The 144,179-nt window shown below is 42.3% G+C and overlaps 6 protein-coding genes, 1 long non-coding RNA gene and 1 pseudogene across 40 annotated transcripts in view; 2 read left to right on the plus strand and 6 right to left on the minus strand.

The window, feature by feature from the left end:
• Positions 1-576: 576 nt before the first annotated feature.
• tesmin (testis expressed metallothionein like protein) lies at positions 577-13,911 on the minus strand. 3 transcript variants are annotated; one of them, XM_021568081.3, is made up of 12 exons: positions 13,776-13,911; positions 12,871-13,315; positions 12,443-12,571; positions 11,818-11,880; positions 10,620-10,788; positions 10,207-10,349; positions 9,915-9,991; positions 7,657-7,728; positions 7,335-7,437; positions 2,048-2,185; positions 1,568-1,701; positions 581-1,205 (listed from the first exon to the last, which is right to left on the minus strand). In XM_021568081.3, exons 1-12 carry the CDS (start codon positions 13,847-13,849, stop codon positions 1,022-1,024), a joined length of 1,731 nt encoding a protein of 576 aa, XP_021423756.2. In that variant the 5' UTR covers positions 13,850-13,911; the 3' UTR covers positions 581-1,021. The 3 variants fall into 3 exon arrangements, with proteins under 3 accessions (XP_090073242.1, XP_090073239.1, XP_021423756.2); XM_090217116.1 differs by lacking the exon at positions 10,620-10,788 and having other exon boundaries at positions 577-1,205; positions 13,776-13,796; XM_090217113.1 differs by lacking the exons at positions 10,620-10,788; positions 13,776-13,911 and having other exon boundaries at positions 577-1,205; positions 12,871-13,330.
• Positions 13,912-14,591: 680 nt separating this feature from the next.
• Positions 14,592-16,366, plus strand: LOC110493690 (uncharacterized; annotated as a pseudogene). The gene is made up of 5 exons (XR_016490495.1): positions 14,592-14,667; positions 15,215-15,376; positions 15,568-15,723; positions 15,908-16,018; positions 16,147-16,366. The product of XR_016490495.1 is annotated as an uncharacterized LOC110493690 (transcript).
• Positions 16,367-16,549: 183 nt separating this feature from the next.
• LOC110493697 (galanin peptides) lies at positions 16,550-44,734 on the minus strand. Of its 4 annotated transcripts, none has more exons than XM_090204561.1 (7): positions 44,501-44,636; positions 20,477-20,557; positions 20,076-20,130; positions 18,269-18,340; positions 17,290-17,376; positions 17,063-17,134; positions 16,550-16,793 (listed from the first exon to the last, which is right to left on the minus strand). In XM_090204561.1, the coding sequence occupies exons 2-7, from the start codon at positions 20,555-20,557 to the stop codon at positions 16,732-16,734; spliced, it is 429 nt and encodes a 142-aa protein (XP_090060687.1). In that variant the 5' UTR covers positions 44,501-44,636; the 3' UTR covers positions 16,550-16,731. The 4 variants fall into 4 exon arrangements, with proteins under 4 accessions (XP_090060687.1, XP_021423788.2, XP_021423797.1 ...); XM_021568113.3 differs by lacking the exon at positions 44,501-44,636 and adding an exon at positions 20,663-20,787; XM_021568122.3 differs by lacking the exons at positions 18,269-18,340; positions 44,501-44,636 and adding an exon at positions 20,663-20,785.
• On the minus strand, positions 21,399-22,794 carry LOC149985185 (uncharacterized). Its single transcript, XR_016487699.1, has 2 exons — positions 22,087-22,794; positions 21,399-21,946 (listed from the first exon to the last, which is right to left on the minus strand). It is a non-coding gene; the product is annotated as an uncharacterized LOC149985185 (long non-coding RNA).
• LOC110501781 (sperm-specific sodium:proton exchanger) lies at positions 39,537-56,231 on the plus strand. The gene is made up of 18 exons (XM_090204594.1): positions 39,537-39,914; positions 40,814-40,995; positions 41,187-41,327; positions 41,783-41,880; positions 48,171-48,290; positions 48,415-48,610; positions 48,735-48,929; positions 49,597-49,746; positions 49,967-50,018; positions 51,756-51,904; positions 52,054-52,179; positions 52,296-52,394; positions 54,045-54,197; positions 54,636-54,773; positions 55,052-55,240; positions 55,479-55,608; positions 55,853-55,893; positions 56,172-56,231. Exons 1-18 carry the CDS (start codon positions 39,854-39,856, stop codon positions 56,229-56,231), a joined length of 2,280 nt encoding a protein of 759 aa, XP_090060720.1. The 5' UTR covers positions 39,537-39,853.
• A 5,653-nt stretch (positions 56,232-61,884) lies between these two features.
• On the minus strand, positions 61,885-80,467 carry ppp6r3 (protein phosphatase 6, regulatory subunit 3). Of its 24 annotated transcripts, none has more exons than XM_090204688.1 (26): positions 79,848-80,459; positions 75,903-76,052; positions 75,537-75,770; positions 75,086-75,272; positions 74,816-74,953; positions 74,658-74,723; positions 74,465-74,577; positions 72,752-72,865; positions 72,544-72,673; positions 70,922-71,074; positions 70,524-70,676; positions 70,372-70,436; positions 70,091-70,206; positions 69,886-69,971; positions 69,625-69,711; positions 69,251-69,297; positions 67,399-67,453; positions 66,566-66,696; positions 66,310-66,425; positions 65,979-66,171; positions 65,674-65,771; positions 65,408-65,582; positions 65,070-65,087; positions 62,973-63,095; positions 62,759-62,842; positions 61,885-62,641 (listed from the first exon to the last, which is right to left on the minus strand). In XM_090204688.1, the coding sequence occupies exons 3-26, from the start codon at positions 75,761-75,763 to the stop codon at positions 62,590-62,592; spliced, it is 2,727 nt and encodes a 908-aa protein (XP_090060814.1). In that variant the 5' UTR covers positions 75,764-75,770; positions 75,903-76,052; positions 79,848-80,459; the 3' UTR covers positions 61,885-62,589. The 24 variants fall into 24 exon arrangements, with proteins under 24 accessions (XP_090060814.1, XP_021423833.2, XP_021423824.2 ...); XM_021568158.3 differs by having other exon boundaries at positions 65,979-66,186; XM_021568149.3 differs by having other exon boundaries at positions 69,251-69,330.
• Positions 80,468-85,740: 5,273 nt separating this feature from the next.
• On the minus strand, positions 85,741-136,983 carry lrp5 (low density lipoprotein receptor-related protein 5). The gene is made up of 24 exons (XM_036952966.2): positions 136,457-136,983; positions 131,630-131,824; positions 131,165-131,381; positions 126,354-126,551; positions 122,309-122,505; positions 121,290-121,421; positions 118,454-118,850; positions 118,006-118,177; positions 97,838-98,054; positions 97,342-97,631; positions 96,915-97,141; positions 96,131-96,315; positions 94,024-94,347; positions 93,089-93,285; positions 92,582-92,796; positions 90,742-90,932; positions 89,708-89,917; positions 89,426-89,551; positions 89,064-89,300; positions 88,787-88,897; positions 88,388-88,636; positions 88,110-88,252; positions 87,807-87,904; positions 85,741-87,691 (listed from the first exon to the last, which is right to left on the minus strand). Exons 1-24 carry the CDS (start codon positions 136,539-136,541, stop codon positions 87,430-87,432), a joined length of 4,875 nt encoding a protein of 1,624 aa, XP_036808861.1. The 5' UTR covers positions 136,542-136,983; the 3' UTR covers positions 85,741-87,429.
• Positions 136,984-139,450: 2,467 nt separating this feature from the next.
• The window catches only part of c2h11orf24 (chromosome 2 C11orf24 homolog), an 11,457-nt gene continuing 6,728 nt past the window's right edge, over positions 139,451-144,179 (minus strand). For 4 of the 5 annotated variants that reach the window (XM_021568209.3, XM_021568227.3, XM_021568218.3 and 1 more), the window contains 2 exons: positions 141,376-141,501; positions 139,451-141,174 (listed from right to left, as the gene is read on the minus strand). In XM_021568209.3, coding sequence (XP_021423884.2) covers positions 140,234-141,174; positions 141,376-141,501 — 1,067 coding nt within the window. In that variant the 3' untranslated portion in view covers positions 139,451-140,233. Of the gene's footprint in view, positions 141,175-141,375; positions 141,502-141,776; positions 141,980-144,179 lie in introns of all 5 variants that reach the window. The other variant, XM_090204727.1, reaches the window with a different exon arrangement.

Here is a 144,179-nt window from a genome sequence, read left to right on the forward strand (position 1 = left end):
GTAGTTGCTGCATTCATTAGCAGTACAAGTATACTAATACATGTTCTTTAAAAACAGTTCAGAAAATAACAAGATTAATAAAATGATTTACCTTTTGAGCATGTGATTCCACAATCAACCAAATCACAATGATTGTGCAAGTCCATTGAATCGTTGTTCTTGACCTCTACAAATAAATAAACATCCCATTACTTCTCCTTATAGCCTGTTTTTTTGTTGTTGAAAATACTCAAAATTGTAATATCTAATACTTACCATGTCTACAAAAGAGCTGCCTGTCTACAGCCAAGCCAAACCATCTGTGATTGGGCCAATGTTCTTGTCCCCTTTTATTTTTAGGGATAGCAACAGGGTCTCAGGTTCAATAGTACCCCCGTGTGAGACAACTGTTGCAGGTACTCTGAGCTCTCCTAGGAAGGCTGTTGCTGTTAGCTCAAAAACAAAAAGCTTACGTCAAGACCTCAATTGACATAATGAAAGTCAATACAATTAGAGTATCCTGGATCTTTAGATCTTTTTTTAAAGATTCTGCATATTGTTTATTTGCAGACATTTAGAAACATTAAAACTAATCACATTGTCGGAATTTAATATTTTATTTTCACAGAATGCTCATCAGTACATTTGGATGTTGTATTTTAACAGAGACTCAACAGGGACATTTGCATAAAATTAAACGTTCTTTCTGCAGCTTAAAAAGAAAGGATGAAAGAAATGGAAAGAATTGTTCACAATAACTATTTTTTTTTAAATTCATATTTCAAACCAATGACATATGACCCAAAGCTGATGGAACTGTCCTCCATTCTGAGACTTAAACTAAAGTGAGTGAATAAGTTAAATAAATTAACTCATAAATACATGCATAAATCAATTATGTAAGAAATAAATACATACGCATACACAATTCACAACATCTTGTTAATAAACATGTTGCTAAAAAATGGCAGTTTAAATGTCATCATGTCTAGAACAGACCATATCCAAAATGTTAATCAACTTGTCCTACATGAGATTCTATCTACGAGCTAGTAGATTTAAATATTGACCGAACAATCTGCGTCAAACACTGGCCGAACTCCTCCAAAATCATTTTCTCAGCTTGACACAGCGTGTAGCCTTCCTTCTCAGCCTCCTCTGCTTGCGCCAGAAGACAGCCGCATGTGGCTTCCACGACGTCGAGCGTGATGCACGACAGAGGACACCTATCAGCCAAAAGACCAACAGTGAACAAAAGAAGGAAGGAGGAGACCATTCTCCTCTCCTTACAACAACAACATAATGCAATTAGCCAAGTCCTGAAGAGACTAAATGATTTGTTTGTCAAGTGAAATGAAAATCATCTTACACTACATATGCATAGATATTCATTCATGGCCTACTTCCTAGTCAATTACTTATTAAGCCATCATGTTTAGGATTAATTTATTATGATTTTTAAACGATTCATTATTTAATTGACTAAACCTGGGGGGGGGGGGTAAGGGAGTTGAACAGAAAGCAGGGAATGATTGCTTTCAAAAATGTTTTTAAATCTATGACATTGAATTAATTTAGATGTCCTCACTTGTCCTTGTCACATTTGGCCTTCTTGTAGAAGGTGGTGTCAGGGCTGTCCCACACCATGGTCTTCCTCTCTGGACTGTCCTCATAGTTTCTGCAGCCCACACACTTACAGGTGGATGAGCACATTATCTTGGCCTGTATGGGACAATAGAAACACTACTGTTACAGACTAGTATTCTACACTGGCTATACCAAACATTAGGAACACCTTCCTGATATTGAGTTGCAGTGCCCTTTACCCTCAGAACAGCCTAAAGGACTCTAACAAGGTGTTGAAAGCGTTCCACAGGGATGCTGGCCCATGTTGACTCCAATGCTTCAAACAGTTGTGTCAAGTTGGCTGGATGTCCTTTGGGTGGTGGACCCTTCTTGATACACACAAGAAACTGTAGCGCATGAAAAACCCAGCAGCGTTGCAGTTCTTGACACTACAGGTTCCTCTTAAGTCAAACAGAGTAATTAATGTTTTATCCATATATACCTCATAGCACTCGCAGTAGTTCTTCAGACAGCCTGAGCGTTTGCAGTTGCAGCCCTTGTTGTGGCGTCCTTTGATCTCTCCCAGTTTCCCGTTTCCAATCTTTGGTCTGAACGCCTCGGGATTTCTGTCCAGACAAATCTTCAGGAAAATTATATGTTTATCAATCTTAAAATAACATAGAAAGCAGTCTACCAATAATAATTAAACATTATTTATCACCAACTCCCTACACGTCTAGCTCAGTTGACTTTGACAATATTTTTCACTTACAAGATTAAAGATACCGACTAACACTAAAGCATACACACAAAAAAAGATTCTACCTAAAAGGCTTCTTCGACTGTCCCCATTGGAGAACCCTTTGAAGAACCCTTTTGGTTCCAGGTAGAACCCCTTTGGGTTCCATAAAGAACCCTTTCCACAGAGGGTTCTATCTGGAATCCAAAAGTGCTATTCTATGGCAGGGGTGTCAAACTCATTCCACATAGGGTCGAATGTCTACAGGTTTTTCAATTAAGATCTAGTCAACCAGGTGAGGGGAGTTTCTTACTAATTAGTGACCTTAATTCATCAATCAAGTTCAAGGGTGGAGCGAAAACCCGCAAACACTTAGCCCTCCGTGGAATGAGTTTAACACGTGTTCTATGGGGACAGCCAAAGGTTCCTTTTGGAACCCTTTTTTCTACGTGTGTAGGGGAACCCTGGTCCACTGAAGCTGTTGTCTTTCTGTCTGCTGGCAACTCCAGTGGCTCACTGAGCCATCAAACTCCCCTAATAGTCTGACCCTCTAACCTTGGGCGAATCCATAAATGGTTCAATACAAACCCTGATGAGTTCATTCAAGCAGTGTAGTGCCTGTCAGCAATGACAGCAGGCAGATACAATGGGTGTCCTCTCAACAACTTCACCAGTTGTTTCAAGACATGACTAGCACTGTTGTGGTGACCATATCATTGGCACACCGGCAAACAAAATTCCATGTGACTAATCAACTAATCTCCTTTCATGCACTCTGGACATGCGTTGGTTGTACCCAACTCACTAACAACCATCAGGTCCTTATGGCCTGGTACTCAGGGCTCTATTGTCCCTCCATCAGGTCCTAATGGCCTGTTACTCAGGGCTCTATTGTCCCTCCATCAGGTCCTAATGGCCTGGAACTCAGGGCTCTATTGTCCCTCTAACCACTCTGACATCTATGCAAATGCAATCGAAAATCACATCAAACACTCATCAAAACAGTATCGTGCTTTTAAAACTCACCTCACTGTGCTACACCGGCTCCGACGCTCATGGGATGTGGCAGGGCTGGCAAACAGTTACAGACTAAAAAGTAGGTGCCCAGTGACATGAAACAGGTCAACATTCACAAGGCAGCAGGGCCCGACGGATTACCAGTATGTGTACTCCGAGCATGTGCTGACCAACTGTCTTCACTGACATTTTCAACCTGTCCCTGACTGAGTCTGTAATATCAACATATTTCATGCAGACCACCATAGTCCCTGTGCCCAAGAACACTAAGGTAACCTGCCTAAATGGCTACCGAACGTAGCACTCATGTCTGTAGCCATGAAGTGCTTTGAAAGGCTGGTCATGGCTCACATCAACACCATTATCCCAGAAACCCTAGACCCACTCCAATTTGCATATCTCTATTGCACTCAACACTGCCCTTTCCCACCTAGACAAAAGGAACACCTATGTGAGAATGCTATTCATCAACTACAGCTCAGCGTTCAACACCATAGGGCCCTCAAAGCTCATCACTAAGCCAAGGACCCTGGGACTAAACATCTCCCTCTGCAACTGTATCCTGGACTTCCTGACGGGCCGTCCCTAGGTGGTAAGGGTAGGTAACAACACATCCGCCACACTGATCCTCAACACGTAGGCCCCTCAGGGGTACGTGCTCAGTCCCCTCCAGTACTCCCTGATCACTCATGACTGCAAAGCCAGGCACAACTCCAACAACATCATTAAGTTTGCTGATGACACAACAGTGGTTGGCCTAATCACCGACAACAATGAGACAGCCTACAGGGAGGAGGTCAGAGACCTGACCGTGTGGTGCAAGGACAACAACCTATCCCTCAACGTGATCAAGACAAAGGAGATGATTGTGGACTACAGGAAAAGGAGGACCGAGCACACCCCCATTCTCATCGACGGGGCTGTAGTGGAGCAGGTTGAGAGCTTCAAGTTCCTTGGCGTCCACATCAACAACAAACTAACATGGTCCAAGCACACCAAGACAGTCGTGAAGAGGGCATGACAAAACCTATTCCCCCTCAGGAGACTGAAAAGATTTGGCATGGGTCCATAGATCCTCAAAAGGTTCTACAGCTGCACCATTGAGAGCATCCTGACGGGTTGCATCACTGCTTGGCACCACAGAGGGTAGTGCATACGGCTCAGTACATCACCAGGGCCAAGCTTCCTGCCATCCAGGACCTCTATACCAGGCGGTGTCAGAGGAATGCCCTAATAATTGTCAAAGACTCCAGCCAACCTAGTCATGGATTGTTCTCTTTGCTAACGCACGGCAAGCGGTACCAGAGCGCCAAGTCTAGGTCCAAAAGGCTTCTTAACAGCTTCTTCCCCCAAGCCATAAGACTCCTGAAAAGCTAATCAAAGGGCTAGATGCCTACTGGAGAAATTATTTGTATTGCTTTTAATCTTTTTAAATGAATATCTTATTAACACTTTGTTCTAGCTAGCTATTTGTGTAGGTAGCTATCAAGTAAACCCAATGATACACTGCTGCTACTTTCTGTTTATTATCTACACATAGTCACTTTAACTCCACCTACATGTACATATTACCTAAATTACCTTGACTAACCGGTGCCCCCCCGCACATTGACTCTGTACCGGTACCCCCTGTATAAAGCCTCGCTTTTGTTATCTTTCTGCTGCTGTTTAATTATTTGTTACTTTTATTTTCTACTTAATACTTTTTTTCTTAAAATTCTTAAAAGCATTGTTGGTTAAGAGCTTGTAAGTAAGCATTTCACTGTAAGGTCTGCGCATGTGACAAATAAAATGTTATTAGATTTTTTAAACATTTATTCTATTTAACTAGGCAAGTCAGTTAATAACAAATTATTTTTTGATTTGATCAACATGAAGAAAGAAGTTCAACAATAAGTTGAAACTGAGTGTAAAACATGGTAGTTGTGGATGTTGTTTTAAAGCCTATCACAACGAAATGGACTGTGCTTTCTAAGGTGATGATTACTTCAAAACATCCCTTCGCATATTAGAGCTTATGTATACGCATAGGCCTATGAGCCCAATCCCGAAAATCCTGATTTAAAATAATGATTGTGCTGTTATTCAATACATACATGACAGAAAAACATACAAAAACCAAAAAAAGATTTAAAGATTTATTTTGTACATAATTGGTCCAGCCTATACTCCAAAAATGTAAAGATTATAGTAATCACCTTTGTGTGGACTGTATTATTATGCATACTGGATGGACTGGTTCTCTTATGCTACACTCCAACATTACTATCCATGAGTCTGGGAGAGAACCTACAGGCCTAGGTGATGCTGTTGGTTTATTGATTGTGCAGGGCGGCTACAGAGTAGGCTGGTTAGCCTACAATTACAGTGAATTAGTATTTGATTTTGAATAGGGCATTTTCACCACTATGCGTTTCCATCTCCTCTCTCTCCTCAATTCCTCTCTCCAGCGAGCAGAGAGGGGCTGTCAAAAGTTTAATGAAATACGTTTAGTTGTGAAAACATCGATGTTCCCGAACAGATTTCACTTGGTTTCCCAAATTAAGCACTGGGTAGCTGCAGGAACATAATTGGAGAGCCCATGGCATACAGAGTTTAGACGGAATATCACCTGTCGCACAGTGAGAGTGTGCATGCTCCTCAAACAGCGGTGGAGTGAAATAACTGGAGAAGCCTACCAGCGTGATTGAAAAAGAAACCAACGGGGGGCTCCACTCGCTATTTGAGTGCATATGGCTGACGTCTTTTCCCCCTGCCTATCTGATAATGGGCCATTCTAAATTCAAAAGGCACTCGCACATTTAAGATATCTTTGTTGCAGGTGTATGGTAACAATTGAATAACATGACAGAAGAAAGCTGCACGCCTCTCTTGCTAGTGTCACTGTCCTCTTGAGGCCGATGTGTAGAGCTTAAAAAAATAACAGTGATGCAAGAGCAGCACGCTGGTTGTTTCTTTTTTCTAAATCGAAATAAAGACAAGATAAAATTGAGAATAGTGAAAATAATATGAACACTTGATGAGAGAACAGCGTGTGCAGCCTGAGGCAACGAACAGAGCGCAAGCTTCTCACATCATCAATAGCCTATAGTTACATCATAAAACCCATATATGTTCTGATTTCTAAGACATTCTACGGTTTGTATCATTCACGTCTAAAGTTGACAAATAAGTCTAAACCTAGCGTATAGCACCTGTTTCAAATTATCACTTTTACGCTCAACATAGCCACTTCATATGCATTCCGGAATGGGAAAAATATCCTTTCTATTTTATTCAGCTATTTTCAATTATGTTCTTCTTACTATAAAATCATATCATATTAAAGAATGGCAGACTTATAAGCATATCTTGTCTGCTAAATGAACAAGCCCACAGCCTATGGCATGGCGCATAGCCAGATAACAACATACAGAAGGTCAACTCATATTCTGTTCTTTTGAAATACATTTTCTTCATATCGTGTTTCTTTAGACCTGCCTAAAATATAGAATGGATGTGTTGTGATGGTGTATATTAAATTGATTTATTATACTTTTTTTTAAACGTAAATGTTCCAAAGGGACGCTTCAGCGGCTTGTATGTGTGGAGGCCTGGAGATACTAAACATGTTTATGTTAATTAACGGACATTTACAATGGGACCAGCAGTCTTTCAGCGGCTTGTATGTGTGGAGGCCTGGAGATACTAAACATGTTTATGTTAATTAACGGACATTTACAATGGGACCAGCAGTCTTTCAGCGGCTTGTATGTGTGGAGGCCTGGAGATACTAAACATGTTTATGTTAATTAACGGACATTTACGATGGGACCAGCAGTCTTTCAGCGGCTTGTATGTGTGGAGGCCTGGAGATACTAAACATGTTTATGTTAATTAACGGACATTTACGATGGGACCAGCAGTCTTCTGCATGATAATTATCAGCTGATAAAATGTCATGACTGCCACAGAATGGACAACTTGTAATCAGTAGGGACAGGAGTTGTTCCTAACCAGGAAAAACTCTAATGAGACAAGTGTTTCACTGTACCTTGATGGCCTTGTATCGCTCTGACTCGTGCTCATTGTTGTTGCAGCAGTTGATGCAGTTGCAGTTGCTGCAGACGTCGCCGTTAGCGAAGCAGTCACAGTAACTACAAAGACGGCATACACAGTGATTAGACCAGTACAATAATGTACAATGGCAAATAACATGAGGAGTGAAGGTCTTAGGACACACCCAATACTTGCTGAGTCATTGCTTGGTCATTCTACAAACATTCACACATGAGATCACACTTGTCAGTCTACATAACAGATAACAGAGTAGGAAAGAAACTACTGTATATCTCACTGGTTGTGATACAACTCACAGTTTGAGACACTGAGATTTAGTGCAGTTGCAGGGCTTCTTGGATTTGGAGTCCCATAGAGATCCACTGAGACTTGATCAAGGTGAAAGAGAAGATGCAGAGTTACTACCATGACCTGCTGACCATATGATCTATGACAATATCTGCAGTGTCATAGTCAGCTAGCTAGCACACGGTTATAGATCTACACTGCTCAAAAAAATAAAGGGAACACTAAAATAACACATCCTAGATCTGAATGAATGAAATATTCTTATTAAATACTTTTTTCTTTACATAGTTGAATGTGCTGACAGCAAAATCACACAAAAAGTATCAATGGAAATCAAATATCAACCCATGGAGGTCTGGATTTGGAGTGACACTCAAAATTAAAGTGTAAAAACACACTACAGGCTGATCCAACTTTGATGTAATGTCCTTAAAACAAGTCAAAATTAGGCTCAGTAGAGTGTGTGGCCTCCACGTGCCTGTATGACCTCCCTACAACGCCTGGGCATGCTCCTGGACAGTCTGCGGTGCAACGTGGCGTTGGTGGATGGAGCGAGACATGATGTCCCAGATGTGCTCAAATGGATTCAGGTCTGGGGAACGGGCGGGCCAGTCCATAGCATCAATGCCTTCCTCTTGCAGGAACTACTGACACACTCCAGCCACATGAGGTCTAGCATAGTCTTGCATTAGGAGGAAACCAGGGCCAACCGCACCAGCATATGGTCTCACAAGGGGTCTGAGGATCTCATCTCGGTACCTAATGGCAGTCAGGCTACCTCTGGCGAGCACATGGAGGGCTGTGCGGCCCCCCAAAGAAATGCCACCCCACACCATGACTGACCCACGCCAAACCGGTCATGCTGGAGGATGTTGCAGGCAGCAGAACGTTCTCCACGGCGTCTCCAGACTCTGTCACGTGCTCAGTGTGAACCGGCTTTCATCTGTGAAGAGCACAGGGCGCCAGTGGCGAATTTGCCAATCTTGGTGTTCTCTGGCAAATGCCAAACGTCCTGCACGGTGTTGGGCTGTAAGCACAATCCCCACCTGTGGACGTCGGGCCCTTATACCACCCTCATGGAGTCCATTTCTGACCGTTTGAGCAGACACATGCACATTTGTGGCCTGCTGGATGTCATTTTGCAGGGCTCTGGCAGTGCTCCTCCTGCTCCTCCTTGCACAAAGGCGGAGGTAGCAGTCCTGCTGCTGGGTTGTTGCCCTCCTACGGCCTCCTCCACATCTCCTGATGTACTGGCCTGTCTCCTGGTAGCGCCTCCATGCTCTGGACACTACGCTGACAGACACAGCAAACCTTCTTGCCACAGCTCGCATTGATGTTCCATCCTGGATGAGCTGCACTACCTGAGCCACTTGTGTGGGTTGTAGACTCCGTCTCATGCTACCACTAGAGTGAAAGCACTGCCAGCATTCAAAAGTGACCAAAACATCAGCCAGGAAGCATAGGAACTGAGAAGTGGTCTGTGGTCACCACCTGCAGAACCACTCCTTTATTGGGGATGTCTTGCTAATTGCCTATAATTTCAACCTGTTGTCTATTCCATTTGCACAACAGCATGTGAAATTTATGGTCAATCAGTGTTGCTTCCTAAGTGGACAGTTTGATTTCACAGAAGTGTGATTGACTTGGAGTTACATTGTGTTGTTTAAATGTTCCCTTTATTTTTTTGAGCAGTGTATAACCAGCATTTCTATGTGAATTTGGTCGGATCGCCCAAAAAGTTACATATTGAAACTTCACAACTTTTACTCCACTAGATTCCTAAAGAAAATATGTACTTTTTACTCCCATACATTTTCCATGACACCGTAAATTACTTACATTTTGAAAGCTCAGGCAGGCCAAAATTCTGGTCCAATTCACACACATATCAATATAACAGGTTGCCCTCCCTACTGCTTCTGATCTGGCAAACTCACTATACACAAATACTGTGTTTGTAAATTATGTCTGAGTGTTGAAGTGTATCCTTCTATTTGTAAATATAAAAAATTGAAAATCGAGCTGTCTGGTTTGCTTAATATAGGGAATTTGATGTACAGCATACTTTTAAAAAAAACTTTTACTCAATTATGACATTGGAGTACTTTTTCCACCACTGTACTTCAGTACATCTAAAACTAGATACTTTTAGACTTTTAGTAAAGTAGTATTTAAGTGGATTCATGTGGAATCCTTTGCATTTTTCTTATCGTTTTAATGGAAAACCGGGACAAATTCCATTTGTCACATCCCCTAGTGTTCCTACCGTAAGACACTGCTTGCCGTGGACTGACCATCAGGGACCATGCATAGGGAGTCAGGATACTCAGGATACTGGTGGTACTGGCAGGACAACCATATACATGTCACTTTTCAACTTCATGGTCAACTGTTATGAAGTTCATTTTTCTTTTTAGCTTTTCAAGTTTGATGGTTGATTTAGTGTTATTTATCAGTAGTAAAAGCAAACATTCTGGCCTACATTTTTTGATTGTTAAAGCCACAGTTGATCTTATGCAGGTCATGAGACTTGAGGATGAGACAGACATGCTACTGACCTGTGAGAAGTAGGGTGCAGGTATGTGGTTGTAGCTGTATCCAGAGCTAGGAGGACCAGAGAAAACCAGATGGTTGGGGGAAAGGAGGCCGTGGTTGGGCCCAATGGGAGGCAGGCTAATAGAGGGCAGGTAGGACTGAGAAGCTGTAGTACATGAAGAATGAGATTGGTGTCGATACTGCACAACACATCATACATACCCTGCTATGAATATTTATTTATCTAAAAATACATAATAAACATTCTGGGATTAAATAGTTTATACATCAATATTGGCTTACTTATTAAGACGTATTGAAATAACCAGAACAGCTCAACAACAGTAGGCCTATGAGGTATGGGATGATCAAGATTCTTCATGGTAGCCTACACGTCAACAACACAGCACTAAGACGTGATCTGCCTGCCTCTAACCTTTTCCCATTGAGTAGCTCTGCTCTGAGTTTTCCTTAGAGGATGTGGTGTAGTAGTGGGTCTCTGGACTGGAGTCAGGGTGGCCAGGAGGCAAAGAGTGGAGCATCTGACCTGGGCTACAATGGTTCATTACCACCATCTGCCCTCGGCCACTCATGTTGCACACAACCTAGATAAAGCCCCACAGTGGACGTGTCATAATACCCATAAAACCAAGCAGTCAAATAGGGAAATGGTTCCAATCGTTTTCCCACCATTCCTTTTGCCCATAGGGGATTTTGAAACACTTAAAATAAGGGCTGTGTTTTGTGTAGGCTTACCCTGGTGTGATTTTTTGGTAACCATGTAAATCTCTCGGATAAGGTGACTTATCAATATATTCAGCTCTACTCTGAGAATAGAAAATGCTAATTAGCATCAAAGTAGACATCATGCAAGACTACAAATCCCTGCAAGCTTCTGTACGTAATTTTTAGCTGACATTTTTGCGAACAGGCATTGTGTCAATTTAAGACTTGCCAAAGACAGTTCACAGAATTGTCAATTTAAGGAAATGTTGCTTATTTATTCATTAGTAAATGTTGTTAACATTAGATAGTTAATCCAGAGATTCTTACCTTTGCCTTGATTCGGCAGTCTCATCCAGATCATGGCATTTGTAGATCTGTATGAGCTAATTCGCATTTCATTTTGAGGAGGTAAATACAGGCAAATATACTAATAAAAGTCACCTTGCCCTGAGAGAGATTTCCATCGTTATCAAAACGTCACGCCAGGGTAAGCCTACACGAAACACAGCCATTATTTAAGTGTTTCTAAAATCCCCTATGGGAAAATGGATGGTGAAAAAACTATTTGAACTATTTCCCTGTTTAATTGCTAGGTTTTATGGGTATTATGACTCATACTGTGGTACTCTTATGGAGTTACAGTTTACTTCTACACACTCACAGAACCATGTCCATCTGTAGAGTAGGCCTTCATTGTGGAATTGAATGTGTACTGTAGTGCCTAAAGGTAATACATGTTGTTGAGGATGGAAAACTGTGCCCAGTGGAAAATTCCCACTGGGCACACACTGGTGTTTCCACGTCATTTCAATGAAATTACATTTAACCAACATAGAATAGACGTTGTATTGAAGTCTGTGCCCAGTGGGTTTTATATATATCTCTAGGCTAAACAATTAGACACTCACAGTGGCGTTCTCCCCAAGCTGGTGGTCTAGGTGCTGTAGATACACAGTGAGCGGCCCATTGGCCTAGAGACCGAAAACACAGAGATTTTATAATCAGATGCCTGGCATTTCATAGCTAAAGATGCATATCACTGAGAATCCACACAGTAATGGTCTTGAGTTATGGTTGTTATGAAAGGCCCTTCACATATCCTCGTTAGAATTATTGCTTAACACAAACTAACACACCATTTGACTCTTGTAAGGTCATTGCGATCATGTTTAGAATACTTCTCTATCTTTTGACTCAGAGAGCCCTATTCAATAATTACCATTCAATCAGGTTTCCAAGGCTAGATCAAATCATATAAATTCTCTTTGCTATGCAAGACTGCATATTAAAATTGTCACGCTGACATTTAGCCCGTTTTTCACACAGTCAACCCTTTTTCATTGATCACATGAATCCAAGAATGTGTCTATTCCTGCAGTGCAAAATTCATGAAATAAATGCTTTCTGGTAAAGGTTGTCTATGGTCCTGCATTATACATTATTACCATTTATCTGTGTCATTGCAAGCATGTGCAGTATGTAGGTTACATGTACACTTGTACTCATCAGACAGTAAGTTGGAAATCCTCTTACAGACTGACTGATGTCCATTTGATTCTGAGGCATTAGCTCGGCCATAGTCTCCTGTTTGCGATAGGACTCTGGTCCGTGGTCATCCTTGCTGTCTGGGCAAATGCTCGCCACAGCATCATAAATTTCACCCTGGACAAAACAAAATAAAATGAATATGTAACATAACACAAACTTGAATTAGAGCAATATACTGTACCACCTCAATAATTGATAGTGATGTCAAAATATCCAATAAAATATCAGTGTATTGGGTAAGTACATTCTGCATCGCCGGATGCCCCGGGTTTGCACCTTTTAGACCATTCTATTGGTAATTTTTAAAATCTCCACCCACTCGGGGCGCCAGGTGTTGCAATACAAACTCACCCATAGATTGAGGATTGTAATATAATTTCTAAGGTTTGTTTTTGGTTTGAATTAGCACTTACTGACAACATATTGCTGTGGACTGGGCCCTCAGATGACCACTGGCCACCAAGTGAACTGAGATTACTGTTATTAGCTAAACTGGGGTTCATTAAATGGAACGGGCTAGACTGGGGGAGCACATAATCTCCATGAGTAGCAAATTGGTATTGAGGGAGTGAGGGCTCAGCATCATGTGGAGGTGGGTAGAATCTGTAGTTGGTACAGTGGTGGTCCATCCTGCTGGACCCAGCTTCTCTGCTGTACCCTGACCACTCTCCACCTGAACCATGGGGCATCACTCCTGGCACACTGAAGTCAGTGTGATCGCCTGAATCAATGTTGACGTCCAATGTTCTTAGGTGGCGACCATAGTTCTCAGAGGAATAGACAGCGGAGGTTTCGGATCCATTGTCCAAACTTCTTTGGTTTTGCTCTTTGAGGCAACTCATTCTGAAAACAAGGCTCCTACCTGACAGAAGCATAAATCAGTGACAGTGGTGTTAGCCTGGATGGATAGTTAGTAAAACACTGGCCCAGAGATGCATTTTAGGCTGACTTCATGGTTAGAATCAATGAGCATGGTTCTAACGATTCAATTTAGCCTTAAGATGCTTTTGGGAAATCGGCCCAGATGTCTAGTCTAGTTAAATTAGCTAGAGAATCAGTCAGTTCACCATTCAATAATACATTTGACATATAGCTTTCCTTCGTCATGATTTTAGGCGTTAGCATAGCTAGAATAGATAGTTGAGCTAATTACTGTAGCTAGCTAACTTAGTACAATACTATTCATATAAATATTTTACGTTTTTTTCTCGACCTCTCTTGTTCCAATAGCTATTAGTTGGACAGTTCACAACAAATAACAATGCTTGTGTTTCAAAGCTAATTAGTACTAGCTAGCTACCTCCACCAATAACTTTACCTGACAGTCAGCTGTGGAAGAACCTTTCCTGAGGCGAAGTGACTGGAGGGAGGGGCGGTGCGAGCCACATCCATCTTTCAAAATGGATGCGTTCGATGGCTTGGCTAGTGCCAGGGGGGATGTTTTGGATTTGCACATTGGGGCTAGTAATAATGTTATATAATTTAAATGAGTAGTGAATAGGGATTGGACTGATTTAAGAGGGAAATCATTTTTGATTGGCTTGTATTAGTTTACTAATTATTTGTGTTTTTACACATCTAAATAGAATAGATCTTTGTTATTATTGAATATTTTGTTAGTGTCCTATGGCGGGTGATCAGTGTCAGTTCGAAAATGCAATGCTTAAACGCTAAATATTAATGTGAAAATGGTAAATGCGTTTGTATTTTCAAATCAGTGTGCATGATTCATGCCACAATTAAATTGAACCTGCTCTAATCACCCTACCTGTGTATAAAATAATATGATATATTATTTCAAAGTTGCTGAAAAATAAAATAAATAAAAATAACACATTTAGAAGGCAACAGGCAGGTCAAACTGACATTTTTTTCTGTAAAAATGGCAAGAAATAAGAAAAGAGTTGACAGACACTAAATCAAGCGCACCTCCCCTCATTGGTCCAGTCGGGTTGTTTTATAACCACACCTTCAGATTGTAACGCTACTAAAGTTCTGTCTGGACAGGCCAATCATATTTCCTAATCATCAAACAAAGTAAACTGACAGACATATTCTAAATAGTATGAATCGACATTTTTGAAAATGTCATTCTGTACTAATTACTGGGGCGTGCAGAGGCCTCGGTCTACAAATGGTGAAAGACCTGGCGAGAAGCATCGAGCGACCGACCACAATAAGTTACTGCGCGCAAACCACCCGCAGCACAGGTAGGAGAACATCATGTTCAACTTGTTTTATGAATTCCATCCAATTGGAATACACGTGTGAGGATATGTCTTGACTGTAAACCTAGGGATGCATGATAAAAGTTGTTCTTCATCGGGATCTTCATAATATTGCCAAATCCTACAAAGGTGTTTATATTGTACGGCTTGGTGAGTAGCATAGCCAACATAATTACGTAAAATAGAGCGCAGAGTAATGCGGATGGATTAATTATTTTGTTGGGGATATGATCCTATGTGTATCATGTGCCATGTTTGGTATTCCAGCAGATGGCGGAAGAGGCACTGTATTGGGTTTTGGCTTGAGGTTCCTCACAGGGCTTCTCTTTAAATTAAAACATTCAAGTAACTGATTACATGCTCAATTTTATATTTCAAGTACTCAACAGAACATGAAGAGATGCCAAACTGAAATAACCATTAGCTAATTAAACCTTTTCCTCTTAAATAAAAACAAGCAACAACAAAAATGGTTTGTTTCTTGTGAAGAATGTAATTTTTTAAATGGTCGTGCTCTCTTTGTTATCAGATGTTGTCAGCCAGTCATGTATAGACTCAGCATTTCACGAGGTGTCATCCATACTGGGAGGTGATGGGCTCAACTGCCTCATAAACAACACAGCTGATCTGAAGACAGTGACACCTGACGAATTTCGAGAGTAATACTGTTTCTACTCTTTTTGCCACCAAGGTAAATGTATTTGTTTCACCTCTAGAACAGCATGAATGAGAAACCTCTTAATTTTGTTGGAGTACAGAGGATCTTCACATACCCAAGTTTTATGACCGGTTCCCTACTTCATCTAAGAAACCTACATTGTAACTGTCCAGATCACATTGTCATGTTTTTGACTGAGTTGTTTATGTTTTTGGCTCTTGTAGGCATTTCTGCCATTGCTCCAGGCAGCTGCTGCACGGACCACTGTAATGGGGATCAGTAGGGCAGCTGTGATAAACATCTCTTCCATACTGGGCTCCATTAAGGCCAATTGGGGAGCCGGAGCAGCCTTCAAAAGCTATGCTTACAGGACCTCAAAGGTGAACAGCAACAGTAATTGTCCTTTTAACAGAGCCCATATAAACATTACAGATCATCTCCGGTTGCAATATTGGCCATAGGATGTTTGGGTGTGAAGATAATTAATCTGACTGTTTGTATGTGTACACAGTCATTACATGTCCTGTCCATCTCCTGTCCATCTCATTTTGTTTACATATGTAGGCTGCCTTGAACATGGCGACAAGTTGTCTGGCCATTGACCTGGAATCTGAAGGGATTCTGTGTATAGCCCTTCACCCTGGCTGGGTGCGCACTGACGTAGGTGGCCCATATGTGAGTGTCTCATACGCTTGGTTGAGGTGTTTTATGATTGGGTCCTTAATATGAATACATTATAATATATTTCTGTGTATCTCAATAAATTGACTGTTATGCAGCATTTCCTGTCTTTTATGGAATAGGTGGATTTGAGTGCGGAGGATCATCTTTGCTGTCTCTGACAGAAAAGCATCATGGGGGATTCTTCAACAACTCTGGAAACAAGCTACCATGGTGAAGCTCAACTTTGAAACAGTAACTTGTGTAATGTGCAGTTGTACTGCCGACAATTCACTGGGACAAAACACTGAGCAGAGATCATAGAATACAACGCACAATTGCAACATTATGCTGTTAGGTTGCTCTGCAATCTCTGATTTCTTTGTATTTAGTTGGCGTGCGAGAGAAGCTGGAGACTTGACATTTTAAATTTGAGATTTAAAAAAAAATCTGAGTTGTTTTGGTTGTTGCACTTTCTAAGGTAATCTCACTGTTTGCATAGAACAACTATATACTGTATAATCAATATATAGGAACAAAAAAGTATTGCCATTCAAAAAGTTTTATTCAATACATTTCTTTCAAATTATAATAGGAACATGTTTACTCTGTATAGGAGATTGTTGTAAATCATGACACCAGTATCCAGTATAATGGGATATGCACAGACAATGTACTTTGCAGGCTTTTGAAGAGTTGAGAATAGATCAATGAATGTTGAAGTTGAACTAGGGCTGACTCATCTCTTCTGATGTGAGCAAGGAAGGCAGGGTATCCAGAGCTCCGATTTCTGCAAAGTAGATGAAAAAACATTTGAGTGAGCACAGTCAGATGGTTATATCTGATCAGGACTATGCTAGTAAGTTGTTCTGTTCCAAATATGTTTTTAACTATATACTGCCAGGAATCTGACTACAAATGTAAATATTAAATCAAAATATGATCATTTTACTCTGGAACATGTCAACATAACCGTTTATGATATGAATAAAACTCCTGATGGAGTACGCAGTCATATATTTTGCTGTAATTAAACATTCATAACAGACATCAACTCACCTTTAAGTTGCATGTATGATAAGAAGTCAATGACATTGTGTAATACATCCTCATCTGTTATTCTCAAGGAACCTGCAAAATTAGAGATCCTCATGAGGTGTAGAAGACACTGAGTAAAACAGACTTACTGTACTGCAGCACTCTGAACGTTGGATTTTCCCTCTCATAGGGTCTATAAACTGTAGGCTACAAGCCCCAGGTTTTACATGGCTGTTAGAGCCTCTCACCTGATTTGAAGTCATAGTCCCGGGGCATGTCTCTCTTACCAGCAAGGCCATGCTTGTCACTGAGCGTCCGGTGACCGTCGATGCCATCTGAACAACAAGACAAAATCATAGTTTGCACAGCTGACTTTCACCCATTCCCTAGATGAAATCCCCTTCATTGCACACCACGCACAAACACCACAGCCCTGCCTAAAGCCTCAAGGCACCCTTGTAATTTATGAGCGTGCGTTTTTCCTTTTATCTGTCATGAGTCTGAAAAGCAACCTGCAGGGCTTGAGTCTCGGAATTGCTTTACAACTTATATTCACCAATGGAATAAGTGAAGGATAGGCACATACACATTTGAGAATGGATACAGAACCTAAAAAGGAAATAAATATTAAGGAACAGTCCAACCACATGCTAAGAAAAAATAAATAAAAACCAAGAAAGCTAGGCTAAATGAACGTTTGGAGAGTAATTTCATTCACTGTGCATCTCAGAGAGCACATTGCTTATGTTTTTAATTTTAAAGCCAAAAGGGGCAAGGTGCAGACCAGAACATGGTTGCAATACCACTCCCCTTTCACAACTTTAATAGAGGTTTAAGTCAAGAGGGCTAGGAAAAATGCACTGAACAATCATGTAAGTGCACTAATTATCTGAATTGTAATCCTTGAATTTTTACCTTAACCCATAGCCTCAGTCATCACACATCAAGTATAATTAAATACTAAAATAACATTAGCATCATTGTCTTTGTTCTCACAGTGCCTTTCTGAGATTTAAGCTCCTGTATGACAATTGAATCATTCATAAACAGGTAGAAATATAAACTAACAAAGGGACCATGGCCGTGATAAAACACCTCTGCTTGGTTGTTTAATACATTATGAGACATGAAATACGCTTCATCTGGAAACAGTAAATAAGCACACAGAGCGATGCGTCACAGAGCAATTCCTCCGTTGACTCCAATGTCCTGCAGGAGCTATCTTACATTGACTTAGCAGTTCTTCTCTCCCCCTTACGCTGGGATTATCCATTATCTGTATTAGGTGATCAATACGACCTGAAACACAGGGATGATGGCATTTTACCTGAACTTACAACACTGACCTGTGTCTATAAAGTAGTGCACACTGAGTATTGAGATGTTTAAATTAACATTGTGCAGTTAACCACTTACCGTCATTGGCATTCAGCTGACAGATTGGATTAAATGTGATATTTAAATAAATCCTCAGTTAAAAGTACAAAGTTGCATATGACAGAGGTACTGCATATTGCATTTGTGTTTGAAAATTAAACTAGTTTAGGACATATTCTCATTCTTTGTTGACAAGAATCCATTAACCTTTGGAATGAATAGGTTATCCTGTTTAAAGCAGATACCTTCCAAAATATTATAATATAGTGAATATAGTCAGGGATGACAACTTAAATGTCCAATAATTACACAGAACAAGTATGTTGGAAACCATCATGCCACATCACACAGCCAGGTGAAAAAGTGTACAATGGGCAAACAAATATGAGGTTAAGACTAGGAGAAAGGAGTTGACTGTTGTGATTGAGAGGCTGTACATGTATATATTGTTAATAAGTTAGAAGCGGGGTTGGGTACTTTCTAAATGTAATCCGTTACAGTTACTAGTTACCTGTAGAAATTTGTCATCGGTAACTTAACTTTTGGATTACCCAAACTCAGTAAGTAATCTGATTACATTCAGTTACTTTTAGATTACATTCCCCTTAAACTGCATTAGAAGAAGACAAAAATGTATGTTACCAATTGAACGACATCTATTGCAGGATAAATCAATGTTAAAGTTTACATAGCTGGCCATACATGGATGTTACATTTTACTTTATGTGTTGGTTATGTATACTTCTTCTAATCCATCGCTTTCTACTGCATCTTTACATTAATGTATATCATTTATAAATCCAAAAATGGATGTAGCAACTACAAATTGCCCCTTTAAGTTTATCAAAAGTGTGTGAGTTTGAGCATGTGTCCATTAGGCCTATGGATTTATTTTTTTATCAGCATGGATTAGATTGAGCAATAAAAGCCCTACATTTATCCATAGGCTGGGATCCGCACTATGCAGCTGTTGCAAGAGCGCATTTTTCTCTGGCTGTCCACTGGTTTAAAAAACAATGATTGATAAGCAGCTTACATTTATTGAATTCAACCATTGTTGGGTTCATATATACTTTTAGATTTGTGAACAGCCATCCTCAACAACCACAATCCGTAAGGCGCAAATAGCTAAATGAGAGCAGCAGTGTGATTCACATCACTGCGCTATGTAGATATCAATAATACGTGATATCCGTATCGCCCTAGACTACACCACTGCTGTCATCCTTACCTCTAAACATTATTCAAATTGGATAATCGTTGGATGCCGACAGCAGTCGCACCATTGGAAGAAATGTGTGGACTGTAGCCTACAAAATCCTATTCCTGCTCTTTTCCCGCGATCCATCAAACACATTTAGTGTGTCATCATAGTGGCATCAGACTTGTGGTCAGACTCCCTCAGGTGGAACAAATTGAAACTTGAGCCTTTTTTCGATGCTGGTTTGAATTTCATTGAGCAATCAGAAGTGTCAAATAATTTTTTCGCAAACATCCTTTGTGAATTTAAAAGTAATCATCTAGTTTTTCAAAAGTATCTGTAATTACAATATGTTTTGCTTGTAACGGATTACAGTTACCGTTTTTTGTAATCCCTTACATGTAACGTTACATTATGTAATCTGTTACTCCCCAACCCTGGTTAGAAGTCACTTACGAGGACCCAAAAGGTAGCCAGCACTGTTCAGTGTCCATCCTCGCTTCTCTTTAGCCTGCGATCACACACACACACACACACACACACACACACACACACACGCTTAAATCAGATTCCTTATACAGACTGTATACTCATCAGTTAACTCAACAAACACACACACACCTCACACTACAGTATTTCACTTGTGAATAAAAAAAAAATGGAATGCCAATTGCTCAATTTAACTATATTGCAATAACTCGATTCTCTCAATGCCACGTTATGGTGTTAAGTCATTAAAACGTTAATATAATGTTTATGTTGTTTGCAATAGCCTAGGCCTACTTCTAGTTAAAACAACGAGAAAATCACAGCATTTTAGACAACATTTTTACAAATACAATACAACGTTGACCTACCGCAATCACTAATCCAATTGTTTCTGACAGAGCTGCGCAGAAAATGAGTGATATGCAAACTACTCCAATAGACTTCTGCATCTAAGGCAAGATATACAAAAACATTTTAGTTGTAGAAAATCTCAAAATTTTAGAAGTTGAAAGTCGCAAAACAAACATTTATAAAGAAGTCTTGAATCTGCTTACCTTTAAAGTTTTGTTCAAGGGTGGAAGAGAAAATATAATGTAAACGTCTATAAGGCTTTATTCAAAATAGGTATGCTCATAGATGAGGAGAGAACTTCAATGTCCATGTAGTGATTCTCGTTTGGGTTAGGATGATTCTGGTAGCCTTTTATAATCCCCAAGCAACTACAAAAAAGTGTAGGGGGGATAAAGCGTAGGGGGGGTCCTACCTGTTCCTCAAATTCAGACGTCACAACCACCTACCCCCTCCTGTAGGCTTAGTGGTCATGTCACGATTAAATTACAATAACATCGTCATGTACTTTTTGCAACCTGAAACATTGAGTTGGACAGTAGTTCTGAAAGTCGGATCAATTTTCTCATTAACAGAATCTCACGTGATATCATTTGTAGAAAAAACATTTATCGTGTATGTCTAAACTAAAACTGCTATAAGATCAGTGAATCTAAAATATTTATTTTAGAGCCTCTCAGTGGTTAAAATGTCAAAATACAAAACCTTTACAGACAAGGAGAAAGTTAGAATCTTTCCATGGATTTGTGGACTGATCCATTTCAATTATGAAAGCAGGAAATACTGAATCAAAGGGCGATATCTATTTTGTGACAATAGATTGGAACTTTTCTGTAGCCTTTATCCATAGATAGTTGCCATAAAATATTAGTTTGAAGGTGTTAAAATAACACTTTTCAGAAATGGTTATAGGTTACATGTATATGAGATCAATAAGAGGGATTTAAATGAAGTTCTTTATTTAATTAACAGATCAGAAATAATGAGAGCATGACTTATATGAAAATGTTATCCTATCATTGAGATTAACTAGTCATACTGGAGGATGGTATTCACAAGCTACACTAGATAACAGACTAGAAAAGCCACTCTCAGGGCACCATGACCTTCCATTCCAATGACAGTACAGGTCAGCAGCCACCAACAGAGCGCAAAATGGGACAAAAACAGGGTGTAACAAAGGCAGGAACCTTAGGGCTCTTTGTAAAATGGTTTGTCCGTTTTTAGATGTTCGGTCTGATTCTGCAACAGGCATGGGCAGTTCGGTAAGTTCTTCTCTACATTTGTCATTGGTCTGTGTGGGAAATCCTCCATTGTAACAAGCATCACACCTTGGGCAATGTTCTGATCCATTATGACATGAGGAAGGAACTCCATCCACAGAACTCAATGCTGAAGATCTATGGCTGTCTCCTTTCACATTGATGATCGGAGTATTTATCACACCACCACACAATCCATGTGTTGATGTTTTCTGCAGGGAGAGGTTGCTGAAGAGAAAATCACGTTTTTATGAGCACTGTTCTGACTCAACACCTTGTATTATACAATCTACACTCCATCCTGTACCAACCATACAGGACAGATCTATTTGGATACAACCACTTTTCCAGCTAAAGTCCAGGCCTACCTGCTTTCGATGTTCTTTCCTTGCCTTGTCTTTAATTGCAAAGTCCTATCACAGAATGGCCTTAGCTCCTGGACTCCAGGTAGGGCTCTTGCACAGGTAAGGGGGTTCTTGTCTGGAAGAAACAGTGCTATAACCCCATCCTTGGTAATTGCAACACATCCATATCTGCCGTCACTGTTTAACTGGACTACGCATGGTTGTGCTTTAGAGAAACGTGCAACTTCCGATGCAGGTAATGGTCTTTGTTTCTCCGAATCAGAGGTCTCTCGCCGTAGTTCACAATGCATTCTTTTAGCAGACAATCCATTGGGCAACATTTCAACCTCTGCAAGTTGACCATTGAAGCCTGACAGTTTTCTTCTGACTTTCTACAATATTAAATATCATAGATGAAGTTAAGGAAAGTTCCTAACTCTTTTATAAAGTAAAGTATTCCCAAAATACATGATTTGCATCAATGACGTCACGTGAGTCTGCATACATTTGCACTAACCCTTATTTTCTTTGAGACTCCATGCCCTCTGTGTCTGCAATGATCGCACATTTTTACAGTTATTTTACAAGGGCTAAATTAATTACACAAATTCTGTATTTGTGAAAGACTGCTTATTACAGATTATAGCAGTGGCTAAATGTATAGTTTCGCAATGTAAACGGACAGCGTACTAGCCTTGCTTGTCCGAGACAGCTCCTGTGTGGAGCGCACTGTCGCGTAACGCACTGGCTGTTCAACCAAAGGTAGCCGATGACGTCACGCGATCATAAAGCTCGAAACATCGTTCTAGCCTAGCAACGTTAAATTGAAACGTTTACACTGGTCTCTCGGAAATTTGGATGAACTTGGAGAAAAAAACGTTGTCTCAAATCCCAAAATAAATCCATGAGGTAAGTTTATTTGAGTAGTGTTTTTAGCTTGCTAACGTATGCTAACGTTAGCAAGCGTATTTTGCCCACAGAAGCCGTTGATCAGCGCAGTGGGAAAGGGGCTCGATCTCGTATGTTTGTGTTTTCCTAGCTACTGTAGCTAACTAGCTAACTGCTGCAGTGGTTGGCTAGTTTCTGGCTTCGTTGCCACGCAAGCTAACCAGCAGTGTCGTGTAGTAGCTAGTGATCTAAAGTTAGCTAACTAACGTTACATGTAGTTTAACTAGCTAACGTTAGCTAATATGAGTCATTTCTGTAATTAGCTAGCTAGCTAAATTTGAGTAGCTTGGCGGTAGTCAGTATTGAAGAAGCTACCCACTGGGCAGTGGGCACATCACTTCAACGTGGATAATTGGGTAATATTTGGTTGAGACATTGTAGATCAATGCGATTACAACCTATATTCACCCACTCAAAAAGCTAGTTGAATTTCCAATTCCAATGTGTTATCACTATGCTTTCAACCACCTAAGAGCACAACCAAATTCCAATGGAAAAACAATGTCTGATTTGTTGTTAGTTGTTAACATTACCCAAATGTTTATCAATGCGTGTTTTGACACAACTAAAGGATGTGCTTAATCTAGTGCTTGAATAGTACCATCTGTGCCACAGACTTGGCTTGCTTTAATTCCAGTTTGTCTACAAATGAATCAAATCAAATTGTATTTGTCATGTACATGTGCTTAGCAGATGCTATTCGGGTGTTGCGAAATGCTTGTGGTTCTAGCTCTAACAGTGCAGTAATATCTAACTGTAATATCTAACAATTTCACAACAATACACGCACATCTAAAGTAAAGGAATGAAATTAAGAATATTTCAACATTTGGGCGAGCAATGTCAGAGCGGCATAGACTAAGATACAGTAGAATTGGATAGAATACAGTATATACATATGAGATAGTAATGCAAAAATTGTAAACATTATTAAAGTGACTAGTATTCCATTATTAAAGTGGCCAGTGATTCCAAGTCTATGTATATAGGGCAGCAGCCTCTAATGTGCTAGTGATAGCTATTTAACAGTATTTAACAGTCTGGTCTTTTTGGCCTTCCTGTGACATCGGGTGCTGTAGGTGTCCTGGAGGGCAGGTAGTTTGCTCCCGGTGATGCGTTGGGCAGACTGCACCACCCTCTGGAGAGACCTGTGGTTGCGGGCGGTGCAGTTGCTGTACCAGGCAGTGATACAGCCTGACAGGATGCCCTCAATTGTGCATCTGTAAAAGTTTGTGAGGGTTTTAGGTGCCAAGACAAATTTCTTCAACGTCCTGAGGTTGAAGAGGCGCTGTTGCGCCTTCTTCACCACACTGTCTGTGTGGATGGGCCATTTCAGTTAGTCAGTGATGTGTACGCCGAGGAACTTGAAGCTTTCCACTAGAGGTCGACTGATTATGATTTTTCAACACCGATACCGATTATTGGAGGACCAAAAAAGCCGATACCGATTAATCGGCCGATTATTTTTTTAATTTTTTTAACATTTGTAATAATGACAATTACAACAATACTGAATGAACACTTATTTTAACTTAATATAATACATCAAAAAAATCAATTTAGCCTCAAGTAAATAATGAAACATGTTCAATTTGGTTTAAATAATGCAAAAACAAAGTGTTGGAGAAGAAAGTAAAAGTGCAATATGTGCTATGTAAGAAAGCTAACGTTTTAGTTCCTTGCTCAGAACTTGAGAACATATGAAAGCTGGTGGTTCCTTTTATCATGACTCTTCAATATTCCCAGGTAAGAAGTTTTAGGTTGTAGTTATTATAGGAATTATAGGACTATTTCCCTCTATACCAGGGGTGTCAAACTCAAATACCCAGTGGGCCAAAATGTAAAACCTGAACAAAGTCACGGGCCAACATTGAACAAATTAACCTTTTAATATGGACTCAAACAAGTTTTGCTTTAACATTGAATATGGAACAAGCATCGCTTATTACCATACAATATATAATTTAATAGTGGAGACATGCAAAATCGAATTTCAAATGAAAAAACACATCAATGGCATTCATTTATTAAATAAATAACGTTTAAATAAAAATTGTATGCTTCTTTTCTATTTGCAGCCTTCTGATTTAAATACCAAAATAAACTTTTTCCACTGGCTAATAATTTTACAAATAAAATGATAATAAATCAATCAACCATTCAAGCCCATGCCTTGTAGCAAGAAAAAGTGCATAAAGAAAACGTTAATTATTGCACACTGGTCTAATCTGATGTGCCCAAGCCAGATACCTGGCATCTCTTCTTGGATGCTAGTTCATCGATGTCTGGGCTCAAGCTCTGAGCTGAAGAAATCCTCAGTATCGAGCGAAGATGTTCATCAGTTAGACGTCTCCTGTGAGTTGTTTTGGTCGCATAGATAAGTGCTGCCGAACATGGAGAGCATCTGAGCAGCTTGGGTGCGGAGCTGAGGCATTGTGTCAGGGATGAACCGTGGAAACTGTGCGGCGCCCACAGCATCATACTTTGACTTCAGCGTGTCGTTGCACTGGAGTTCAATCAGCTCCATTTGGATGTTGGTTGGTGCATTTTCCACATCAACTGCGAAGGGATTACTAAGCAGTTCAAACGTGCATTTCTGGGCATCGAAGTCGGCAAATCGCCGGCTAAACTCAGCGGCGAGAACACTGAGTTTTTCAGCAAACTGTGCGCATGGGAACACGGCGGTAGAGATCTGCGCTTTTATGGATTGGCAGCAGGGAAAATGGCAAGGGTTTCCTTGCAGCATCTGATTCTCCCACAGGCACAGTTTAGTTTTGAAGGCCCTCACTGCAGCGTACATGTCTGTGATGATGCGCCCCCGCCCCTGAAGCTGCAGGTTCAGCGCATCGAGATGGCTCGAGATGTCACAGAGAAAGGCCAGCTCACACAGGAACTTTTGCTCCCGGAGCTCTGCTGTATCCTTCCATTTGGTTTCCAGGAATTGACATATTTCCTCACGCAGCTCGAAACATCTGTTCAGTACTTTTCCTCTGCTTAGCCATCTCACCTCTGTGTGATACGGCACGTCTGCGTATTCCGAACCACACTCCTCCAGAAAAGATTTAAACTGGCGGTGATTTAGACCTTTGGCTCTTATAAAGTTAACTACCTGTGTTACTGTGGTCATAACATGTTCCATCTTTAGGGCTTTGGCACACAGTGCTTCCTGATGTATGATGCAGTGGTAAACAGTTAGCTCACCTGCACAGTTCTCTTCCCGCATCTTCTCCCGAACCATGCCCACCAGTCCACTCTTTTTACCGCACATCGCTGGCGCACCATCTGTCGTTAATCCAACGAGTTTATCCCACGGCAGCTTTATTTCAGTTACACATTTGGAAACCTCCTCAAAGATTTCCTTTCCTGTGGTTGTGCCATGCATTGATTTGAATCCTAATAGCTCCTCCGTAACACACAGATTTGAGTCCACTCCACGGATGAAGACTGACAGCTGAGCAGTATCAGATGCGTCGCAGCTCTCATCCACAGCGAGGGAGAACGCAACAAAATCTTTTCCCTTTTCCATCAGCTGGTCATACAGATTGGTGGCAAGATCACATGTGCGATCAGCTACTGTGTTCCTGCTCAGGCTCACGTTTGAAAATGCTTGTTTTTTCTCTGGGCATACGAGGTCACAAACCTTCATCATGCACTTTTTCATGAACTCTCCCTCATTAAAGGGCCGGGCTGATTTTGCGATCTCTGCTGCCACTATATAACTAGCCTTTACAGCAGCCTCGCTATGTGATGTGGCTTTTTTAAACATATTCTGTTGTGAAACCAAACTTCTTTTCATCTCCTCTACTTTCTGGCTCCTTTGAGTCATGTCCAGGTCCTTGTATTTGTCATGGTGTTTCGTTTCATAGTGTCGTCTAATGTTGTACTCCTTACTTACAGCCACGTTGACTCCACAAACAAGACAAACAGGTTTGTCTTTTACATATGTAAACAGATATTCTGCCTCCCACTTGTCCAGAAAGCTCCTGTTTTCTGCCTTTCTTTTCGCCATTTTTGGGAAGGGTTAGCTCGCTGACAGTTGTAGCGTCTATGTTGCTATGACTACTGTCACAGAGGAGAGAGCGTTTCTGGGTCCTGTCCTGATTGGCGCGCGAAAACAGCAGAGCATTATGGGATTTGTAGTATTAGTGGTGAATGCGCTGTATAATACCGGCGGGCCAGCTCTAGTAGTAATTTGGTATTGTCTCGCGGGCCAAATATAATTACCCCGCGGGCCAAATTTGGCCCACGGGCCAGAGTTTGACACCCATGCTCTATACCATTTGTATTTCATTAACCTTTGACTATTGGATGTTCTTATAGGCACTTTAGTATTGCCAGTGTAACAGTATAGCTTCCGTCCCTCTCCTCGCTCCTCCCTGGGCTCGAACCAGCAACACAACGACAACAGCCATCATCGAAACAGCGTTACCCATGCAGAGCAAGGGGAACAATTAGTAGAAGGCTAAGAGCGAGTGACGTCTGAAACGCTATTAGCGAGCGTTAACTAGCTAGCCATTTCACTTCGGTTATTTCACAGCCTCATCTCGGGATTTGATAGGCTTGAAGTCATAAACAGCGCAATGCTTGACGCACAACGAAGAGCTGCTGGCAAAACGCACGAAAGTGCTGTTTGAATGAATGTTTACGCTCCTGCTTCTGCCTACCACTGCTCAGTCAGATACTTAGATACTTGTATGCTCAGTCAGATTATATGCAAAGCAGGACACACTAGATAATATCTAGTAATATCATCAACCATGTGTGGTTAACTAGTGATTATGATTGATTGTTTTTTATAAGATAAGTTTAATGCTAGCTAGCAACTTACCTTGGCTTATTGCATTCGCGTAACAGGCAGTCTCCTTGTGGAGTGCAACGAGAGAGAGGCAGGCCGTTATTGCGTTGAACTAGTTAACTGTAAGGTTGCAAGATTGGATCCCCCAAGAAGAATGTGTTCTTAATTGACTTGCCTAGTTAAATAAAGGTACAAATATTTGTAAAAATCGGCGCCGAAAAATACAGATTTCCGATTGTTATGAAAACTTGAAATCGGCCCTAATTAATAAGCTATTCCAATTAATCGGTCGAACTCTACTTTCCACCTTCTCCACTGTGGTCGCATCGATGTGAATAGGGGGGGGGCTCCCTCTGCTGTTTCCTTGACATGTTTCCTTGATATGTTGGATTCATGTCTCAATCAAAATCTAACTTAAATGATAGTACTAAATAAAATCAAACTTGAAATTAGACTTTAACTTGAATCCAAAATATAAATTATTAATATGTAGGCAAACTGGAATTAAAGTCAGACTAAGTCAGTGGCACAGATGGCACTAGAAGATACATCTCCATCAAATGTTGATATTTGGTTGCGTTAAAACCCTGGATGGGAGACCAAAAGGTAGCTGTAGATAGATACATTTTCCAGTAGGATGTTCTGCCTAGACTGTTTTATTTTCTTATAGTGTACAACATTGTAGATCTAAAATTACGTTGAAACAACGTTGAGTCTGTGTTTGTGCCCAGTGGGTACTCTGAAAATATAGCTAGCTAGCTAGTTCAAAGTAATGTTACATGCTACCAATTACTTTACACTGGAAGAAGTTAAGCTGCACCAGAGCGGAAGAGGCAAAGCGAGAGTATTTACAGTACTCTGGCCAAAATCTGTTCGCATAAGAGATGCAGACCAAGTGGGGATTAACATTTTTATTATTCTAATCTTTTTTTCTGGCTTCCAAAAACCTGGAAGCCAGCTGCACAAATGTGTCGGAGGAAACACCGTACAACTGGCGACTGTGTCAGCGTGCATGGGCCCGGCCCGCCACAGGAGTCGCTAGAGTGAGATGGGACAAGGACATCCTGGCCGGCCAAACCTTCCCCTAACCTGGACAACGCTGGGCCAATTGTGCTTCTGCTCATGGATCTCCCGGTCGCAGCCGGCTGCAACACAGCCCTGGATCAAACCCGGATCTGTAGTGACGCCTCAAGCACTGCAGTGCCTTAGACTGCTGCGCCACTCGGGAGGCCAAGTGGGGATTGTTTTGTATGGAGGTCTATGAGAGAGTTTCCAATAACATGAGGCTTATTTGATCTAATAGAGGTTTCAAAATGTTTATGCTGTTACAAATAATGTACTGCTATAAGTGGATGCATGTGGCTTTCTGGGCAACTTTGAGAAAAATGATTTAGTTGTGCCTGTTGTTCACACGCGTATCTGCCCTTTCATTGGCTAGAATGGTCCTTATCTGACTTCCATCTTTGTGACCTTATCTGCCTTCCATCTTTGTGGGCATGAATTTCCATTGTTGAATTTCTTGCCAATATAATTGATATTCCGATGGAATTGAGGAGTACACCACATCAGTCACTGGCTTCATCAATAATTGCATCGATAACGTCGTCCCCACGGTGATTGTACGTACATACCCCAACCAGAAGCCATGGATTACAGGCAACATCCGCACTGAGCTAAAGGCTAGAGCTGCTGCTCTCAATGTGCAGACTACAAAGGGAACCACAGCCGAGAGTTGCCCAGTGACACAAGCCTACCAGACGAGCTAAATAACTATTATGCTCGCTTCGAGGCAAGTAACACTGAAACATGCATGAGAGCATCAGCTGTTCCAGACGATTGTGTGATCACGCTCTTCGCAACCGATGTGAGTAAGACCTTCAAACAGGTCAACATTCAGACGGATTGCCAGGACATGTACTCCGAGCATGCGCTGACCAACTGGCAAGTTTTTTCACTGACATTTTCAACCTATCCCTGTCTGTCTGTAATACCAACATGTTTCAAGCAGACCACCATTGTCACTGTACCCAAGAACACTAAGGTAACCTGCTTAAATGACTACCAATCCGTACCACTCACGTCTGTTGCCATGAAGTGCTTTGAAAGGCTGGTCATGGCTCACATCAACAGTATTATCCCAGAAACCCTAGACCCACTCCAATTTGCATACTACCCCAACAGATCCACAGATGATGCAATCTCGATTGTACTCCACACTGCCGTTTCCCACCTGGACAAAAGGAACACCTATGTGAGAATGGTATTAAATGACTACAGCTCAGCATTCAACATCATAGTGCCCTCAAAGCTCATCAATAATCAAATCAAATCAAAGTTTATTTGGCACGTGCGCCGAACTACTTACAGGCCCTAACCAACAGTGCATTTTTAAGTAAGAAATTGCTATTAGGTGAACAATAGATAAGTAAAGTAATAAAAAACAACAGTAAAAAGACATTGAAAAATAATAGTAGCGAGGCTATATACAGGCACCGGTTAGTCGGGCTAATTGAGGTAGTATGTACATGAATGTATAGTTAAAGTGATTATGCATATATGATAAACAGAGTAGCAGCAGCATAAATTAGGGGTTTGTGGGGCGGGACAATGCAAATAGTCTGGGTAGCCATTTGATTATCTGTTCAGGAGTCTTTTGTCTTGGGGGTAAAAGCTGTTGAGAAGCATTTTGGTCCTAGACTTGGTGCTCTGGTACTGCTTGCCATGCGGTAGTAGAGAGAACAGTCTATGACTGGGGTGGCTGGGGTCTGGATGGCAGGCAGCTGCCCCAGTGATGTACTGGGTCGTACACACTACTCTCTGTAGTGCCTTGCAGTCGGAGTCCGAGCAGTTGCCATACCAGGCAGTGACCACTCGCATTAACATCTGCTAACTCTGTGTATGTGACCAATAAAATGTAATTTGATTCGATGCAACCCATCACGATTCTCTCTGTTGCAGCTGTAGAACCTTTTGAGGATCTGAGGACCCATGCCAAATCTTTTCAGTCTCCTAAGCGGGAATAGGTTTTGTCGTGCCATCTTCACGACTGTCTTAGTGGGTTTGGACCATGTTAGTTTGTTGGTGATGTGGACACCAAGGAACTTTGAAGCTCTCAACCTGCTCCACTACAGCCCCGTCAATGAGAATGGGGGCACGCTCGGTCCTCCTTTTCCTGTAGTCCACAATCATCTCCTTTGTCACTAAGCTAAGGGCCCTGGGACTAAACACCTCCCTCTGCAACTGGACTCCTGTGCTCCCTGTTCACTCATGACTGGACGGCCAGGCACTACTCCAACACCATCATTAAGTTTGCCGATGACACAATAGTGGTAGGCCTGACCACCGACAACGATAGGGAGGAGGTCAGAGACCTGACCGTGTGGTGCAAGGACAACAGCCTCTCCCTCAACGTGATCAAGACAAAGGAGATGATTGTGGACTACAGGGAAAGGAGGACCGAGCACGCTGCCACTTTAACCATACCTACGTGTACATACTACCTCAATTAGCCTGACTAACCGGAGCCTGCATTTACAGTAGCCACGCTACTGTATATAGCCTTGCTACTGTTATTGTTCACTGTCTTTTTACTGTTGTTTTTATTTCTTTACCTATCTATTGTTCACCTAATACAAATCAAATTCAAATCAAATCTAATTTATTTATATAGCCCTTCGTACATCAGCTGATATCTCAAAGTGCTGTACAGAAACCCAGCCTAAAACCCCAAACAGCAAGCAATGCAGGTGTAGAAGCACGGTGGCTAGGAAAAACTCCCTAGAAAGGCCAAAACCTAGGAAGAAACCTAGAGAGGAACCAGGCTATGTGGGGTGGCCAGTCCTCTTCTGGCTGTGCCGGGTGGAGATTATAACAGAACATGGCCAAGATGTTCAAATGTTCATAAATGACCAGCATGGTCAAATAATAATAAGGCAGAACAGTTGAAACTGGAGCAGCAGCATGGCCAGGTGGACTGGGGACAGCAAGGAGTCATCATGTCAGGTAGTCCTGAGGCATGGTCCTAGCGCTCAGGTCCTCCGAGAGAGAGAGAGAAAGAGAGAATTAGAGAGAGCACTCTTAAATTCACACAGGACACTGAATAGGACAGGAGAAGTACTCCAGATATAACAAACTGACCCTAGCCCCCTGACACAAACTACTGCAGCATAAATACTGGAGGCTGAGACAGGAGGGGTCAGGAGACACTGTGGCCCCATCCGAGGACACCCCCGGACAGGGCCAAACAGGAAGGATATAACCCCACCCACTTTCCCAAAGCACAGCCCCCACACCACTAGAGGGATATCTTCAACCACCAACTTACCATCCTGAGAGAAGGCCGAGTATAGCTCACAAAGATCTCCGCCACGGCACAACCCAAGGGGGGGGGGGCGCCAACCCAGACAGGAAGATCAAATCAGTGACTCAACCCACTCAAGTGATGCACCCCTCCCAGGGACGGTATGAAAGAGCCCCAGTAAGCCAGTGACTCAGCCCCTGTAATAGGGTTAGAGGCAGAGAATCCCAGTGGAAAGAGGGGAACCGGCCAGGCAGAGACAGCAAGGGCGGTTCGTTGCTCCAGAGCCTTTCCGTTCACCTTCCCACTCCTGGGCCAGACTACACTCAATCATATGACCCACTGAAGAGATGAGTCGTCAGTAAAGACTTAAAGGTTGAGACCGAGTTTGCGTCTCTTACATGGGTAGGCAGACCATTCCATAAAAATGGAGCTCTATAGGAGAAAGCCCTGCCTCCAGCTGTTTGCTTAGAAATTCTAGGGACAATTAGGAGGCCTGCGTCTTGTGACCGTAGCGTACGTGTAGGTATGTACGGCAGGACCAAATCAGAGAGATAGGTAGGAGCAAGCCCATGTAATGCTTTGTAGGTTAGCAGTAAAACCTTGAAGTCAGCCCTTGTCTTGACAGGAAGCCAGTGTAGGGAGGCTAGCACTGGAGTAATATGATAACATTTTTGGGTTCTAGTCAGGATCCTAGCAGCCGTATTTAGCACTAACTGAAGTTTATTTAGTGCTTTATCCGGGTAGCCGGAAAGTAGAGCATTGCAGTAGTCTAACCTAGAAGTGACAAAAGCATGGATGAATTTTTCTGCATCATTTTTGGACAGAAAGTTTCTGATTTTTGCAATGTTACGTAGATGGAAAAAAGCTGTCCTTGAAATGGTCTTGATATGTTCTTCAAAAGAGAGATCGGGGTCCAGAGTAACGCAGAGGTCCTTTACAGTTTTATTTGAGACGACTGTACAACCATTAAGATTAATTGTCAGATTCAACAGAAGATCTCTTTGTTTCTTGGGACCTAGAGCAAGCATCTCTGTTTTGTCCGAATACCCTTTTCTTACTTAAAAATTGCACTGTTGGTTAGGGCCTGTAAGTAAGCAAGGTTTACACCTGTTATATTCGGCGCACGTGACAAATAAACTTTGATTTGATTTAGTGGAGCAGGTTGAAAGCTTCAAGTTCCTTGGCATCCACATCAACAACAAACTAACATGGTCCAAGCACACCAAGACAGTCGTGAAGAGGGCACGACAAAACCTATTCCCCCTCAGGAGACTGAAAATATTTGGCATGGGTCCTCAGATCCTCAAAAGGTTCTACAGTTGCACCATCGAGAGCATCCTGATGGGTTGCATCACTGCCTGGTATGGTAACTGCTCGACCTCCGACTGCAAGGCACTACAGAGGGTAGTACGTACGGCCAGTACATCACCGGGGCCAAGCTTCCTGCCATCCAGGACCTCTATACCAGGTGGTGTCAGAGGAATGCCCTAATTGTTGTCAAAGACTCCAGCCACCCTAGTCATGGACTGTTCTCTCTGCTACCGCACGACAAGCGGTACCGGAGCGTCTAGGTTCAAGAGGCTTCTAAACAACTTTTAATCAAATCAAAATATATTTTATATTTGAGATTCTTCAAAGTAGCCACCCTTTGCCTTGATGACAACTTTGCACACTCTTGGCATTCTCTCAACCAGCTTCACCTGGAAGGCTTTTCCACATATGCTGAGCACTTGTTGGCTGCTTTTTCTTCACTCTGCGGTCCAACTCTTCACAAACCACCTCAATTGGGTTGAGGTCGGGTGATTGTGTCATCTGATGCAGCACTACATCACTCTCCTTCTTGGTCAAATTGCCCTTACACAACCTGGAGGTGTGTTGGGTCATTGTCCTGTTGAAAACAAATGATAGTCCCACTAAGCGCAAACCAGATGAGATGGCGTATTGCTGCAGAATGCTGTGGTAGCCATGCTGATTGTGTGCCTTGAATTGTAAATCAGTCACAGACAGTGTCACCAGCAAAGCACCATCACACCTCCTCCTCCATGCTTCATGGTGGACCACACATTTGGAATTAATCCGCTCACCTACTCTGCGTCTCACAAAGACACGGCGGTTGGAACCAAAAATCTCTAATTTGGACTCATCAGACCAAAGAACAGGTTTCCACTGGTCCAATGTCCATTGCTCGTGTTTCTTGGCCCAAGCAAGTCTCTTCTTCTCATTGGTGTTCTTAAGTAGTGGTTTCTTTTTAGCAATTCGACCATGAAGGCCTGATTCACACAGTCTCCTCTGAACAGTTGATATTGAGATGCGTCTGTTTCTTGAACTCTGTGAAGCATTTATTTGGGCTGCAATTTCTAAGGCTGGTAACTCTAATGAACTTATCATCTGCAGCAGAGGTATCTCAAACGCATTAAGGAGGTTAGAAATTCCACAAATTATTCTCTAACAAGGCAGACCTGTTAATTGAAATGCATTCCAGGTGACTACCTCATGAAGCTGATTGAGAGAATGCCAAGAGTGTGCAGAGCTGTCATCAAGGCAAAGGGTGGCTGTTTTGAAGAATTTCAAATATAAGATATTCTGATTTATTTAACATTTTTGTGGTTACCACATGATTCCATTTGTGTTATTCATATTTTTTTGATGTCTTCACTATTATTCTACATTGTAGATAATAGTAAAAATAAAGAAAAACCCTTGAATGAGTAGGTGTGTCCAAACATTTGACTGGTACTGTATATATTTACTTAAACCAAGCAAATATATACAACCATTAAAATATATCTGCCTGCTTCACCTATATTTTGTTTACCCACTGGTTGAATCAATGTTTTTTCCACATCATTGAAATGAAATTACATTGAACCAACGTGGAATAGACGTTGAATTGACATCTGTGCCCAGTGGTTAGCTATGTAGTTCCAATTCTAGTTAGCTTACTAACTACACCCCTACATGGCAAACAAGTAAGTTAGCTAGCTAGCTAATTGACTAGCTAGCTAACTACTGAAAACACTATCTACCAATATTTTAATTTAGCTTGTTGAACAACCACCAAGCTACTGCAAAATGTAGTTAAATTACTAGCTTGTTGAATAAGCTTCATGTAGTGCACTACTCCCCAACACTGAGTAGTTGAACTAAATTCAAATCTAGGTAATGTTTTCAGTAACCTAGTTAATACATTTTTTGCCATGTAGGGGTGTAGCTAGCTACTGTACTACATACTACTTTTTTTGTACAAAAATACATACATATCAGAGAAGTGTTTAATAGACTAAATGACAAAATGATCTGTTCTTGCATTTCAGATTTACACTGTACATGTGATACTTTTCAGGAAGTAGTTTGGATGTATTCAAAGTAACTTCAGTTAAGTAAGCTATATTTTTCTTGAGGGTAGCTTTAGTGTAGCTTAACTTCTTTCATTGTGATGTACCTGCTAGCTTGGAAAACTATAGGCCTATTTTCAGAGTAGCTTCCCCAACACTGTTAGCCAGATATCCAAAAGAAGCCTGATGTCTTTCGAACAGTTTGACCTGGCTGAGTATCTTTCACGTTAGCTAGTGTGATTTGTAACCCGTCCGAGCCCGCTGACAATGCCCACCCGTTGTCACCGATGGGTGCAATAACCTTTTTCCTGTCCCTCCCTCCCAGTCTATCTGCATGCAAAAATGGCTTTCCTACACACCGAATCTCATTCAGAAATCAGCAATATGACGTCTGATAATGACACCAGCCTCATGCCCTGGATTCTTTTAAGTGACCAGAGTCAACCAGGGATCATACTCACTGTGTTTGGAGCATGTCTCTTTGGAGGTAAAGTTAGATAACTAGCTAGACCGTATACACTAGTCACTTCTTGTGCACAACCCAAAACTAAATGCAATATGTAATTGCAAACCATGTCAGTGCCGTACAATTATACACTACCCCTACAATTACCCCTGTGTTACCCGAAATCCCTCACAAACATGACAACTTTTTTCCCCTCTGGTTTCTACAGCTGTTGTCAGAACCCTCTTGCAGACTCTGAAGCTGCCATATACTGTACTATTAGCCCTTTGTGGGATGTTACTAGGAACACTTAGTTTCCAGTATCCAGAGGTATGGACATACAGTTGAACTCGGACGTTTACATACACCTTAGCCAAATACATTTAAACTCCAAAACTCAATTCCTGACATTTAATCCTAGTAAAAATTCCCTGTCTTAGGTCAGTTAGGATCACCACTTTATTTTAAGAATGTGAAGTGTCAGAATAATAGCAGAAAGAATGATTTATTTGAGCTTTTATTTCTTTCATCACATTCCCAGTGGGTCAGAAGTTTACATACACTCAATTAGTATTTGGTAGCATTGCCTTTAAATTGTTTAACTTGGGTCAAACATTTCGGGTAGCCTTCCACAAGCTTCCCACAATAAGTTGGGTGAATTTTGGCCCATTCCTCTTGACAGAGCTGGTGTAACTGAGTCAGGTTTGTAGGCCTCCTTGCTTTCACACACTTTTTCAGTTCTGCCAACAAATGTTCTATAGGATTGAGGTCAGGGCTTTGTGATGGCCACTCCAATACCTTGACTTTGTTGTCCTTAAGCCATTTTGACACAACTTTGGAAGTATGCTTGCGGTCATTGTCCATTTGGAAGATCCATTTGCGAACAAGCTTTAACTTCCTGACTGATGTCTTGAGATGTTGCTTCAATATATCCACATAATGTTCCTTGCTAATGATGCCATCTATTTTGTGAAGTGCACCAGTCCCTCCTGCAGCAAAGCACCCCCACAACATGATGCTGCCACCCCCGTGCTTTACGGTTGGGATGGTGTTCTTCGGCTTGCAAGCATCCCCCTTTTTCCTCCAAACATAACGATGGTCTTCATGGCCAAACAGTTCTATTTTTGTTTCATCAGACCAGAGGACATTTCTCCACAAAGTCCGATCTTTGTCCCCATGTGCAGTTGCAAACTGTAGTTTGGCTTTTTTATGGTGGTTTTGGAGCAGTGGCTTCTTCCTTGCTGAGCGGCCTTTCAGGTTATGACAATATAGGACTCGTTTTAATGTGGATATAGATACTTTTGTACCTGTTTCCTCCAGCATCTTCACAAGGTCCTTTGCTGTTGTTCTGGGATTGATTTTCACTTTTCATACCAAAGTACTTTCATCTCTAGGAGACAGAACGTGTCTCCTTCCTGAGCGGTATGACGGCTGCGTGGTCCCATGGTGTTTATACTTGCGTACTATTGTTTGTACAGATGAACGTGGTACGGTACCTTCAGGCGTTTGGAAATTGCTCCCAATGATGAACCAGACTTGTGGAGGTCTACAATTTTTTTTCTCAGGTCTTGGCTGATTTCTTTAGATTTTCCCACGATGTCAAGCATAGAGGCACTGAGTTTGAAGGTAGGCCTTGAAATACATCCACAGGTACACCTCCAACTGACTCAAATGATGTCAATTAGCTTATCAGAAGCTTCTAAAGCCATGACATCATTTTCTGGAATTTTCCAAGCTGTTTAAAGGCACAGTCAACTTAGTGTATGTAAACTTCTGACCCACTGGAATTGTGATACAGTGAATTATAAGTGAAATAATCTGTCTGTAAACAATTGTTAGAAAAATTACTTGTGTCATGCACAAAGTGGATGTCCTAACCGACTTGGCAAAACTATAGTTTGTTAACAAGAAATTTGTGGAGTGGTTGAAAAACAAGTTCTAATGACTCCAACCTAAGTGTATGTAAACTTCTGACTTCAATTGTATCATATTTATCAAATTATTTAATATCTAAAAGTCTAAAATATACTGTTGAGAAAAGTTGTGTTTTATTATTTTTATGTTCTGCCTCTATAGACTGGCTACAACCCAAAATTCTGATGTTAATCATAGGCCATATGATAAGAATCAGAATTATGATACCTTTGCTGATATGGATTTGTATTGCTGTCCAGGTCAGTTATTACACAAAGGAGATTGCACACATCAGCCCCAAACTGTTGATTCACACGTTTATGCCCGTGTTGATATTCAGTAGTGCCTTCGAAATTGAATCCCACATCTTTTGGAAATCTTTAATACAGGTGAGGTCTTCCCTGCACTGTTGTTATTATAAACAGGTTGCAATACAATTCATTTTGTGAATTGCCTTATGGTGTTTAAAAGAAACATAAGTTAACAACACTAAAATACGTCACTAGAAATGACTAAAGAAATAACATAAACAGATGATTTAAACTTTGTGTTAAACAGGTACTACTGCTGGCAATACCTGGATTTTTGCTCAGTTCTTCTATGATTGCATTGCTAGTTGTGAAAGTGTATGCTTACAACTGGGACTGGTATGTTGGCATGATGTTTGGAGCCATTGTAAGCACCATTGACCCTTTCATATCAACGGCTTTGTTACGCAGTCTCGGTAAGAATACACATCTTTCTGCAGAAAAATGCAATTTAATGATATCAGCTGTACTGGTAGGATCTCACTATGTCCCTCTCTACAGGAACAGCCAAACCCCTCATACTTCTGATAGAGGGAGAGTCATTGTTCAGTGATGGCGCCTCTATCATTACATTTGAAGCATTCAAAGACCTTGCCACTGATCTTAGTCATTTTGAAGGTACAATGTACAGTATCTATGAAATTACAGTTGTATCTATTTTTGGGTTCAAAGAAGGAATATTCTGTAATCATGTGAATGTTTTCATCCCACAGCAACAACTTTCACCATCAAGCTGATATTGAAAGTCTTCGGGAGCCCTCTTTTAGGGTTCATCATGTCTAAAATCATTATGTTTTGGCTGTCGTACATCTTCAACGATGGACTGATTGAAATAACCATCAGCCTGGCAATGACGTACATCACATTTTACTTCGGTAAGGGAGTTTTTGTTACGTCCTTTTAGAAATGACGTCATTTTGTTTGTTCAATAGCAAGAAATGTATCTTAAATAAATATAATTTGTTTAATGAACATTTTCATGTCATTTAGCTGAATGGCTAGGCATGTCTGGGGTCATAGCTGTCCTCATTATGGGGCTTCTCTTGGACACTGTCAACTTCAGCCCAGAAATTGAAGTGTTTCTTTTACGGTGAGTCTAGATAATTAAATCCACTTTCTGTGGTGTTTTCTGAATTTAAAATAGTTTCTAAAGACAATATTCAAATGTTTCTATAGGTTCTGGGAGATGCTGACCTATTTGGCCAACACCTTAATTTTCTTCATTGTTGGTATTGTGGTAGCCAGAGCATTTCAACACGTGGGCGTCAACGATTTTTTCAACATTGTAGTGCTCTACTTTGCTATGTACATCATAAGGTAAAGAACATCACTGTTTTAATGAGTTTACATCAGGCATTTAACCAGTTTTTCTACCATGTGCTAATGTTATGTATCAGTTTGGTTTGGGACTCTTCTTTCTCTATTACAGACTTGTGACTGTTATTGCACTGTCACCCTTCCTGGTACGCACTGGCTATGGCTTCAGCTGGCGGTGGGCAGCAGTCTGTGTCTGGGGCGGGACCAAGGGGGCCTTTTGTCTAAGTCTTACACTCATGGCTTTTCAGTCAGACGATTTAGATGAAGAGCAAGTGAGAGAAAAGGTAGGGATTTTTTTGTATTTGCTACTTTCTACCCCTTTAGCAGGCTACCATGATGATAGCAGTGTCTTATGGTCCCGGTTAATGTAATTGCAATATTGACAGTTGAAAATCATCTCTGTTACAGATTTTGGTCCTGTCTTCTGGAATGGTGGTCCTAACACTTCTTATCAATGCATCATCGATGACTTGGTTCCTTAGACTATTAGGTGAGGTATACTGTGTCAAGTAGTTTCTCTTCCTTGTCAGCTTGTAGTCCTCTCAAATCTGGTTCGGCCAAAAAAAACATCCAAAAACACCATTCATTTTCCTCGTAGGCTTTGTCCAACGAACCATGTTTGCGAGGCCAACTAAACTGCACTTAGGAGCACCTAGGCAGCAAGAGGTTGTCTCTCTCTGACAATGCATCTTGTGTTCCCAGGCCTGTATGATGTGTCTGTGCCCAGGCCTATATAATGTCTCTTGTGTTCCCAGGCCTGTATTATGTGTCTGTGCCCAGGCCTATAAAATGTATCTTGTGTTCCCAGGCCTGTATGATGTGTCTGTGCCCAGGCCTATATAATGTATCTTGTGTTCCCAGGCCTGTATTATGTGTCTGTGCCCAGGCCTATATAATGTCTCTTGTTCCCAGGCCTGTATTATGTGTCTGTGCCCAGGCCTATATAATGTCTCTTGTGTTCCCAGGCCTGTATTATGTGTCTGTGCCCAGGCCTATAAAATGTATCTTGTGTTCCCAGGCCTGTATGATGTGTCTGTGCCCAGGCCTATATAATGTATCTTGTGTTCCCAGGCCTGTATTATGTGTCTGTGCCCAGGCCTATATAATGTATCTTGTGTTCCCAGGCCTGTATGATGTGTCTGTGCCCAGGCCTATATAATGTATCTTGTGTTCCCAGGCCTGTATGATGTGTCTGTGCCCAGGCCTATATAATGTATCTTGTGTTCCCAGGCCTGTATTATGTGTCTGTGCCCAGGCCTATATAATGTATATTGTGTTCCTAGGCCTGTATGATGTGTCTGTGCCCAGGCCTATAAAATGTATCTTGTGTTCCCAGGCCTGTATGACGTGTCTGTGCCCAGGCCTATATAATGTATCTTGTGTTCCCAGGCCTGTATGATGTGTCTGTGCCCAGGCGCATGGCCATGTATAGTGCGGTGCAGCGGGTGCGGGAGAGCTCGCAGAACACTTTCAGTTTGTTGAAGATTGACAGGTTTTTAGCAGATGCTAACTGGGAAATGGCAGAGCAGAGAGTCCTCATAGAGGACCCCTATAAAACACCCAATGAAAAGGTATTGTGTGTCTCTTTTTGTTTTCTTTGACACGAAGAAGTAACCGATTCGAAACAAGACGACATGCATATCATCTGTAGTCATTTGGCACTGTGTTACAGTGAAAACACCCAAATCAGTATATCTATATTTTACTCCTACTTTGACATATGAGTGAAAATATATGTATTTGCCTGTGCCCTTTCTTCCAGGTTAGCATTGAAGAGTTCTCTCCCACAGCCAGGATGACTAAGTGCCCAGACTGTGACAGGGACATTCCCTATGCACCATCACCACAGGAGCTGGAGGACATGATGGAGGAGGCTCGCATGCGCATCCTGAAGGCTCAGAAGGTATGGTTCACCCCACTGGATCCTACTGACCACAATGTTCATCATAGTCACCCTGACCTTGCGTACAGAGATGGGGCCTAATCGCTCGTTCAGCCTGTTCAATGTACAACACATGGAAGCAATGCTCACCTAAAAAGAGGATGCGGTCGAATGTTCTGTTCTTTTCAAATATGTAAAATCAATGTGTTCGATAGGATATTACGTTAGAAATTGTTTTTGTTTCTTTAATCACAGCCTGTACCCCTGCTTTTCCTCACTTAGTTGTAGCCTTGTTGATACACTTATACAATTTGGTTAGGATGATCCATAAGAATATAATTAACTTTTTAGCCCACAGGGAAGGAACTATTGACTTTGGTGAATGTAATGTGTTTAGCATGAAGTTGACCGATGAATCATTAAGAGTCCAGAATGAATGGTGCCTAAACTGGAAACTGATGTTGGTTTCCTACCAGACAAGCTACTGGAAGCAGTACAGCGCTGGAATGCTGAACCGAGAGGCAGCCAGGACCCTGATCAATACAGCTGAGAACATGACAGACCACAAGGGAAAGTAAGTGCTGCTCTCGTTGACCTCACTCAAAAAGATATAGGACCACTTGGTTCAGTCCGGGTCTATGTGTTTATGATGAGCATCTTCCATTGTTTTTATAGTCATTGTGTAAGTGTGTGGCACCCTTTGGAAAAGGGGGCACCACTTGGAAGACTCTAACCTCAGTAATTGCACCTTATTATGTACTTAGATTAAGCACCCCTTAAATATTTGACATCTCTCTGGGTTATGATTCTATTATTGTCCTAGAGGTTTATTGGCCTATGGCAATGTTATTACGTTACAGCCTTATTCTAAAGTGGATTAAATCCTTTTTCACACATCAATCTACACACAATACCCCATAATGACAAAGCCAAAACAGGTTTTTAGAATTAAAACATAAATAAATAAAAACGGCCACAATCTGTTCACATGAGATAAGCAGACCAAGTGGGATTTTTTTTTGTATGGAGGTCTATGAGAGAGTGTCAAATAACATGAGGCTTATTTGATCTAATTGAAGTTTCGTAATGTTTATGCTGTTACAAATAACGTACTGCTATAAGTGGATGCACGTGGTATTCACGCAACTTTGAGAAAAATGACTTAGTTGTTGTGCCTGTTGTTCACACGCGTATCTGCCTTTTAATTGGCTAGAATGGTCCCACCTGATCTCGCCTGCCTTCCATTTTTGAGGACATGAATTTGCATTGTTAGAGCTGGCTACTTTTCAAAGAAACTATTTTGTCAATATAATAGATCATCTTTGACTGCGATAAAGTTACCATTAAGATACATATTGGTAACATTAGTTTACTTAGCTAGCTAACTAAAGTTTCTTTGAAAAGTAGCCAGCTAGTTCACTAACTTAGTAATGTTAGTTACTTCCAAACTACTTTTTGATAAATTATCATATCTAAATGTGAATTGTTAGCTAACTAGACTAACGTTAGAAATTGCAAGTACAGATCACTATGGAGTCAGATGTTACGAGAATGTGTAATTTAGTTTATTAAACACCAAACTGTTTCGAGTGAGAATTAGGCAGGTCTGATGCTGAAAAACATAAATAATTTATTTCATTTGTAAAGCGATTTTCATTGTACAAGATTCTCAAAGTGCAGAAAATAAAAGTATTGACACTACCGGTCAAAACACCTACTCATTCAAGGGTTTTTTGTTATTTTTAGTATTTTCTACATTGTAGAATAATATTGAAGACATCAGAACTATGAAATAACACATATGGAATCATGTAGTAACCAAAAAATAGTTTTAAAAAAATACAAATAGATTTATATTAGAGATTCTTCAAATAGCCACCCTTTGTCTTGATGACAGCTTTGCACACTCTTGGCATTCTCTCAACCAGCTTCATCTGGAATGCTTTTCCAAATGTCTTGAAGGAGTTCCCACATATGCTGAGCACTTGTTGGCTGCTTTTCCTTCACTCTGCGGTCCGACCCATCCCAAACCATCTCAATTTGGTTGAGGTCGAGTATTTGATATTTGTGGAGGCCAGGTCTTCTGATGCAGCACTCCATCATTCTCCTTCTTGGTAAAATAGCCCTTACACAGCCTGGAGGTGTGTTGGGTCATTGTCCTGTTGAAAAACAAGTGATGCTCCCACTTAGCCCAAACCAGATGGGATGGCGTATCGCTGCAGAATGCTGTGGTAACCATGCTGGTTAAGTGTGCCTTGAATTCTAAATAAATCACAGACAGTGTCACCAGCAAAGCACCCCCACACCATAACACCTCCTCCTCCATGCTTTACGGTGGGAAAATACACATGTGGAGATCATCCATTCACCCACACAGTGTCTCACAAATTTCCAATGTCCATTGCTCGTGTTTCTTGGCCCAAGCAAGTCTCTTCTTCTTATTGGTGTCCTTTAGTAGTGGTTTCTTTGCAGAAAAAGGCCTGATTCGCGCAGTCTCCTCTGAACAGTTCATGTTGAGATGTGTCTGTTACTTGAACTCTGTGAAGCATTTATTTGGTCTACAATTTCTGAAGCTGGTAACTCTAAAGAACTTATCCTCAGCAGCAGCGGTAACTCTGGGTCATCCATTCCTGTGGCGGTCGTCATGAGAGCCAGTTTCATCATAGCGCTTGATGGTTTTTGCGACTGCACTTGACGAAACTTTAAAAGGTCTTGAAATGTTCCGCATTGACGGACCTTCATGTCTTAAAGTAATGATGGACTGTCATTTCTCTTTGCTTATTTGAGCTGTTCTTGCCATAATATGGACTTGGTCTTTTACCAAATAGGGCTATCTTCTGTATACCACCCCTACCTTGTCACAACACAACTGATTGGCTCAAACACATTAAGAGGTGATCCCTGCACAGGAACACCTCAGCGGAAATTTCAGAGCGCCACCTATAGTACTATAGTATAGTACTCGATAAATCTCAAACTTTCATTAAAACACACATGAAAGGTACTGAATTAAAGCTACACTCGTGAATCTAGCCACCAAGTCAGATTTGTAAAATGCTTTTCGGCGAAAGCATGAGAAGCTATTATCTGATAGCATGCACCCCCCCAAAATACCAGAACGTCACCTAAACAACAGATTTTGCGGTAGCCGGCGCTACACAAAACGCAGAAATAAAATATAAAACATTCATTACCTTTGACGAGCTTCTTTGTTGGCACTCCTATATGTCCCATAAACATCACAATTGGGTCTTTTTCCCGATTTAAATCCGTCATTGTATACCCAAAATGTCATTTGCTGAAGGCCAGTCATTTCCTGGAAAATGCCCCTTTACAAGACGCAACGTCACTTTTTAAAATTACAAAAGTTGCCTATAAACCTTTACAAATCACTTGAAACTACTTTTCTAAACCAACTTTAGGTATTAATAAACGTTAATAATCTATAAAATTGATCACGGGGCAATCTGTATTCGATAGCAGCAAGTCTGGAAATCAATGGCCATGTTTTCATTTTCACAACATCCTGTGGTGCGCCTCAAGTCAGGAAGGGCCTATTCGTGACGTAACCAAGGATAAATGAGGCAGAAATTGACAGCAATGGCGACATCGTGTGGAAGCTGTAGGCGTTTACAGGGGATTCGCATATATTTTGTCGCCTTAAACAATTCATTGAATGGCGGATTAATATTATTTTTGTGTTTTTGGTAAACAGTTTTACCAGGGATTTTTACTCCTAAACACGTTCTGTTATAGCCACAGACTCGATTTAACCCGTTTTAGAGACTTCAGAGTGTTTTCTATAAACACATACTTATCATATGCATATACTATATTCCTGGCATGAGTAGCAGGACTTTGAAATGTTGCGTGATTTTTAACAAAAAGCTGCGGAAAAAAAAAGAGGTTTTAAGGAAGGAAATTCCACAAATTAACTTTTAACAAGGCACACCTGTTAATTGAAATGCATTCCAGGTGACTACCTCATGAAGCTGGTTGAGAGAATGCCAAGAGTTTGCAAAGCTGTCAAGTGTGGCTACTTTGAAGAATCTCAAATATAAAATATATTTTGATTTGATTAACACTTTTTTGGTTACTACATGATTCCATATGTTATTTAAAAGGTTTGATGTCTTCACTATTATTCTACAATGTAGAAAATAGTAAAAAATAAAGAAAACCCTTGAATGAGTAAGTGTGTCAAACGTGTGTGTGTGTATATATATATATATATATATATATATATATATATATATATATATATATATTTAGTTATACAGAGCAAATATATTTAATCATTAATTTTAAGTATTCAGTGCATTCCGAAAGTATTCAGACACCTTGACTATTCACATTTTGTTACGTTACAGCCTTATTCTAAAATGTATTAAATTGTTGTTTTTTTCTCTCATCAAACTACATACAATACCCCATAATGACAAAGTAAAAACAGGTTTTTGAAATTGCTTCAAATTTATAAAAATGTAAAACCTTAAATATCACATTTCCCTAAACTTTCAGACCCTTTACTCAGTACTTTGTTGAAGCACCCTTGGCAGCGATTACAGCCTTGAGTCTTCTTGGGTATGATGCTACAAGCTTGGCACACCTGTTTTTGAGGAGTTTCTCCCATTCTTCTCTGCAGATCCTCTCAAGCTCTGTGAGGTTGGATGGGGAGCATCGCTGTACAGCTACTTTCAGGTCTCTCCAGAGATGTTCGATCGGGTTCAAGTCCGGGCTCTGGCTGGGCCACTCAAGGACATTTAGACTTGTCCCGAAGCCACTCCTGCGTTGTCTTGGCTGTGTGCTTAAGGTCGTTGTCCTGTTGGAAGATGAAGCTTCGCCCCAGTCTGAGGTCTTGTTGCGCTCTGGAGCAGGTTTTCATCAAGGATCTCTCTGTACTTTGCTCTGTTCATCAGGGATGCAAACTAGTCACCTTTCGTCGAAATTCGCTGTTTTGAATCCAAAATAGGTGACCTACGTGAATCGTGTAGATTCGATGAGAAAAGTTTGAGGGGGGGGTCACTTGGAGCACTACTGGCTGTAAACAAACGAGTGATGCGCGTTTGGAGCAATACTGGCTGTATCCAAGGCTCAGCCAATCGTTCACATAACAACAGAATGCTGCACGCGACTGAAGAGAGAAAAGACAACCAGTTTGCTAGTTACAGAATCAGCGCTCGCTCTGGAAAGACAGCAGTAGGGTGCAAAGGCAGTTTGCCAGTTACAGCAGTGCGTCCTTGAACGATAACGAAGAGGTAGGTGAGACGCCTGACCACTGAGACGGGGGTGAGAAGGTGATGAAGTGTACTTCATGAGCTGTAACCGAAAAACAACTGGCATTTGGAAAGTTTGAGGTGAAGGAGAAAGTGTGGTGGAACAAGTATTGTTAGCATTGAACTCATGTTTTCCCGCTACAGTATGTGGTTAATTTTTTAGAGTGAGAGAATTACATAAAAAAGAGGCGTTGCTTGTTGGAGGAGCCGACCCTTTCAAAAAAATGTTTAGCCTAAAATGACATACCCAAATCTAACTGCCTGTAGCTCAGGAGCTGAAGCAAGGATATGCATATTCTTGATACCATTTGAAAGGAAACACATTTTGAAGTTTGTGGAAATGTGAAATTAATGTAGGAGAATATAACACATTAGATCTGGTAAAAGATAATACAAAGAAAAAATGTGTTTTTTTTTGCCATCTTTGAAATGCAAGAGAACAGCCATAATGTCTTATTCTAGCCCAGGCACAATTTAGATTTTGGCCACTAGATGGCAGCAGTGTATGTGCAACGTTTTAGACTGATCCAATGAACCATTGCATATCTGTTCAAAATGTTGTATCAAGACTGCCCAAATGTGCCTAATTGGTTTATTAGTTGTGCACTCTCCTCAACCAATAGCATGATATTCTTTCACTGTAATAGCTACTGTAAATTGGACAGTGCAGTTAGATTAACAAGAATGTAAGCTTTCTGCCCATTTCAGATATGTCTATGTCCTGGGATTTTTTATTTTTTTTTGTTACTTACAACCTCAGGCTAATGTGATTAGCATATGCTAGCTCAACCGTCCCGCAGGGGGGGACTCCAATCCCATAGAGGTTAAACAAGTGGATTCAGGTATCAAGTGGAGCTGGGCCTGGCTTATGCTGGATGCCAATACAGGTGCCAATACAGGTGAAAGAAATGCCACACACTTTCCCTCTTTCAATACAGTGGATAAAAGGGGTATGCCGGGTGTACTCTCTGCCTGAAAGAGATCAATTATGCCAACAAAGGATATCATGCTCTGCTGGAACATTGTAGAACAGATGTCCACAGGCAGAAAGTGTACAATGTAATAATGTGCAGTGTAGCCCAAAGATATTGCTTTTATTGTGTGGAACTTGACAGTAACACTTGTGTGAGTGAGGGTGGATTATTACATTTTTTACTCAGTGAACGTTATTTTTGTAGCCTTACAAAGTGGCCACTATGATAGAGCAAAAATAGAATGCCTGTTTGTTTCATTCTATTTCTATTTTTATTTTTTTTCCCCAAGTGCAATATTTAGATGTGTGTGTGTGTGTGTGGTCACAAGCATTCTATAATAAAGGCTGTCATGGCTAACTGCAATATTAGTGTATTGTTTTTTTCTCAAGACTTGAGTGTCACTTAAGAATGAGGCTGTAACGTAACAAAATATGGAAAACTTCAAGGGGTCTGAATACTTTCCGAATGCACTGTAGCTATGATGTGTGGTTTATTTTTAGAAAGTGGAAATATTAGTTCAGGTATATGATATACATTGAGGACTGTTTAAGTATAGGAGAAGATATGTTTGCAAAAATTGGGAGAGCAATGCATACGTTTCTGTCTTTGTTTAGGTTCATGAGTGTTCAGGATGTCAAGAAATACTGGGAGCTGAAAGGGTTTTTTGTGTCTCTTCGGAGGAGTCTAGAGGACTGGCTGTACAATGTCAAGCTTGATAAACTTAAACCATCAAGGTAAGAAAGCACAGCTGAGATTTACTGTAAATTAATTTAGACCACCAGGTTACTCAGTGAAATAATGGTGTTGTATAACTGCTCTAATGACACATAATGTACGCAACGATATGTTGTATTTCAGGAATGCGATGCTCAAGCGGTGCTACCAGGTTGTCTTCAGCCTCCCCTTTGAGTATTTCATCTACGCATTGATTGTCCTCAACATCTTCCCCATCATCCTGGAGTTCATCCCAGCGATCAGTGACAAACATAACCTAGAACTCAGTATTATCAACTACATTTTCTTCAGCGGCTATCTTGTGGAGGCTATACTGAAGGTAGGACATAGGCCTAAACTAAAATACATGTCAACTAAAAATCATCTAATACACAATACCCTCACATAATGTCAAACATTTGGGTTTTAAGACCCTCTGTGACACATTTCCTCTTGTTCTACAGGCTTTGGCCATGAGGAAGGCCTATATCTTCAATCACTGGAACCAGTTTGACCTCTTCATTATCGTCTTGGCTTGTGTTGACATATTCCTGGACCATTATTTAGAAACCACAGCATATGTTGTCAATATTCACATGATAAAAATTGTGAAGGTGTCTAAAATGATCCGCCTTACCAGGGCACTTCGTTTGGTGAAGGTATGCTATGTTTTGATGGGACCATAAAATCTATGATCAGTGATATACACTGAGTGTACATTTTCTTTTTACATTAGTAACACCTTCCTAATATTAAGTTGCACCCCCATTTGCCCTAAGAACAGCCTCAATTTGTCAGGGCAAAGAATTCCACAGGGATGCTGGCCCATGTTGACTCCAATGGTTCCCACAGTTGTGTCAAGTTGGCTGGATGTCCTTTGGGTGGTGGACCATTATTGATACACACAGTAAAGTGTTGAGCGTGAAACCTAGCAGCGTTGCAGTTCTTGACACAAACCAGTGCACCTGGCACCTACTACCATACCCCGTTCAAAGGCACTTAAATATTGTCTTGACCATTCACCCTCTGAATGGCACACATACACAATCCATGCCTCAATTGTCTCAATGCTTAAAAATCCTACTTTAATCTGTCTCCTCCCCTTCATCGACACTGATTGAAGTGGACATCAATAAGGGATCATAGCTTCCACCTGGTTTCACCTGGCCAGTTTATGTCATGGAAAGAGCAGGTGTTCCTAATATTTTGTACACTCAGTGTAGATTTGACATAGCTTTACAGCACATTTTTCTAAGGTTATCTATCCAGTTACATTTAGCAAGGCTGTGAATCATAATAATCTATTGTTGAATGTATATGTTTCAGATCATCATTCCCAAGCTCATAGAAATCATAAACCGGCAGATCCATAAGCAGCTCAGCTTTGGGTATGACATCGGGAAAGGCTATGTCATCGGAGAGGAGCACATAAGCAAGATCATTGACCATATCTCTGATGACAAAAGCATATCTAAGGTGTTTTTAAATGACATTTACAATACAGTATACAGCAACAGATGTTGATCTTTTCACAACAGGATATCATTTTTAGTTCTCTCATAGTAAAGAAATCTTAGGTACTTACCTTTTTTTTTGTGCTTTTGCAACACAGAGATGTATCTAGCCAAATAATAATTACTCCATAGCCCTATAATGTGTTGGGATCATGTACATCACACCACATCTTGTGTTGCAGAAATTGAAAATAATACTGGAGAGAAACTGCCAGCAGGCTGTCAGGGAGATTGGTAAGAGAGTAGGGGAGACAGACAAGCAATGTTACTGCATGTACACTGTCTGTATCTTCAGTATATCAGTCATGCTGAATAAAGGCCATCACTTTAACCAGGGTCACTGTGAGATCACAAATATAGTATACTTAGTTGGCTTTAACTCACCTACATCTTTCACAGCAGCAATCCTTCAGTCCTATTTACATGTCAAGTATCCTACATTAAACCTCCCCTAAATTGATATAGATGAAAAAATTAACCAACGAGGGGCTGGCTAACCGTTCTATCGAAAATAATGAACAACGTGTAAAGTGTGTTCCGCTATACACTAGCAGAGTGGAACTGACGTGCATTATTATCCAGAGAACGCATAGAGCCCCCAGTTTATTATCCCTTTTATACCATGGCTAGAATTTAACACTTGTGCCGATAAAATGTGTTCAACATCCACGAGTAGCTAGCAAGTTTACTAGATACCTACAGTAGTTGCCGTGGTAACCAAACAGACCTGCTAGTTTAGCTAACCATCAGTCCTAGCTTGCCATTATTAAAATCTAATTCAACAATGCCGATAATGTTTTCAATTTGACTTTTGTTTTCAAAAGCAGCTCAAACATAGAACATGTAAGAATAAATTATAGCCATTGAATTCTACAGTACATTATAGGCAAATAATGCACGCTCTACAATGCCCATCAAGCCAATTAGGAAACAAGTATTCATCAATGCCATGCCGATTTCTTTTTCGAACTATTGCAAAGGCGAAAGTCTACAAAACTTAGTCCACTCTGTTCATAACAGATTCTAGTTTTGGGAACAGAAAACTATTGAGATCAAATGTTTCATCGATGAGAAAATGTGCAGAATGTCAGCCAAAATCCATCTCGTTCCATCTTCTCATACCCGTGGTATACGTCTGATATACTACGGCTGTCAGCCAATCAGCATTCAGATCTCGAACTACCCAGTTTAGAATGTGTGATATTCTAATTGTGTACCTTGGTTAATGGAGGAAAATGCACTGCTAGCCAATCATGCTTTAAAGACGTACAATCATTTTAACTTACGTATAGTTGAAGCTGTTCTGGTCATGCTTGTAGTGATTCTACGTACCTAAGTTCTGACCAAACTTACTTGAGAGGGAGAAAAAGGGAGCAGGCTGGGGGATCAAGTCTGTGTACTTTTAGAGCAACTATCTTTTTAGATACAACCATCAAAGGAAATGGGACACATCAGGAAATACTAATGATTGGGCCCCTGGTATCGGGAAGCTAGCAGGGCTTCGGAGAAAAGGTATGGGATGTAACTACCAGTCCATTGTACCCCATCAAAGACAGAAACAGGACATAGGTGACTCCTCAAAGTAGGGGACCTAAATGTGTTCTGGGAGAACACAAGGGCTCAGTAGGATACTGGTAATAATACCTCATGGAGCCATTTTCTCAGATTCCCAGCATGCTCTCCTGCTGGACGAGATTGATGCTTCTTTCTGAAAACTATATAACACCTTTCATTAGCATTTAGAAAGAGCAGATCTGTGGTGACCTTAGGGAGTCTTCACAGACGCAAAGCAGGATTACACACTACAAGTATATGTAAAACAGCTTGATTTTCTATTTGTGAAATATAATTATGTAGCCCTCAGTGCATCTCAGGTTCTTTTTGTTATTTGATGGCAAGCTTACGCACAGTGTGCTAAGTTCACAACTGACAGGAGTGTGACTGAGGACACCGTGTGGGATCTTTTCTCAGGCTTGCTGCAGAGAGACCATCCTGAGATTGCCATCTCGGTGAAGACCAGACAGGCCATACGAGCCGTGCTGAACAGTGAGAGAGACGCCATCCATACACTCGTGTCCGGGGGGCTCTTAGATGACATAGAAGCATCAAAGCTGGAGAAGGTGCTTTCAGTTTGTTCCTCCTGCCATTTACAATGCTTCCAATGAATTTCCTCAAATATATACATATATTGTTACCTCTGACTATACAGAGAGTTAGGTTTATTATTGACAAATTAAATGAATGAATGTTACATTTTCCCCTTTGGCAGATGATTGAAATAAAAATGAAGAAATTGATCAAATTTCCACCAACAATCCCAGCAGCAACAGCAGAGGAGCTTCTGCAGAATTTGCCTTGGCTGAACAAAGACAGCACCCAGATTCAGTTCATCAAGGTAGAGCACACATCTCCCAGACCCTTGCCTTAGAATGACAATCGGTTTTATTTTCTGTATTATACCAATGTTTCTTTCATGCCATTTTTTTCCTTCTATTTATCGTGTTATTTCAGACAGTGGCCAAGCTTCTTTTCTTTGACTTTGGAGACACCATCATACAAGAAAATGATGACCCTCAAGGAATACACTTGATTGTCTCTGGCCTGGTTAAGGTATGTACTGATACGCACAAATAGTAAAAGGGATAACATACTACTGAGCTGAAGTTGTGTTAATCAGGGGTTACTGTTCTGAAAATGCATTCTCGTTTTTGTATCGAGCGGTTTTCATTTGCAATATGATCAGACACAAAAACCACAAACTTGAAACATCACTGCTAGATGTAATAGTTGGGAATGAATGTCTTTGGCATGACACATTATTTTCAGAGCCAACAAAATAATGACTGGCTGATATTCATCTGCCTACTACTCACCAGTAGTTTCTTTCCCAGTCTTCACCACAAACGAATTACCTCACTCCGTCACATTGTAGCTCTGTAGAACCCAACATCAAGTATACAGTCAATGCTATTAATATTTGGAAATTACACTTAATCACTTGTCATTTTGGTCACCTTAAAATGGAACACAATGTAAGCTATTTCAACACATTACAGTGTGACAGTGCAATTATGGGTCATTTTGAAAGGCAGGGGATAATTGCGCTCTCTTTGTACAGGCACCTTTACTTACCTTGTGATCTTACGCCGTTGTTCAAAATCAGCTCATTTTCTATACCAATTCTTGGTTCTTTGCCTCTGAATACAAAACTGGACTTTTTTTTTTAAAAGTCATTGTCCCATTCATGTTGTTAATGCAGTATAAGTCATTGGTTTCAGGACCTGATATTAAACAATATTCAGAAACATTGATTAACACGTTTCCTACATTTTCTTTATATCGAATTTCTCATTCGGTAGATACAGTAAGCCAAAGTACCTTCAGGGACACTTTGTTTGTTGAAGCTTTATTAAGGATAGTAGAAAACAAACTAGAAAGGGAAGTCTCAAATAGAAATATTGAGTGCAACAACAATCTCTAAGTAGTAGAAGGAGGGCTGTATTGTACAGTATTTTATTCCAAATTATTTTTGTAATTAGCAAGGTCGTAAAATGTTAAAAGCACAAACATCCCTTTGTTACTTAGGGCTCTATTCAGTCTATAACACTGAAGCTCGACAGATTCCACGATAGAATTTCCGATTGAAACGACATATGCAGCGGTTACCGTGAATGCAGTCTCCACTAAGCGGGAACATTGCCTTTTACATTTCAATCACGCTGTAAAGCTGAACTTCCGCAATTACTGTATTAAGAAATTGTCTTTTGCTACATTTTTTTTGATTGTTTGATCTCCTCATCCTAGAATGGTTTGAACTTACCAACGTCACAGGTCATTTTCACATTGTCTGAAGACGGAGTGTGTAATAAGCTCTATGACTCTGTGAGTCATGGAGCAGCACGATGGGCAGAAAAGCAAATGCTTTGTTACGTATGAGGTAGACCAGCTGTCACACTTACAAACTGCAGTATCCTCTTCTCAGAGCTCCCATCCTTATTCCCCGGGTCACATTGATGACGCTGGTTGATGCATCTTCTTCAAGAGGTGTAATTTCCGGTTGTTGAAATGGAAGCTGTACCTTGAAATGATCTCTTATGTTGATGCTATTTGTATTATTTATGAGGTAATTTAAATCAAATGCTGGTCTTATAGCATAAGCTCCCCTAATCATCAAACAAGCACAAAATCACCTGATTGACGCTCTGTGGTCATAACCTTATGCTGTATGGATGTGAATCTCTGAACCGTACTGTATCGCAGATGACTGGAGGAAGCCCAAACCTTGGAGGCAAGAGGCCCAAGGAGAAGACCAGGCTGACAGACTACAGGAGCTGCGGGGCCATCATGGGAGAACTCAACTGTCTCACCCAGCAGTCTATGGAGATGACGGTCACCTGTGAGACAGCCACTCAGGTCTCTCTACAGTTCATTTACTAAACTTTGTTCGCATGAAATGGCCTACGAATGTCAGTGAAGACAAGTGTTTGAGAACCTTATTCAGTCTCAAAGGTCAGATCAGTACAAATGTAAAGGAGAATAATAGTATGGACAAAGTGGGCAATATTATCAAGGCTCTTTCCAGAATGGCCCTGTATCTGATGCAGTTTTTTTGGAGAAAGCCCAAGTAACTGAATATCTACTCCTCTGTCTGATAATAGCTATGTCAGACAAGGGTGTGATCTTTCACGACATAGATAATTGTGTGCAAAAACGTCACTGTGAGGTTGATAAACCAGCCATAAGGCAGGCCCCTTCTCCAACTGTTCCACGTAACCATGGAGACAATTGTTATCTGCCATTTTTTCCCCTGTCTATATTTTTCCTGATTGTTTGTCCATGGTTTCTCCCCAGACCTGCTTCATTGCTATTGAATCCCTGTTTGAGGCGTTTGATGTTTTCCCCGAGTTCCCGTCTCTGGAGTATATGATCTGGCGCTCCCTGGCCGTGAAAATCAGCACCAGCACCTTCATGGAGCACATTATCTATCAGGTACTACCAACTTAGCGCTCTATGGTGCAATATGTAGTAAAGATCCAAACTGCTTACGCCCAGGTTTCATTGAAATAAATGGGAGTCTCACACTCTGCAAGTTACACATCCACTGTAGCATTCCTATAAAGTTAAACAACAAAGAAAATGGCCCGTAAATCGCAGCACAGATTGAGAGCGTGAGTTGCGTTACTTAGCATTCTGTATAACCAGCGGACAACAGACAGTATTGTTAGACAGTTCCAAAATCATTTGAACAAAATCCTTTTCCCTCACAGGGCTGGAGTTACCACAGGATTTGTTCTCATCTGGCCCGGGCCTATCTGGTAGACGTGGAGGTGAACAGGAAGTTTGACGTGTACGACGGCACCATGGAGGACGTGGTGGTGATCTATGGGAGTTGTGATGACCTCGCGTCCCAGTGCTCCTACAACGCCCCAGCTCTCATCAGCAGGACTACTCACCAGGTTACTATACAACTCAGATGTCACCTTCTCATACTGTGGCTACACTAGTCAACTTGACATTCACTGACTAGGAAATAGTGCCACCTGCTGGAGACATTATCAGTGCAACAAGTGTCATGTTAAAAATGGCCGACATCCTCAGATAAGTTGCGCTATTGTATGTCTTTCTATTGTTTTTACCTCTTCATTCAGATGCAGAAAGTGTTAACTTATTTTGTTTTAACTCAACTCGGTATAGGTACTGGGCACAGCAAACACCACCAAACTGTTGATCGTGCCAAGTGAGCATTCTGAAATGAAGCAGACCGTCTCAGAGCTTCCAAGACAGGACAGTGTTCCCTGTCTGAGACATGCAGCTCATAGGAGAGGTAAATGAGGGGTCAGCCTCAGGGTGATTACGTGGGGTGTCCCTGCTCTCTTTTGAACCTAGAATGATGTACGTCTTTGTAAGATGGACAGAATGCTGAACTAACATTATGACCAAGCCCTTCAGTAGTATTATTTCAAATGGGCTTTAGATAATTGATATTTTAAGTACAATGACCAACGTCGCTGCCTTTACAAGTATTGCAAGTGAATTGACATCGGACTCTCCTCTTTCTCTCCCGGCAGCATCTAGAGATGATCGATCAGGGCTGCTGAGAACAGTAAGTGTAAGTTAATATAATGAACTGTATCTTATTTATTTATTTTACTAGGCAAGTCAGTTAAAAACAAATTCTTATTTTCAATGACGGCCTAGGAACAGTGGGTTAACTGCCTGTTCAGGGGCAGAACGACCTTGTCAGCTCAGGGATTTGAACTTGCAACCTTCCGGTTACTAGTCCAACACTCTAACCACTAGGCTACCCTGCCGCCCCCTATCATGTTTAACACATTAATGAAGTGAAATAGTGGCCCCAGAGAGGAACATCCGTCTTTCTTTGTGAAGGTGACGTCTAAGGAGGGTTCTCCAAAGAGAAGTTGTTCATCACTTGACAAGGCCACGTGATGATAGGGTATGACTGTGCAACTGCTGGCCATACAGGCCCAGACACAACCTGCCAGGCAACCTGAATCTGTAAAACTTATATAAGCAAATATTTGTTTTCAAATGTATCATACTGATTTAATATTAAACATATTTATTTCATATAGCGTTTGTGTGTTACTGTTTTAAGCTTAAACCTACTTGTCATCCAAGCTGTTCAAGGCTCAACTATTGTGCAGTGGCTATACTAACTGCCGTTTGACTAATCCAAAATCTACTCTGGGAAAATAACACTGTACTAGCAAAGCACATGAGCATTTGAACACCTAGATTAATTGAACAGAAAAGGCCCCCAGGTTTGTTTGAATTGAATCCCTAAAGACCGTTGTCAAACTCTTGAATCAATGTCATGTTAGGAGTAATTATTTTGAGATTAATACAATACGTGAAATCTAATATCTGAGAAAATAGGGTAGAATAGTGCTTATATAAACAGTTTATCCCCTTTCCATTGCTGGCACAGATACCATCTACACTACATGACCAAAAGTATGTGGACACCTACTCGTCAAACATCTCATTCCAAATTCATGGTCATTAATAGGGAGTTGGCCCCCCCTTTGCAGCTATAACAGCCACTCTTCTGGGAAGGCTTTCCACTAGATGTTGGAACATTGCTGCGGGGACTTGCCATGAGAGCATTAGTGAGGTCGTGCACTGATGTTGGGCAATTAGGCTTGGCTCGCAGTTGGCGTTCCAATTCTTCCCAAAGGTGTTCAATGGGGTTGAGGTTAGGGCTCTGTGCAGTCCAGTCAAGTTCTTCTATGACAATCTCGACAAAACATTTCTGTCTGGACCTCGCTTTGTGCACTGGGGCATTTTTTTATGCTGAAACAGGAAAGGGACTTCCCCAAGCTGTTGCCACGAAGATAGAAGCAATCGTCTAGAATGTCATCCATTGTATGCTGTAGCATTAAGATTTCCCTTCACTGGAAACTAAGGGGCCTAGCCTGAACCATGAAAAACAGCCCCAGACCATTATTCCTCCTCCACCCAACTTTACAGTCGGCAGGCACTATGCATTCGGGCAGGTAAGTGTTCTCCTGGAATCCACCAAACCCAGATTCGTCTGTCGAACTGCCAGATGGTAAAGCGTGATTCATCACTCCAAGGAATGCGTTTCCACTGCTCCAGAGTCCAATGGCGGGGAGCTTTACACCACTCCAGCCAACCCTTGGTATTTCGTATCTTAGGCTTGTGTGCAGCTGCTTGCCTGTGGAAACCCATTTAATGAAGCTCCAAACGAACAGTTATTGTGCTGATGTTGCTTCTAGAGGCAGCATGAACTCAGTAGTGAGTGTTGCAATTGAGGACAGATGATTTCTGTGCTTCAGCACTCAGCGGTCCTGTTCTATGAGCTTGTGTGGCCAACCACTTCATGAGTGAGACGTTTTCGCCCCTAGACATTTCCACTTCACATTAACAGCACTTACAGTTGACTGGGGCAGCTCTAGCAGGGTAGAAATTCGACGAACTGACTTGTTGGGAAGGTGACATCCTATGACGGTGCCACGTTGAAAGTCACTGAGCTCTTCAGTAAGGCCATTCTACTGCCAATGTTTGTGTATGGAGATTACATGGCTGTGTCCATTTTATACAACTGTCAGCCTCAGGTATGGCTGAAATAGCCAAATCCACTAATTTGAAGGGTTGTCCACGTGTGTGTGTGTGTATATATATATACATACACACAGTACCAGTCAATTTTGGACACACCTACTTATTACAGGGTTTTTCTTTAGTTTTACTATATTGTAGAATAATAGTGAAGACGATCAATATTATGAAATAACACATGGAATCATGTAGTAACTAAAATTGTTAAACAAATTAAAATAAATGTTATTTGAGATTCTTCAAAGTAGCCACCCTTTGCCTTGATGACAGCTTTGCACTCTTGGCATTCTCTAAACCAGCTTCATGAGGAAGTCACATGGAATGCATTTCAATTAACAGGTGTGCATTGTTAAAAGTTAATTTCCTTAATACATTTGAGACAATCAGTTGTGTTGTGACAAGGTAGGGGTGGTATACAGAAGATAGTCCTATTTGGTAAAATACCCATATTATGGCAAGAACAGCTCAAAAAAGCAAAGAGAAATGACAGTCAGTCCATCATTAAGGCAATAATGAACATTTCAAGAACTTTGAATGTTTCTTCAAGTGGTCGTAAAAACCATCAAACGCTATGATGAAATTGGCTCTCATGAGGACTGCCACAGGAAAGGAAGACCCAAAGTTACCTCTGCTGCAGAGGATACATTCATTAGAGTTACCAGCCTCAGAAATTGCAGCCCAAATAAATGCTTCACGGAGTTCAAGAAAGAGACGCATGTCAACATCAACTGTTCAGAGGAGACTGCGTGAATATGGCCTTCATGTTAGAATTGTTGCAAGAAACCACTATTAAAGGACACCAATACGAAGAAGAGACTTGCTTGGGCCAAGAAACACGAGCAATTGACATCAGACCGGTGGAAGTCCTTTGGTCTGATGAGTCAAAATTTGAGATTTTTGGTTACAACCGCCGTGTCTTTGTGAGACGCAGAGTAGGTGAACGGGTGATCTCTGCATGTGTGGTTCCCACCGTGAAGCATGGAGGAGGTGGTGTGATGGTGACAACGTCTGTGATTTATTTAGAATTCAAGGCACACTTAACCAGCATGGCTACTACAGCATTCTGCAGCGATACACAATCCCAGCTGGTTTGCGCTTAGTGGGACTATCATTTGATTTTCAACAGGACAATGACCCAACACACCCCCATGTTGTGAAAGGGCAATTTGACCAAGGAGCGTGATGGAGGGCTGCATCAGATGACCTGGCCTCCACAATCACCCGACCTCAACCCAATTGAGATGGTTTGGCCCACAGAGTGAAGCTAAAGTAGCCAACATGTGCTCAGCATATGTGGGAACTCCTTCAAGACTGTTGGAAAAGTATTCCAGGTGAAGTTGGTTGAGAGAATGCCAAGTGTGCAACAGGTGTCAACTTTGAAGAATTAAAAATACATTTTGATTTGTTTAACACTGACACAATACCTCATGACAAAGCGAAAACTTATTTTTCAAAATATTTGCAAATATAAAACTGAAATACCTTATTTATATATTCAGACCCTTTGCTATGAGACTCGAAATTGAGCACATATGCATCCTATTTCCATCGATGATCCTTGTGATGTTTCTACAACTTGGCAACTTCACCTGTGGTAAATTCAATTGATTGAATATGATTTGGAAAGGCACACACACTTGTATATAGAAGGTCCCATAGTTGACAGTGCATGTCAGAACAAAAGCCATGAGGTCGAAGGAATTGTCTGTAGAGCTCCGATACAAGATTGTGTCGAGGCACAGAGCAGGATAAGGGTGCCAAAAAATGTTTGCAGCATTGAAGGTCCCCAAGAACACAGTGGCCTCCATCATTCTTAAATGGAAGAAGTTTGGAACCACCAAGACTCTTCCTAGAGCTGGCCGCCCAGCCAAACTGAGTAATTGGGGGAGAAGGGCCTTGGTCAGGGAGGTGACCAAGAACCAGATGGTCACTCTGACAGAGCTCTGGAGTTCCTCTGTGGAGATGGGAGGACCTTCTAGAAGAACAACCATCTCTGCAGCACCACCAATCAGGTCCTTATGGTAGAGTAGTCAAACGGAAGCCACTCCTCAGTAAAAGGCACATGACAGCCTGCTTGGAATTTGCCAAAAGGCACCTAAAGACTCTCAGACCATGAGAAAACAAGATTATCTGGTCTGGTGAAACCAAGATTGAACAATTTGGCCTGAATGCCAAGCGTCATGTCTGAAGGAAACCTGGCACCATCCCTGCGGTGACGCATGGTGGTGGTAGCATCATGCTGTGGGGATGTTTTTCTGTTCAATTGTTGTGAAGGCTTCAGGGCGCCCAAGAAAGTACAGCAAACGCCAGGACCGTCTCCTAAATTTGATTCAGCTGCAGGATCAGGGCACCACCAGTACAGAGCTTGCTCAGGAATGGCAGCAGGCAGGTGAGTGGATCTGCATGCACAGTGAGGCCAAGACTTTTGGAGGATGTCCTGGTGTCAAGAAGGGCAGCAAAGAAGCCACTTCTCTCCAGGAGAAACATCAGGGACAGCCTGATATTCTGCAAAAGGTACAGGGATCGGACTGCCGAGGACTGGGGTAAAGTAATTTTCTCTGATGAATCCCCTTTCCGATTGTTTGGGGTATCCGGAAAAAAGCTTGTCTGGAGAAGGTGAGCTCTACCATCAGTCCTGTGTCATGCCAACAGTAAAGCATCCTGAGACCATTCATGTGTGGGGTTGCTTCTCAGCCAAGGGAGTGGGCTCACTCACAATTTTGCCTAAGAACACAGCCATGAGTAAAGAATGGTACCAACACATCTTCCAAGAGCAGCTTCTCCCAACCATCCAGGAACAGTTTGGTGACGAACAATGCCTTTTCCAGCATGATGAAGCACCTTGCCATAAGGCAAAAGTGATAACTAAGTGGCTCGGGGAACAGAACATTGATATTTTGGGTCCATGGCCAGGAAACTCCCCAGACCTTTATCCCATTGAGAACTTGTGGTCAATCCTCAAGAGGCGGTGGACAAACAAAAACACACAAACTCCAAGCATTGATAATGCAAGAATGGGCTGCCATCAGTCAGGATGTGGCCCAGAAGTTAATTGACAGCATGCCAGGGCAGATTGCAGAGGTCTTGAAAAAGAAGGGACAACACTGCAAATATTGACTCTTTGCATCAACTTCATGTACTTGTCAATAAAAGCCTTTGACACTTATGAAATGCTTGAAATTATACTTCAGTATTCCATAGTAACATCTGACAAAAAATATCTAAAGACATTGAAGCAGCAAACTTTGTGAAAATTAATATTTGTGTCATTCAAAACTTGGCCACAACTGTACAGAGAGATCCTTGATGAAAACCTGCTCCAAAGCACTCAGGAACTTAGACTGGGGCAAAGGTTCACCTTCCAACAGGACAACGACCCTAAGCACACAGCTAAGAAAACATAGGAGTGGCTTCGGAAAAAGTCGGGACTTCAAACCGATCTAACGTCTCTGGAGACCTGAAAATGTGCAGTGGCTCTCCCCATCCAACCTGACAAAGCTCGAGAGGATCTGCAGAGAAGATTGGGAGAAACTCCCCAAATACAGGTGTGCCTAGCTTGTAGTGTCATACCCATGAAGACTGAAGGCTGTAATCACTGCCAAAGGTGCTTTCAAGTACTGAGTAAAGGGTCTGAATACTTGTAAATGTAAATTTGATATTTCAGGTTTGTATTTAAGAAATGTTCTAACATTTCTAAAAACCTGGGGGGGGGGGGGGGGGGGGAATGACAATCCATTTTGACTAAGGCTGTAACTTAACAAAATGTGGAAAAAGTAAAATGGTCTGAATACTTTCCAAATGCACTGTATAAAAATAATCAATGGTTGATGCATGATTGAAGCAATACCAAGAATATTCATTACACACGCATCATTTTGCAGGTAGAATGTTTGACTTGAGTGGTACTGTAACAGTTGTAAAATGGAACCCATTTACCACAAGACTTCAGACAGTTAACACTCACTAGATACGTGCAACTGGAAACCATTTTCTACAGTTTTTCACCTTGGGTTTGTACAGTTTAATGTTGTCAAGGGGGAGAAAACATGTGTATGGCACTAACAGAACATTATCTACCTTAATAAATTAAGTTAAAAACTATACCAAAGGTTTTCAAATCTTGCTCATGTTGAAAGTATACAAGAAACATTTACAAATAATAGCTGTGGCAAAATAAACCTTTGAATATTTAAAATTATTTTGATTCCTACCAACAAGCGTACTGATAAACATACCAACATGGGTTGCCGATTAACATTGCATGGTAGCTGGAAATAAAATGTATCCGATTTTGTGCAGAAGGAAAACCCTATCAAAATCACACCAAGTTTTCCAATTGGTATATTTTAGTTATCGTCCGTTTCTGTATACATTTTCTTTTTATAAAATATTTTATTCATACAATCATTTTAACTATAGCAACATTACTATTTAACTTGGAGTGGCAAAATATCAGACGGATCACCTCATAACAATAGTATATAAACGAATGCAAAAAAATAATAACTGTATCCATTAGAGTATCTCTTCATTCAGTTCCAACTTCCTGTACAACTGTCTGTAATAGCCTAATATTAATATTGCTGGTCCTGATCTGGTGAAGTTAGTGCAGCAGCAGCTCTGACTCTGGACTTGCACTGCCCTCTACTGGTGGCCCAGGGAGAGAGCTGTGCGTGGCAGGAACAGGCTGGCAGGAACCACATCACCCTGGGCCGTTCACAGCTGCCACCGGTGAGGCCACGCTCTGCTCTGTTCTGTAGGCGGGCAGACAGAGGACACAGTGTAACATACTGGATGACACACACTTCACAAGTGATAAGACATGCCAGACTGGAACCCCACAGCACAACCTCATTCTAGCTGACACTTACTTGGCTTCGTCCATTGCTGTTCCTTCTAGGGGACCATTAACAGCGTCACTGGGGACTTTTGATTTCTCATCTGAATGTTGTGCACTGTGGAAGGGAAGAAATAAAGAAAGATAAGACATCATGAGACAGAACCGGTACAACAGCATGTCTGAAAATAGCTCACTAGTACGAGACAGTTCCAGTGAAGGTATAAGTTGACAACATGGAGCCAGACCCTGGTTTGGAACAGTTGCTGACAGGCTGGACAGATGCAGGGACCCTCTTCTCTGGTGTTCCACTCTCCCTCACCACGCACTTTGCAGATGCGTCCTCTGAGGTAGACAACTTCACATCCTCACTGCAGAGAAAAAGGGAACATTTACAGAGCTCTTGCCATTTCAAACATTCAGAATGACAATAGACAGAAACCCCCCACTGTTTATAGACAGAACGGAAAAGACTAGCGCATGCAGAATGGGAGAGACAGACAACATCAAAGCATTGGGCAAACGAATGTGTCGAAATGCATATGGCGGTTAAAAATGGATGCAAGGAACAAAATGGACAGCAAATGGACAGAAGCAGCAAGAGTCCATTTAGATTCTGACCATCCACTTACAGCAGTTTCCTCTTTTTAAGAGTGAGCTTGTTTCGAAGAGCAGAACACGAGGAGATGACAGTTTTGAAACTCACCGAAATGATTCAAAGTTTTCAGCCATCGGTCTTGATTTTTGTCATTAAAACCACCACAACTACGTCGTCATAATTACTAGGCAAAACTAACGCACTCCAGGATATTTGGGTATTTTTACAGGTCTTATTCATTTTCTGTTTGAGGCGGCGGTTATGTGCGATTTATTTAACCTTTAAGCAGGCAAGTCAATTTAGAACACATTCTTATTTAAAATGACCTGGCAAAGTGAACTACATTTACAACTACCTAGATGGCATTTTGAAAGTCTGTTGGACTTGAGATTCAAGCTTAAAAACAAAGCTCACTGCTAGTAGAGCTGAATCTTGCGCAACAGGACTACTGCTAGTAGAGCTGAATCTTGCGCAACAGGACTACTGCTAGTAGAGCTGAATCTTGCGCAACAGGACTACTGCTAGTAGAGCTGAATCTTGCGCAACAGGACTACTGCTAGTAGAGCTGAATCTTGCGCAACAGGACTACTGCTAGTAGAGCTGAATCTTGCGCAACAGGACTACTGCTAGTAGAGCTGAGTTTTGCGCGACAACAGGACTACTGCTAGTAGAGCTGAGTTTTGCGTGACAACAGGACTACTGCTAGTAGAGCTGAGTTTTGCGCGACAACAGGACTACTGCTAGTAGAGCTGAGTTTTGCACGACAACAGGACTACTGCTAGTAGAGCTGAGTTTTGCACGACAACAGGACTACTGCTAGTAGAGCTGAATCTTGCGCGACAACAGGACTACTGCTAGTAGAGCTGAGTTTTGCACGACAACAGGACTACTGCTAGTAGAGCTGAATCTTGCGCGACAACAGGACTACTGCTAGTAGAGCTGAATCTTGCGCGACAACAGGACTACTGCTAGTAGAGCTGAATCTTGCGCAACAGGACTACTGCTAGTAGAGCTGAATCTTGCGCGACAACAGGACTACTGCTAGTAGAGCTGAATCTTGCGCAACAGGACTACTGCTAGTAGAGCTGAATCTTGCGCGACAACAGGACTACTGCTAGTAGAGCTGAATCTTGCGCGACAACAGGACTACTGCTAGTAGAGCTGAATCTTGCGCGACAACAGGACTACTGGTAGTAGAGCTGAGTTTTGCACGACAACAGGACTACTGCTAGTAGAGCTGAGTTTTGCGCGACAACAGGACTACTGCTAGTAGAGCTGAGTTTTGCGCGACAACAGGACTACTGCTAGTAGAGCTGAGTTTTGCGCGACAACAGGACTACTGCTAGTAGAGCTGAGTTTTGCGCGACAACAGGACTACTGCTAGGCTAAGAGTCATCTCTCTCCAGTTTATTCCAGCCACCTCACAATGCCATGAACTACAAACCAAAGCCAATGAGACACCAGCACAAGGAGGTGGTGGATAAATTTTGAAGACTGCCTACACCAATCCACACCCCCACCTGGACATCGACAGAAAGGAGAACAAGGCCAACTCAAAGCCTGGGAGTGGCTAATCCCGAGGGCTGATGGCCAATTCACGACGTCATTGACGACGAGCGACGACCAAATCAATACATCTGAGATATACATGCAAATGGAGATGGCAAAATAATTAATAAAAAAAACTCAGTGGCTGACATGAAAACAAGACACGGCAGATGTCTGCCCCCCGACTGGCTGTACATACCGATAAGATTTCAACACTCTGAAGCCACACGCACGCCAGAGAGAAAGAGGAAGCTCATGTTGTAAGTGTTGCAGTTAAAGTGAAGGACAGTTTCTCAAACAACACAGACAGCAATGTAGGTTTGGCAGGTTTGGTGATACATAAATGGTATATAGATATTTATACAAGTCTACTGGAGTGTCCCTGCCTTGCATGGATTTAAGTCACTCAGTGCAGGAGGGGGAAAACGTGGCAAGACACAGAGGTCAATTCCACATGCTCTGAGGTGAATGGCTGTGTTGTAAAGGAAGGATTGGTGACCAGAGGAACAGGGTATGGTGAGTCATCAAAAGCCTTACCTCTTGAAAATGGCAGTTTCAGTTTTGGCATCTACAGTAAGGCTAACTGTTTCCTTCATGGATCCATTGGTGACCGTCTCAGTGGTGACGGACTCCTCTGCATCCGAGCATCCGGCTTTCCCTCCAGGGGAGCTGGCTGGCTGGGCTGCCTCATCCCCTGGCCACTGGTCAGAATCTGCGACGTCACACAGGGACAGCATCATAACAGTGACCACAGAGTTAGCCGTAACACACTTATTCCTGAAAAGCTCAGTGGCAAATCTCACCTTCATGCTGCATTGGTGCGTTGACACCCAAGGGGTCTCCTGTCTCTATACAGGTCTCCATTGCTACTGGGGAATTGCTCCTCAAAGGATCTTTGGGTCTGGAAGATAGTCAGAAAAGGTCTTGAATTTGTCCTCTTAAAATAGCCAATCTCAAATATTAGACATGGGAAGCCAGGGGAATGAACAGAACACCCGTCACCCACATCCTTATTCATACTACATGGAAGGATAACGCAATATGGAAATGTGTGGCAAGTGTCACCTAAGGCCTTGGGAATGAGGGTGGTGGGATGATGAACCCTTACCTAACTGGTGAGAAGTTGCTAGAGAAGTCTGCCCAGCCCATGGCTTTGCCAGGGGAGGCGTTGGGGGAGCTCCAGCCAGCAGACTCTGGTATAACCGCAGGGGAGGAGGGGGAGGCTGGGGCAGCGCAGGCTGGGGCAGATTCCCCCATCGCCGTAGAACTCCCGGTGTCCATGGGTATGTCGTCAAAGTTAGCTGTCCACAGAGGCCCTGAAACAACAGGGCAGCCGTCACAAAAAAGCAAGGCATCATCTCGAAAAGATCATACCAGACCGACCTACCCAACGAACCACTAACCCAACCCCAGTGCGCAAACCCGGAACAATCACTCACCAGTGTCCACCTCCATTCTGTCATCAGAGCTGGCATTGTTGGGGTCAAAAGGATCGCGTTTAACATCCTCCTCCTCAGAGTCTGTGCTCTCCTCACTATCTGTGCTGCCAGAGCTCCTAATGGGAGGCACAGAATGGACAAAAGTCAAGAAAATGTATCAAAATCACCCAAACTGGTGCCTTGAACCAAGCCTCAGAAGATATGTTAGTCATTTAAAACATGTCATTTACATATCCGCCAAGAGGCGCTGCCGTACCGAGGACGTCTCTGAGCGTCTGGTGCGAAAGTAACATCTTTCTCGTCCCAGATGTCCTCCTCATCAGAGCCTGCATCTTCAAACTGCTGGATCTTCTCCTTACAGCAGGCCTCAAACAGAGCTATATTCGCCTGGAAGACAACACCAGTACCAGGGTAAAGCACATGATACACAAAAAGATACGCTGTGATGCCTCCACTTCCTCATTACTGTAAATGGAAAAGGGAAGAAAATATGTATGTGCATAATTTTCATAGGTAACAGAACTTCAGACGTCTAGAGTGCAGCATTAGCTAATATGCACCAATCCTTTTCAGGATGGTAAAACGTTTTCAGTGTAAACTTAAAAACGACTAAAACCAGATAAAGATTGTTGAAAAGATAATGGAGCAACTTTTTTTTTTTTATTTTTTTTTTTATTATTATTATATATATATATATTTTTTTTTTAAATCGGATTATCTTTGAGAACTAACAATTACCAAAATAAAAACTAGTCTGGGAGAATCTGATGACTTATGTTCGAATCACTTAGACAGCATAAGAACAAGAAATAAGCCATAGCAAAATGTCTAGGCTTGCAGGAAATTAGCTTCAAAACAGACATTGTCTCTGAGGCTGAAAAAAAATCCCAGAGTAAAGACTAACAGCATTATAAAAATAGTAAACTTTAAAACTTTGGGAGATAATTTTCCTCAAACTGCTACTTTATTATCTTACTCATTTCCACTAGAATTGAACAGATCTCCAGTACAAATGGAAGACAACATGGCATTCATTTTAACATCCTTTCACTACCTTTGAAATGCATTAAATTATATTAAAATACTTACACTTTCATTTGTATTCAAGGAAAAATTGATGTCTGATATTCTATCAAAGGGAATACTGAAATGTTAAAGAAAAGAGTTTAGTTTAGTTATATTAATTAGACAATGACTACAAACAATGACTAAACACAATGGCTTCAGGACGCCTACCTACAGAGGCCCATTAACAGGAAGAAGAATGTTATTGACATGAAAGCAGCTTTATGCAGAAACTCCAGCCAGCCATTCCCACCTGGTCATTCTCCTCAGGGGCCCAGCCGCCAGCAGATCACCCACATAACAAGAAGAGCCAGAGGCACAGAACAGGGTTGAAGTGCGCTACTTATTCCAAACTAACTGAATTATGCAGGTTTTTTTTTTACTCTGCATAGAAAAGTCTTGGGCGGGTCGCCTAAGTGTTTTTCCTCGGGCCGCCCATGTCCAAACAGTAATTTAAAAAAAGTACATAGAAAGACGTTTCAGTGTAAACAAAATACTAAAACCAGATAAAGTATGTAGGAAAGATAACGGACCTATACATTTTTAAATAAGATCTTTGAAAACGATCAACCCCCTAAGTAAAAGCTAGATAGTCAGGGAGAATCAAAATTTCCCAAAATGATGATTGGTGATTTTAAAAACATTCTGCTGGTGTCACACAGATATGGTATTTAAAATATATATATTTTTATTTAACTAGGCAAGTAATTGTATCCTAAACAATATTCAAAACAGATTTTTAAAAGTTGATTGATTTACCAAGATGAGTCCCCACACTTGTCTCAAAGCAGAGCGATTGTGCCGTCCCAATCAAAACAGTGCTGAAATTAGAATCGAGTAGGCTTTTGCTTCAAATTTATTACAAGAATTGGATGACTTCGGGACGTTTCAGTAAGCAACAACTTGATACATGCCTTCAATTGCACATACTTTAATCCAATAGTTTCATCATTCAGTGATATTTATTCCCACAGTAATTCTTTATGTATCCATCCGGTTATGTTTAAGAAAACAGTGCGTGTGGTGGGCTATGAGAAGAGATGGGTGAAGTGACATGTCTTGCAAAATGTATAACTGACTGTCTAGCAACCATCAAGAGTTTAAGAGTGTAGTGTGTGCCAAAGCCGCCTCAGCATTACAGCTACGTTTCATAGGCAGAACTTTACTGAAATGATTAGTAGATTGTTTGGCAGAACATTTTTTGGGGGCTTTGATACCGGCAATACCTTTCAGATATAAAGAAGAGGGGGTAAAAGTTGTCAGGATAAGGTTGGCGGAAAAACATCTTGGTAGAAAAGGGATATTTGACTCAGATAGTGTAAGGGATAGCAAAATGTGTAGAATTGCAGGAAGTGAGCTTTAAAACAGCTACATTGTCAATGTGGCCAACAGGAGGGCCTCTAAAATGTTTGGTCAGAGGCCACCACGCCCATACCAACCACAAGCCCCATTTTGATCAAGAAAAAATAAACTGTTTTGCAATTACCAATTACAATCTGGACTCTGGTCCAAGCAAAGCATCAGTCTTGATTGACAGTGACACAGGCAATCTACTTTAATGGTAGAACTGTATAATATGAGCTACTTAAATGTAATAAGAATATTTGACATTCATGGGTTGCTGAATTCAGACTGGCATCCAATTAACCTACCACTTACATTTTATTTAAATTTTATTTTCATATGTAAATGTTAATTGCAAACATGTATGTAACCTAAACTTTTGTACAGAGAAAGAAACTGATTCCCAGTCCTTTGTTAAGGAAGCAAAGAATGTATTAACAGAACACCAGTCAAGTCACCCCACACCCTTATTGAAATCCCCAAACCAGTAGAATAGCAAGTTATGAAGAAAACATGCAGGGTCAGTACTCACTCCACGACATCGTCCTGATCGGCAAACTCTTCGTCATTGAAGCCAAACTGCTCAATAAAATTGGACGTCATTTGTTGCATCTGATAATCAGAAAAGGCCTGGCAAACCCAGGACCAACGATAATGATATAGTCTTGGCACTACAAAAAACTTCAAGTACTTCAATTCAAAACAATTGACTAATACTGTAGCTATAGGTTCATCGTTTAAAGATTAAGAGCACAAGCATACTTACAACTGGAAGACACATTTAATATTCACAAAATCTGTACTACTATTACTAGACAAGTATAATAATGTTAACAATAATTTTTTAAAAGTATCAATATGGAGATTTTGCAGCATTTATATAGTCTCATCCAGTTACAGACTTACTTGTTGTAAAGAGGAATCCTGGTGGAATCCGCTGTCCTTGAAGTCTACCTCGTCATCACTGGATGAGTGAATATGGTGTGTGTTCACCTAGTGCACAGTGCAACCAACCTTATTACTAAGAGGACAACCATGAGACATCCTTCAAACAGCTTCGGCATTACTGGCACTTCACCTTTCAGTACGTCAGTGTAAATACTGTGTAACAGTGTACTCTGAAAACATTTTGGCATTAAGTAACTGAGGTGTCTGTATCAGACTTACTAGGTCTACAGTGTTTCTCTTGTTTGTGTCAGCTAGCTGACCAGAAATGAAGGTCTCCCATCTCTCTCTGTCTTCTTCTGTGAGCTCTGAAATAACGCAGAGAAATAACAAGATGAGTCTATTCCACCTCATTTTAGGATATAGTAAGGATAGTTTTTTTTCGCTCCAACAACCTCATTCCTTATGGGTGTCAAAGCCCACTCACCTGAGATGAGCTGCTGTATCTGTGCACCATTGGGGCCCTTGTCGCTGTTGTGCACTATTGAGTTGGCTATTCTGGTCAAGTGGCCCATGTAGCCCTGTCTACGTCCACCCTCAGCCCTGCAACAGGAAACACTTAATGAAGCCTACCGGCACATTGTGGTGACTTTACTGTGAGCCGTCGCAAGGGGAAAAATTAAAGAGCTCCCAAGAGATTTAAAAAACCCAAATCTGCAGTGGTCTAGTAACAACGAGACACATATCATTAATAATAACAGTACTTACTGCGCTTTCTCATTGGAGCTCCATGCATCAAGAATTCTCTGTATAAACTGGCACTTCTGAAACAGCTAAAACACAGCACACAAAAATAGTTGATTGACTTGTCTGACATGAGTACCATTCTAGATGTAAAGAAAAGGGTGATGAAGTCTCACATGATTGATGAGGTGGCTTTCTCTGACAGGCTCCTGATCACTGTTGATTTTGAGGTTTTCACTTTGGGCTGGGGGCATCGCTAGGATCATTGCAGTGCATATTTCAACTTGTAAATGCAGGAAGTTATTCCATATATATTTGAAGTACATGTCCTGAGAATAAACAGATTGTTTTTTTTTAAAAGCATACATTTATTTAATAAGAAAATGTTCCAAACCAAGTTGTTGAAGTGAGCATCATCCCTGTTGACCTTAGTTATGAGAAGGGGGTAGTAAAGGAACTAGTGTCATGAAAGACAGAAATCCCTGTGCATAGCAGTCTAAATCCAGGTGCTGATTAAGACAGGAACAACTAGTACTAAAAACCATGTGTAAAATATAAAAGACAGGCAACTTACAAGTATGACACCTAGAGTGTTGAGGTTAATCAGCTCCATGTTGATGATATGAGTGTTGGTCTGCAGGAGGCTGGCCACTAGACGGACCACATTCAGCCGGGTGTTGCCCACTGGGGGGTCTAGCACTCCCCATGTGGTTTTCATGATATTCTTCTGCAAATATGGGGATGAAAAGAACAATCAGGCTCTCATTCAGTTGGTAACTAAAACACAACCGCCATTGGAGTGAACTTGTAGAGTGGACTGCACTTGTAAAGTCAATTTAGAGGAAAGACCACCCACTCTGAAGATAAATATGACTCAAAGTTAAACCAAGATTAAGACAGCAGGATCACAACAAAAGAGAAATGTAGTAATAGTTTATTTAAAATATTATGGTTGTCATATTTATTTCAAGTTAATAACAAAGAGAAAAACCTATACTTAGCTCACTGAAATGGCCTGAAATATCTGCAATGTTTAGTGTGTGTGTGTGTAAGACGATAGGTACACTACATGACCAAAAGTATGTAGACATCTGCTCAATGAACTTCTCATTCCAAAATCATGAGAAATATGGAGTTGGTCCCCCCCCCCCCTTTGCTGCTACAACATCCTCAACTCTTCTGGGAAGGCTTTCCACTAGATGTTGGAACATTGCTGCAGGGATTCCCCTCAGCCACAAGAGTACTTGTGAAGTCGGGCACTTATCTTGGGCGATTAGGCCTGGCTCGCAGTCGGCGTTCCAATTTATCCCAAAGGTGTTCGATGAGGTTGAGGTCAGGGCTCTGTCCAGACCTGTCAAGTCCTTCCACACCAATCGACAAACAATGTCTGCATTAACCTTGCTTTGTGCACTGGGGTATTGTCGTGCTGAAACAGGAAAGGGCCTTCCCCAAAAGGTTGCCACAAATTTGGAAGCACAGAATCGTCTAGAATGTCGTTGTAAACTGGAACTAAGGGGACCAGCCCGAACCATGAAAAACAGCCCCAGACCATTATTTTTCCTCCACCAAACTTGACAGTTGGCACTATGCAGTCGGGCAGGTAGCATTCTCCAGGAATCCACAAAACCCAGATTCGTCCGTCAGACTGCCAGATGGTGACCTGTGATTCGTCACTCCAGAGTCCAATGGCGGTGAGCTTCACACCACTCCAGCCGACGCTTAGCAGTGCGCATGGTGATATTAGGCTTGTGTGCGGATGCTCGGCCATGGAAACCCATTTCTTGAAGCTCCCGTCGAACAGTTATTGTGCTGACATTGACTCGGTAGTGAGTCAAACGAGGACAGACAATTTTTACACGCTACGAGCTTCGGTACTTAGCGATCCCGTCCTGTGAGCTTGTGTGACCTACCACTTCGCGGCTGAGTCGTTGTTGCTCCTAGACGTTTCCACATATAGTTGATCGGGGCAGCTATAGCAGGGCATAAAAATGACTTGTTGGAAAGGTGGCATCCTATGACAGTGCCACGTTGAAAGTCAGAACTCTTCAGTAAGGCCATTCTGCTGCCAATGTTTGTCTGGAGATTCCATGGCGGTGTGCTCGATTTTACACACCTTTTAGCAACAGCCAAATCCATTAACTCAAAGGGATGTCCGCATACTTTTGTATATATAGTATATGTAAAGTACTGTATTACCTTTGGGGGTTCCAGCAGCAGTTGATGGAAGTCTTTGAGCCTAGGTCTGACAGCCTCCAGAATGCTCTGATTGACTGAGAAGGACGGGTGGCTCATACCAGGAGGACAGATTTCCAAATGGCCTTCGAACCTGCAAACGACAGAACCGTACATCAGAAAAAGTCTCCCAAAACAAATAAAACTTTAAAATGGGATATCGTTAACTTACGCTGGTCTTCGTGTCTCAAAGAGTGTCAGGAGAATCTGAATTACACTGACTATTGCAGAGTCATTTTTCTCTTTGTCAAATATGTTGGACAGCAACTGCTCCACAGTCTCTTGTCTGAGAGAAAGGAAGGGACATGTACAGTACCAATCAGAAGTTTGGACACCTACTCATTCAAGGGTTTATCTTTATTTTGACTATTTTCTACATTGTAGAATAATAATGAAGACATCAAAACTATGAACATACATGTAGTAAGCAAAAAGTGTTAAAACCAAATATATTTTTAAAGTAGCCCCCCTTTGCTTTGACAACTTTGCACTCTTGGCATTCTCTCAACCTGCGTCACCTGGAATGCTTTTCCAACAGTCTTGAAGGAGTTCTCACATATGCTGAGCACTCGTTGGCTGCTTTTCCTTCACTCTGCGGTCCAAATCATTACAAACCATATCAATTTGGTTGAGGTCAGGTGATTGTGGAGGCCAGGTCATCTGATCCAGCACTCCACACTCCTTAGTCAAATAGCCCTTACACAGCCTGGAGGTGTGTTGGGTCATTGTCCTGTTGAAAAACAAATGATAGTCCCACTAAGCGCAACCAGATGGGATTGTGTATCGCTGCAGAATGCTGTGTTATCCATGCTGGTTAAGTGTGCCTTGAATTCTAAATTATTCAGACAGTGTCACTAGCAAAGCACCCACCTCCTCCATGCTTCATGGTGGGACCACACATGCAGAGATCATCTGTTCACCTACTCCGCGTCTCACAGACACGGTGGTTGGAACCAAAAAGCTCAAATTTGGACTCAGACCAAAGCACAGATTTACACCGGTCTAATATGTCCATTGATCGCGTTTCTTGGCCCAAGCAAGTCTCTTCTTCTTATTGGTGTCCTTTAGTAGTGGTTTCTTTACAGCAATTCGACCATGAAGACCTGATTCACTCAGTCTCCTCTGAACATTTGATGTTGAGATGTCTCTTACTTGAACACTGAAGCATTTCTTTGGGCTGCAATCTGAGGTATAGTTAACTCTAATGAACTTATCCTCTACAGCAGAGGTAACTCTGGGTCTTCCTTTCCTGTGGCGGTCTCCATGAGAGCCAGTTTCATCATAACGCTTGATGGTTTTTGCGACTGCTCTTGAAGAAAGTTTGAAAGTTTGTACATTTTCCAGATTGAGTGACCTTCATGTCTTAAATTAATGATGGACTGTCGTTTCTCTTTGCTTATTTTAGCTGTTCTTGCCATAATATGGACTTGGTCTTTTACCAAATAGGGCTATCCTTCTGTATTCCACCCCTACCATGTCACAACACAACCGATTGGCTCAAACGCATTAAGGAAAGAAATTCCACAAATTAACTTAAGGCACACCTGTTAATTGAAATACATTCCAGGTGACTACCTCGTGAAGCTGGTTGAGAGAATGCCAAGAGTGTGCAAAGTTCATCAAGGCAAAGGGTGGCTACTTTGAAGAATATCAAATATATTTTGATTTGTTTAACACTTTTTTTGGTTACTACATGATTCCATGCGTGTTATTTCATGGTTGATGGCTTCACTATTATTCTACAATGAAGAAAATAGTAAAAATAAAGGAAAACCCTTGAATGAGTAGGTGTAAGTTAGTAATGACTTTGGCACAACAATAAAATATGATGACAGTAATAATGAGTATTCCTCCTTGAAAAAACAAACAGGTTGTAGAGACTTACTTTTCTAGTGTGGCCAGTAATGGGTCAGGCTCTGAGCAGCCCTGCACTTGGAACATCTGATCTCTGCTGAGGCGGATGATTTCACACAGAGACTGGGATGCGTTGGAGTGCCTCTGGATGATGAACAGAGAGACTTTAAGACACTAAGAGAGCAACAGAACATCCAACAAACTGCTGATGAAATGTGACTTACATCCTCATCCTGAGAAGGCTGGACCATATCAACAAGCCTCTGGATCACCTTCTCCTCGTTCAGCCACTGTGGGAGGAGAAGATGGAGGTCGGTAATTGAACACACAAAAAAAAGACCAAAATGCTAAAACGCGAAGTAAACCAAATAACAACACTGACATTTAAGACATCTTGTCTGAGCTGCTGTGGTTCAACGCAGGTCAGCATTCTGAGCAGCAGGTCCATGATGGCGGATGTCCCTATGTGTTTAATCATTAAGTCCACAAAGTCTTCCCTCTTCCGCAGAAACTCCACAATCTGCAAAAGATAGTTGAAGTTTAAGGATGTGTCAAAGGACAATCTTTTCTCCCAGAGCATTCATGAAACCCTGCAGGTCATACACTTTTTAAAACCTGTGTGGTTTATACAAGCGTTTTGTATTGATCTCACCTGTTCCGGTTTCCTACCGATGAGGATGCTCAGGACCTTGCTGAAGAAACTGGCCAGTAAAGGGTTGAGTGGAGATTCATTTTGCAAGAAGCCATAAAGTTTCATTAGTAAACATTCATCTTCTCCCAGTCTGTCATTGATCTGTCCAACGTCCGAGGTAAGGAGTTCACACGATATGTTGGGGTACCTGAAAATAGCATAGAAGTCCAACATTTAATGATCAATTAATACAGTACCACTACCACACAAAAGAGCACATCAAAGGTCCTATATAATTGACTGTCTAGCAAGTCATGTTTGCCCCCTTGTGATTGTAGGGGGAATTACCTTGAATTAAACAAATGCAAGGGAAACTGAAAGAAAACATGAAATCTTTCTCAAAATTGGCATAGAAGTATAAGTATAGGTAAGGTAAGTATATCCTGGCCTAGTGTGTGTGAATCCCACTTACTTGTACTTGATCGTCTCCTCCACATCATCACTTGGCTCCTGCGTGATGTAAGTTACCAGGTCCTCCATGTACTGAGGCCGTACCAGGAAGTCCACCAGCTTGTGGTTCTGGGCCTTGCACTCCTGCAGGACATCCTCCTCGTCCATCACCTCTGTCAGAGTCACATCTTCCTTCTCCAGGAGGGTGTCGATGTGGGACGTCGTGTGTAAATCAAACTTCCAAAACATGATGCTTCTACAAGGAAGGAAAACATTCATAAGACAATGGGAAAGCACTCACAGTGACACAAAGTACACAATGTGGGTTGAGATGAGGTGGTCAAATAGAAAGCAGGTGGTGGTCAAACAGACAGCTTCACAAATGTACCTGACTGGGATAGAGTCCAGAAGTTAAAAATAAAATAATGATAGTGCTCTTTGGGAGCTCTGGCCCATTACAGGCTCCACAGGCAGCAGTGACAAGACAGGCTTTTTGACACATGCAGCAGAACGACCACCTCAACAGATCAACGCACACCTGAAACAAGCAAAGGATAAATTAGCATATTACTCATTGTAATGGAACAACATTTTCTTACTAACAGTAACATTTCTTACGTTAAGGTCACATGCTACTGAAACAAGTAGTAAACAAGTAGTAATATAAAAACATTTTTTTGTCACATTACCTTCTAAATAATAAGTGTTAACCAGGTGAAAACAAATACTTAATCTAGGTCATGAGACAAACTTTAAATCTCTGGCAAAGAGCCAGTAAACCATAGCTTTTCCATCATAGGAAAAGAGTTCACTTCCATGTTGACATGTCAGCATCCCAACAACTCTCCCCAAAATCAGTCTAAACTTCAAAGCATTAAGACAAGCACTACTGGGCTAACCGCTCCACACTCAAATACTGGCAAGATCATTGCTAGTTCAGAACACTGTGCTTAGTCAAATCACCTTGTGCCACATCTTAAGTGGCAATATAGAACACTGTGTCAACAACTCACTCACCGTAGGAACAAAGCAGTGAAACATGTTCAGTGCACACACTAGGCATATGCCTCAAAAGATAAACAGAATTTCCCACTGTGTACACCTGGCCCTCAGGTAAAAATAAAAGTCTAAGTATTTGCTAGGAATTCCCATCTTGTGGGGAAGCCTGGGAGAAATAGGGTTAAAGGTTACAGTGAAGCCATCTTGGCTTATGCTAAACCAGCACCTCAGACAACTGAATGGCTGAGAAAAGAAAGTGTATTAATAGACTGAGCATCGGGGCTGTGCTGAGGGACCACTGACATTGGTCCCTGTCCAGGCACATTCTGATGAAAGTGTGCACCTCGTTCATTGCTCTATAAAATACTATAATAAATTGAAGATGTCAAAATGAATGTCATGGAAAAACATTGAATTGTTGTCTGGCATTAAATTGTCTACCACAGGTGACCAAATAACAGGAAAAAAACTGTTTTATCACCACCCAAGAGCGCAACATTAGCCTGAACAAAGTCCTGTGTCACTAACAAAAAATAAGCACTTTCAGCTGCTGGTTTACATTGGTTATATGGTTATTTATCTGGTTATGGCCTGGTGCTGAAGTGTTTGCTCTACCAGCTACTGAGAAAGCTTTTGAACACTTAATTCCATGATTTAAGGAATAGCCCCATCTGTCTCAATTGACAAAAATATGACAAATGCTGAATAGCCAATCTCCAGTGGGTGAAGACAAAAACAATTTGTCAACTAAATCACAACCATACAACACAGTAATGTATGGTTGGTTACGCAAATATACACGTATGACTATTCCAGTGACAGTGTAAAACTGAAACCCAGGGGTTGCCCAAGGTAACATTCTGTTTCATGTAAACTAAACCAGAATGTGTCATAACTTGATGTATTTTTGTATAGGCCTACCTTCTTTTAGTACACTATTGTTTGTCAAATGTAATGCACTGCCTTGGGAGCAAAGGGTTACATTGCCGTTCAGCCCCATTTACTGTTCAGTGTTGTTCTTACTGTATTAGCTAGCTAGACTACATACTTTTGTGCGTTAGCTAGCTAACGTAAGCTAAGTAACCAACAGTCATGTCTCAGGACAGCCTGGGACTAACTAGCTAGCCAAGTTAGTTGTGGTTATAAGGGTCAGAAACCAAACTACCTAGCTAAATTCAACACTTAGCCTGACCCGGAGAATCCTGAAACTATGCCAAAACGACCAAGCTAACAGTACATAAACTCAGCAACAAAAAAAAACAGCACCTTTTTCAGGACTCGGTCTTTCAAAGATAATTTGTAAAAATCCAAATAAATCCACAGGTCTTAATTGTAAAGGGTTTAAACACTTTTTCACATGCTTATTCAATGAACCATAAAAAAAATGAATGAACAGGTACCTGTGGAACGGTCGTTAAGATACTAACAGCTTACAGACGGTAGGCAATTAAGGTCACAGTTATGAAAACTTAGGACACTAAAGAGGCCTTTCTACTGACTCTGGAAAAACATCAAAAGAACAGGGTCCCAGGGTCCCTGCTCATCTGCGTGAACGTGCCTTAGGCATGAGGACTGCAGATGTGGCCAGGGCAATAAATTGCTATGTCTGTACTGAGAAATGCCTAAGACAGAACTATACAGGGAGACAGGACGGACAGCTGATCATCCTATCATCCTCGCAGTGGCAGACCACGTGTAAACACCTGCACAGGATCGGTACATCCGAATATCACACCTGCGGGACAGGTGCAACAACTGCCGAGTTACACCAGGAACGCACAATCCCTCCATCAGTGCTCAGACTGTTCGCAATAGACTGAAAGGGGCTGGACTGAAGGCTTGTAGGCCTGTTGTAAGGCAGGTCCTCACCAGACATCACCGGCAACAACGTCACCTATGGACACAAACCCACCGTCGCTGGATCAGACAGGATTGGCAAAAAGTGTTCTTCTCTGACAAGTTGCGGTTTTGTCTTGCGTTACACTGAGGCCTGTACTCTGGAGCGGGAATGATTTGGAGGTGGAGGGCCCGTCATGGTCTGGGGCGGTGTGTCACAGCATCATCGGACTGAGCTTGTCGTCATTGCAAGCAATCTCAACGCTATGCATTACAGGGAAGACATCCTCCTCCCTCATGTGGTACCCATCCTGCAGGCTTATCCTGACATGACCCTCCAGCATGACAATGCCACCAGCCATATTGCTTGTTCTGTGCATGATTTCCTGCAAGACAGGAATGTCAGTGTTCTGTCATGGCCAACGATGAGCCCGGATCTCAATCCCATTGAGCAAGTCTGGGACCTGTTGGAACGGAGGGTGAGGGCTAGTGCCATTCCCCCCAAAATGTCTGGGAACTTGCAGGTGCGTTGGTGAAAGAGTGGGGTAACATCTCACAGCAAGAACGGGTAAATATGGTGCAGTCCATGAGGAGGAGATGCACTTCAGTACTTAATGCAGCTGACTTACTTTTGATTTTGACCCCCCCTTTGTTCAGGGACACATTATTCCATTTCTGCTCTTCACATGTCTGTGGAACTTGTTCAGTTTGTCTCAGTTGTTGAATCTTATGTTTATACAAATATCGACACGTTAAGTTTGCCGAAACTAAACGCAGTGAGAGGACGTTTATTTCTTTGCCGAGTTTAGCTAACTAGCACAATAGACAGCTGCTTGATAGCTAGTTAGGTAGGTTCGCTGCGGCCAACTATCTTAACGTTCGTTTACCAGATAGTTATCGAAGTAACGTAGTTACAGCTGACGTGGTTTTCACAAACTACTAACATTAACTAGCTACTTTGACGTTACCCAAAATGCTAACGCTTCCTAGGTGGCCAACTAACGTTAGCGAACACAAAAATATTTGACTAACGTTAGCCAGTTCCCGTCAACAACTTGACGCCTCTAGATGGCTATCTAACGTTAACTGGCAAAAAAAATACCGAAGCCAACATCTAACCGTATAACGTTAACATCAATATCCAAACGGTGGGCGCATGCTGGATAACGTCAGTTAGCATTTTCCAGTTAACCAACGCAGACAGGCCAAACCGTGTCGACAACACTGGTCTGAAATACGGCTAACTAACGTTATCTAGCAAGCAACATAGTGCATTTCAATGGACCCCAGTGCAGTGGCTTTTCACACACAATAAGACTAACGTATCGTAGCTATCTATCGAGTACAATATAACAAGACGATTCGTACTTATAAATACATCGGTGTAGCTAAGTTACCGGTAGCTAAAGAGAAATGGGTAGTTAATGTTGCTCTAGCTAGCTAGCTCAGTAGCTGTTCCTGTCTCCTGAACTGCATGCACCAGCTAGCAAGTACGTACCAACAAACAACGGTAAATGGTGAGTCCCCGGCATGTAGCTTATTGGGCCATTAGCCTAAAGTGTCAACAACAACAAAAAAAGCCACGAATCCTAAGAAGGAAAAAAAAAAAGTGTTTTCAACGGATTCTGACAGGCGAGAAAATGTAGCTAGACTGTCAGATGGCACTTTTCAAGATGGCGGCATCATCAGCTCCAACGACCCTTCCCCCACCACCATAACCAGGCAGATAAGCAGGTTACCAGGTCTTCTGGTCGTCACTAGTTACCACAGCCGCAGAGACTTCATCACGGCTAAACCACGCCTGCTTCTACAATTTGTCTTCTTAAAATCTGATTTTAAATCTAACCTTAAGCATAGCCTTAACCACACGACTGACCTTAAATTAAGACCAAAAAGCAAATGTTTGTTTTAATTGGTGTGGATGTGCTAGTGACAACAGTATTTTTGCCACAACTAAACTACCAGTCAATCAAACTGACCGATTGAGCTCTATTGGCTAATTAATCACGCCAATCAGATTTCTTGCGAGCTCAGTCTTGTGATTTGGTACGGTGCAAGTCATTAAATGGTCCGTGCTTGGGACGTCCCTATCCCATTGAACTTGAGAAGTAAAATGGTTCGGGTTTAGGGTAGGGACGTCCCATTGAATCCGGGTAGCACTGACCGTCATTAAACTGCGTCCACTCCATTGCGTAAAACGTTAAAAAAAACGTCGCGTCGAGAAACTCCCATTTTCCGCAGATAGAGCAGGGTCAGTTACCATCGGTCTACAGAGGGACTTATCTTTAAAAGGTCGAGTCCTAATAACCAAGGCTGAAGGTATCTCTAGACTAACATATGGTGCTCTATCTTTATATCTTGACCGTAAAATAAGCAAGGAGATAGACCAGATGCTTTTCAACTTTCTTTGGAGAAACCGTACCCATTACATTAGGAAAACTGTTGTAATGAACACTTATGAGAATGGTGGACTGAATTTTCTGGACTTTACTACTTTAAATAATACTTTTAAGATCAATTGGATAAAACAATTCCTAAGAAGACCCACTTCTATCTGGAATTTTATTCCTCATCATGTCTTCTCTACTTTTGGTGGCCTTAACTTCATGTTGTTTTGCAATTATAATATTGACAAAGTTCCAGTGAAACTTTCTGCTTTTCATCGGCAGGTTTTCTTGTCATGGTCCTTAATTTATAAACACAATTTTTCTCCACACAGATATTATATATGGAATAATCGGGATATATTGTATAAAAATACCTCTCTGTTTTTAGAATATTGGTTCCGAAATAATATCCTATTGGTGAGCCAACTGGTAAATGCAGAGGGTCTTTTACTCAGTTATAAATAATTCTTATCACTTTACAAGGTCCCTGTAACACCTAAAGATTTTGCAATTGTTTTAGATGCCATTCCCTCAGGTGTTGCTATGTTATTCAGGAACGTGTCAAGACCTGACCCTCAGAGCCTACCTTCTATTGACCCTGTTGACTCATCAGTAGGAAAGATTTGTTTCTCTTTTGGTCCATTCAACAACAGAGCGATACGATCCTTGTTTCAGCAGGATGTTGTATCTATACCTTATGTCATGCCTTATTGGAATGGATTTATTGATAATATCTGTTGGAAAAAAGTTTGGATGTTGCCACACACATACCTACTTGTTAACAAAATTAAGGAAGTTTCCTTTAAAATTATTCATAAATATTATCCTGCCAACCAATATATGAAGAAGTTTAAGGAAAACATCAACTCAAATTGCTCCTTTTGTAATGACCACCCAGAAACAGTTGTGCATCTTTTTTGCCATTGTATGCATGTAAGAAAACTGTGGCAAGACATCAGTAGGTTTATAATTTAACACATTTATGAAGATTTTACACTATTGTGGAGAGATGTACTGTTTGGATTCTTTACATTTTCTGCCGAAATTGTTGCCACCCCTATTACTAGCCCGTTCAACCTCTCTTTCGTGTCGTCTGAGATTCCCAAAGATTGGAAAGCAGCTGCGGTCATCCCCCTCTTCAAAGGGGGGGACACTCTTGACCCAAACTGCTACAGACCTATATCTATCCTACCATGCCTTTCTAAGGTCTTGGAAAGCCAAGTCAACAAACAGATTATCCGACCATTTCGAATCTCACCATACCTTCTCTGCTATGCAATCTGGTTTCAGAGCTGGTCATGGGTGCACCTCAGCCACGCTCAAGGTCCTAAACGATATCTTAACCGCCATCGATAAGAAACATTACTGTGCAGCCGTATTCATTGATCTGGCCAAGGCTTTCGACTCTGTCAATCACCACATCCTCATCGGCAGACTCGACAGCCTTGGTTTCTCAAATGATTGCCTCGCCTGGTTCACCAACTACTTCTCTGATAGAGTTCAGTGTGTCAAATCGGCTCTGACTTAGAATACGTGGACAACTACAAATACTTAGGTGTCTGGTTAGACTGTAAACTCTCCTTCCAGACCCATATCAAACATCTCCAATCCAAAGTTAAATCTAGAATTGGCTTCCTATTTCGCAACAAAGCATCCTTCACTCATGCTGCCAAACATACCCTTGTAAAACTGACCATCCTACCAATCCTCGACTTTGGCGATGTCATTTACAAAATAGCCTCCAATACCCTACTCAACAAATTGGATGCAGTCTATCACAGTGCAATCCGTTTTGTCACCAAAGCCCCATATACTACCCACCATTGCGACCTGTACGCTCTCGTTGGCTGGCCCTCGCTTCATACTTGTCGCCAAACCCACTGGCTCCATGTCATCTACAAGACCCTGCTAGGTAAAGTCCCCCCTTATCTCAGCTTGCTGGTCACCATAGCATCTCCCACCTGTAGCACATGCTCAAGCAGGTATATCTCTCTAGTCACCCCCAAGACCAATTCTTTCTTTGGCCGCCTCTCCTTCTAGTTCTCTGCTGCCAATGACTGGAACGAACTACAAAAATCTCTGAAACAGGAAACACTTATCTCCCTCACTAGCTTTATAAGCACCAACTGTCAGAGCAGCTCACAGATTAAATAAAGGTGAAATAAACATACAATAGAAATAAGCGGAATCATTTTTATGTAATTAATTTCATTATTCTTTTGGCCAAATTTTATATACACAAATGTAAATTTACAAACAGAAAACCACATTTTCGTACCCTACAAAAATAAATTGAACTGTATTTTAGGACGGTTAAATGCTCTACTAACAAAAAAAGCTGTTAGAATTGTAAGTATCTGCATGTCCCTTAAGGTCCTTGTGTAATTGTAATGTGATATTGTACCCCCTAGCTCGATTGTCTATTGTTTGTAATCTATGTATGCTTGTGTTCCCTCATGTGCTTTATGTATTGATTTGCTATTAATAAAAAAAAAAAATTAAAAAAATATATATAAAAAAATTAATTTAAAAAAAGTTACCATCGGTCTAAAATCCCTCCTCATGTCCATCACTGCGACAGTCAGAGGATTGGTGGCATCAAATGCGTGCCCTGAAAACATACTTTTCTGTACATTTATGAGTTTAGGCAAATATGCGTTAGGGCAGCATGTACATCCATTATTTTTCACTTTTATTTAACCAAGCAAGTCAGTTAAGAACAAATTCTTACTTTCAATGAGTGGGTTAACTGCCTTGTCCAGGGGTAGAAGGACAGATTTTTACCTTGTCAGCTCTGGGATTTGATTTTACAACCTTTCGGTTACAAGTCCAACGCTTTAACCACTAGGCTACCTGCCGCCCTGACTTTTGGAAAAATATGTTTTGTGTGAACTTAAGTATGTTCCCTCTAATTCTCCCATCTCTCTCTTTCTCCCCTCCCGGAGGACCTGAGCTCTAGGACAATGCCTCAAGACTACCTGGCCTGATGACTCCTTGCTGTCCCCATCCCCAGTCCACCTGGTCGTGCCGCTGATCCAGTTTTGCCCGTGGCTATGGTACCCTGACCTGTTCACCAGACGTGCTACCTTGTCCCGGACCTGCTGTTTTCGACCCTCTCTTTCCCTCTCCCACCCCCTTTCTCTCTCTCTCTCTCTGTCTCTCTCTGTCTTGACCTCTGAATGCTCGGCTATGAAAAGCCAACTTACATAACTTCTGAGGTGCAATGCTGTTGCACTCTCTACAACCCTGTGATTATTATTTGACCTTTCTGGTCATGAATGTTTGAACATCTTGAAGAACAATCTGGCCTTAATGGACATGTCCTCTTATAATCTCCGCTGTGCACAGCCAGAAGAGGACTGGCCACCCCTCAGAGCCTGGTTCCCCTCTAGGTTTCTTCCTAGGTTCCTGCCTTTCTAGGGAGTTTTCCTAGCCACCGTGCTTCTACATCTGCATTGCTTGTTTGGGGTTTTAGGCTGGGTTTCTGTATAAGCACTTTGTGACATCTGCTGATGTAAAAAGGGATATATAAATACATTTGATTTGATGTTGTCCCCGTGGTTAAAGTGTGTGTGTCATGAGTATTCAGTTTTTTTGTTCTCTGAAATGTTTTTCTCTTATTGTGACATACCGACCTGTAACTTTAGAGACTGAAAATGGAAATGACCTTAATCTGGTGATGTATTGCAGGCCTTCAGTATGTTATGTTACAAATGCAGAGGGAGACATGAACAGAGTGCAGACCACCTATAGGTGTGGTCATGTTTAAATCCTGCAGACACTGTGGACCTCCTTGGCCACCCGTTTGATGCTGTTACTCCCTAAAACAGTGATAGGGTTATCATTGGTAACATCAGGGATATTGTAAAGGAGAAGTATACCTTTGTCATCAATGAGCAGAGATGGAAGACATCCAAATGAGCAAAACAAACAGTTTAGACCTGTCATTACATGCTTGTACTTGAGTAACTTCACCTGGAGACTTTAGCAGTTTCCTAATGTGCCCCTACCATTCACTGTTAGTAACCTCGAATGCCAGGCACCAAATGCTAAAGTCTTACATATATGTTTCTTCTCAACCAACCTACTCAAAAGTTTCCCAGGAATCTTTCATGTATGCACAATTATTTCTGCAACGTAGAGCAAAATGAGAACGAACATAAAATATATTAAATAGCAACTTGTTTCCTCATATGAAGTTTCCTTCAGTTTTATATACCCAAGGGATGAGAGTTGAAGTTTTAAGGAGTTGTCCATATTCAAAATAACAGTCTATAATCCTTGTTAATATAGGGTCACAGAGTAGTTTACACGGGTTGTTATTGTGTTTATGAGGGTGACATACCACACTGGCTCAGCAATGGAACACAGATATTGACATACTGTATCTTATTTGAACTGCAGACTGATGTGTTATGCTGAAGAACTGTGTATGCAGCAGCAATTGCTCCAGGTGTGTTTCTAGGACAGTCAGAGTACACCTGCTGCATATTCTTCTTTCAGCCCTCACTCAAAATACTGTGCCATACCTATTCTTTAATTAGGGTAGATTGATATGATTTTTGGACATGGATGTTCACTTGTGAAAAGTGAAAATGAGACAAATTAAGCATTTATTTACATATAAAAAGGACAGTCCAACTTTTCTCCATATGGTGGCAGCATTTAGCTACAAGTCATTCAAATGTATTTTTTAAAAAGCCCTTTTTACATCATTAATTATCACAAAATAGCCATACAGCCTAAAACCCTAAAGAGCAAGCAATGCAGAAGCACAGCAGCTAGGAAAACCGCCCCAGAAACGCAGGAACCTATGAAGAAACCTAGAGGAACCAGGCTGACAGGTGGCCAGTCCTCTTCTGGCTGTGCTGAATAACCAATTCAGAAGCATCTCAACAGTAATGTGAACTCCATTTGGCTCACCAACATGGAAATTAATATCACATTTCATGTGACTATATAAAACAATGACACCACTAACTTAATAGATTAGGCACACAAGTATTCCTTAAAATATAACCTTTATTATATAAAAATGCTTTGGATACAAAAATTATCACAAGTGTAAATTACGCAAGGCATTTAAAACACAAAACAGAGTTTGTTCGGGGAGCATCTATATACTGGCACATTGAAATAGAGCTGAAGTTCTCCCTATCCAGCAACATGGCTTAAAATGGGCAGGGCAGCATGTGGTGGTCTGAGGAACCTATACAACCTCTCTGGTAGAAGCCAGAGGTGTTCAACATAAAGATGGAGGCCTGACACTATATCATAGCACTAATGTTGAACATGATTTAATTTCACTTCTTATGTCAGCGCCATTGTTAATTGCTTACACAAATATCCAAATGACAAGAGAAAAAGCTTGGAAATAAGCTTTAAGAGGTATGAATTTAATATACATTTCCCTCTGCACGTCCCACAGTCATTTTACATTCACATTTCATAACTGGTTGGATAGTTCATTTTTAAGTAAGTGCTCAATTTGGCAACTGACAGCTTGCTGAGCGTGCACATAAACCTTCAAAACAAGACAATATAATAGAGCCATGATTTTACAGGTGCATGATATTCACCACTGATGAAATTCAATCTATAGAATTAAATTGAATGAATTAAATGGTATGTGAGGATAGTAAAATTGTTTAGAGAAGAGGATGGAACAGCTTTTTTTTTAAACTAAATTGACAAAAGCTGAAATACCAACTTTATCGGCATTTTTTTAAATATATATATATATATATATATATATATATATTTTGTTAAGGAACAGTCAGTCTAATATGTCATATGTAATTAGGGCACACTGACATGGCATATCAGTTTAATGATAAAGTGAAGAGATTCACGAGAGAGTTAAAAGGTTGTGTCTAGCCTTGTCATTTCTGGGTGACAACTGCATCAATGATGAAGCCGTTCTTATGAGTTATTTCATACAGACTCCTTCAAAACAATGAACACAATTTCACAAATGCACACGTGAATACTGTTCTACATACAAAAAAGAATTGCAATGTTCCTAGACAAATAATTAAAAGTCAAATAGCTTCATGATCTATTGTCAGTCTTAATATATTGTAATTGTTTGGTTGGGCGCTTTTTTTTTAAAAGTGTTTTTATAACTCAGTATATATGTACAGTAGCAGCAAACACACTTTTGGTATATTGTAAAATAAACATATACTTGGGACAATTTCAAATCACAAATAAAATCATTAATAAGAACATATGGCTGTTATGAAAACAATTATTTACTTAATTACAAATATTTACAATATAATTATTTTTTTATTTTATTTTTATTTTGGCTGGCCACATTACCAGCTTAATATTTTTGAATGGAGTACTTCCTCAAACCAATATTGGTGTCCGCTTGTTAAAAATGTCACCGTAAATAGGTATGTTGTTTGAAGGAAGTATTTAGCTGAAAAAACAAAGGCCAATAGAATGGAGTCAAATTGAAGGTATTCTCTAAATTAGGACGACACTCCATCTGAAACGAGGGTGGGAAACATGAAAGATAAAGAAAAGTGATACATTTCACACTGTACAACAATTTCACACTTGATCTGGCCCTATTCCATCCCATCCCCACTTTAACCCATGGCAACCAGTGGAAATGAATAAAATAGAATGATCTAATTTGTTCATATTTAAAATTATTTACAGACATGGCTATTTCCCCGGGTGTCATGAAGAGTCAGTGCAGGGTGAGGGGGGCGGGGGACAGAGGTGAAAGTAACTGCGCTCTGTGGATGGAGAAGGGGGGCAGCTCTCCTCTGCTGATAGGTACTGGCTCCGGGGGGTGGGGGGAGGAGGGTAGGGGTCAGAGTCTGAGTTAAGGTCCATGTAGTACTTGTTGCTCTTCCAGCGACTTGTGGTGTAGTCGCTGTCACAGACGTCAGTGCTGCAGGGGGTGGTGGGGGGTGCCACGCCTTGCATAAGATAAGGCCTTTCAGGAGCAAGCATGAAGAGAAGAGAGAAGACAACATTGTTTTATTTTACAACAGGTGCCAATTTACAAAGTTGACTGTAGCATAATGCAAAGAGAGAAACTGATCTCTTACCTGTAAGACCTGGTGGTGGAGGGACTGTTAGAGGAGTAGAAGACATCTGCGTTATACAGGGAGCGATCCGTGGCTGGAGAGGGAGGAGGGTTGAGCATCTGCAAATACAGAGGATAAAATGCATATCTTTAGCCATTAAACATTTGTAATTTAACGTTTACTTTTCTTCAGTATGGGAATTATGTATGAGAGCCATCTCTGAGAGGACAGACGAGGTGGGTCCCCTACGTGCCGGTAAAAGAGGGTGGAGAAGGTGGGTCCCCTACGTGCCGGTAAAAGAGGGTGGAGAAGGTGGGTACATACCTGTGGATAGAAGGCTCCCTTGGCGCTGGATGAGCTGCTGGAGGAGGCCCCTGTCACATGGTTCCTGTCATAGAGCGGAGTTCCACTACTGCTGCTCCCCATCAGACTGACAGAACTCATGATAGACTTCCCACACGAGATACCTAAGAGAAACAAAACACCGTCTGTCAGAACAACTACCTGCTTCAGCACGTTAAAAACAACCCCGTCACAGTACAGGCGATCTCTAGACACTCATTCAATTGACCTGCAATTTTCAGTGTTGTGTAATAGCTGACCTTCTTTACCGGTGAAGGTTCCGTTCTGTGAGCTGCTAGGGGCGATGAAGTTGAGGGGTACGTGGGGGGTGCCACTGATGTACTCGTGGGGGAAGGCTCCGTTGGGACCTTTGTAACGGCGGCACACGACCCGCTGGCACAAAAAGTACATCCCTCCCATCACAAACACTGACAGGATGATGCCAATGACAGGGCCGATGGTGCTGGTGTGAGATGAGTGAATGTCGTTTGACGAGGGGGTGAGGAATTCTACAACAGACAGGCAAAGACATTACTATACATTTAACGGACCGCTGTCAATTCTGAGCAAAATGACACAAAATACAGGTATATGTAAATTCTGAACGGACAATTCTAAACTCCCTTGATTTTCGCGACAGTGAGTGAAGTTAAACGCACCACAGAAGAGCTCGTCAGAGTTGTCAGCACAGTCGCTGTAGGAGTCACACTGCTGTTTCTTCAGGATGCACTGGTTGTTGTTACAGCGGAACTGGTTGGGCAGGCAGATAGCTGAGGGGAGGAGAGCAGAGCAAAGTCCTCGTTTCAAGGTTTATCGTCACAATCCACACAAGGTCGCTGTTGTTCCCAGTCTAAATCCCAACCCCATTAGTCCATGTTCACTAAACTGGCCCAGTGTCAATATGTAGTACACAAAGTCTGAGTTGAGTGAGCGTACTGTCACAGTCCTGTTCATCGGAGTTGTCTGTGCAGTCTGCCTCTCCGTTACAGCGTAGCTGAGCATCCACACACTGGCCCTTGTCACACTGGAACTGGAAGGCCGAGCACACTGGGCACCTCTCCTCGTCACTGTTATCGTCACACTCGGCGAAGCCGTCACAGCGCCACGCCATGGGGATGCAGTCGATGTCGCCTGTGGCACAGGTGAACTGCTCTGTGGAACAGGTGGGCGGCTCTGAGGTGGTAGAGGAGCAGAGGACGTTTAGATTCACAGCAAAACGCCTGGTGGGGGAAATAATGCACCTGATATGGTTCACTCAAAGCCTTATTGGATTTGTTAAAGCAGCAGCTGTGCTGTACCTCCACAGACGAGCAGGTTGGGCAGCAGGACCAGGTGCATGGGACAGGAGCAGCGTGGCGTCCCGTCTCCTTTGGCAATGCAGATGTGTGAGCAGCCTCCGTTGTCACGGGAACAGGGATGAGAAGCTTTGGAGGAGAGAAAGGAGAAGACGTGGACGGTTAGCTTTGGCCACTGGAGAGTGTAAACCAAACTCTAATGTACAACATACAGCACTACATATGCAAAGGTACTGTTATAAACTGTGGCAATGGATGTGACTAAACAAAGTCCTGTTGCCTTACCAAACTCGGTAGGGTCCATGTCTTCCACAGCATGGATGCTGGTGAGGTAGGAGATGCGACCCTGGATGCGGGTCCTCTTCTCCCCCGTGAGCTTGTCCACACGCTCGATCATCTGCTGCTGTCTGTCGATCCAGTACAGGTGCTCTCCCAGCACCGTCAGACCCATGGGCTGCAGGATGTTAGAGTCCTGGAGGACGATCCGATTGGCTCCTGGGAGGAGGAAAAGAAATGACCTCATCAGAAGCAGGGTCGTATACACTATCCTAATCATCAAAGACCGTGCATTCTCTCAAACGTATTTACTTTCCAGACCCTTAGGGCTTACTCTAGAAGCTCTAACCTTCATCATACCAAATATAGGTAACTTCAGACGCCATCACTAAAACAAGTTTGTTTGAATAATATTCAATATCTCTGACCAAACATGGTCTGCCAAAGTAAAGATACACTCTTATATAACTCGACAGTCTTCGATGGTGCATAAATGGCCTGGATAAATCAGTCTGGGTGCCTGTTCCTATCCATTCCAGACTTCAGAGGCCAGGCAGAGGGAGTGAAGCTAAACATGTATGTGCACAGTCAGATAAAGGTGAGCTCATCAGCCACCAGGCAGACATCAAACCTTTCTCTCTGCACCAGGACCGGAAAGGATCACAAGGCCTTGGCTAGCAGCTGTCTGACAATGATAGAGCTTAACCAGACAACCTTGATGTGTCTGCTCGTGTGAGGGAGGGACTAGGAGGGACCAAGGATTACATTGAAAAAAGGCCCACATCCGTTCTGATTACCTACTATTTTCCTATGATCAAACTCAGCTCCCCCCTATTTGACCACAAACTGTGTTTGGACTGGAGGAACATTCCGTGTCATTTTCAGTAGTATTGCGGTGTACTTCAGTGACTATTGAGAATGAGAGCTGTAAATAAATACCATCAAAGCAGATGAAAAGGGAACAATACATTTTCAGCTGAGTGTTTAGAAGTGCTGGTGCTCTGGATCTAGAATGGTTGTTTTTCTTTAGCCCTGGGACTCACCAGTGAGGTCACTGCTCTCGATGCGTTTCAGGTCAGCGTCCACCCAGAAGAGTTTCCCCAGCTTGTTGTCCAGGGCCAGGGCTACAGGCCGGATCAGACCCGTGGTGAACAGAGACTCCCGCTCCGTCCCGTCCAGAGACGCTCCCTCGATCTTAGCAGAGCGATCCTGCATGGTGGTGAAATACATGTACCTATAGGAGAGATGAGCCAGTCCGAGGTTAGAAAACTAAAACGACCAAAACAAAAGCATACTGCCAGACATTTGATCAGTTTCTAGCCTAACCCTGAAACCCCAACTGTGTACAGTACTTTAGATGTACGTTAATATACAGTATCTATCAACGTTATCACATTGGGGCGGCAAGTAGCCTAGTTGGTAGAGCGTTGGACTAGTAACCGAAAGGTTGCAAGATTGAAGCCCCGTACTGACAAGGTAAAAAAATCAGTCATTCTGCCCCTGAACAAGGCAGTTAACCCACTGTTCCTAGGTCATCATTGGAAATTAGAATTTGTTCTTAAATGACTTGCCTAGTTAAATGTAAAATAAATTTTAAAAATCACAAAACAATTGAAATCAGCTAGAGATGATGGATAGTATAATACTATGGTATGTGTTTTGATGGGTGGGCAGGGCAGGGCTGTTCAGTTAGCCCCCCTCTCCCTCTCTCTGAAAGCCTGGCGGAGTAGAAGCTATTGTCTGTCTGTGTGGGCCTTCCCTTGTTTGTTATGTCTCACGCCAGGTTCTATCAGCTCTGATAAGAACCTCCCTAACACTTGTTGGACTGAGAAGACTTAGAGAAATAAACGCTATTGCTCAAACGCTCATCTGTTTGTAATTTGGTTCTGCTTCTTCAAGGGAAAAATGGTTAAATGGCAGTCTGTGAGCATAATCAATTGACATATTAATCTAACACCAGAATGCTTCGAGTAAATCTGGAAGATGTCACTTCAAAAGGAAAGTGGAAGAAAAATTCATCCTGACAGATTCTCAACCTGCCTGTATGTAGCCTTTACTGAGCAAAATATCTTCAATGTTTATCTACTGCTTTCCAGGCCCAGAGAGAGAGACATTTGAAAGTTGCATTTGATTCCCTAACATACAAAACTACAAGACCATGTCAAATTCTCAAAATTGTCAGCTGGTTGCCATAAGTTTTAAATTTGTTCCTTTCTGGCCATGCTCGTTGAGATAATAAACACGTCTCATGTTGATTCGTTTACTTCTTTGACTTTGGGTTACTCCTATGTCACATCCAGGCCAAGCCACAAAGAGCCCAAAATAGAAGCTAACATGGAGGGCAGCCGCATGAACAATGGGCATCACAATTACAGTGCAGCTTGCCAGGGCCTGACCATACCACTGCTCCACTAGGCTAGAGGTGAGGAGAGAAGAGCACAATATACACAACCTTCTGCTGCACACATGGCCCGACATCTCAGCCTCGTACTTACTTAGGGCTGTGGTTCCTTCCCTGCCCTATGGAAGGAAACTAAACAGAGCTCCACAGAGTGTCCAAGTCAAATTGTCAACACCACATCACTAAACACCTGATCACCCACTAATTACTCTGCTGCTTGGAGGCGTGCCACACCCTGTCCCTGATATATTTTGGAAGTCCTGCCTGGCCTCTTTTCAAAAGCTTTCGAGTGAGTTCCCCCTGTTTTCCATTCCCAAGTTCACCACTTATGGGGTAGATTTCAAATAGAAACGTTGCCATCTCTAAACGCAGTTATTGAGTCAGTCTGCCTCCATCTTCACAGTTGCCTCAACCAGTGTGACAGTATGAAGAAGCAGTATTTTGTTTTATCCAGTCTCCACCATGATACCCTCCCCGCTCACCCTTTCTCTGCATTGACAACGATGGCTCTGGGTTTGTCGTGTTCGTCCCTCAGCACCACGCCCACAGCATCTCCGTCTAGGCGCTGGAGGTTGATGGTGTTGGTGGCCTCACAAGTCCAGTAGACAGTACGGCTGTAGGGGTCCAGGCTCAGGTCGTGGGGCTGCTTGTCAGGCTGCTGCTGGTGGGTGGAAGTGGTGGACACCACCACTGATGACTGGAACAGGAGAAAGGAGAAACCGATACACATCAGAGAAAGGGGCCTACAACAGTTTCACACTGTCAAAGTTATTTCCAGTGTTCATACAAATTCTTGTGTGGCTGATGGCTGTACTGATGTCAATCAAATGAAGTCCTATAACTCAGTCATAGCCTTGATACAGTAGCCTGCTGTGTGTCAACTGGGAGGTGAAAAGCATAGTGCCTGTTGGAAATCACATGACATAGTATCTTAAAATGTGCTGTTGGTACGAGCAGGTTAACATTCTGGCCTGTTAATGCTCTCGCACCTGTGTTCCGTCGTCGCGGGCCCTCCTGATGTTCTGCCGTCCGTCCACCCAGTAGACCAGGTGGTCCAGGGGGTCATAGCTGATGGCCCGGACGGTGCGGAGGACATGGATGGGCAGGATGATGTCGGGGCTCTGCTCCCCCAGAACCATGCGGCTGATGGAGGCCTTCTGGCTGAACAGGAGGAAGCTGGAGGGGGCTAGAGAGAGAGCCGGGGGGCGGGGGGGCAGAGGTCAGCAGGCGCAATCCAAACAAATCTCTTTCTCATTCCCCCTTCTCCTACCAACCTCTCCATGACTGTAATCAGCTTACTAGAATGCAGTAATCAGTGATCCCCAGAGGCCAGGGAAGTATGCAACAGTAAGAAAGAAAAACAGACTCATGTAGAAAGACAGAGCCTTCATCCCCTGCCAAGTGCAGAGGAATGTTCGAGCTGGGATATGTGCACAGCAACCTCCTTTCTAACACTTGTGTCCACATCAGGCCTCAGTGAAAGTCTGAGGTTTGCTCATGGCATGATTCAGACAGACATGTGTTTGGGGTTTTGCATGGCCGAGGGCTGTAGACAGACGTGCGTTTGATTTAGACAATACATCCATCTACAGCGGGCGGAGGGATCGAGGGCAATATCGGGATTTTTTAAAATTCAGTGGAGGACCACACATTTTTTTGGGGGGGGGGGGGGGGGGGGGGGGACTTATTTGGTTGTCAAAAGCAATTTGAAAAGGTATAGGTCCATTCTAATTTATACATATTTCGATCTAGATTTAGACATTCAAGAGCGGCCTGGAGCTTTAACCCAAAATAAATCACTCTCCTTCCCCAAACACACAAACTATGACTGTTCAATACAACACTGAACAAAACTACATTTAGTTTATTAAACCAAAAACAACCCCCAGCCAAGAGCCCTCACGCTCCCCGTTTCTCAACTCACAGCTGCAGTTCCTGCCATTGGAATCCAGGGTGTAGTGGGATGCACAGCGGCACTGGGCGCCGGCGGGCGACGCCAGGCACAGGTGGGCACAGTTGCCGTTGTTCTGGGAGCAGTCATTGGCACCGTCCTGGCGGGAGGAGTGGAAGACCAGGATGTCCATGACGTACTCCAGGTGTCCCTGGACCATGGTGCGGTTGAGGCCGCTGCGCTTGTCGGCCCGCTCGATGCTGCGCAGTTTCCAGTCTGTCCAGTAGATATAATCCCGGTACTGGGTCAGACCAAACGGATGGAGGAGGTCATCAGCCACTATCTCCCTCTGCAGACCTGGGGGAAATATATAATTATCAATGTGGACTAATGAAAATGTATGGGTGAGGGTATGGTTTTAAACCACAGCAATATGAAAGTAATATTGTACAGTAATATGAAAATAAGTATATCAATATACACCATGTATCATTAACGAAACAGCAGAGGGGGGGGGGGGTTGAAAAAGAGATGGATTATGATGAAACTGGCTCCCATGAGGGGCGCAACAAAAAAGGAGACCCAGTTACCTCTGCTGCAGGGGATACGTTCATTAGAGTTAACTGCACCTCAGATTGTAGCCCAAATAAATGCATCACAGAGTTTAAGTAACAGAGACCTGGCCAGGTAGTGCCAGAATAACAACCTTTCCCTCTAGCATAACCAAGACTAAGGAGATGATTGTGGACTACAGGAAAAGGAGCACCGAGCACGTCCCCATTCTCATCGACGGGGCTGTAGTGGAGCATGTTGAGAGCTTCAAATTCCTTGGTGTCCACAACAACAAACTAGATTGGTCCAAACACACCAAGACAGTCGTGAAGAGGGCACGACAAAGCCCATTTCCCCCTCAGGAAACTAAAAAAAGACTTGGCATGGGTCCGGAGATCCTCAAAAGGTTCTACAGCTGCAACATCGAGAGCATCCGGACCGGTTGCATCACTGCCTGGTACGGCAATTGCTCGGCCTCCGACCGCAAGGCACTTCAGAGGGTAGTGCGTACGGCCCAGTACATCACTGGGGCAAAGCTGCCTCCCATCCAGGACCTCTACACCAGGCGGTGTCAGAGGAAGGCCCTGAAAATTGTCAAAGACACCAGCCACCCCAGTCATAGACTGTTCTCTCTACTACCGCATGGCAAGCGGTACCTGAGTGCCAAGTCTAAGAGCCAGAAGAACAACCATCTCTGCAGTACTCCACCAATAAGGTCTTTATGGTAGAGTGGCCAGACGGAAGCCACTCCTCAGTAAAACGCATGACAGCCTGCTTGGAGTTTGCCAAATGGCACCCAAATACTATTAGACCACAAGAAACAAGGTTATCTGGTCTGATGAAACCAATATTGAACTCTTTAGCCTGAATGCCGAGCGTCATGTCTGGAGGAAACCTGACAACATCCCTACGGTGAAGCATAGTGGTGGCAGCATCATGATGTGGGGATGTTTTTCAGCAGCAGGAAGTAGGAGACTAGTCTGGATCGAGGCAAAGATGAATGGAGCAAAGTACAGCGAGATCCTTGAAAACCTGCTCCAGAGCGCTCAGAACCTAAGACTGGGGAGAAGGTTCACCTTTCAACAGGACAATGGCCCTAAGCTCACAGCCAAGACAAAGCAGGAGTGGCTTTGGGACAAGTCTCAATGTCCTTGAGTGGCCCAGCCAGAGCACGATTCAACAAAGATTAGGAGGGTCTGAACACTTATGTAAATGTGACATTTCATTTAACATTTTTTTCTTCTAAAAAACAGTTTTTGCTTTGTCATGGGGGTATTGTGTATAGATTGATGGGAAAAAAACAATTTAATAAATGTTTGAATAAGTCTAACGTAACAAAAATGTGGGGGAAAAAAAGTCAAGGGGTCTGAATACTTTCCGAAGCCACTGTACAAGAGTAATTAGGGTTAAGTGCCTTGCTCAAGAGCACATCAGCGTATTTTTCTCCTAGTTGGCTCGGAGATTCAAATCAGCGCCCTTTCAGTTACTGGCCCAACGCTCTTCACCACTAGACTACCTGCTGCCATATCATGTGCTGTCGTCATTAACATTAGTGTTGGAAAAGAGATTGACGACAGTATGCGTTTACCTTGCATGTTGGTTGACTCTATCATGCAGGTGTCCAGGTCGGTCCAGTACAGTCTCTGGTCAATGTAGTCGATGGTGAGGCCATTTGCTCTGCCCACTTTGTCCACTAGGGTCACTATGTTGCTGCCGTCCATGTGGGCCCTGGCGATCCTGGGCTTGCCTCCCCACTCAGTCCAGTACATGTAACTGAGGAGAGAGAGAGACAAAGAACTGCTTTTTATATCCCCCCAAACACTTGTTGCCAGCCAAGACCATGTCTGCATTCTTAAACTAATTCAATAAGAACTTGTACATTTGTAAAAATGGCCACGGCCCCAAGTACAGGGACAATCACTGTGGAATAACTCAGTGCTGTATTTCAGAGAGGAAACAATGCCAATGGGTGAAGCTACGTGGTAAAAATGCATCAGAAACCACAGGAATTACTTCATACTGCAGAGTGACATGTAGAAGCCGTGGCAGGTTGGCACAAGAGTGTCGACAAACTCCTCACACGGAGGACTAGCCGCAGTGCTGTGCCACTGACGCAACCTCTCATTACACTCACTGCCTGAGAGGAAAAAGATCATGTGTGGGGATTCACCCAGCCAGACATCTCTATCAGTACTGGTGAAGAGACAGTCTAGCCTGGCTTCAGAGCTTTGTACGTTTTTTCTCACTCCTATGGTCACGGTCACATGTTCGAAGTTGGCAAGACCGCACAAACAGATCAGCGACCAGGCTAAGGTCAGTCAGACATGAGTTGCGTCATGCAGATGGGACGAATCTCAGTCAGTCAGTCTTACCCGTTGGCGGGGTCGAGGGCCAGGGAGCGAGGGTTGTCCAGGTCCTTACACACCAGGACCTGCCGGTACTGTCCGTCCAGCCGGGCCACCTCGATTCGGTTGGTCCCGGTGTCGGCCCAGTACACGTTCCTGCCCATCCAGTCCACTGCCATGCCCTCTGGGTAGTCCAGGCCAAACTCTATCACATGCTCCACAGAGCTGCCGTTCATGAAGGCCCTGCTGATGGTCTGGGGAGGCAGAACAGGGGAGTAGAGTCAGACACTTGAACAGTCAGGCACAGAGCTCAATAGGAATTTAAAAAAGCCTGGAGCCTAAACAAATAAACACCTGGTGGCTAATTCAACCCAAAACAAACACCCAAAATTATACATGGTAACTCAAATTAACAATGACTAGAATAGAATGACAGAAAAGCAGTCATCCTCACCTTGGTGCTAACGTCAGTCCAGTAGATCCTGTTCTCGGAGACGTCAAAGTCGAGGGCGGAGGCCTCCTTGACCCCGGTGAGAGGGATGGCCACGTCGTTAGAGTTTGTGCCGAGAGAGATGGAGCGGATGTCAGCCCGGTTGGTGAAGAGCAGGAAAGCCTCGGGCACCACGCACGTTCTCATGTCACTGAGCAGCTCCAGGCCCATGGGACAGGCACAGCGCAGGCCCTGGGGCCGGTGGAAACACAGGTGGCTGCAGCCGCCGTTGTCTTCCGCACAGCCGTTCGTGCCTTTTGGAGAGCGAGAGAGAGAGAGAGACACTGTCAGTTTCTCTGCAGTAGACAGAGTTCTGTTCTCTTCAAGTGTGGACAGTTGTGGATATCCATACATGAAAATTAGAAAACATTTACATGAGTATTCTTAATTATTGTATACTACTTCTACTAAAAAAAGCTGTGTGCATCCTCATGTCAAACATTAACATTCTGTCTCCTACCGGAGGTCTCTGTGACTCTGGTGGCCTTGAGACCCATAAGGTCAGGCAGCTGATCGATGATGATCTCTCGGATAGCGTCGGTCTTGTGGACCCTCTCGATGCTCCGTCTCTGCCAGTCCGTCCAGTAGATGTAGTCGCCCAGCAGCGTGAAGCCAAAGATGTGGGGAAGCTTGTCCTCCAGCAGGGTCGCCCTGTTGGAGCCGTCCACGTCAATCACCTGAGGGAGAGCAAGGAGGAGGGTTTAACCGTAAAAAATGGGCAACCCAAGCGGTAGCCTGTGCCATGTATGAAAATAAACAGTTTTATTTCAACACACCTGGCGCAGTAGGGTAATTTGCTCAAGGGCAAAATGGTAGGAACTGGCAACTAATAGGCATCCTCAGTGTGCCAAGTATGAGCAACAGAGTTTGATTTATCCTCAGGCTCTTGTTCTGTTAGACACAAATCCACTCACACCCCATAGATGCTGTAGGCATCAATAAGAGTTATGCAATCTAGTACTTGATAACCTGGGGTAAATAAAAAAAATAACAGGTGAGACCAGGTTTCTGACACAACTGGATACATTGCACTGACAGTGACCCTCACATAATATTTGTTGAGTTCACCAAGTGAGTACTAATTTCAAGACATTCTTGCTGCGTGTATTGAAGCCAAAATCATGGAGACATTTCAAACCAAGAGAAGTCCAAACTGCAAACAGACAAACTATTGATTTTCATAGATTACCATTAACCATGGAGCATGACTGAATATCTCCATCTAGGAAAAACGTCTGTGGGAGACAGCACAAATAAATCCTTATTTGTATCACGTTTAAAAATGAATGTGACAGTATGCGATTCCTGTCACAAGTGTTGCATTACAGAGAGGGAGGAAACAGTACACGGATATAAGGAGTGGTGCCAAAGCATGCTTCGCTCTTTTACGGTGCAGAAAGAGAGAACTGAAACCGAATGTTCCTTCCTGGGAAGTGAACTGTGCTCATTTCAGAAAAGACTGCAATTACACTCGACAAATCCTAGACTACCCGGCATTACCATTACACAAAACTGTGCCTCTGAAAATAGAGCCTTTTTTCCCCTTTTTCTTTTTTTCTCCGCAAACTGGTGTCAGCTCCAGGATATATTTCCGTCTGACCGAAAATTCTGGAGTGTGGCATCTTATGGCAGCCACTACTACGTGACTTGGTGAGCATATTCTGCTCCAGGAGAAACCAAACGCTACGCAGATCAGCTTGCATGGAGGTATCAGTGGGTTCACGTGGGTGTAATTCAGTCCATGCAACCAACCAACCCACCCTAGGTCTTCATTTTGGTGAGAGACAAACTGAAGTGGTTCAGACACGCAGTATCAAAAAATGTTTTTAAATGGCCTGCTCTGGATGAAAACAAGATGTTGTCCACAAGCACACAACCCTACAGGAATTGAGCACAAAAGGCACCAGTACACCTTTATGTCCTGTTCAAAGAAAGTATTTAACATAATGGCAACTTATACTTCTAAGATCCTGTGCTCTTCCAGATGACTTTGGATTGCTCGAGTTAAGGCAAACTTAGGCCCATTCAGCAGGCCCCTTCCTGCGTGGAGCAGAGAGCAGAGCGTGCAGACGGAGATTGGGTTAGGGCTAGGGATTGGGGCTGCTGCCCTGGAGGGGAGTCCACTTGATTCATTCCTGAAATTCAGTCCCTCGCTTCCTACAGCTGGTGGAGCGACTGACTTCCTCCCTCTCCTAATATAAAGAAAAACTGGGCGCATTGCAGGCAGCACACTGAGGGGGACTGGCAGAATTTGACACCACAGAGAAATGGTGTCGCTTTTGAGGAAGAAAAAGGTGAGATGGAAGATAATCCGGTTCACTAAACTGCTCTGACCACATAGCTGACAAACTCATGGGGTGGATTGGGTTCACTTTACACCCAGCATTCTTTATTGGACATTTGTACCGTGTGACTAGGTTGTCCCCACCACTGTTTCAGTAAAAAGCTGAGCGATAAGGCTGGAGAAATGTTAAGTCAAATTCACAGACAGAGCTAGGGATGTAAAGAATGACATCAAAATGATAGTTAATCATGTTGAGCCTATACAGTGTTTGTAAACAAACATTGGCGTAAAACAAGCTCATATTTTAAGTTCTGATGGGGTACTACAGTTAAGCTAAGATGAGGAATGTATATGTTATATTCTTTAAGAATCAATGGGTACATATCAATTTGTAAGTCCAAAAATGGATGTAGAAACTGCAGCTAGACCTTTTTTAAAGGGGCAAAGCGCAACTCAAGCCACCCAATAAGACTCAGAGTGCAAAGTCTTAAAGGGGAACTAGCAGAAAGTTATTTTTCACACCTCACGCCAACTTGTCTTTGAAGTTGAACAGTGTATTGAAGTGCAGTAACACTGTGGGGGAGAGGGTGGGTCATCTCTGGGGTGGGTCACGTGACGCTCAACAAACAGGTTTCTATAACAGCCACAGCTAGCAGAGATATAATACCTCAACTGAACTTTCCTGGAAGCTTCACACAACGTGTGTGGTATTCCAAGTTCCATGAATGTTATGATTCCCTGTTTGAGGGAGACAGATGATTTTAAATGTTTTTCATGTCTTTGGAATGTAAATATTTGTTATTCTGTAGTTAGGCCTTACTAGTGCGTTATCTTGTCCCAATTCAAATATGGATGACCAGTTTTGCTTTGGAAGCAGACTTTTGACTTTGGGTTCTAACAATCTGTACAGAACACTGGGAGTGTTGTTGAACACAGGATGGGGTTGATGTTTGTCTCATGGTTTCCTAGGAGTTTGGCATGAATTCTTTCCACTGGTGTAATTAGACATGTTATTGGATGGCATACCTTTCAGAACGTCTGTTTCCCCCCTTTTGTCTTCAGTGGACAACAGGACATTGTTCAGGCGCTCACCCGCGTATACCATCAAAATCCCAGCAATGGAGGAAACCGCCACAACTCTGGGATGATTCCTCCCCTCTACCTTTTCCCCCCGCAGTCTAATCCAGGTAGGATTACTGCTCTGGAGTCATGTTCCTCCCTATCCTGACAATTCCACATAATCCTTTGATGCGCTGCAAGGCGAGCGGTGTAAGTGCGCAGCTTATCAATTTTTGGCCCTGGATTCCAGCGGCACGGCCACACTTTCTCCAGGTTAACTCCTTCTGGGGCCGGCCTGGGAGTGGAGGAGGGGAGGGGAGGCCCTAGACAGCAGGCTCGGGTAAACGCATGGCTGCCAGTGCATACTGGAGCCTTTTGTGTTATTAAAAACGTGCCAGCTGCCTAGGTAAATTAGCCCAGAACAAACCTAAGCAGGCCTCTGAGGTCATTCAAACATATGCCACAGGGTGAAGAAAGTGTTGAAGGAATTGACCTCCCCTTTCCACCAAAAAAGGAAAAATCTTGCAAACAAACAAAAATGGACTCAACACCCAAACACACATTCTTTTGCTAAACAAAAAAATGAAGGTAAAGAGTTGGCAATACAACAAGGTTTGTTAAATAAGTTTGATCTGGATCTTATTATGCTAGATCTAGAAATGTGGATTCCACAGGATTTAGGAGCAACAGAGAAAACACATTGATGGCACTTTATGAGCAGAAATCTTTTCCAACCCTTGGAAAAATTAGAAAACTATTTTATTGAGAGGAAAACAAAATATGAAAGTCTCATCAGCAAGTCAGAGAAAATTACTTTATTTATTTAACTAGTCAAGTCATTTAAGAACAAATTCTTATTTACAATGACGGCCTACCCTGGCCAAACTAACGCTGCTGGTCCAATTGTGCGCTGCCCTATGGGACTCCCATCCACAGCCGGTTGTGATACAACCTAGGGTCTGTAGTGACGCCTCTAGCACTGAGATTGTCACTTAGACTACTGCGCCACCCGGCAGTCCCTGCTTGGCGGGCTTCAATGCCAGCCGATTTTAAATATCCTATTTGTGCCTTAGTGTCACAGATGCCATACAAATTCTGTGGGCAGGGGCAGTGTGACAACAGGCCACATGGCCTCCAAAGACCAGTCTCTACTAGTGAGCCTAAAGCTGCTCGAGTATGACCGAGGCCTGACCAACACAGAACAGGCCATTTCACTCTCACATTACACTAGATTAACAAAATCAGGAGTGACACATTTATTTCTTACCACTTAGTCTCTGAATTACAAACCATCATTCCCTACAGACCCTGGCCCTTTAAAATGTCAAGCACTAGTTTATTCTAATTTAAATAATTAGGCTATAAAGCCAGCGTTCTGCCGAAGTTAGATAGATTTGTAGTAGTGGGAGCTGGGATGCGTTTTCCTGGGTTTGTTGCTGTGTTTATACCTACCCATCATATTATTGGCTCAGCTTTGGGATCACCATCAAGATGCATTACCTTGTGGACTGCATTATATGGAGAAGTCTAGGAGAATTGCACAAATTCAAATCTCCACATGAGCGAGCCCCCCCCCCTCCCCACCTCTTACCTGCCAGATCTGACCAATTACCCCACTCCCGAATACAGCCCCCCCTCAGGCCGCTTCACACGAAACAACCTCCCTATTCACCATTGGCTTTGAAATATTATAGGGTTTCGCTTGAGGTTTGGCCAGTTCTTCTGAAGGCCCGACTCGGCAACAAATGATATTATCTTTTTATCTGCCGTTTTCTATGTAAGGCCAAGAACAGCGCTGCCTTAATTCAAACAGAATGTCCATACTGCTTTTCTTTCCCCCTCCAATTCTCAGGAAAGGAGCAGGAAAGGAGGAGAAATGCTATATTCTCAAATAACATTTGAATTGTGTCACCCAATATGCAAAGTTATGCTTCTGTTTGAAGCCTTTAACAAAATCTGGTTTAATGGACTCCTATTGGTCATATGATCAAATTCTTGTATAAGACTTCATCTGAACATTTTAATTTGCTTATACATGTTGACGTTTGGTCTGAAGACTATCTTAAAAACAAAAATGGTGGACCTGAGTTGTCATGTTTACAAAATATCTAAATAGAAAAGTTAAATATCAATTCCGCAATTCAAATGTCTAGTATCATAATTGGAACCGTCCTCTGGAACTCAACAGGAGTCTAATGTGATGCAGAACACAATTCAAATCAAATGTTATTTGTCACGACTCGTAAAGAACCGGTGTAGACCAACAGTGAAAAGCTTATTTACGGGCCCTTCCCAACAATGCAGAAAGAAAATAACGAGGAATAAATACATGACGACTAACGTGGCTAGACACACACGGGGTACCAGTATCGAGTCGATGTGCAGGGGTACAAGGTAATGGAGGTAGATATAGGTATTGGTAAAGTAACTAGGCAACAGGATAGATAATAAAACAGTAGCGTGAAGAGTCAAAACGTTGGTGCATAGAGGGTTCATGCAGATAGCACTAATAGTTAAAATAGCTGCTCGGACTGAGTGATTAACCAAAACAGTTATTTTGGTATTTAAACTAATTGATCGACTTCGGTTCAATTATTTAAATTCCATTTTCAGATTTTTTTCTCCCTGTGAGCTCAATGCGCACATTGTACTGCATTTTCTCTAGAGATAGATGCCCGAACTGTGCAATGTATTAAGGGGTTGTAGTTTCCAACAGGCCAATGTTCTACATGTTAACGTAAGAATTAAGTGATGCAGAAAACGTGATAATTAACTACAATGACCATAATCCATTTTGCAGCTACTTGGCCGGTCTTGGTTTCTTTCACGCCTCCTACTAAGAATGCGCGATCAAGGGATACAGAGAGCAGTTGCTTTGAGAGGTATTCAGCAGTCATGAAAGTACGCGTTATGTACTACTTAAACAGTTATCGTCAGACAGCAGTTCTATAGAAATTATTTAAAAATTAAGTAATCAAATAACACACAACTGAAATATTTTATTAAAGTAAGGTCATGCGAATAACTGATTAATAAGGGATCAATAGTCATGGGCAGTCACTACCATTATGCGTTCAACCCACATGATGCATGTAATGTTAAAAATAAAGACTTTTTACTAATCAAACTTAAGAGCGGGGTAACTTGGGTGGCTAGATTCTTTGACCATTTTTATGGCCTTCCTTTGACACCGCCTGGTATAGAGGTCCTGGATGACAGAGCTCGGCCCCAGTGATGTACTGGGCCGTACGCACTACCCTCTGTAGCGCGGTCGGATGCCAAGCAGTTGCCATACCACTCTAAAATTTGAGGAGCCGAGGGCCCATGCCAAATCTTTTCAGCCTACTGGGGTGGGGTGGGGGGGGTCATGTATTCTTCACTACTGTGAGGAACTTGAGGCTCACAACACGCTCCCACTACAGCCCCGTTGATGTGGATCGGGGTGCGCCCGGCACTCCGTTTCCTGTTGTCCCATGATCAGCTCACTTGTCTTGCTGACGTGGAGGTTGTTGTTCTGGCACCACACGGTCAGATCACGGACCTCCTCTCTATAGGCAGCATCGTCAGTGATCAGGCCTACCACGTGTGTCATCAGCAAACTTAAATTATGGTGCTGGAGTCATGCGAGGTCACACACTCATGGGAACAAAGACTACAGGAGGGGAGTAAGCATGCATCCCTGTGTTTAGGGTCAGCATGGCAGATGTGTCATTGACTAGGCCAGATTTTCCAAAGGGGGGGGCAAGCCTTGTTACGCATTTCTGTGTGTGGACTATTGCTGATCTACAGTTGTTGCACAGGTGACACGCTGGTGAAGACAGAGAAAAAACGTATTTCAGTTTCCCTGCATTAAAATTGCAGGCCACTACGAGCGCCACCTCTGGATGATAATTCTCTTGTTTGCTTATGGCCCTATACAGCTCGTTGAGTGTGGTCTTAGCGCTCGCGTCGGTCTGTGGTGGGAAATAGACGGCTACTAAAAATATAAACTCTTGGTAAATAGTAAAGTCAGCAGCTTATGAGGTATTCCAACTCAGGCAACCAAATACTTGAGACTTCGGTAAGATTAGTGATCGCGCGGCAGCAGCTGTTAACACACCCTCAGCACAAACAGCTTTTCCACATAGTACAGTAACCAGAGAAGTTTCAATTGTGGATTGCATTTTATAAAACGGTCATTTTCTAGCAATCATTTGGTTATAAAGGTGTACCTTCAAAAAGGTAGATGGAGTTATTTCCTAGCTGAAGGAGACTCATTAGCGCCACAGGTTCAAGTTGATGTATTGTGATGGAGTGCATTGCACAAAGTCCATATTTTCTTTATCGCAATATAAACAATTCTTGTTCCATATGGTCATACTCCAACACACACACACACCCAGACAGAGCAACAGAACCAGATAGGGTCTAGCTTTAGCTGAACTCTTGATCCATGGAACGCCATCTTCTCCTGATCCCTGCAACTCCCCAGGAAATATGGGGAGCTGGTGTCTGGAGAGGATCACGGACAATAAATCTCACCCACCAGTCTATAAACATTGAAGTATTCTCCAACCAGGCCTGCCAACAGTAGGTCCAGTTAAGCCAAAACATAATTACATTTACATGGCGGAACGGCTTTCACACGCAAAGACAATCCTGCTGATCCAGTAAAACGCACGACTTGGGTAACAAGAGCTTGGGGCTCATTTAGGCTGTTCATTCACAACTGTCTTGAAGCTAGGGGGCACTATTTTTATGTTTGGACAAATAACGTTCCCAAAGTAAAACGGCCTATTTCTCATGACCAGATGCTAGAATATGCATATAATTGACAGATTAGGATAGAAAACACTAAAGTTTCCAAAACTGTAAAAACATAGTGAGTATAACAGAAGTGATATTGCAGGCGAAAGCCTGAAGATAATCCAATCAGGAAGTGCCTCTTGTTTTGAAATCTGTGTTCCTATGCATGCCTGTCCTTCATTTAAAGGGATATCAACCAGATTAATTTTTCTGTGGCTTCCCTAAGGTGTCAGTCTTTAGACAGTTTCAGGCTTTTATTTTGAAAAATGAGCGTGAAGGATCACATTGCATAAGTGGAGAGGTGGAGCTCTGAGTGAGTTTGTGCGCAATTGAGTAAACCGGCCATTATTTCACCCGCTGTTATGGAAAAAGCTACACACTCGGTTGATATATTATTGAATATATATTTTAAAAACTACCTGAGGAATGATTATAAAAAAACATTTGACATGTTTCTGTGGACATTATGAAAACTATTTGGAATTTCCGTCTGCGTTGTCGTGACCGCTCTTTCCTGTGGATTTCTGAACATAACGTCAGCATTTTGGGTATAAAAATAATCGTTATGGAACAAAAGGAACATTTGCTGTGTAACTGGGTGTCTCATGAGTGAAAACATCCTAAGATCAAAGGTAAATGGTTAATTTGATTGCTTTTCTGATTTGTGACCAAGCTTCCTGATGCTAAATGTACATAATGCTATGCTAGGCTATCGATAAGCAATCCAAGCGTTTGTGTAAGTTCTCTGTGTAAAGCATAATTTCAAAATCTGAGACAGGGTGATTAACAAAAAGGCTAAGATGTGTTTCAAAATATTGCACTTGTGATTTCATGAATATGAATATTTTCTAGTAATATTATTTGACTGTTGTGCTATGCTATTCAGCGGTTGCAGACGGAAATTATCCCGCTACAGGGATTGGTAGCGTCAAGAAGTTAAAGCAAAGACTAGTGTAAACAGTATACAAAAACATTGCCTTTATCTACTACGTCAGTCAATCGTTGAGCCAACCTGCACACACACGAGATGCAAAAGTGATGGGGGGAATTTTTTTTTACAAAAATCAACCCGCCAAGCACCATATTCAAGGACAATGTAAACAAAAATGTAGTGCCTTAAGTATTCACACTTGGACTTTTTCCACATTGTGTGTTAATGCCTGCATTTAAAATTTATGAAATATATATTTTTTTTATGTCACTGTCCTACACACAATACCTCATGTCAAAGTGGAATTATGTTTTTAGAAATGTTTACAAATTAATGAAACCTGAACAGCAGAAATGTCTGGAGTCAAAAGTATTTAAACCCTTTGTTATGGCAAGCCTAAATAAGTTTAGGAATAAAAATGTGCTTAACGAGTCATAATAAGTTGCATGGGCTCATCCTGTGCAATAATAGTGTTGAACATGATTTTTGAATGACTACCTCATCTCTGTACCCCACACATACAGATAATTGTATGGTCCCTTAGTCGAGCAGTGAATTTCAAACAGAATCAAACAAAGACCAGGGAGGTTTTCCAATAACTCAAAAGGGAACATATTGGTAGATGGGTAAAAAAATAAAATAAGACATTGAATATCCTTTTGAGCAAGGGGAAGTTATTAATTACACTCTGGATGATGTATCAATACACCCAGTCACTACAAAGATGCATGCGTCCATCCTAACTCCGTTGACAGAGAGGAAGGAAACCACTCAGGGATTTCACCATGACGCCAATGGTGACAAACAGTTTGACTGAAATAAGAGAAAACTGAGGATGGATCAAGAGTTACTCCACAATACCAACCTAATTGACAAGAGTGAAAAGGAAGCCTGTACTGAATAAAAACAATCCAAAACACACATCCTGTTTACAAATGAGGCACTAAAGTAATACTGCAAAAAAATGTGGCAAAGCAATTCACTTTGTCTTGACTACATAGTATTGATTTGCCCCAAAACATAAGAGTACCACTCTCCATATTTTCAAGCACAGCGGTGGCTGCATCATGTTATGGGTATTCTTGTAATCGTTAAGGACTGGGGAGTTTTTCAGGATGAAAAATAAAACCGAATAGAGCTAAGCACAGGCAAAGCCCTAGAGGCAGGACAATAACTTAAAACAAAACCAAATCTACATGAGTTGCTTACCAAGAAGACAGTGAATGTTCGAGTAGCAGAGATAGATAGATATGACTTATATCTCTATATATAGATATATCTATATAATATTTTTTTTTATTTTTTATTTTTAATGGGCAAATATTGTATGCAAAGCTCACTCACCCAGAAGCACTCACAGCTGTAATCACTGCCTAAGTTGGTTCTAACATGTATTGACTCAGGGATGTGAATACTTACATAAAACACAATATTTAATTCAATACATTTGCGAAAATGTATAAAAACAAGTTTTCACTGTCATTTGGGGGCATTGTGTGTAGATGTTTGAGAGAAAAAAAACTAATCCATTTTGAATTCAGGCTGTAACAAAATGTGGAATAAGTCCAGGGGTATGAATACTTCCTGAAGGCACTGTAAATGTAGCTAGGAACTATAACAGGTGCTTCCGGTCTTCTCAACTGGGTTTAGAAAGGACGGTCTGAACAGGTTGGCTGTCCCAGCGATGTCTTTGAACGCCACGCAGGCCTATTTGCCTGTAAATTCCAACACAATGTGGTCTTTGGGATACATATGGGATGCATTGCGAACAGACAAGTCGACAGCTGCTGGCAACTCCTCACCGCAACACTGCTATGGAGAAGAGTGATAGACACAGCACAATCATGTTAATAAGCCACAAACATGGCCAGAACAGGAGCAGAGGAGCTCGCAGGCCCCCTGCCTGTTGACAGATGTGGGACAGCAGTGCACATCCCTCAGGAAATGAGACATTGTCGTGCAGCGCAGCGCTGGAGCTGGGACTAAGGCTGCTTCTCTGGCTGAATATTACTAGACCAGGCAGTCTCAGTGCTGGAGCTAGGGAGGAGAGCCAGACAGCACTCTGTAAAGGTTATTGTTAACCTTTGAAGACGCCGATCTCATCCTCCCCTCTAGCAGGGCTGTAAACGTCAAAAAGAAAAACAGACTTTCTTGTTGATTCAAGACTCTCCAATTCATCTTTCCCTTTCCTTTGTTATTTCCAAAAGGTGTACCGCCACGAGCCATCAAGAAGATGAGCGGTTACCGGCGAAGTCTCCTGGAAAATTGCAAGACACCTAAACACTTAGGCTAATAGTTCTCTTCCCGGCAAAACATTTGATTAACTTAGTGTATTGGAGAACCTGGAGTTTAATAGGTCTAACACCGCTGTTTACCATCAGCCTGAGCAGACATCTTTAAAACAACTAACATTGTTGAAGGCAAAAAGCAACACTTGCTACTAATGAGTCTTCGACACCTAGATGTGTTTTCGAATACAGCTTTGCCCATGATGTACAGCCCAAGAGAGTGAAAAGTTGGACGGCAGAGTACTGGCCGATGGGGGTGGAAAATATTACGAAACTCAGGTGTCTTTTATTCCCCTCAAATGTGTATCCTTCCTCAGAGCTTGGCACATCAAAAGTTTAAGACCTCACTGTAGAAGGCAACAGCAACAAACAGTTGTTACCAGGCAAGTAACTGATTGGCTAAGTGAGATAAAACGTAGCAGTGGAAACAAACCAGCCAACAAGGCCAGCACAACAAGCTTGTACAAAGAATTACACTGGACACCTCTGAAAATGAGATGCATGTCATCATCCCCCTTTATAAAACACAGTAAACGTGTGGATAACCTGTAAGAAGAGCAGAGCATTCAGCAGACTTCATTCCAGAAAATTGTGACCGAATGAAAGCACAGAAATGGCAATGGCAGATAAACTCCCATTCCGCTATGGATTCAACTTATTTCCTACAATTTGAGTTGTGACTCGAGGTGGTTTGATCTTACTGACTGTGAAGTTGGTTGGACAAGGATTAAGAGAGCGAGTCTGTGTGATTCAACTCAGCTGTTAAGACTGATCGGCCACAAGGCTGTGTGTGCGGGGTTGTCTGTTGAGTGGCTGAGTGCTCTATGGCTTACTCTGCTGCTGCCCCCCCCCCCACCGTCCTCCATGTGAAGAGGCTTGAACGGGTCACTTATACTGAGACTAAAGCTGTCATTAGCATGGCCAATGTTTTAGAGAGGGGCCCCTTGTTGGAAAATCCTCTGCAAATCAAGTTTCACGGCTCAAGACGGCAACAATGTGGCGAGGGCATCTGAGCGACGCTTCGGGGGAACATTAAAGAAAACATTATTGATCCCTTTCAGACGAGGGGTTTCAGCCAGCATCCATCAGCACCAGGGCCTTCAGCTGGTCAGACTCAGATCTCAGGCCTAAATAAAGACTTTCTTTCACAGCAAAGCTTTTCATTGTGGTGGTGAAAACAGCCCTGGTTGCCACTACCTTGGCTGTAATGTACCGAAAAAACTAAAGTAATCAGATGCACGTAAGGCTATTCATTGTTGTTTGTGCTCTTTCTCCACTTTTTATAGAAATAATAGACCACTTCACATAATGATTTATTTGACAAACAGGCAAGTCAGCATTTATTTTGTTCATTTTGCCCAAGTTATTTTAATGAGATTCATGGCTCAGCAGTAAGCCATAGACCAAAAAAAATAAAAGTTATTTTCACACATGGGTTCAAAGTTGCCTCGACTCTTTTCTCACCAACACATAGATGGGTATTGGGTACAGCTGCTGAGATCACAGGAGGTCTTTGAGGTTCAGTTCTGAGAACCAACACCCAGTTCCCGAGAAGCTCATATTTTTCATTCCGCTCATATTTTTCTGGTAGAAATTCGATCACCATACCATTTACTTTCCTCTACCTCACAAAATGTACCATATGGAACCACACTCTACACACAAGGCAATGAAGAGTGACTAAACGCTCCACGGAAGGAGAATCTGCATAATTGAACAACAAAGCATGAGTTTCTGTATAGAGGACTAGCACATCAGTCAAATGAGTTATCCTCAGGATCTCACCAGTTATTGGGTGAACGAGGGGGTGCGGCAACATCAGAGGATTTCACAGGGGGGGGGGGGGGGGGGGGGGGGGCGAGGTTGCAGGGGGAGTCAGATTCCTCAAAGAGGCTAAAACACATGGCGAGAGACTGAAATAAAAGACCACAATTCCTTTACTGTTTAAGGAAAAACCTTCCAATCCGAGTGCCAATAACTTAGCCTTCTTTCAGACGTGCGGGTCCCGAGATGAAAGAGGACCTTCTTGGACTGTATTCAAAACAGAGCTTTCAACAGCACATTTAAAAGAGGCGGCAGTGGACTCAGATCAACATTTCAAACTCCACTGTATCTCAGCAAAAGGCCTACTTGGTAGCCGTCAGTAATGAAAAGCTTCTTCAAAAATATTAAAAGAAAACTTTGTCCCTACTATTTTGTCTTAATAAATACTCATAATAATTAACCTAATAGTATTGCAACTTCACTTCAGAACACTGATATGGATAAAGGAAAACAAAGGACTAATTTACTTAATTGAAAGTGCCGGACTTACTCCATTTGCTCAACAAGCAAGCAATGGAAAATGCCATCTAAAAATATTTCTCCCATTTTGAATGAATGTGAAAGGTACCTCTGGAGATGGCTTAGGGGACTTTCAAACCAGAACTCTTAAAAACACCAGAGTAAAAGTGGTATAATAGCATTAAACATCCCCAGAAACATCTGATAATATAAATTGAGTCAGATCCACACTAGGGATGGGAGTTTGAAATAATTTTGCTATTCGAATAGTATCAGTCATCTTTGGTCGGATATTCGAAATACATGTGTTTTTTTAAACATACGGTTTTAACCAGAGCACTCCTTTGCGATTGGGAGGCTGGCACTATTGCTGCAGGTGCTGAGGTCATTTGGGGCAGAGTGTGTAGCAAGCAGCGGATACAGTCACGGCTAGCTAACTTGAGGCAGCCACAAAGTTATTCATCATCTCATATATCCTACCTGTTGGTTGCTCGTTGTAGCCGACCTCTTTATTTCGCTAACTTCATTCCGTTCAATCTTGCATTGCGTTAGCAAACTCGAGCCCGTTTGCCACTTTGATTGGCCAACATAAAACAGGCTACATATGTGAAGGCGAGTGGTTAGATACTGGTCTTTAATGGGGCACACCGTGCATGGCATAAAATCTACACTGCTCAAAAAAATAAAGTGAACACTTAAACACCACAATGTAACTGCAAGTCAATCACACTTCTGTGAAATCAAACTGTCCACTTAGGAAGCAACACTGATTGACAATACATTTCACATGCTGTTGTGCAAATGGAATAGACAACAGGTGGAACTTATAGGCAATTAGCAAGACACCCCCGATAAAGGAGTGGTTCTGCAGGTGGGGACCACAGACCACTTCTCAGTTCCTATGCTTCCTGGCTGATGTTTTGGTCACTTTTGAATGCTGGCGGTGCTTTCACTCTAGTGGTAGCATGAGACGGAGTCTACAACCCACACAAGTGGCTCAGGTAGTGCAGCTCATCCAGGATGGCACATCAATGCGAGCTGTGGCAAGAAGGTTTGCTGTGTCTGTCACGGTAGTGTCCAGAGCATGGAGGCGCTACCAGGAGACAGGTCAGTACATCAGGAGACATGGAGGCCATAGGAGGGCAACAACCCAGCAGCAGGACTGCTACCTCCGCCTTTGTGCAAGGAAGAGCAGGAGGAGCACTGCCAGAGCCCTGCTAAATGACCTCCAGCAGGCCACAAATGTGCATGTGTCTGCTCAAAACGGTCAGAAACAGACTCCATGAGGGTGGTATGAGGGCCCGGCGTCCACAGGTGGGGGTTGTGCTTTATAGCCCAACACTGTGCAGGACGTTTTTCATTTGCCAGAGAACACCAAGATTGGCAAATTCGCCACTGGCGCACTGTGCTCTTCACAGATGAAAGTAGGTTCACACTGAGCACGTGAGTCTGGAGACGCCGTGGAGAACGTTCTGCTGCCTGCAACATCCTCCAGCATGACCGGTTTGGCGGTGGGTCAGTCATGGTGTGGGGTGGCATTTCTTTGGGGGGCCGCACAGTCCTCCATGTGCTTGCCAGAGGTAGCCTGACTGCCATTAGGTACAGAGATGAGATCCTCAGACCCCTTGTGAGACCATATGCTGGTGCGGTTGGCCCTGGGTTCCTTCTAATGCAAGACAATGCTAGACCTCATGTGGCTGGAGTGTGTCAGTAGTTCCTGCAAGAGGAAAGCATTGATGCTATGGACTGGCCTGCCCATTTCCCAGACCTGAATCCAATTGAGCACATCTGGGACATCATGTCTCGCTCCATCCAGACTGCACCACAGACTGTCCAGGAGTTGGCGGATGCTTTAGTCCAGGTCTGGGAGGAGATCCCTCAGGAGACCATCCGCCACCTCATCAGGAGCATGCCCAGGCGTTGTAGGGAGGTCATACAGGCACGTGCAGGCCACACACACTAGCCTCATTTTGACTTGTTTTAAGGACATTACATCAAAGTTGGATAAGCCTGTAGTGTGGTTTTCCACTTTAATTTTGTGTTTGACTCCAAATCCAGACCTCCATGGGTTGATAAATTTGATTTCCATTGATCATTTGTGTGATTTTGTTGTCAGCACATTCAACTATGTAAAGAAAAAAGTATTTAATAAGAATATTTAATTCATTCAGATCTAGGGTGTGTTATTTTAGTGTTCCCTTTATTTTTTTGAGCAGTGTATATTGAAATGTGTTTCATTAAATTAAAAATTTGAAATGTCGTATCTGTGTATAACAATGTCACATGGATATTTTAATTTTCAAAAATTATTTCCAGTGTTAATGATATATGTTTTTTCCCCTTGCAAAGAATGAATACTCACAAGTATTCAAATAATGTCAATTCATATATTCAAATAACAGCGCACATCCCTAAGCCACACATGCATAATAGCTATATGCAAAGTGTGAAGATGACAAACATTTAGGGAAGTGAAGAGCTATCCCCTCACACACTGAAAAATGTCTTCGGACCCAAAAGGCATTTCACAACGCAATAGAAAATAAAGAATTCAGACAGGCCCAGTCACCAGCACAGAAAAAGTGTGTGTGTGGGGGGGTGGGGGGGGGGCGCTGGGAGGAGGGCTAAAAAGCCTCCAGACCTCTATTTATAACCATTCAGCCAGTGAACTGACGCATTCCAAATGCCAGAAGGCACTTTTCAAAAACATTTAATTCAAGACCTAATGCTGTTGTCATCTAAAAAAGAAAAAGAAAAAAAAGGTAGGCAGTAGCAACTAAATGCACCCTTCTTTAAGGAAAAGATAGTCTCGGAATTTCAAACAGCCATTACAAAAACACAAGGGGGCCCTCAAAACAAAAATGCTTAATTATGTTCAAAAACTTTAATGAGAAATGACTGATGTCTGAGCAGCGCTGGGATTTCTCCCCATTAGCACTTCAAGCAGTTCTGTCCCCTTCAGCAGCTAAGTGGGTCCATGGAAGAATGGCCAGGGCCTCCATTAGGTGAAGCTGAAGAACCCTTGTGAAAAGAGCAGAACAGAACACACTTGTCAGCTGCTGGGAGCCTCTGGAAGCAGGGCTGCCACCAAAGTGGGCATCTGGTGCAAGAGTGGGGGCTGCTGAGAAGGACTCTACAAGGGCTGGCCCGCCACCATTCTATGCACCCATTGTAAGGTCCAGGGCAAGGGTCACAGCAGAAAACACGGGCTAGGGGCTTCCCTTGTCAGTCAGCACATTGGTCAGGCGTGCTGTGCTGTGAGAAGAGGCAGTGCTGCCCAACCCCCTCTTTGAATCGCTCCACTACCCTTGTTCGGTTTCTCCTCCATCTGCTCTACACAGACAGAGAGTCAGGCAAGGAACTCTGGGCTGCTGGGTCCAGACTCCAGAGCAAATAAACAACTCTTCACCGGCCACAAAGTTAGGGAATGTACGATTTCTGGAAACACTATTGTATGATGCCAATAGCAATTTTTTTTTCACCTAAATTATCCGGTAATCACTAAAAGTATTCATCTGGAAATAAACCCAGCATATGATTCCCAGAACTGGTCACTCCCCACTCTCAGGACCTGCACACAGATGGATTCAACATTTTGGACATCTCCATCTGACAAAGGGCTCTTTCTACTTCTCCGTGTGCCCTGAATCCTTTGCTGTGGGGCTCGAGAGACGACGCAGTCACTCTTTCAGGAAAGCTTCGCCCCACGGCTCTGAGTTGACAACGGATTCAGACAGGAGAGAACATTTCTTCACTGTGCCCCTGGACAAAACCCAAGGCTCGCTGGAACCTGGTGCTAGCCAAATCCAGTGCCAGCCAAAGCCCCAGCGAGGGACAGATGCCTGGTTTAAGGCGAAGGGGAGACAGGGACATTACATGTTGACACGTCTGTGGCCTCTCATGGAGCTCAATATCTTAGTGGGAGCTCCCTATTCCCTGCTCATTCATCCCAGCCTGCATGCCCGACTCCATTAATGATAATCAACACTTTGGCCACAAACAAGCCAGCTTCAGAGCATTCTAGCTAGGCAGGTAAAAATGATTTACAGTTTAACCAAGAGTTTTAGAGTGGATTTGTAAATGGATAGTCTTCCCCCTACCTCCCCCCTAAGGGTACTTTATGCTTTCTGAGACTGAACAATGCCCCTGCAGGGTACCAGGCAACAGAGGCGAGCTAAAAAAAAAAGTGGTTAGGAAACTTCCCAGGGCTGATGAGGCCAGTCAGACAAACTGCTCCTAAACGAACAGAAACCCAAGTGAGTTCACTAACCACGGGTAAAGGCATAGTTATGATGAGCAGGGGAATATTCAACCAACATACACAGTCACAGGGAAAGAGAAGAGAAAGAGTGAGAAGGGGGAAGAAAACAAACTAATTCCCACCAAGCGCTGTGTTAAAGCTCATCTGGGAGGTGGCTCCAGCTCTTCCTGTGTTTACATATTATATGGAGCATGTGACTGGAGAAATATGGCCACCGTGGTATTCAACACCCTGGGACCTGTGCATGCAGGTAGACAGACGATAAATCATAAAATACAGTCAGACCTTGAAGACACACACATACACAGCTCTTCCTCTAAAGATATGATCACCCGCAAGCTAACAAAGGAGCAGCCTAGCACAGTTTCTAGCCTCAAAATAATTCGGTCTTTCACATGTAAAATGACCCCCCCCCCACTCCCTGATAAAATAACACAATATTGAGCAATATAAAGAGTGGGAAATTGGGTAATATCAGGGTTTCAAAAAAATTGGCTTTGGACAGAGGCAAGCAGGAAATAAGTACAGGATAAAGTCCTAGCTGTTATTCTTTTTTGGATTCTAATACTGCAATGCGTCTGACAGGAAATCTAGAGTTGCTTGTCCAGGTATTATAACAGCTCTGACATTCCTCTGTAGCTCACACAGGATCACCAGTCAGATTAGGGCTGTAACAGTCATGGAATATTAGACGACGTAATTGGCCAGCCAAATGACCGCGTTAACCGCAATCATTTTTTAAAACCCATTTTCTCTTTTCCGCCACTTCTGACTGCATGTGCTGCCATAGAAATGAAAAAGACGGGCGTCCCCATTCAAGTCAATGGTGGCATAATGGGTGGACTGATGGCCGTTGCAAGTGTACCCATAGGAGCAAGGCAAAAAGTAAAATACTGTATGTGCTAAAATATGCGCCGTGGTTTGTTGATTCAACTGACATAACAAAAAATACATTCCATTGCATGAGCCACATCAGTTAACTTCTTAGGGCCGAAATCCCGTTAACGGGATCGATATGAAAACAGCCAGTGAAAGTGCAGGGCGCCAAATTCGAAACAGAAATCTCATTACTAAAAGTCCTCAAACAACATCTTGTTAATCCCACCAGTGTTCGATTTCAAATAGGCTTTACAGCGAAAGCACCAAACAATTATGTTAAGTCAGAGCCAAGCCACAGAAAAACAGCAATTTTTCCAGCCAAAGAGAGGAGTCCCAAAAAGCAGAAATATCAAATTAATCACTAACCTTTGATGATCTTCATCAGATGACACTCTTAGAACTTCATGTTACACAATACATGTATTTATATAAAAGATCTCAGTATACATTGGCGCGGTACGTTCAGTAGTTCCAAAAACAGCCGGTGATTTTGCAGAGAGCCACATCAATTTACAGAAATACTCATTATAAATGTTGATAAAAGTAGTGTTATGCATGGAACTTTAGATACACTTCTCCTTAATGCAACCGCTGTGTCAGATTTCCAAAAAGCTTTACGGAAAAACAAACCATGTAATAATCTGAGTACGGTGCTCAGAGAACAAATATATCCGCCATGTTGGAGTCAACAGAAATCAGAAATAACATTATAAATATTACACTTACCTTTGATGATCTTCATCAGAATGCACTCCCAGGAATCCCAGTTCCACAATAAATGTTTGATTTGTTCGATAATATCCATCATTTATGTCCAAATAGCTACTTTTGTTAGCGCGTTTGGTAAACAAATCAAAACTCACGACGAAATGTCAAAAGGTTCCGTTACAGTCCGTAGAAACTTGTCAAACAATGTATGGAATCAATCTTTAGGATGCTAACATAAATCTTCAATATTCCACACTGAGAATTTCTTTATCTTCAGAAAAACAAAGGAACGGGAGCTACCTCATGTGAAATGCGCGTGATCAGCGCGTGACTGCTGGCAGACCTCCGACTCATTCCCCTCAAATTCAGCCCCTCTTCATAGTACAAGCATCAAACAAGTTTCTAAAGACGGTTGACATCTAGTGGAAGCCTTAGGAAGTGCAACATGACCAATATCCCACTGTAACTTCAATAGGGGCTGAGTTGAAAATCAACCAACCTCAGATTTCCCACTTCCTGGTTGGATTTTTTACTCAGGTTTTTGCCTGGCATATGAGTTCTGTTATACTCACAGACATCCTTCAAACAGTTTTAGAAACTTCAGTGTGTTTTCTATCCAAATATACTAATAATATGCATATATTAGCAACTGGGACTGAGGAGCAGGCAGTTTACTCTGGGCACCTTATTCATCCAAGCTACTCAATACTGCCCCCCAGCCATAAGAAGTGAACAATTTGAATGATCATCGTACATTAGCATGGAAATGATTGTCACAATGACATGTACATTTGAAATTTAAAAAAATAAATAAAATAAAAAACAGTTTTGGCGGTTATTTTATTTCCATGACAGGTCTTCATCCATAACATGGTTATAGGGTAATGGTGCCAGCCATAGGTCAGATATATTCTCAGGTTTGGGCTGCCTCGCCTCATCCAAGAATGTGCTCCTGAAGCACTTCTCAACATCCACAGGCAACACAAACACACCAGACAACCTCAAATGAGGGGAGCGAATGAATGAAAACACAATTCCCGAGGGAGACGTCGACTCAACTACTTCCACAATCAAAAGCAGCAAACCATGATGGGAATATTGTAGTTACGCCATAGACAACTATTTGGTACGTAAGAAGCACCAAACTTACCTCAATTTTGTCCGTCTTGGCATCGCCCCAGTACAGCTTTCCTGCGTCATAGTCGATGGCTAAACCGTTTGGCCAACCCAGCGAGGTATTGAGCAGCACGATACGCTCAGTTCCATCCAGGTTAGCGCGCTCTATCTTGGGCTTCTCCCCCCAGTCTGTCCAGTACATGTAACTGTGGAGAGAGACGGGAACAAAATTCAAACTCAACTAGAAGCACAAGCATTTTGCTACACTCACATTAACATCTGCTAACCATGTGTATGTGACTAATAACATTTGATTTATAGTGTAACTTGAAGTGAAATCATTCAACAGGTGTTTTGTAGAATACATATGGAATGAAGGAGGAATACATAATTTTTGTTGTTGCTGAAATGAGTTGATGAGTTGAACTTGATTGCTGTGATCAAATAAGAAAAATACATAAATCTATAAAACACACACATACCCATTGACAGGGTCCAGCACAATGGCCCTTGGTTCATCCAAGTTCTCTGAGATCAGAATACGCCGGGAGGTTCCGTTCAACCTGGTAACCTCAATACGGTCAGTGCCAGTATCTGTCCAGTACAGGTTCCGGGCCACCCAGTCCACCGCGATGCCATCTGGGTGGTTGATCTCCGTGGTGACCAGGGTCTGGGCCTCGGTGCCGTCGATACGGGAGCGGCGGATGGCTTTGACCTCGTCATCAGTCCAGTACACGTATCCATCCACAGGGTCGTAGTCAATGGCGATGGCATGGCGGATGTCATCTACCTGAAGGACAATGTCGGTGAAGTCTGGGAGGTCCAGAGAGATCCTCCTCAGGTCAGTCCTCCGGGCCAGCAGCAGAACCTGCTCTGCACCTGGGGAGGTAGAAGTGGACATTAGTGGGGAGAGAGCATGCCAGTCAACTGGCATGTGACATAACAGAGCTCATTGGAGACCTATCTGGAGGTCCTACAAAGACATACCTGACAAACATAAATTAATATGTTTTAGTAAAGACGAACCTTCAGAGGACAATTTATAGTGGTAACTTAATTCTTGTATTCTATTTGTTTACTCGGTTTTTAGTTGATGAATAGGCAATTTGTTCACTTTAATCCAAACAAAAAGTGAGAACAGGCTTTAGATTAGATTGAAACAAATCCAAAAGACTAAATTATGCTTTTTAAATATCAGCCTATCAAAAAACTGTTGTGTATAAATGTTTTCCTGAGGGGACACCTAGCTGCCACGGAGCCTGGTTTAAATAGAAGCTGCATTTGCTCACTAGAGCCACACTCTGCAGAGGCAATTAGGTCCAACTTTTTCCTTGCCTAATCTCACGTTTTAGCCATGTACGCTCCAGTGCTCCCAAGACCAGCTGCAGACTACCGACGCCCAATCAGAAGAGGGCATCAATCAAGGGTGACACCAATCAGTAATGACAGTGAAAAAACGGCTCTTCGTTTTCCATCAAGGAGAGAACGCCACGCCTTTGATTTAAATTCACTCCTCGGTCTGCTTCACATTTGACAAAGTGACAAGACTTCCCCTAAAACCACAAACGCCCTCAATTTAGCCACCCAAGCTAAACAAATGAGGAGCGTGGACACTAGCTCTCTTTAATCTTCACACAGCCACCCCCGTCCTGCTGCTTTCCCCCTAATCGGAGCTGATACAATGGGGTATTGTTTTACATTCTGTTTAGTTGTCAACACTGCTGGAGGTTGGCTTAATCCTATAGTCATTCTGAATACATCCATGTTCTATCAGGCCTGGATAACTAACCCCCCCCCCCACACACATACACTATGGTTTTACTTACTTCTCTGGAATGAGGGCTAGAAGAATACAACTCATTGTTCCCTGGCCTGGGAATACACCGCCTCAATTTCAAATAGAGGATCTGCTGCATCCCTGGCCTGGGAGAGGAGTCTTTTTGAGGCAAAGAACAGGACTGGTGCACAGAGACAATGGTGTTTTCTGTCCACCAGAGAGAGGGGTGAGAACCAGGACGGCCAGGACTGAACTCGGATTTCAGAATCAGCACTGACCTTGGCTTGACTTCGAACTGTTTCATTCCAACAAGGAGGTATCCCAGGTCAAAACAGCCTCCAGCAACTAAACAAGCAAAGGGCTGTCACTCCTCAAACAAGGGTTGATGCCAAGAAATCCCCCAGAATTTTTTTTCTTCCCCTCTAGACAAGTATTTGTCACCTTTATGAGGGTTATGGGTGGGGTGGGTCTCTCCTTAGTCATGGGCAGGCAGGGGGAAATATCAGGCCCTCCAGAGAGAGAGACCAGAGGGAATGTAAACACCCTGGGGCAAGTCAAACAAACAGGTTTCATTTTGCAGGATGGGCCCGGGCTGTGTCCACTAAACACACAAACGGCACAGTGACCTGATTAGGCCTGGCTTCCTACGTAATTGCTCTCTGCCCAGAAGTAAGGCGAGGAGATTGGAGTGGCAAGGGAAATGACCGCAGCAGCAACACAACGCATAAACAGGGGAGGTCCAACCTTCCTGAATTTCAGTCAGTCACATCTGTGGCCTTTGGTAAACTCTGGAAAGTAGGGAATGTGGGGAGAGGAGGGGGTGGAGTAGTAGGCTTCTAGGCTAAATGTAGCTGTCTGTATGTCTGGGGCAATAGAAATTAAGAGCAAACGGCAGGGTAAATTGTGCATTGAAGAGCTCGCCGTGTGTAGCAGCCATCTGTCAGAGATTAGGCCCTTTTAATGGCTCTCTCGTTAGGCATTTTGATGTTTTGGTTGAGGAACAGGATGCCAATACACCCAATAAAATTATCTTAATTGAATAATTGTATTACAAAAATGAAAATCTAACATTTTAACTGAATTTGATGCTTAATTACTGTACACGTCGTTATGAAATGAAAAATAGAGCTTGGCATATTTCCTAATCGGTTTAAAGAAATTGGGACAATATGACTTTTGGTTTGTGTGATTAAGGGCAGCGCTTGCAGTTGAATAGGAATAACTCAAGAGTGCATAAATAAAATAACCTCAGGAATGCCAATAATGTCCCGTACACCAGATAGGAATGTCTAATGTGAAACCGCGACACATCTACAGTAGCATTAGGAGGACGTCATCACTGAGGGGGAATTGATTCTCAAAATGGCACCCTATTCCCTCTAAAGTGCCCTACTTTTAACCAGAGCCCAAAATCAGTGCACCATATAGGGAATAGTGTGCCATTTGAGATACACCCATTGTGTAGTCTTTTCAATAAGGGGGCTCGCTACTGAGAAATCCATACCAGCTTAGGGTAGTGGCCACAGCGCCTAGTCTCTTACCTGGGCGGCAGGTCTTCCCATCCTCCTTGAGCTTGACTCCAGTGGGGCAGGCACAGCTGTAGAAAGGCTGCATGGGGGACAACAGGCACAGGTGGGAGCAGCCTCCGTTGTCCACACTGCAGGGAGTTTGGACTGAGGGAGCAAAGAGCAAAGTCAGTAGAGATAACACTGAAAGTCAGTGAAACTGTCCCTAAAACTGAAAGCCACACTGCGAGCGTCTTCTGTCGAGAGAACCATTCTGACAACATAACAATTGATGAAAAACTTGAACAGAAAAAACATTTTTCAAACTAAACCAACTGTGATATTTTTGTTCCACAATAAAAAAGGTCGCTGCTCAGACAATAGCTGTGCCACAAAGTTTGATGTCCTGTGGCGTGATTTTCCCTGTCTACTGGGTCACGCTCTGCCAATCTCAGCAGGGCACTACAGAGCTACAAAGCCCAAGCGGCTGGCACAGTGGACCAGCAAACACCAACCCTCCCCTTTCTCACAGCACTAACGGAGGATTACAACCAGGCCACAGTCAAAGGCCAAATTGCTCAAACTCCTCTCACAAAGTCTAAGCCAACTCATTTTTGGATTGAATTTATGGCGGCTTGATATACAGGTTAGGGGATTTATTGGTGAATGTTTATCTAAATGTCCTACCTCCTAAATAGCAATGTCGTCCTCTCTAAAGTGTCTTATCTAAGCCTCCTACCTTTCTCTATATCACCTGCCCTCCCCAAACTCCTTGCGAGACGCAACCCACCATAATGGTGGCGTTCGTCATCATTCACTCCCCAAACACAGGGGTGCCAATGTTTACATACTGCCACCAAAGTCATCCATTTTTCACTACCTCCCAACACACAGATGGGAATCATAACGCAGACAATCTGTTATGTTGTGCTCTCTAACATTCATTATGAGTACCATGGAGATATTCAAGAAACACGTTGCAGGCTGTTACACATGCAGACTGAACTGAAAAGGCACTACAGACTGTCTGTCTATCTGGACCCAGCACTACTTACTGTCTGGCTGTCTATCTGGACCCAGCACTTGGATGTCCATGGGGGAGTAGATTCCACTGAGGATCTCCCTCCTCTTGTCTCCAGTGTGTTTGTTGCAGGCGTGGATGGAGCGGGTCTGCCAGTCTGTCCAGTACAGAGTCTCCTCTGACAGGGTGAGGGCAAACGGGTGGGTGAGGGTGCCCTCCACCACAGTCTCCCTGTGAATTCAAAACATCATTTATGGATCAGCACACCTTTTTAACCATCAGTACCAATCCATGCTTAGACGGTATATTTGTAAAGAGTAAAATTGGAAAGCAATGAAGAGGAGTATCAGTTGAGATGTTGAGTTGTGCGTCTCAGTCGTTCTACAAGTGTGAATGTCATGACACCAAACAGCAGCAAATGGCAAAAACTAGGGCCTTCACAAAACCAGCAATACTTCTTCCATGGCAAAAACTAGGGCCTTCACAAAACCAGCAATACTTCTTCCATGGTAAAAATTAACCCGAAGCAGAAACCTGCTGCATGTAAAATAGTGTGCTATTGCTTGGAAAATAAACTGACACTGGATGACAATGTTTGTTTCCAATATTAGAGCCGTTTTCTTAAAGAAGTTCAGTGTTTTGTTTTCTTGTTACGATACTAACGAGTATTGCGAAACAGGTATCGTCCTGGCCATAGCAAAAACCCAGACTGTCTGAGTAGCAATAAATTCATACCAAAATAAACAAGTGGCAGTGGAAATGAGTTAACAACAAGCGAGAGCCCCCTGGTTGGGATTTCAGTCAGACCCTAAAGAGGATGCGTTGGAACACGTAGTGACGTCATGGAACAGTTCAGGAGCCGCACCAAGCCCTTTCCAAGGGAAAATTTAACAAATCAGCCTGTCAGACTTTAATGCAGCATATGGTAAACTATTTAACAGGGGAACGGTAGCCACGGCCCTGTACTAACGGTCCTGATTCAGTGGGGAAGTCAGTCAGCGCAGTAGTCTATCAAAGCCAGAGCAGCACAGAGCACCGAGCGCAGCCTCATCCAGTAGGGCGCCCCTTCGCACCGCCAGACGACACACAGTCAGGCCAACAGCCAGTCAGCTCTGTGAGGACATAAATAAAAATGCAGGATCAAAGCGTGGCATGCCATTGCACAAGTGTTAAGAATCCCGATACAGAAAGCAGAATTCTGTTGAGGCCCTCATCAATCACCAGACTGTGGAGGGTTGGCTGGTAGGTACATGGATGACCTTTTCAGAGGGGTAGGGTCGAGGAGGGCGACAGCATGTTTCTCCAAAACGTTAATAGCGTGTGAAGAACGAGGGGTTGGGAGAGAATAATAATAATAATATATAATTACAGATTTCACAGCTATTTCGCATTCGACGTACTTGGAAGTTGGAACGTGTGCATGTTTGAAGCCGCCGTTGAAAACATACTACAAACTGCTCCATTAATCAGACGTGTCAAGAATGTGTTGCACATGAAAGGCAAAAACGTCTCGCTTTTAGAGGTAAACGCTAACAGAAACTACTTCTGGGGTGAAGTTGACTTTCCTCTGTAAGAGTGCTTATGATAATTCAGAGTACCATTACTGGAGGCATGCAATTAGATTACAGTTGGCAAAAAACAGTTCCACCATGGTGCATCTTATCCTCAAGTTCTACATTACAACTTCATTTCAAATTGACATAACACACTGGGCAATCTGGTCCTGAGGGAGTTAAACGAGGGTATTGCAACTGCATTGATCTTGAGAAAACCGGCTTCCACTCTCCACCCTGAAGAAAGCAGTCTTCACACGAGAGAAGGGCTCTCTTTAGGGCTGGGCAATATGGCCAAAATGTTAGCACAATATTTTTCACATTTGACCGTATTTTGAGTTTTTGAATAATAAAAATACTAAATATGCTTTGATTAGTTCATGACCCTAGGGTGGCAACGCATAAATTATACATGATTTCAAAAATGGGGCTTTCGCCATTCTAATTGTTTTAGTGTTCAATTTTCTGCATTTCCGTTATCATTTCCACACTGTGCCACATGATATGGGCAAAAAATACATAGGCTTCGTTAATAGGTGAACTGTTGGAACCTTGGAAATATGATTATTAGCGCTGAGCGATTGACCAACATGTCATTTTTTGTTATTAAACACTTAATTGACCAAAGTTGGTTCAATTACATGAATTACATTTAGTTTGTTTTTTTGGTGAGCCCAAGGCGCCGTCTCTCTAGAATTAAATCAAATCATTCACGAGAGAAATCATGTCAAGAACTGTGTTGGACGCTGGGCTGAACGGCAGTGTAGTTTACCAAGCAAATATTCAACCTAGTTAAAAGCAAGAACAATGACCATAATCTATTGAGCCCATTTTTATCCGTCTCAGACAGATGGATACACTTTTACTCCTGTTATGTTAGCACACAGACTGCATGAGAGGAACATACACAACGAGAAGGATAGAGACAGTTCGTGAAAGTATGCCTTATCTATTTTGAAGAACTAGTCACATGATTTAGTCAGACAGCTCTGCAGCATGCTTAGTCAGGCTAGCCTAGCTAAACAGGATGACTAAAGACAATACAGTATGGGGAGCACAGAACGTTGTCTGGCTGGCAGACTGCTACTGCCCGAGCAGAGATGACATGACTTCAAGAAATGAAAAATTAAGTAATCAATTAAAAAACAAAGTAATATCCACAACGGAAATATTTTATTTCATAGTAATTTGCCATTTTTCTATTGACGTCTACCCAATGCGGACCTGAGACAATGCAATATTTTCGATGTTCTGGTGATTGAATGTTAACTACTTTTGGCATTGGAGTTCCATTAAAAAGCTCAAATCATTTGAATGCCATTATTTCACAAAAAAAGTGTAACCAAAAATTGATTTTAAAAAAATAAATAAATCGAACAAACCTCAATAAGCACTAATCGCTCAGCATGAATGATTATTCAAATTATATACTTGGAATATAGTGGGCAGCACCTTGAATGCATTGTTGTTTGACATGACAACGAAAGAATAAGACGGGGAGGAATTATTCACAGGGTAGGTGCCAAAGTGTTGGTCAGTGTTTCCAGGTGACCCAAATTAGATGTTAAATTACATGTTTTATTACCTCATATAGCTAGCTAAAATATTCATGCTTCACCTATTCCGCTTTGATTTAGAAGATACCGTTGCACAAACATGATCGTAAAGGCCTACACAAGCACTGGCAACATGCTGTATTAAATAGCTACGTTTGCGCTGACTTAGGAAATTTAGCAAGCTAGCTATCCAGCTATATTAGCAGCTTACAATATTTATTTCAGCCACAACTTGCTAAGACAGTTTGCAGAAAATAAACTAAGTGTAATTAGAGAACCCTTGTGGAAAGCACCATGTCACCAACATCTCGTTGCCGCCATCTGACCATGCAGACTGCAGTGCCGAGTTAACAGCAAGAAAGTGCTCCGACTGTGGTCGAGTAGCTGCTCGCTCCTTGAGTGACAGGGGGCAGTGCTTGGTGTGGGAAGCAGCATGCAGCAGGAGCACAAATACTTAAATAGCAAACAGAGTCAACTATAAAAACAGATTTTACACGTGCTGGAGTTGAGCATCACATTTAACAAATCAAACAATGAAAACACGGTTATAAAACTTTAAGTAAAAACCCAAACCGGTCCATCCATCAATACCGGTATATAGTAAAATACGGTATACCACCCGGCCCTACATCTCTTTATGAACATGGCCATTAAATCCAAGTTACACAAAGGAAAGTCAACCCATGCCCCGAGGGCCCCAATCACAACTATAATGCCAAGTCAGATAGGGTTTCAACAGTATGGCAGAGGTAATCTCCAGTTTAGAGAACCACAGAGGGAGGGGGTCACAACTGGGCCTACATGCAGAGCCAATGTTTGGATTGGGACCTCCAGAGTCAAATGTGTTTGGATTGGAGGTTTCAGCCGTCTCATCCTCTGAAATTAAGTTGAGTCCAGCGCTACGGTTCAGTCAGATCCCTGGCTGCTTTTGCACAAAGAGTGTACAAACTAATAATGAGAACAGACTGACCGTGAGGAGCCATCCAAGTTAGCTCTGTGGATGAAGCTCAGCTTGGCGTCGGCCCAGTACAGTTTCTGTTCGTCCAGGTCAATGGTGAGACCGTTCGGCCAATAGATGTCCACCTCCACGATGATCTTCCTGTTGCTGCCGTCCATCCCCGCCCTCTCGATGCGAGGCTCCTCCCCCCAGTCTGTCCAGTACATATAGCTGAGGAGGAAAATTAGAGTCAATAAGTAAACAGCACCCGAACACACCCAATGGTCCTTGACAAACACACCTCTTTCCACTCAATGAGGGTTTGATGAGTTGAATCAGGTGTGCTTGTCCAGGGTTTCAATAAAAATGTGTCCTCAAGCACCCCCAACAGTACACATCTTCATTGCACTTCCCACTATCATTTATGCTGCTGGCACTCTTGCTTTTCACAAGAGAGTAGTGCGTGTAGCTTGTTCCTGTTGTCGTGAAAGTCATCAAACCGGCACTAGGCTACAGTCCGAGCTAGAGCCTCCATGTGGCAAGATATATCTAGGCAATTAATGGAAGACTGAATTAAAATGACAGAACTACAAGTTAATTGAGAAAGACAGGCTACAACACCAAGAGCCAACAAGGAGGCTGCTACGTCATCTGAATGGAGTTATTTACTGTAGGATTCGGACAGGGAGAACACACACAGTCGAAGTTATGAAGTCTCAATTAGCCTAGCTAACATTAACTAGCTTCTCTCGGTTTGATAAAGACAAGACAGGTACTATGCAATGAAAACTAGCAATAAGTCGACTTGGTTGTCATCTCTGCTCCCCGTCACTTTAGAGCCGCTCGATCTAAAGAAAAAAAAAAAGTATATTTTTTCCTCCAACTAACACTGCCGCATAAAAAAATAGTTGTGTGAATAAAATAATTTGAGTTAGGGATTTTTCTTAACGTTTAGGATTCCAATTTCGTTTACAACGTTCACCTTTAACACGCACACACACGTTCTCATGTCCTCTGATAACACCTGATAGAAATCTTAAAACTTGGCAGATCTCCAAGTCGTAGTCTGCATGTTGTTCCCAGAATACCTGCAGTGGCTCTAATGTGCACTGCATTGAATGGAGGCTACATTAGGCATGTTACATTTCTATTCATAGACCGCTGAGGTGGTGGATGGACAGGTTAGCCCACCAGCAAATAGAAATTATCCTACGTACACTACATGGCCAAAAGTATATGGACACCTGCTCGTCGAATAGCTCATTCCAAAATCATGGGCATTAATATGGAGTTGGTGCCCCCTTTTGCTGCTATAACAGCTTCCACTCTTCTGGGAAGGCTTTCCACAAGATGTTGGAACATTGCTGCGGGGACTTGCATCCATTCAGCCACCAGGGTATTATTAGTGAGGTTTGGTGCCACTGATGTTTGGTGCCTGGCTCGCAGTCGGTGTTCTAATTCATCCCAAAGATGTTCGATGGGGTTGAGGTCAGGGGTCTGTGCAGGCCAGTCAAGTTCTTCCACACCGATCTCGACAAACCATTTCTGTATGGACCTTGCTCTGTGCACTGGGGCATTGTCATGCTAAAACAAGAAAGGTCCTTCCCCAAACTTGGAAGCACAGAATTGTTGAGAATGTAATTCTATGCTGTAGCATTCAGATTTCACTTCACTGGCACTAAGGGGCATAGCCCAAACCATGAAAAACAGCCCCAGGCCATTATTCCTCCTCCACCAAACTTGACAGTTGGCACTATACAATCGGGCAGGTAGCATTCTTCTGGCATCCACCAACCCAGACTTATCTGTCAGACTGCCAGATGGTTAAGCGTGATTCATCACTCCAGAGGACACGTTTCCACTGCTCCTGAGTCCAATTGCGGTGAGCTTTAAATCACTCCAGCCGACGCGCATGGTGATCTTAGGCTTCTGGCGGCTGCTTGGCCATGGAAACCCATTTCATAAAGCTGCCGACGAACAGCTCGTGCTGACGCTGCTTCCAGAGGAAGTTTGGAACTCTGTAGTGAGTGCTGCAACAGAGGACAGACAATTTTTACATGCATCAGCACTCTGCAGCCCCTTTCTGTGAGCTTGTGTGGCCTACCACTTTGCGGCTGAGCCATTGTTGTTCCTAGACGTTTCCACTTCACAATAACAGCACTTACAGCTGGGGCAGAAATTACCAACTGACTTGTTGGAAAGGTGGCATCCTATGACGCTGCCACGTTGAAAGTCACGGAGCTCTTCAGTAAGGCCATTCTGCCACCTATGGAGTTTGCATGGCTGTGTGCTCAATTTTAAACAACTGTCACTAACGGGTGTGCCTGAAAAAGCAGAATCCACAAATATGAAGGGGTGTCCACATACTTTTGGCCGTGTAGCGCATGTTAAAATGGACAGAATCAAAATGGTGTTAGAACTGAAAAACTGTTGTAAAATAACCTGGCACAAACATGCAGAATTTTATGAACAATGTATGAGCTGCCTCCAGGTTTCCCGGTTGTCCTGGTCTATGGCTTACTCTGTTTTTCCATTTAACAAACTGGCTAGAGAAAGTATTGGGTGTGGTAGACTGTCTTACTACTACTCATAGGCTACTCGCAATAAGAAGACAGACACTCAGAGGTCAGTTTTGGGTCAATAACATCGGTGTTGTTCCAGTGTTGTACAAGGTCAGCTAGAAAGCAGATACACTGAGTATACAAAACATTAACTGCCGTTTCCATGACAGACTGACCAAGTGAAAGAAGGATTTTTAAGACTCGAGACATGAATTGTGTATGTGTGCCACGCAAAGGATAAATGGGCAACACAGAATATTTAGGTGCCTTTGAACTAGGTATGATAGTATGTGTGCCAGGCGCACCGGTTTGTGTCAAACTGCAACACTGCTGGGTTTTTCCACATTCAACAGTTTAGTGTGTGAATCAAGAAAGGTCCAAAGGTCCAGGAATGGGAGGGTCATAGTGTTTGGTATACTTCTGTAACATTAGGGATAGCTCCATGTTCCCAGAGCCCCCCTGACGCGCATTAGTCAGGATGATGTGAATTCCTTAACTCTAGGCCCTGTGAGAGCAGAGCACCTTGTGGGTTTCACTTGCATTCTAAACACCCCCAAAAATGGATATACTGTACGAGCAACTAACTCTCAGACATCACGTTCCAACAAGAGCCAATAAAAGCAAAGATCTTTTTTAAATTCCATGTCTTTTGATAGGAAAAGTCTGACATGTAGATTTGTGCCAGAATGGATCGCCTACGTGTCAGGGACCCAGTAGCTGATTAGAATGTAACACTGTGCACCAACTGACACAGTGAACAGCCATAAAACAGCATTCCTTTGTCCAGCCGGGTAGAAAATACAATTAAGGCGTCAGGAAACGGGAGTTTGGAGAAGCCCGATTATTCATTCATTTAGCATGTGGTACGACAGCAAGCATGTCACCCACCATCGGAAACTCTTAAACCTAATGCCAGCAGGGAGACCAAGCGTGAACATCCCCCCCCCCCCCCCCCCCACCCCTCCCCAGAGACCTAACATATTAGTTTGCCAATGGTGCCAAACTCAGCTAGCACATTTTTCACAATTAAGAGCTTCCCTGCTCCTATACCTCCACTAGAATTAAGTTATTGGTTGAACAAAGAGCATGAAGAACAATGGCTGTGCTGTCTAGGAATTAAACTCTTAGCCTCATGAGGGCAAAGCAAGGACAGAAGGGAAAGCAACACATGTCAACTCGCATTTGAGACACATTCAAGACAGCCTATTATGCATAAATGGTTATTAGGTATACATATAATTGATAGTATTTGTGAAATAAAAAAAGTTTAATCTAGAGTTGCTTCTAAACTAATAATCAATCCGTATCAACATGGGACATAAATGGCACCTCTAAATAATGATCTCATATTAGGTGATGTGGTTGAGAACAGCCTTCCACCCGGCACCACCTCAGCTCATCACAGTAAGTAAACGTTGTGCAAATCAAAATATATGTTAGCTTAAACACACAATCCACCAGCGCTAGCTGAACTAGGCTATAACTGGATCCTGGCCTACCAAGGACTGAACACCTTCCCTCTCTCCCGGGCCCCACTATTCCACCCAAAAAAAACACTACTGAAGGCGGCAGGAGCTGTACTCAAAAGGAGAGATCTCAAAACAGAAAGACTGCAAGAACCTAAAAATGGCTAATGTATTGTGTTTTTGTGCTTCTTCAAGATGAACAAATGTCTTTCAGAGAAAGAATTCAACAAACGAATAACTCAAATCTTACTTGGTTTATCGTACAGTATTTCAGTGATATATTTATTTGAACTGTATGAAGCCAACTTTGTACAGAGAGTTAAACTCTTGACACCATAATCTGTTTTAGTTTTTATATCGCTATGCTAAAGAGTTAAAAATATATTATTTAAAAAAAAACAGGTTATTGGGGTTTAAAGTCCAAATGTTAATAAGCCATACACATTCAAAAATAGCACTGAATTGCACTAAATCCATCAACTAAAAAGGTATTCCTGCATTAATTTCCACTGACTGAGGTGGAATTTCACTGACTCAACAATGCTAACAACGGATACACAACCTTAGTCCCTGACATAGAATTAGAAACAGTGCCCTATGAGAGAAAAGGGGTCAACTCCAGAGGATCTACGCAACACAACAGGAAACAGACCCAACTGAAAAGGTTTTCCACCCTCGCTCTTCAACCAACGGATGCATGTATGAACCAGAAATACACATGGAGGGAAGGGGAGGCTAGTGCGGATACATGACCCAGGAACCCACCCTGAACCATGTCCCAGTCAGGGGAGAGAACGAGGTCAGGCCAGAGACTCACCGGTGGGCTGGGTTCAGGGCGATGGCCCGGGGCTGGTCCAGGTCTAACCAGAAGAGCACTTTCCGAGAGGTGCCATCCAGGTTGGCTACTTCAATGCGGTTGGTCTCCGAGTCGGTCCAGTATAGTTTACGGCCCAACCAATCACAAGCCAGTCCGTCGGGGGAGTCGAGGCCCGACACGACAACAGTCTGCCCTGTCCCCATGGCCTCTTTCACAGCTAGAAACAAAATGCCAATATTTCAGTGGGAACACTTAGGTCTACACTTATCAACATCCCTCCATTAATAGTGACATTCTTGTGCGATTAGCTAGATTTAGCTTAGGTTGTATCTTTTTTCCAGTTCATCTATGCTTTGCAGAATATATTAAATGCTTAATTATATTTGCAACCAACTTAAAAACACTTACAAATGGAAGAGAACACAACATAAGTCCCTAACTGGCATGCGGCGCTGTAACGCTTACAGTGGGTGGACTGATTGTAGTAGGTTTGCTTGATGGCCTCCTCGCTGACGTCGGTCCAGAAGATGAGTCCTTCAGAGTAGAGGAAGTCCACGGCAGCAGCATCCTCCAGATCACTGACCACCACAGCCGACTCTGGCCTCCCCACCTCCACCAGCCTCACATCCCGCCGGTTGGCAAACAGCAGCAAGGGAGATCCTGAGGAAAATGAAAATATATATTTTTTAAAACAAAACAAACTAAGGTACACAGCCATTACACCCTACTCTCATTTAGGTTGAAATGTGACGAAGAGAAGCCCATGACCTTTCATGTTAGTTATGTTTAGAATCAAGTTACATATTCCACAAGGAGAGTGAAAGCCAATAGCAAAAGCTGGATTGCATAATGTGCCACCCAGTAAGCAAGTGGTGACTCAGTGACTGCTGATTGGGATGGGGGCATTGGATGCATACACACAGACTGATGTCATCACTGGCAGAAAGCACTGACAATGCTTGCGGAGAGGAGAGAGGTAGCCTAGTGGTTAGAGCATTGGGCCAGAAACCGAAAGGTTGCTGGATCAAATCCCAGCGATGACAAGGTAAAAATCTGTTGTTCTGCCCCTGAACAAGGCAGTAACCCACTGTTCCCCAGTAGACCGTCACTATAAATAAGAATTTGTTCTTAACTCAACTACCTAGTTAAATAAAGGTTAAATAAAAAATATAATAAAAAGATGCCTCCGTCAGCAATGTTTTACATAAAACGTTGTCAAAACATGTTCCAACTTTCCCTTGTTTCACTTGTTTAACCTTCAGTCCAAACCTGTAGGCCTAACCGACTAATCATAGACCATGTTGGAGCTGTTGTGAAGCTGCCGTGGACATCAGCTTGTTGCTGCTAAGGAGAACTTCCTCCCCCTGAACAGGATTAAAACCCAGACTAACCACAATTTACTGCCTGTCTACACATCCTCAGAACACAACTCCTCATTGACTACAAAAGGGCTGTGAGGCAAATGAACTGAGATGAGCTACACATTTAAATGTGATGGGAGACCTCATACTTTAGTTTCTACCCCGTCCTCCCCATATCTAGGCCTACATGTCCAACATAAAATCATGGTCTAAGAAAGGTTATGTGCAGTGAGAAATACAGAAGATGGCTATCACACTGGTACTAGTGGAGAAATAAAGATGGAGAAGAAGCTTTAAAGCCACAAGTCACAGCCTAATTCTCCCATAAGGCCAAGTGTGTCTCTCTTTCCCTGAATCACAAGGTTCATAGGTCAATAGAGTTGTGACCTGGAGAGGAACAGAACACTATCACTGCCTAAAGGTACGGAGAACTCGGCTACAAAAATGCCACAATCAGAGAAAGTCTCTAGAAACTAGGCCTAGTCAACATGTGGCATACAACAAGCAGACTACATACTTATGAGATCTCAAGGATGTAGCTTGGAAGTAAGTGGCCGTGTGTATTGGACATTGGAGTGTTGAAAACAAATACGCCCCATTGGTAATCCAAAGGCATTCCTAAAAAGATAGCAGAATGTGGAGGCCCAGAGAGAGAGCGAGAGGGACCACCAAAAGCCATCAGGGAGGATTCTTGACACCTCAGCCCCCAGTGGATACATAACAGTGGGGATTACAAAACTCAACAGCTGCACTTTTTATGAGATCTGAGCAGAGGCCTGTCCACTCCACATGCTGCAAAGCAGTCGCTCTAGGTCTCTGCCCCAAATGCACAATCCCAAGAGGCAGGGCCAGAAGCCAGTCTACCAAACAATGCCAGCTCTTTCCTAAACATCCATGACTGGCTCCCAGGCACGATCCTTCACTGACAAGAATGTGGTTCCTTATTTGCCTATCATCATGGTCAAGTGGCTCCAACAGTTGGATTATCAAGCCAGCTAATACAGACATAGAAACGAACAGCCTATAGGCCACATTTTCATTAGGGGATGTAGCTATAAGGATATAGTTTAACCACCATGAAAAATATATTGCCGGTGAGGCAATCAGCAACTCTATACACTGGAAGGCTAGTTTATATCAAAATGGCTGACCCTAAACAAAAACACTATAGTGCTAGTCCCTATTCAGGTCCATCTTCAAAGCTTATGTTTCTGTCGCCCCTCGACAGTATTTCATTTTCTTTCTCAGCAACACTCAATGAAGAACTTTCCATCTGTATAAAACAGCAGGAGGAACCTGGAAACTTCCTTGAAAACACACAATGAAAGCTCTGGCACTCAGGAGAAATGCACTCTCCGAAGATGGGCCCACCGTGAAGAGAGAAATTATGACTGGGTATATAAAAATAGGGTTCAGAAACTTAAAATGCACTGCCTCACATGAAATTTACACTTAAAGCTTTAAAAAAAAAAAGATGTCTCAAAGAGAGAGGAAAGTACAGCCTATCAGATAGGCTACTTACTACCTGAATAAGTAACTCAATTCTGCTCAAGGGCACACAGCTTGGGATAAGATGCATACCAGAGTCTGCTCTGTTTTACTTTTGCACAGGGTCCAAAAAACCTAAACCTATTTCTTAGTAAGTCTAACTAAGTCAATAGCTGCCCTGCCATTTCTCTCTGCCAGTTCAAATGACTTATCAACATTGCATCATACCAGCTTTTCCAGTCAGTCATTTGAAAAGGGGGTGAGTTAGGAACACCTGGATCGTTTGTGGAAGAGGAAGCACAAAGGAACAGCTGAGGAGTCTGAGCTTGTCACCAGGATTAGCTGGCCCTCCACTGGGAGGAGAGACAGGGGGTGAAGGGAAGGGGGTGTCTACTCTACGAGCTTCAGAAGTGTCCTGAAAGGAAGGAAGGCAGAAAGCCTCCATTGCTCTAGCACTGTGCTCAGCTTGAGAAGTGATTCCCTCCCACTTATTTTCTTGTTCTGGTTGGGAGGAAGAACAGCTCCCTGGCTCCAAAGCCTTATCAGAGTGCTGTGCTGTGTGTGGTGTCTGAGGTTGTGAGGAAGAGTAGGTGTTAAGGAAAAGGGAGTGGGGGACCCATGGGGAATCTAGACTGCCTGTTACAGTGTACAGACTTCAGCTAAACGTCCTCTCCACATCCCCAGCTGAAATTAAACAAATAACCTACTCATATTTCTAAAACTGATGTGTGAAAAAGATGAAATCTATAGACTACATTCTTCACCCATGGAATGGAATAACATTCACGCCTCAAGTCGTGCAAATCTTCCCATACACTGCAAGGCTTTATTTTCACAGCAGAACAATTAGCCAAAACTGAGATCTATTGGAAAAATAGATCTGAAGGGATTGATTTATGATATGCAGTCACAAGAAAGCAACAGTTACTGAACATGGTCAAACTTAGTTTTTACATTTTAAACACTGAAGTGACTAAAGGGCTGAATCTTACCTTGGATGTATAATGCGAGCGTAGTTTAAATGAATACAATCATACATAAAATAATGAGTTTATTTTTGATTGACACTAGTCAGAGGGTAATATAGGATTACAGTGCCTTCATAAAGTATTCACACCTCTTAGATTTAATTGTCAAATGGATTTCAATTGTCATCAACACAAAATACTATAATGTCAAAGTAGAAGACTCATGTTGCATTCATGTTGGAAAGCAGACAACCAGGTTTTCCTCTAGGAATTTACCTGTGCTTAGCTCCATTCAGTCTCTTTTTATACAAATAAAAAAGTGGCGCACTATCTGAATTTAATACATGTTCAATTCAGGCTGTAAAACAACAAAATGTGGAAAAAGTCAAGGGGTGTGAATACATTCTGAAGGCACTGTATATGATAACTTGCCCAAATCAATGCTGGGGAAAAGGATTTTTAAAATTAAGTGGGCATTATTCTGCCATTTTCCATTTAAAAGAATGGCCATAAAACCCAAAAAGATTGTCTACTTCTTTCAAACTCTAATTGTGTACAATCAAGCTAAACTGCATACAGAAATATTGTATTGATTTATTTCTAGGCATAGCCAGCCTATATTCGATAAAAGGTGAACTAATAATTTAATCTATATATAGTCCATTCAGCCCTAGTCAACCTATTGGAAACAGCTGGCTAATAACGTACACACAAAACAATAACATCTATAGAACTAAACCCACTTGTAGACTTTTAGGAGATGTTTGTGTGTAATTTCTAGTATTTACAAAAATATGTCAGTAAAATGGTCAAATGCATTTTGTTAGTGGTTTGACGATCTTACAAAATGTGTTTTCCTATTCATTGGTTAAGGATTTTTTTGGGCACCATCAGAAAAACTGTCTCACCCATCTCATTGGGTATTTGTGGTTAGCTACTTCAAAAAGTTTTTGAAAAAAAAAAAGAGAAACAACTTGTCCTTCACTTTCCCACAAACTTTCTCGCACTTACAAGCAGAAAATCAAGGACTCCCAAATGACACCCGACACCGGCGATCAATCGCAGTACATTGAGGCCTCGGAGTATAGGCTCTAAAATGAACTTTTGCAGTTCCCCTCAATAATTAAGTAAAGTTGGGCAAAATAAAAATGTCTAATTTCATATTTTGGGTTTTGAACGTTTCACTATTGCTGATACATTTTGAAAGCAAGAGACAGTTTCGGCTTGAGTGAACTCCTGCGATTGTCTTGCCACAGTCAGTATCCAACTTGGAAAGAAAAGACTCAAACGTATAATATTTAAAAGAAAATACACGCCAAGACATGCTAGAGTCTATTAAACTCTAAAATATTAAAATATAAACTTATGGCTACTATAACTACCGACCTCTAGCGAGATACATTCACATATCACGTAGCTATAGCCACATTGCTTCCCAGAACTTTGCAGAGTCCAAGCAGAAACACGCTACTTACCACGAACCAGAGAGAGCAAGCTGCTATAAAACAGTAATTCCACAAGGAGAACGTCCATTGCTAGTGGTCGTGGCTTTAATTCCATAACCCCGACTCCATTATTCGGGTTATTTGTGCAAAAGAAAGTTAAAAATTCGAGCTGGAGTCTTAATCGATACTTTTTATACTCTTGTTGGAAAGCTACTCCAGTCTGCCTTAATAGGCAGAGGCACTGACGAGAATGGAAACGGAAATTAGATGACGTCACTAGACATACAGTTACTTTATGCAGAGAGGAAGAGGCAAAGCGAGAGGAGTAACTGGGCACAATATCTATCTTCTCTAGCAGGTGGCGTTTTTTCCTCTCACCAAGCGAGGAGTTTTGGTATGGAGGTCAATGAATGCCGAATTTGGCTGACAAAAAATGTAATTGCTTATTTGCAACGTGTGGCTTATTTGATCGAACATAAGTTTCGTAATGCGTAGTTTCTTACAATTGTACTGATATAAGTAGGACACTTGACATCCCGGCAACTTTGAGAAAGAACACCTTATATCGGACTTGTGTCTGTTGTTCACAAGCGTATCTGCCCTCTCATTGGCTAGAATGGTCCCACCTGATCTTGCCTCCCGACTGCCTTCCATTTCTGAAGACGTTTATTTTCATTGTTACAGTGTACACTGGAGTATCTGCTCCATGTAATGGATCATCTGTGCTTTGTGCCAGGGGTGCCCAATTACATTCAGTTTTCTTGATCGGCAGGTCGGGAGCCCACCAGGAACATAATTATAAATAATGTGTACTGCATATTGACCGCAAGAAGCGCAAACAGATATAGTACAAAACATAATTTCAAATATTGATTACATTTGGATGTGATCACATAATGCTTATCTATATATGCATGGGAATAATTGGGTACAAATTTCCTACATTAAAACCACTTTGAGCTGATTTCCTGGTGATTTAACAGTCTTTGTAATTTAAAACTAGATTTTTTTTTAAATCACCTGACAGCTCCAATAAATATACTTCCATAACAAGCTATGTTTCTATAAAGTGTCCGTCAAATATCTGTAGCATACAAACATAGCTCGTATTGAAATGATTGGTGTTTTTAGGCTTAGAATCAAAGATAATGTAGTACATTTGTATGTGACAGTGAGAATAATTTTGACCTGTAAAATATATTGTGTAGGCTACAGTGGATGTCAAAACATCAGTGACAAAGTGAGTCCATCTTGGTCCAGTGCAGGATGATTTATCTACAACATCTGCTCCTCAAGAAAAGTAGGCTATAGAAGGGTATACACTTCCTTACAGAAAATGGCCAGTAGGCTATACTGCATCAGCACAGAGGATATTTGGCATGAATAACCCTTTACTATTAGATTAACCTATATTATCTATATCTATCTCTATCAGTCTCCAAATGCACGTTGGACTTTGATTTGCTTAGCTGACACTGCACTTAGCCCATAATGTGTCTGAGGCCGCAGAATGTAAACAAGGCATTTTGAACAAGGCACACGCACTTGGTCACTACTAGGTTACTTCTACCCATGTTCTCCATATTATATATAATGCAATAACAGAAAAGTACTTTTATGAGAAACCATTTGCTCTTCGCTCTTTCACAAGACTCCAGGCATTGCAAACAGGATTAGGCCATAGACCTGGCAGAAAAAGCACTCCTCTGGTTGAATGCTAAGGTTCTCCAACTGGCCTGAACTCGAAAGAGGGAAAGTAGAAGCATATGTCCCTCTCAGTGCGTGTGAGTGAGGCAGGAAACCATTCCCAGCCCAGAGAAATATGCTGTAATGAAACCTGCCTTTACAGTCACCTGCACCATATAGCCTGTGGCATTCCCTTTGATCCACTGGGCCCTATCCACAAATAAAAAAAATCTGCCTTTCCATTGGTCTTTGTTGCTTATAAATATTGGGTTTGCAGTAATATACCCACGCCTCAGTGTAACAAATACCCCTCACACAGTAATGAAGTCCATGAGGGACAGGCCCTCTCAAAACAAAAGGCTTCATGTCAGTGAGCTTATCACTAAACCCCTAGCTACCAGCTTCTTACCAGGTATTCATATTGCAGATATTGCAGACGCATGTACTGGAGGCTCTGATTTCCTGAGCTCTCTGATTTGACAGTTACAGCGCAATACTGAGAACAAAACACCCACAACTAGAGCAAATACAACATTCCCAAACACTGAAGTAAACCAAATATATGCATATTGGCAGCAATATATTGGGGTATGGCAGATACTATAGTAACCAATTGTTAGTTATTTTTCTACTAAAAGCAATGTTCTTTGGCAGTGACGTTGCATGAGGCAAAAAGGCTGTTTTATTGCCAAATATTCTCTGAAATTGAGAAACTAGACCCTGTGTGGACCAGGACTTTCACTGGAAAACTGTGTGGGGAACGGGGATAAAGTCCACAGTAACGGTTGTTGGAACAAGAACTTTTAGAAAGCATTGGCATGAAGAGAGAAGTCAGCAGAGAAGCAAACGAGAAACATAACTTAACAACCTTTGGCACCTCAAGGCAGTTCTCTCCTAAATGTTACTCTAATGGAATCCATGTTCTCCCTTTTCAGCTTTTTCCCCCCTCAAAATAAATGCTGCCCTGGCGTGTGCTTTGTAAATGTGTCGGACCACCTCCACGCTCATTTTCTTCTCTGCCAATTCATTCCTAGTCCAGACCTTCGCTACAAAAACACACATTACATGTGCATCATATTCCCAGGAAGCTATTACTGTTGTTACACCCCCAGCTGATTGATATGCCCTTCTAAAAACACATTGAATCTCTCCCTGAAACACAGCATATACACAGTCGTGCAGACATGTCAAGAGTCTTACAAGAGTTGAGAGAATCAAAGACTACTAATGCATCTCACTGAAGCGCTGATTAATCCTTACTGACATTACAGAACTTTTTTTGTGTGTGTGTGGGGGGGGGGGGGGGGGGGGGGGGGGGGGGGTTGAAAGAAAAATCAATTTAATTCTTAATTGTTTTCTTTACTGGAAATAACATCATATAGCACATTAGTAAGATTTAAATTGGCACATAACAGGCCTTCAGACCCGTTTCCAACCTTGACAGAAGTTCCTCCACATTGGAAAGTCTCTCTTGGTTATCATATAACCGTTCCTTCTTCTTCGTCATGGAATGGAGTTCATAAATGGCTAGACAATTCCCTTGGCTTTAACGTTAATGTGCTTCAGTGATCATTTTGGCCTTCAATCTTATCCAAGGACAGGAATGGTAAACAAAGGAAACATGCAAGTCGTGAACAAAGGAAAATAGCATGAAAAAATGTACAAAAACGTACACAAAGCAATGGATACATACAAGTGAAAAATGTACAATAAATGAAATACCAGAGATGTAAATAAAGCTACATCAATAAACCTTTTCAGCCCCTTTTCCACAGAACTCAGAATGATATTCACCATTTAAAAAAACAGAACACTTAACAGTCTATGGCCATAATCCTATTGGTTTGAGGTGGAATACTAATCTGCATAGAAATGTAAGACATAGAAATATAGGACTAACAAACCAATGTGGTGATACAACAGCAGGGGCAACTTATATTTGAACAATCTCTGTATGCTGGAGTACCTTTAAGACAGAAATGTTACACAATACTAGGGCAAAGGCTGCTGCAACATTGACAATCTCTTAACTCATGTATGTTATGAACCATTTCCGATAAAGAAAATGTAAAAATAGAAATAACCGAACCATGTTGAAATGTAAACACTCAACTATCACTTTTAAACGCCTGAATCAGAATACATTCCATTGATGAGATAGTCCACCTGGTTGTAGTCTTTCCTCCTGTAACTCTTATAGGCCTGTGTGAGGAAGAGAACAACTGTAACTAGGAAGAAGAGGAGGCCAAACAACAGAACAGCCAATAGAGCGCTTGTGTCCACCAACTGGCGAGTCAGAATCTCGCCGGCAACAACATCTATAATGGCTCTGTTGGTGTCTTCGTCCAGCCTTTTTGTGCTGACCTCAGCAGTGGCGGTTGAAGGAACCATGGCGTTTCCGGAGGTAGCTTGAGAGCTGGGGGCCTCCGGAATGGTTGGTGACGGCTTCTTCTCCTCATCTGTAGGCGTGTCTGCGGTGGTGGTTGTTTTTGGAGTGGTAGTTGACGGTAATGCTGTTGTTTTTATTGTGGTGGCAGTTGTTGGTATTGTTGTTTTGGTGGTAGTTGGTTGTGTTGTGGTGGTATTGGTAGTAGATGGCATTGCTGTTGTGGTGGTAGTAGTCATAGTGGTGGTTGCTGTGGTTTCTGATTCCGTTATTGTCATTATCTGTGTGATGGCTAGTGGAGTCATAACAGTAGTAGATTCCAGCTTTACTGAAGTGGCTGTGGTGGTTACTGGACTTTGGACCTTTGACTTGTGGGATGTCTCAGATAGTGTAGTTGCTGTGTCATTCTTGGGAGCTGCCAAAGGTGCTGCATTCATGATAGATGCAGTTAAGACATCAGGAGAGTCTCCAGCAGTTGGAGCCTGACCAGCATCGCTGTGCTGTGAGGTAGAGCCGGTCTCATTGAGGGCAGAGGTTTGTGTAGTTTGATTGGCATTATTGCTGACTGTCAATTTATGCGCAGTAGGGTTCTTATGTTGGCTTTCTGACGGAGTTACGGAACTTGAAGACTGAGGGACATGTTTAGCGTCTCTCTTAAAAACACTGATGTCTGTTTCTGGGGGGCGGAAAAACAGATTTAAAATACTGTGACAAATGTAAAGGCATTACACGACATGCATTTCGATCACAAAATTGATGGTTAATTTACAACCCTTGGAAACCAAAAGATTCAGTAACTAGATTAATCAACAAAAAAATATTAATATTGGTAATAAGAAGCTAATAAACATTATCCACCCAAGCATTGTGTACACACCGTGTTCCCTTATCAGGTCAGCGACGGCAATACTGCTACAGTTGGTGCAATTTGGACATGTCAAGAAAAAGCAGGTGGACTTCTCTTTCCAAAAGACAGCATGATCACATGTCATATTGAGTGAGCCTGTGGAATAAAACACACAAAAAAATGTAATTAAGCCAGAAATTGTACCAGTCAAAAGTTGACACACCTATGAGTTTGACTATTTTCTACATTGTAGAACAGTGAAGACATCAAAACTATAAAATAACACATATGGAATCATGTAGTGACCAAAAAAAAAAAAAAAAAAAAGTTAAAACAAAACAAACATTTATTTTATATTTGAGATTCATCAAAGTCGCCTTGACAGCTTTACACACGCTTGGCATTCTCTCAACCAGCATCATGAGGAATACCTTTCCTTGAAGGAGTTTCTACATATGCTGAGCACTTGTTGGCTGTTTTTCCTTCACTCTGCAGTCCAACTCCTCCCAAACCATCTCAATTGGGGTTGAGGTCGGGTGATTGTGGAGGCCAGGTCATCTGATGCAGCACTTCATCACGCTCCTTCTTGGTCAAATAGCACTTACACAGCCTGGAGGTGTGTTGGGTCATTGTCCTGTTGAAAAACAAATAATAGCGCAAACCAGATGGGATGGTGTATCGCTGCAGAATGCTGTGGTAGCCATGCTGGTTAAGTGTGCCTTGAATTCTAAATAAATCACTGACAGTGTCATCGGCAAAGCACCCCCACACCTCCTCCTCCATGCTTCATGGTGGGAACCACACACGTGGAGATCATCCGTTCACCTACTCTGCGTCTCACGAAGACACGGCGGTTGGAACCAAATATCTCAAATTTGGACTCATCAGACCAAAGGACCGATTTCCACCGGTCTGAGGTCCATTGCTCGTGTTTCTTGGCCCAAACAAGTCTCTTCTTCTTATTGGTGTAATTTAGTAGTGGTTTCTTTGCAGCAATTCTGCCATGAAGGCCTGATTCATGCAGTCTCCTCTGAACAGTTGATGTTGAGATGCGTCTGTAACTTGAACTCTGTGAAGCATTTATTTGGGCTGGAATTTCTGAGAATGGTATTTGAATTTATTATGGATCCCCATTAGTTCCTGCCAAAGCAGCAGCTGCTCTTCCTGGGGTACAGCAAAATTAAGGCAGTTTATACAATTTTAAAAACATTACAATACGTTCACAGATTTCACAACACACTGTGTGCCCTCAGGCCCCTACTCCACCACATACAGTTGAAGTCAGAAGTTTACATACACCTTAGCCAAGTACATTTAAACTCAGTTTAACAATTCCTGACACTTAATCCTAGTAAAAATTCCCCGTCTTAGGTCAGTTAGGATCACCACATTATTTTAAGAAATGTCAGAATAATATCAGAGAGAATGATTTATTTCAGCTTTTACTTCCATCATCACATTCCCAGTGGGTCAGAAGTTCACATACACTCAATTAGTATTTGGTAGCATTGCCTTTAAATTGTTTAACTTGGGTCAAACATTTCGGGTAGCCTTCCACAAGCTTCCCACAATAAGTTGGGTGAATGTTGGCCCATTCCTCCTAACAGAGATGGTGTAACTGAGTCAGGTTTTTGGGCCTCCTTGCTCACACACAATTTCAGTTCTACCCACACATTTTCTATGGGATTGAGGTCAGGGCTTTGTGATGGCCACTCCAATACCTTGACTTTGTTGTCCTTCAGCCATTTTGCCACAACTTTGGAAGAATGCTTGGGGTCATTGTCCATTTGGAAGACCCATTTGCGACCAAGCTTTAACTTCCTGACTGATGTCTTGAAATTGCTTCAATATATCGACATCATTGTGCTTCCTCATGATGCCATCTATTTTGTTAAGTGCAAGCAGCCTTTCGGGTTATGTCGATATAGGATTAGTTTTACTGTGGATAGAGATACTTTTGTACCCATTTCCTCCAGCATCTTCACAAGGTCCTTTGCTGTTGTTCTGGGATTGATTTGCACTTTTCTCACCAAAGTACGCTCATCTCTAGGAGACAGAATGCGTCTCCTTCCTGAGCGGTATGATGGCCGCCTGGTCCCATGGTGTTTATACTTGCATACTATTGTTTGTACAGATGAACCTGGTACCTTCAGGCGTTTGGAAATTGCTCCTAAGGATGAACCAGATTGACTTCAGGTCAACAACAAAAAATTCTGAAGGTCTTGGCTGATTTCTTTTGTGCCTCTCATAGTCTGTTCTGGACTTGGGGACTGTGAAGAGACCTCTTGTGACATGTCTTGTGGGGTGTGCATGGGTGTCCAAGCTGTGAGCCAGTAGTTTAGACAGTCAGCTCGGTGCATTCAACATGTCAATACCTCTCATAAATAAAAGTAGTGATGAAGTCAATCTCTCCTTGACTTTCAGCCAGGAGACATTGACATGCATATTATTAATATTAGCTCTCTGTGTACATCCAAGGGCCAGCCGTGCTGCCCTGTTCTGAGCCAATTGCAATTTTCTTAAGTCCTTTTTTGTGGCACCTGACCACACGACTGAACAGTAGTCAAGGTGTGACAAAACTAGGGCCTGAAGGACCTGCCTTGTTGATGTCGTTAAGAAGGCATAGCATTGCACTATTATTGATAGACTTGTCCCCATCTTTGCTACTACTGCATCAATATGCTTTGACCATGACAGTTTACAATCTAGGGTTACTCCAAGCAGTTCAGTCATCTAAACTTGCTAAATTACCACATTATTTATTACAAGATTTAGTGAGTGTTTTGTTCCAAATACAATGCTTTAAGTTTTAGAAATATTTAGGGCTAACTAAT

This window comes from Oncorhynchus mykiss, chromosome 2, assembly GCF_057628025.1.
Source record: "Oncorhynchus mykiss isolate SJ-2025 chromosome 2, ASM5762802v1, whole genome shotgun sequence".
Taxonomy (NCBI): Eukaryota; Metazoa; Chordata; class Actinopteri; order Salmoniformes; family Salmonidae; genus Oncorhynchus; species Oncorhynchus mykiss.

What these genes read in the sequence shown, in the direction of transcription:
- tesmin (XM_021568081.3), bottom strand. Translation starts at nt 13,849, where the DNA reads ATGGATGTGGCTCGCACCGCCCCTCCCTCCAGTCACTTCGCCTCAGGA. An exon ending in AAATGGACATCAGTCAGTCT is followed by an intron (nt 11,881 to 12,442) that starts GTAAGAGGATTT and finishes TTCGGTCTCTAG; the next exon opens with GCCAATGGGCCGCTCACTGT. An exon ending in CTGCACCCTACTTCTCACAG is followed by an intron (nt 9,992 to 10,206) that starts GTCAGTAGCATG and finishes TTGTCCTGCCAG; the next exon opens with TACCACCAGTATCCTGAGTA.
- LOC110493697 (XM_090204561.1), bottom strand. Translation starts at nt 20,557, where the DNA reads ATGCAGAAGTCTATTGGAGTAGTTTGCATATCACTCATTTTCTGCGCA. An exon ending in CAATTGGATTAGTGATTGCG is followed by an intron (nt 20,131 to 20,476) that starts GTAGGTCAACGT and finishes GTGTGATCGCAG; the next exon opens with GCTAAAGAGAAGCGAGGATG. An exon ending in AGAAGAACTGCTAAGTCAAT is followed by an intron (nt 17,377 to 18,268) that starts GTAAGATAGCTC and finishes CTTGTTGTTCAG; the next exon opens with ATGGCATCGACGGTCACCGG.
- LOC110501781 (XM_090204594.1), top strand. Translation starts at nt 39,854, where the DNA reads ATGGTGGTCCTAACACTTCTTATCAATGCATCATCGATGACTTGGTTC. An exon ending in GATAAACTTAAACCATCAAG is followed by an intron (nt 48,291 to 48,414) that starts GTAAGAAAGCAC and finishes GTTGTATTTCAG; the next exon opens with GAATGCGATGCTCAAGCGGT. An exon ending in TTGTCTCTGGCCTGGTTAAG is followed by an intron (nt 52,395 to 54,044) that starts GTATGTACTGAT and finishes ACTGTATCGCAG; the next exon opens with ATGACTGGAGGAAGCCCAAA.
- ppp6r3 (XM_021568132.3), bottom strand. Translation starts at nt 75,763, where the DNA reads ATGTTTTGGAAGTTTGATTTACACACGACGTCCCACATCGACACCCTC. An exon ending in TTACTGGCCACACTAGAAAA is followed by an intron (nt 72,866 to 74,464) that starts GTAAGTCTCTAC and finishes CCTTTCTCTCAG; the next exon opens with ACAAGAGACTGTGGAGCAGT. An exon ending in CCTTGAATACAAATGAAAGT is followed by an intron (nt 66,697 to 67,398) that starts GTAAGTATTTTA and finishes GTTGTCTTCCAG; the next exon opens with GCGAATATAGCTCTGTTTGA.
- lrp5 (XM_036952966.2), bottom strand. Translation starts at nt 136,541, where the DNA reads ATGGAATTAAAGCCACGACCACTAGCAATGGACGTTCTCCTTGTGGAA. An exon ending in TCCAGATAGACAGCCAGACA is followed by an intron (nt 121,422 to 122,308) that starts GTAAGTAGTGCT and finishes TTGCTCCCTCAG; the next exon opens with TCCAAACTCCCTGCAGTGTG. An exon ending in TGGGAAGACCTGCCGCCCAG is followed by an intron (nt 118,851 to 121,289) that starts GTAAGAGACTAG and finishes CTACCTCCCCAG; the next exon opens with GTGCAGAGCAGGTTCTGCTG.